General features: G+C 32.1%; 13 protein-coding genes, 2 long non-coding RNA genes and 2 pseudogenes across 20 annotated transcripts; 7 read left to right on the top strand and 10 right to left on the bottom strand.

The window, feature by feature from the left end:
- Positions 1 to 15,015: 15,015 nt before the first annotated feature.
- Positions 15,016 to 16,369, top strand: LOC121227840 (RING-H2 finger protein ATL16). The gene has a single exon (XM_041110691.1). It carries the CDS (start codon positions 15,237 to 15,239, stop codon positions 16,239 to 16,241), a length of 1,005 nt encoding a protein of 334 aa, XP_040966625.1. The 5' UTR covers positions 15,016 to 15,236; the 3' UTR covers positions 16,242 to 16,369.
- Positions 16,370 to 22,483: 6,114 nt separating this feature from the next.
- LOC107932781 (probable long-chain-alcohol O-fatty-acyltransferase 5) lies at positions 22,484 to 23,388 on the bottom strand (annotated as a pseudogene).
- A 3,987-nt stretch (positions 23,389 to 27,375) lies between these two features.
- LOC107932779 (probable long-chain-alcohol O-fatty-acyltransferase 5) lies at positions 27,376 to 28,636 on the bottom strand (annotated as a pseudogene).
- A 1,643-nt stretch (positions 28,637 to 30,279) lies between these two features.
- Positions 30,280 to 30,849, bottom strand: LOC107932780 (long-chain-alcohol O-fatty-acyltransferase). The gene has a single exon (XM_016864875.2). The coding sequence runs from the start codon at positions 30,847 to 30,849 to the stop codon at positions 30,280 to 30,282; it is 570 nt and encodes a 189-aa protein (XP_016720364.2).
- Positions 30,850 to 32,841: 1,992 nt separating this feature from the next.
- On the bottom strand, positions 32,842 to 33,663 carry LOC121227839 (uncharacterized). Its single transcript, XR_005925360.1, has 2 exons — positions 33,501 to 33,663; positions 32,842 to 33,172 (listed from the first exon to the last, which is right to left on the bottom strand). It is a non-coding gene; the product is annotated as an uncharacterized lncRNA (long non-coding RNA).
- Positions 33,664 to 46,989: 13,326 nt separating this feature from the next.
- Positions 46,990 to 47,920, bottom strand: LOC107932785 (uncharacterized). The gene is made up of 2 exons (XR_001693489.2): positions 47,739 to 47,920; positions 46,990 to 47,454 (listed from the first exon to the last, which is right to left on the bottom strand). It is a non-coding gene; the product is annotated as an uncharacterized lncRNA (long non-coding RNA).
- Positions 47,921 to 51,525: 3,605 nt separating this feature from the next.
- LOC107932723 (probable long-chain-alcohol O-fatty-acyltransferase 5) lies at positions 51,526 to 52,718 on the bottom strand. Its single transcript, XM_016864811.2, has one exon. The coding sequence runs from the start codon at positions 52,603 to 52,605 to the stop codon at positions 51,586 to 51,588; it is 1,020 nt and encodes a 339-aa protein (XP_016720300.1). The 5' UTR covers positions 52,606 to 52,718; the 3' UTR covers positions 51,526 to 51,585.
- Positions 52,719 to 60,868: 8,150 nt separating this feature from the next.
- LOC107932748 (putative lipid-transfer protein DIR1) lies at positions 60,869 to 62,271 on the top strand. Its single transcript, XM_016864836.2, has 2 exons — positions 60,869 to 61,229; positions 62,023 to 62,271. Exons 1-2 carry the CDS (start codon positions 60,914 to 60,916, stop codon positions 62,025 to 62,027), a joined length of 321 nt encoding a protein of 106 aa, XP_016720325.1. The 5' UTR covers positions 60,869 to 60,913; the 3' UTR covers positions 62,028 to 62,271.
- Positions 62,272 to 63,025: 754 nt separating this feature from the next.
- On the bottom strand, positions 63,026 to 65,211 carry LOC107932717 (probable aquaporin SIP2-1). Its single transcript, XM_016864804.2, has 3 exons — positions 64,809 to 65,211; positions 63,467 to 63,727; positions 63,026 to 63,374 (listed from the first exon to the last, which is right to left on the bottom strand). Exons 1-3 carry the CDS (start codon positions 65,091 to 65,093, stop codon positions 63,210 to 63,212), a joined length of 711 nt encoding a protein of 236 aa, XP_016720293.1. The 5' UTR covers positions 65,094 to 65,211; the 3' UTR covers positions 63,026 to 63,209.
- A 15,108-nt stretch (positions 65,212 to 80,319) lies between these two features.
- On the top strand, positions 80,320 to 86,068 carry LOC107932762 (glycerophosphodiester phosphodiesterase GDPDL3). The gene is made up of 9 exons (XM_041110690.1): positions 80,320 to 80,608; positions 81,709 to 82,002; positions 82,369 to 82,484; positions 82,616 to 83,123; positions 83,615 to 83,653; positions 83,790 to 84,074; positions 84,436 to 84,578; positions 84,855 to 85,335; positions 85,453 to 86,068. Exons 1-9 carry the CDS (start codon positions 80,491 to 80,493, stop codon positions 85,749 to 85,751), a joined length of 2,283 nt encoding a protein of 760 aa, XP_040966624.1. The 5' UTR covers positions 80,320 to 80,490; the 3' UTR covers positions 85,752 to 86,068.
- A 6,428-nt stretch (positions 86,069 to 92,496) lies between these two features.
- Positions 92,497 to 96,113, top strand: LOC107932721 (pirin-like protein). Of its 2 annotated transcripts, XM_016864808.2 has the most exons (6): positions 92,497 to 92,742; positions 92,858 to 92,907; positions 92,989 to 93,027; positions 93,310 to 93,338; positions 93,877 to 94,043; positions 94,502 to 96,113. In XM_016864808.2, exons 1-6 carry the CDS (start codon positions 92,624 to 92,626, stop codon positions 95,001 to 95,003), a joined length of 906 nt encoding a protein of 301 aa, XP_016720297.1. In that variant the 5' UTR covers positions 92,497 to 92,623; the 3' UTR covers positions 95,004 to 96,113. The 2 variants fall into 2 exon arrangements, with proteins under 2 accessions (XP_016720297.1, XP_040966623.1); XM_041110689.1 differs by lacking the exon at positions 92,858 to 92,907 and having other exon boundaries at positions 92,501 to 92,742; positions 94,502 to 96,111.
- A 279-nt stretch (positions 96,114 to 96,392) lies between these two features.
- Positions 96,393 to 99,176, top strand: LOC107932716 (beta-1,2-xylosyltransferase). Its single transcript, XM_016864803.2, has 3 exons — positions 96,393 to 97,120; positions 97,535 to 97,684; positions 98,336 to 99,176. Exons 1-3 carry the CDS (start codon positions 96,440 to 96,442, stop codon positions 99,056 to 99,058), a joined length of 1,554 nt encoding a protein of 517 aa, XP_016720292.2. The 5' UTR covers positions 96,393 to 96,439; the 3' UTR covers positions 99,059 to 99,176.
- Positions 99,177 to 100,947: 1,771 nt separating this feature from the next.
- Positions 100,948 to 101,996, top strand: LOC107932749 (uncharacterized). Of its 2 annotated transcripts, none has more exons than XR_001693479.2 (2): positions 100,948 to 101,275; positions 101,656 to 101,996. XR_001693479.2 is itself a non-coding variant. In XM_016864837.2 (2 exons), the coding sequence occupies exon 2, from the start codon at positions 101,661 to 101,663 to the stop codon at positions 101,847 to 101,849; it is 189 nt and encodes a 62-aa protein (XP_016720326.1). In that variant the 5' UTR covers positions 101,013 to 101,275; the 3' UTR covers positions 101,850 to 101,996. The 2 variants fall into 2 exon arrangements, 1 of the variants encoding a protein (XP_016720326.1); XM_016864837.2 differs by having other exon boundaries at positions 101,013 to 101,275; positions 101,661 to 101,996.
- Positions 101,997 to 104,280: 2,284 nt separating this feature from the next.
- On the bottom strand, positions 104,281 to 107,097 carry LOC107932775 (40S ribosomal protein S8). Its single transcript, XM_016864871.2, has 5 exons — positions 106,942 to 107,097; positions 106,767 to 106,839; positions 106,037 to 106,370; positions 105,107 to 105,276; positions 104,281 to 104,536 (listed from the first exon to the last, which is right to left on the bottom strand). The coding sequence occupies exons 1-5, from the start codon at positions 106,943 to 106,945 to the stop codon at positions 104,461 to 104,463; spliced, it is 657 nt and encodes a 218-aa protein (XP_016720360.1). The 5' UTR covers positions 106,946 to 107,097; the 3' UTR covers positions 104,281 to 104,460.
- Positions 107,098 to 114,155: 7,058 nt separating this feature from the next.
- Positions 114,156 to 116,441, top strand: LOC107932787 (uncharacterized). Of its 3 annotated transcripts, none has more exons than XM_016864882.2 (2): positions 114,156 to 114,425; positions 115,110 to 116,441. In XM_016864882.2, the coding sequence occupies exon 2, from the start codon at positions 115,123 to 115,125 to the stop codon at positions 116,221 to 116,223; it is 1,101 nt and encodes a 366-aa protein (XP_016720371.2). In that variant the 5' UTR covers positions 114,156 to 114,425; positions 115,110 to 115,122; the 3' UTR covers positions 116,224 to 116,441. The 3 variants fall into 3 exon arrangements, with proteins under 3 accessions (XP_016720371.2, XP_016720372.2, XP_016720373.2); XM_016864883.2 differs by having other exon boundaries at positions 114,284 to 114,644; XM_016864884.2 differs by lacking the exon at positions 114,156 to 114,425 and adding an exon at positions 114,699 to 114,973.
- A 3,003-nt stretch (positions 116,442 to 119,444) lies between these two features.
- LOC107932764 (heterogeneous nuclear ribonucleoprotein 1) lies at positions 119,445 to 122,514 on the bottom strand. Of its 2 annotated transcripts, none has more exons than XM_041110687.1 (5): positions 122,169 to 122,514; positions 121,955 to 122,070; positions 121,461 to 121,855; positions 120,199 to 121,378; positions 119,445 to 120,026 (listed from the first exon to the last, which is right to left on the bottom strand). In XM_041110687.1, exons 3-5 carry the CDS (start codon positions 121,680 to 121,682, stop codon positions 120,013 to 120,015), a joined length of 1,416 nt encoding a protein of 471 aa, XP_040966621.1. In that variant the 5' UTR covers positions 121,683 to 121,855; positions 121,955 to 122,070; positions 122,169 to 122,514; the 3' UTR covers positions 119,445 to 120,012. The 2 variants fall into 2 exon arrangements, with proteins under 2 accessions (XP_040966621.1, XP_016720349.2); XM_016864860.2 differs by having other exon boundaries at positions 121,461 to 121,688; positions 122,169 to 122,511.
- A 9,655-nt stretch (positions 122,515 to 132,169) lies between these two features.
- Positions 132,170 to 135,066, bottom strand: LOC107932782 (scarecrow-like protein 5). The gene is made up of 2 exons (XM_016864877.2): positions 134,853 to 135,066; positions 132,170 to 134,273 (listed from the first exon to the last, which is right to left on the bottom strand). Exon 2 carries the CDS (start codon positions 134,132 to 134,134, stop codon positions 132,608 to 132,610), a length of 1,527 nt encoding a protein of 508 aa, XP_016720366.2. The 5' UTR covers positions 134,135 to 134,273; positions 134,853 to 135,066; the 3' UTR covers positions 132,170 to 132,607.
- Between the last annotated feature and the right edge of the window lie 9,113 nt (positions 135,067 to 144,179).

Raw genomic sequence — 144,179 nt, 5'->3', positions numbered from 1 at the left:
AAAGGAAAAATGCAGAACCCCGATGTTATGGAACCTCGGTCAAGAATTCACCATTATCAGGATCCACTCTATCCCCCGGGATTCACTCCACCGCCCGCATATACAATACAAAGAGGGTATAGTCAAGAGGAACCCACTGGCTTGGAACATCGACCTATGCCACCTGCTCCACCCACTAATTTGGGGCAAGGAATGTTAGCGTCGAACCCAAGGGCTAGTCCTGCTAATTCACTAGTTCCAGATCTGGATGACCCAGCAGAGGTAGCCAAGTTGAAATTGGATAACCATGACGCAAAATATAGGAGTCTAGAGGAAAGACTCAAAGCAATAGAAGGCACTGAAGTCTTCTCCGCACTAGGTGCCAAGGAACTCAGTTTGGTACCTGATCTAATTTTGCCTCCGAAGTTCAAAGTGCCTGATTTTGAGAAATATGATGGGACAAGGTGCCCAAAAGCACATCTCATTATGTTCTGTCGAAAAATGACCGGTTATGTGAACGAGGATAAACTACTCATACATTGCTTTCAAGATAGTCTAACAGGGTCAGCTCTTCGGTGGTACAATTAACTTAGTAGAGAAAAGATTCGATCTTGGAATGACTTGGTGTCAGCATTTTGCGAGCAGTACAAGCATGTATCGGATATGGTGCCAGACCGTATGACCTTGCAAATGATGGAGAAAAAGCCATCAGAGACCTTTAGACAGTATGCGCAGAGATGGAGAGACGTCTCAGCTCAAGTGGAACCCCCACTAACAAAAACGGAGATAACCGTTCTCTTTATCAATACTTTAAAGGCACCGTTTTATGACAAATTAATGGGAAGTGCCACGAAAGATTTCGCGGATATTGTAATATCCGGTGAACTCATAGAGAATGCCGTCAAGAGCGGTAGAATGGAAGGATCAGAAGGCTCAAGAAAAGCAGCACCCTTAAGGAAGAAAGAGCCAGAAGCCCACATGGTGGGAACTGGGAGTCGTTACATTCCCAATTCGTATCCTAACCAACCCCGACCTCGAAATTATCCACCCCCGAATTTCTATTATCCCCCTCAAACACCTTACTACCAAGCACCACATCCGTCCTACCCCGTATACGCCACGAACAACCAAAGACCCGTCACCACTTTCCCACAAAACACGGTACCCGCCCAAAGCCAATCAAGGCATAATCCCGAGAGACCGCAATTTACCCCCATCCCTGTGTCGTATGGGGAATTGTACCCAAAACTTTTAGAAAAACAGCTAATATCTCCCCATTACATGACACCCCTTAAACCTCCATACCCAAAGTGGTACGATCCAAACGCTAGTTGTGCATACCACGCAGGGAACCAAGGGCACTCTACTGAGAACTGTCTCGCTTTCAAAAGGAGAGTTCAAGGACTCATTGACGCGGGTATCCTACGATTCGATAGTGCTAGTAACACCACGGGGAACCCGTTCCCTAACCATACCGAAGGAAATGTGAGCACAGTGGGGAAAGAGGATGAATGGAAGGTCAGAAGATGTGTATCAGAAATAAGGACGCCTCTGCAGAAAATCTGGGAGGTATTGGTTAAGAAAGGATTGCTCTGTCACTCTGATAGAATTTTTGGAGAAGAAGGTCAAAGTTTTTGCAATTTTTATGGGATTGTTGGACATGACATTCAGTCATGTGAGGACTTTAAAAGGTTACTTCAAGACCGGATGGATAATAAGGAGATCAAGGTCCTTAACAAAAGTGAAGATGCCAACGAAAGAGAAGTATGCGTCTCTGATAGCCAATCATCAGGGCCCCCTTATAGTGCTGATCGACCGTTGGTAATTTATTACGACGCGATGAGAGAGCCATTGAAACCACAGATGGTAATTGAAGTACCATCTCCTTTCCCGTATAAGGATAACAAAACAGTACCGTGGAGATATGATGTTAATATCGTTACACCGGAAGTTGAAAAGTCCAAACCCATAATTGAAGATGTTGGGGAGGTAGGTCATTTTACTCGAAGTGGACGATGCTATTCTAAAGAAGTTGAACCGATAAAGAAAAGTAGCGACTCGAAGCAAAAAGGGAAAGCAGTGATGCACGAGGTCGAAGTCGAGCAAGAAATTCCACCCGTGCAAGAAACTAAAAAGCCTGTGAATGAGGAAGAAGCTCAAGAATTCTTGAAATTTATTAAGCACAGCGAATATAGTGTGGTGGAACAATTGAGCAAGCAGCCAGCACGAATCTCAGTTCTATCTCTACTGTTAAATTCAGAGCCACACCGGAACGCTTTATTGAAGGTGTTAAATCAAGCTTACGTGGCCAACAACATATCTGTCGAAAAGCTTGATAGGTGGGTAAACAATCTGAATGCGGACAACTTCATCTCTTTTAGTGATGATGAGATACCGCCAAATGGTAGAGGCTCGGTGAAAGCGCTGCATATCACGACCCGCTGCAAGGGCTACATAATACCGAACGTACTCATCGATAATGGGTCAGCGTTAAATGTTATGCCATTGGCTACGCTTTCCAGAATACCGATGGATTTGTCCTACTTAAAGCCCTGTCATTCCATGGTAAGGGCATTCGACGGGACGAAGCGCGAAGTCATGGGAAAGATCGAAATCCCTTTGGAAGTGGGCCCCTACATCTATGAGGTCGAATTCCAAGTCATGGACATTTATAACTGCCTTTTGGGAAGACCTTGGATTCATTCTGCTGGAGCAGTCCCATCATCCCTCCATCAAAAGGTGAAATTCATCATGGATGGCTGTTTGGTCATAGTCGAGGGCGAAGAAGACATCGTCGCATCTATCTCTGCTGATGCGCCATACCTGGAAGTAAGCAATGACGCAGTGGAATGTTCCTTTTGATCCCTTGAATTCATCAATGCCACTTTCGTCGCTGAGGGAAATAGAATTTCGATGCCAAAACTGTCGAGAAATACCAGAATGGGTGTCAAGTTGACCGTAGGAAGGGGAGCTCGTGCGAGAAGAGGTTTAGGGAGACATTTACAAGGAATAGTGAGGGCTTTAAAGCCAGTGCACCACAAGGTCCGATACGATTTGGGGTTCCAGCCTGACATGCGCTAAAGAAGAAGACAGTGGAAGAAGGATCAAGAGAGAAGAATTGCAAGAACTTTGGGCCGAGAAACAGAATGGGAACTAATAGAGTACCCTCCTTTGTCAAAAACAGTTACATCTGCGGGAATGATGTACCCTGGACAAGATGATCCACGAAACATGCTGGGATTAATTAAAAGGGATTTTCAGAATGTCAGTATAAATGTCATTGACAAAGAAGCTGGTGCAAGTAAAGATGTCTCGAGGATACGCCCTTACCCTCATGCTTTCATGTTGAACAATTGGATTGCTGAGGAGCTTCTTGTAGTTTATAAGCCTTCAGAGTAATGCTAAACATCAACCTTCTATTGTGTCCTTAGATATAATGGAATTCCTTTGTAGGAGCTTGCATTCGCTCTTTATCATTTAAGTGAATATCAATGAAGATGCATTTTGTCACGATTTTTCGCATTATCACTAATTTCATAATCATTTTCTCATTTCATAGCCTATCCTTACATTTGCCTCATTGCCATGACATAACATTTTGTTTGTTGTTTCCAATACTTGGATGTCCCCCGATAGCTTCCTTTTCCATTCAACTTCCAGGTGCTCAGATATTGACGACATGAATAAGCCCGTTACGAATCTTGAAATTGATTTTGAGAAGGCTGTTTGCTTAGGAGAATTTGAAGCCGAAGAAAATGCTGAAGATTATGTCTCGTCTCCTGAATTGTTAAGAATGGTGGAACAAGAGGATAAACAGGTTCTGCCTCATGAAGAATCTGTGGAAACAATAAATTTGGGCACTGAAGAGAGGAAACAAGAAGTGAAGATTGGGACTTCTATTTCAGAAAGTACCAGGCATAGTTTGATCACTTTACTCCGCGAATACAAAGATGTTTTCGCGTGGTCATACCAGGATATGCCAGGGCTAGATGAAGATTTAGTGGTCTATAAGCTCCCATTAAGGCCAGAATGCAAGCCCATCTAGCAAAAATTAAGACAGATGAGGCCCGAAATGCTGTTGAAAATAAAAGAGGAAGTCAAGAAGTAATTTGACGCTAGCTTCCTACAAGCCTCTAAATATCCAGAATGGGTGGCTAACATAGTCCCGGTACCAAAGAAAGATGGAAAAGTACGAATGTGCGTGGATTACCGTGACCTGAATCGAACAAGCCCAAAAGATAATTTTCCCTTGCCACATATTGACATGTTGGTGGACAACACAGCAAAACATTCATTGTTTTCTTTCATGGATTGATTCTCGGGGTATAATCAGATCAAGATGGCCCCTGAGGATATGGAGAAAACTACCTTCATAACAATGTGGGGAACGTTCTGCTACAAGGTGATGCCATTCGGGTTAAAGAATGCTGGGGCAACATATCAGAGGGCTATGGTGACGTTATTCCATGACATGATGCATAAAGAAATAGAGGTCTACGTCGATGATATGATTGCTAAATCTCGAGGAGAAGAAGAGCATGTAATGAACCTCAAGAAGTTGTTCGAAAGGCTGAGAAAGTTTCAGCTAAAGCTTAATCCAGCCAAATGTACATTCGGGGCTACCTCGGGAAAGTTGCTAGGCTTCATTGTCAGTGAAAGAGGTATCGAAGTTGATCCAGATAAAATAAAAGCCATCCAAGAATTACCACCTCCGCGCACGCAAAAGGAAGTTAGAGGATTTTTAGGGAGATTAAATTACATCGCCCGATTTATCGCTCAACTTACCAACCAATGCTACCCAATCTTTCGGCTTCTTCGAAAACATAACCCGGGAGAATGGAACGAGGAATGCCAAGTGACCTTTGATAAGATAAAACAATATTTGTCCAGTCCTCCAGTGCTAGTACCGCCAACTCCGGGAAGACCATTAATTTTGTATCTGACAGTGTTCGAAAATTCAATGGGTTGCGTACTGGGACAACATGATGAGTCAGGGAGAAAAGAAAAGGCGATCTACTACCTCAGTAAAAAGTTCACTGAATATGAGGCAAAATATTCGTCCATTGAGAAATATTGTTGCGTTCTGGTTTGGGTAGCTCGGAGACTCAGACAATATATGTTGTATCACACGACATGGCTAATTTTAAAGCTGGACCCAATAAAATACATAATGGAATCACCGGCACTATCAAGAAGAATGGCACGATGGCAGATCCTCCTTTCGGAATATGACATTGCCTATGTAAGTCAGAAGTCGGTAAAAGGGAGTGCAATAGCTGACTTCTTAGCAACTCGAACGACAGAGGAATATGAGCCTTTAAGATTCGATTTCCCAGACGAAGACTTAATGTGCATCACAGAAATAGAATCCGAGTCATCAAAAGAGAAGTCATGGAAGATGTGCTTTGATGGTGCGTCAAATGCTTTAGAGCATGGAATTGGAGCAATCCTGGTATCACCAGACGGGAATCATTATCCGTTCACTGCAAGACTGAACTTCTTCTGTACCAATAATATCGCAGAATATGAGGCCTGTATCATGGGGCTTCGTGCAGATATCGAACGAAACATCGAGATCTTGGAGGTGTACGGGGACTCAGCCCTAGTGATTTACCAAATCTGTGGAGAATGGGAAGTGAGGGACTCAAAATTGATTAAGTACAGCGATTTAGTGTCTGGATTGATCAAGGAATTCAAAGAAATAACTTTTCATTACTTCCTACGAGAAGAGAACCAACTGGCTGATGCCCTAGCCACTTTGGCTTCAATGTTCAAAGCAAGTAGAGAAGCGGAAATAATGCCCTTCAAAATGAGCATATACGAGGTCCCTGCACACTGTTGTAGAATTGAGAAAGAAGTAGACGGACGGCCTTGGTTCCATGATATCTTAGAATATACCAAGAATCAAAGGTATCCCGAACAAGCGAATGAGAACGATAAAAGAACAATTAGAAGAATGGCAGCGGGATTTGTTCTTGATGGGGATATCCTGTATAAAAGAGGAAAGGATCAGATGCTTTTGAGATGTGTGGATGATGTTGAAGCCAGAAAAATACTTGAAGAGGTCCATGAGGGAATTTGCGGAACGCATGCCAATGGTTTCAATATGGCCAGAAAGATCATGAGACTCGGTTATTATTGGCTGACAATGGAAAGCGACTGCATCAATTTTGCCAGAAAATGCCACAAATGTCAAATCTATGGCGATAAAATTCATGTAGCCCCTTCACCCCTTCATGTCATGACTTCTCCGTGGCCTTTTTCTATGTGGGGCATGGATGTCATAGGGCCAATTTCTCCAAAAGCTTCAAATGGACATCGATTCATTTTTGTGGTTATCGATTACTTCACAAAATGGATTGAAGCCGCTTCGTTTGCCAATGTGACGAAGACTGCAGTGTGCAAGTTTTTGAAAAAAGAAATCATTTGCCGATATGGTTTGGCTGAAAGAATCATCTCAGATAATGCCACGAATCTGAACAATAAGATGATGAAAGAAGTGTGCGAGCAGTTCCAAATAAAGCATCATAAGTCCTCGCCCTATCGCCCAAAGATGAACGGGGCTGTTGAAGCAGCTAACAAGAACATTAAGAGGACCATTGGGAAAATGACTGAGACATATAAAGATTGGCACGAGAAACTTCCATTTGCTTTGTTTGCATATCGCACATCTGTGCGAACATCTACGGGAGCAACTCCTTTCTCTCTAGTCTATGGAATGGAAGCTGTGCTATCTATCGAGGTTGAGATCCCCTCTCTGCGAGTATTGATGGAATCAAAGTTAGAAGAAGCAGAATGGGTTCGAGCTCGATATGATTAGTTGAACCTCATTGAAGAAAAACGTCTAAGGGCAATTTGTCATGGGCAAATGTACCAAAAGAGAATGATCGCAGCCCATGACAAGAAGGTACGACCAAGAGAATTCCATGAAGGAGAACTCGTTCTGAGAAAGATTCTTCCAATACAAAAAGACCTGCGAGGAAAATGGGCACCAAATTGGGAAGGACCATACGTTGTAAAAAAGGCATTCTCAGGAGGAGCTTTAATCCTTACCGAGATGGATGGGAAGGAGTTACTGAATCCGGTGAATTCAGATGCGGTGAAGAAATATTATGCTTAAGATGAAAACCCGAAAAGGGCATCTTAAAAAAAAAGGGATCAGGGCGAAAACCCGAAAAGGGCGTCTTGATTAGTACAAAAAGATTAGGATGAAAACCCAAGAGGGCGTCCTAATGAAACAAACCTGGCGGTCGAACGATAGGTCAAGTAGTGAGACTACAGTATTTGAAGCACTTCTGAAAGCTCGAAATTTTCTACGCAAGAAGCCATGCTCGAAAAGATTATTGATTGAGGAACGTGGAAGAGTTCATGTGTTGAATATCTAGAGCATTTGTATCCGTTGAATACGACCTTTTCTTTCTTTTTGACATTTTTACTCTCATTGGTTAACTTTCTTTGTTTGCCACATTTGAAATAAAAGAATATGAGATATCCTTTTTGTCCCTACCTGACCATTTTCATGCATCTCATTATGTGTTTATTTAATGATAAATAGTGAAATGACATACTCTAAACAAAAGAAATGTCAAGCATTACCTGGATAAGAATTTGATAAGTGCAAGATCTTCAAAGCAAGAACAAAGTTTAACCAAGAGCAAAAGGGTGATATCTGAGAAACGTCGATTACTCGTAAAGCTCGAAGACAGGTATGAGGCCTGAAGAGAAGGTCGAGAATCAAAGCAATGAACGCAGATCCTCAACAATCATGGCGAAAATGACATATGACCAATATGCTTAAGGAGCACTGCATAATCATGTAGGCATAAAGGCATTTAAGACAAACATGTGCATATCATGATGACATCATGCATGGCATATACGGGTAATCCAGTAAAGCAAGAAATCATGAATGAGAGTCGCACTGAATCAAAGGAAAAGATACCCGAGTTCTACCAAAGGACTGGTTTTGGTATTTTGATGTTTAATATTCATGCTTTCCAAGGAAAATCAACTCATATTGCGAGAGATGAGTTGAGCCTCAAGACACGTTGAGGTATTTTTAATTTTTTTTCAAAATCAACTCATATTGCGAGAAGTGAGTTGAGCCTCGGGGCACGCCGAGGTATTTTTAGTTTATGTTTTAAATTGACTCATATTGCGAGAGGTGAGTTAAGCCTTTTAATTTTTGTTTTTCAAAATCAACTCATATTGCTAGAGGTGAGTTGAGCCTCAGGACACGCTGAGGTAATTTCAATTTCTGTTGTTAAAAAAAATCAACTCATATTGCGAGAAATGAGTTGAGCCTCAGGACACGCTGAGGTAATTTCAATTTCTGTTTTCAAAATTCAACTTATATTGCGAGAAATGAGTTGAGCCTCAAGACACGTTGAGGTATTTTCAATTTCTGTTTTCAAAAAAAATCAACTTATATTGCGAGAGGTGAGTTGAGCCTCGGTTCACATGCTGAAGTATTTTCAATTTCTGTTTTTAAAAAAAATCAACTCATATTGCGAGAGGTGAGTTGAGCTTCAGATTACACACTGTGGTATTTTTTTCAATTCATATTGCGAGAGGTGAGTTGAGCCTCAGGACACGATGAGGTAATTTCAATTTCTGTTTGTCAAGAATCAACTCATATTGAGAGGTGGGTTGAACCTTTTAATTTCTACTTTTTCAAAATCAGCTCATATTGCAAGAGGTGAGTTGAGCCTCGGGGCACGCTGAGGTATTTTCAATTTTTATGTTTTAATTTCAACTCATATTGCGTGAAGTGAGTTGAGCCTCAGGACACACGCTGAGGTATTTTCAATTAAGCCTTTTGATTTCTGTTTTTCAAAAAAATCAACTCATATTGCGAGAGGTGAGTTGAGCCTCAGGACACGCTGAGGTCTTTTCAATTTCTGTTTGTCAAAAATCAACTCATATCTCGAGAGGTGAGTTGAGCCTCGGCTCACATGCTTAGGTCTTTTCAATTTCTGTTCATCAAATCAACTCATATTGCAAGAGGTGAGTTGAGCCTCGAGGCACGCTGAGGTATTCTCAATTAATTTTTTTTCAATTTATACTTTTCAAGAATCAACTCATATTACGAGAGGTGAGTTGAACCTCAGGTCACATGCCGAGGTATTTTCAAATTTGTTTGGCAAATTCTGTTTTCAAAAATTAACTCATATTGTGAGAAGTGAGTTGAGCCTTTGCTTACGTGCTGAGCTACTTTTCAATTTCTATTTTTAATGTCTAGTTTTTAAAAGTCAATTCATATTGCGAGAAATGAGTTGAGCTCAGGACCACATGTCGAGTAAAGAATGAAGATTGGAGCTGATTGAAGACACCGGATTTTGTCTCCCTGAAGTTATAGTAGAGCTGATCGAGGATATCAGATATTGCCTTTCTAAAGTTGCAGAAGAGAAGACCACAAACCTTATCTGACTGAAGTAATAGAAGAGCAGATTAAAGCCATAGATCTCATCTTTCTGAAGCTACAATGAGGCAAATCGAAGCTAGGAACCTCATACCCCTGAAGATGCGGGCAGATTGAAGCTACAAGTCATGTCAAAAGATGCAGTGGACTGGAAGGAGACTACTTGAACAAAAAGAACATCAAAGAAGTCAAGACTCAGCAAGACCAGGCAAAATTGGCCTCTCTTTATGTCTTTGCTCTATTCCCGTTATACGATAATGAGCAAAATTGACCTCTCTTTATGTCTTTGCTCTATTCTCGTTATACGATAATGAGCAAAGAGGGGCAGCTGTTATAGGCCAATTTTGGCCCAGTCTATTTACAAATAAACCACAATAAATAGTTTTTTTTACAATGGCCCGGCAAGCCCAAAACCAAATTACCCGTACCCAATTCCCAAACCCTAAACTAGCCCATCTACAACCAAAACCCTGGCCCCATTTTCGGCTTCCACTTGTTCTGACACCAGCCATCAGCCCCATACCCTGGCGGCCCAGCTCTCTATGCCACCATGTCGGCCACCACGTACGCCACCGTGCCTCTGAGGGTCATCTGACACCTGCAAAGTGAAGCAAGCACCAAGACAGAGCAGGCGACAAGGAGCAATGGCAAGTAACTTAAAAAATGTTGTGTAGAAATGGCTATAAAGGCCAGATCCGAATGTAATATAGGGGGCTTCTTCTTCTTTTTTATTCGGCAGTAAGAAAAAACACAAAAACAAGAAATAAAACACTCCATTTTCAGAGTCAATATAGTGATTTCAATCAGTGTTTAAAGATAGAAGTAGCATTCAGACAAACAAAAAAACACCAAGATCAACAAATCAGAAGCTAAAATCAGAACCGACCTAAGGTGATTGTTTTTTTTCTTTTATTTTAATTTCGTTTTTTGGTCGATTTCATACACATATATATATCAAAAAATATAATAAAATAATAGAATAAATAACAAAAAAAATAAAAAAATTTTACCTTTTTCGGCCACCGCGTGCGGTGGCCGGCGTCGGCGCCGGCGAGCCTCCGGTGGCCGTCCGGTGACCGGCCCCTGGCCGGATTCCCCTCTCTTCTCTCTCCCTTCTCTCTTCCCTTTCTCTTCTTTTTTTCCTTTCCCTCTCCCCAAATGATTTTTTTTGGTTATTTTAGGCCTTATATAGCCCTCCAAAACGACGTTGTTTTAGGGGCTACACTTAAGCCCCAAAACGACGTCGTTTTGACCATGCCCGACCTATCCGACCCGACCCGTCCGGCCAGGGTCCGCGTGTTTTTTAAAGCGGAAGGGCTAATTGCGCGATCGGCCCTTCCGCATTTTTGCTATTTTACAATCAGGTTTTTAATATTTTAATTTGGCCCCAGAGTTTTGCCCGTTCATCAATTTAGTCCCTCCGTGCTGCGCTGCGTTTTGGTAATAGAGAATATTGCACTTTTGGTCCTCGTTGTTTTCACGCGTGTCCATTTTAGTCATTTATTTCTTTATTTCTTTTTAAATTCGCCCTGAAATTCTGTTCTTATTCCGATTTAATCCTTTTTCGTTTATTTTCCTTTTTTTACATTATATTTATTATTATATTATTTATTTTCACTATTATTATTATTTTCATCATTATTATACATATATGTATATATTTATGTAATATTATTAATAGGCGTCCCAACATTATTATTATGTATGTATATACATTTTAATACCGTGCATGTATATGATTCTATTTAATTGTTAGTTTTGTATACTAAATTCATACGTATATTTCTCATGTCATTTCATATATCCATTTTTATTATATATGTATATAGGTAATAATTTTTCAAAACTTCGTTTTAATCTTATGCATTATTTGTTTCGTTCCCTTTCATAATATTATTATATATATTGGTATATATATGTTCTTTAGGTGCATGTGTTCCTCAATATTTATTTTATGTACATATGTAAATATTATGAATATATATTTAACATTACTAGTTATATATTTTTATTATCTTATATATCTTTCTAATACCATTAATATTTATATATACATATTTTACATATATACTCTTAATTATTTTCATGTGTATATTCATCGTATTCTCTTTACGTTCTCGTATTCAATGCTAACATTGCATTTGATCTTGCATGCGCGGTTATTATTTTCCAATATCATTGTAATATTTGTTATTTGTTTCAAATATGTTTATAGTTCTTCCATTTATTTATGTTTATTTCATATCAGCTTGCTTCACATTATTTCGAAAAATTATCCATGTTTTCTTATTCACTTCAATAATCAAGGAAATGTACCGATTTAACATTAAGTCATCGAGTTCATCGCTATGTTGGGTGAACGTCAATTGACTCGTGTTAAAACGGCATATCCTTCTCAAAAACCGGAATAAACTAAAATCCCTCGTCCTCTTTTAATTGGATCACGACTAAATTTTAATATTGAACTCGTATTTTTAAAAGTCAAGACAACACGTGTTTAGGAGATACCAATTTTTGGGCGTCGCGAGGGTGCTAATACCTTCCTCGCGCGTAACCGACTCCCGAACCCTAATTTTTCTCTGACTTTTAACGTAGACCTTAACTCGGCCTTTTCCTCGTTTTTAAAGAAAAATCTAATAGGTGTCCGATCACACCTAGAAAAAGGATCGGTGGCGACTTCCGGTTTATTTTAAAACCAAATTTCAATTTCCAATTTCCTAATAAATCGCCACAATTTAGCGACCCCAAACCAAAATTTTTACGTCGCTACACGTCCCTTTTATAGGGTCTTGTTGACCATTGTTTTTTCAATTTTATTTTCCAATTAAAAAAGATAAGATGTTAAAATGGATTAATTTTTCAAACTTGTAAAGACTTGAATCTCATTGTTAGTCCTCTTTAATAATAATTTTATTTGTTTATCAAAATTTTGAAGGTTATCAAAAAAGAAATTACTACATATCTATAACAATATTTGAGATTTAGATGATCTTTTAATAAATTTTACAAATATAATTTTATTTTATTAAAAATTATTTACATTTATTAAATATTTTAATGAAATAATATATTAATTAAATTTTATTATATTTGAAATAAAATTAATTTACTAAAATTTGAGATAAGAAATTGTTATAGAAAACAAATTTAATAAAGAGTATATTTAATACTTTATTAATTGTTATGTTATATATAGAAAGTTGTTACAAAAAGAAGAAAAATAAAATATAAAAATAGGCTGTACAACAAAATTGATTGTTATAATGAAATGCTATTATAAAAGTACCATTGTAGAGAGGGCTATTGTCAATGTTTTAAAAGCCAATCTGATGATCAAATCATTGATGCCCGATTCAACTTATCTAACAATCGGTCCTATAATTATAAATAAAAATAATTTTTTATTTGTTTTGAGTGATTTACTTCAAGATTAGTTTGAATTTTTAATCTAACCGATTTAATTCCAACAATAATAGTATTATTATTGTGTACTAAAATGTCTAAATTTATTTTAGGACATTTGGAATTTGAACGTTAACTTTTCCCAAACCGTGTCGCTTAAGTTTTTAATTTTTATGGTGTAAACACAAGGTTGATTATAGAAGGTGACCAATTTATTCTATTTTATTTCATTAATCAACAATTAATTTTTTATAAAATATTTAAATATATCAAAATGTTTTATATAAAGATGTCTTTAAAATATTAAGCAAATCATATCTCGATTGTGTAAAAAATAATGGTTAGAAGTAGAAAATCCTTTGACTTAAATGCAAGAGTTCAAATCTTATGATTTTGAAACTTGCTTGTCTTTGCATATATGAACATACAATACTAATTTTTAATTTAATTTAATTGATTTATTCAATTGTAGATTGAGTTTTAATTTAATTAGTATTAGTATAATTGTTAGTGTAGGAGGATATAGGTTCGAATACGCTGAAGCGCATGCATTAAAAAAAATTTATTCAATTTTTAATGTTTTTTTATCTATTAAAATTTTAAAATAATTCAATTTTAATTTGATGTGACAATTTTGTTTATAAAGAAATATTTGATGGCTTGCATGTGACTTTTGAAACTCTTTTTCCTTTATTTATGATTGATGATGATTGACAAAACTAATATGAGTGTGTATGAAAAGTCAAGGACTTCTTAGAAAAAGCATTAATCCTTATACTTATACATCCCAAATTAATTTGATAAATGCCAACCTTTTCTATTGATTCCAATTAATTGTTTTGCTTCAATTATTACTACTATTATTGGGTAGCCTTAATCATCACAATTTTATTTGCTTGTTTGTTTATTTAGAAAGAGCAATGTTAAATAAATAAAAATTATTAGTTTAAGCATTTGAAATGTGAACAAAAATATCGAAGGTTTTTTTTTCTTCTACTATTCGTTAATTACTTATCTCAAACTTTATTTTAATTTTACAAGTTTATATCTAATTAGGATGATGTGGGTTCGAGTGTGCTAAAACGCATTATCTTCCTATTTATAGGTTGATGAGAGGCTATAGATAATCCTAAACATTATGTCAAGAAAAATAGATTTAATCAAAACCTAATTTAATCCATGGACTAGCAAAAAGAAATAAATAAAACTATGTTTCTCATTTGTCAGTTCAATTCCAAAGGAAATATTTCAAATAAAAAATCTTTAAAAACATTAGCTGAATAATATATTTTAACCATAAATATCCTAATAATTAATTAATTAATATAGGGATTAGTTCAAACTAGTCGCTACAATAAAGAGACTTAGTAGGTACTTTACCCATATTCTTGGTCCCCAAGCTTAATACATGTCAAACTCTATAATTCAAAGTAGTGGGCCAATCCTTTCGATTTTAGTCCCCCAATTTTTCTATTCCCCCGTACCTGCTGTCACTTAATTAATTAATTAAACAAAAAATAATTTATTTTTTAATTCACAATAATCGATACACCGAAAGTCTGAAAACAAGTTTTTTTTTTCCAAGCCAGAAAACTTGTCGTGGAAACTTGATAGAAAAATTTCACACCAACTACGTACTCACATTTCAGACCCTATTTTTTAATTACTTTCCCTTAAAATAAAGTTTCCTTTTTCAAAAATTGGTCAAAGTTTATAAAAAATCCCTATATTTTTATGTAAAGTTCATTGTTGTCCCTCTACTAAAAATTGCTCTAAATTAATTCTCCTGTATTAATTTTTTTCCAAATCATGACATCTTTATAATTTATTATTAAATTGTAGATAATATAGATGAAATATATAATACTCAACTAATTTACCCATGACTTGATCCGGCTTATAAAATAACCTAACTATCCCAAAAAAATTATGTATTTTTTAAGCAAGAGATGATTAAAAAGTGCACTATTTTTTTTAAGATGGTTGAGCTTTTTTATATGGGTAAATCAGTTGGGTAAAATACATTTTATTCAAATTCACGACAAATTGTAATAATGTTGTGATTTTAATAAAATTTTAATATACAATGACTAATTTGAAACAATTTTTAATAAAATGACTAAAATGAACTTTATACAATAATATAGGGACTTTTAGTTACCTTAAAAAAATCCATTTAATTCAACATATAATGTACCCATTTTCTTGTCCCTAACACCTCCCTCATTTATAGCCCGCCTGGTTTTTTCTCTTTTCTTTTCCCCCTCTCTTCTCCATCTTCTTCCCTTTTCACATGTCTCTTTGATTGACCCCCTTTTTGCTCCTCTTTCAATGTGTAAACCTTTGTATGTTTGATTTGTTTTGAAGATCCAAATAAACCCTTTTCTCTGCATTGCTTGAACTTTGAACAACTTGTTCTTTTCCGTGTGTTTAAATGGATCTTGTGACCAAAATCCAATCCTCACAACCACTTTCACCAATCACAAGTCCAGGTAAGTCAATCTTAAGCTCACATTCCCATTCATCTGATACAAGTTTCCCTATCATAGCCATCGCTGTCTTAGGAATTTTAGCAACAGCTTTCTTATTACTCAGCTATTACATCTTCGTCATCAAATGTTGTCTCAATTGGCAAAGGATTGATCTTTTAAGACGGTTTTCTTTATCACGAAGACGACCCGAAGACACTTTAATGGTTTATTCGCCGGCAACGGAACAACGTAAAGGACTCGATGAATCGGTGATAAGGAAAATCCCGATATTTCAATTCAAGAATGAAGGAGAGAGTTGTGAATGTGCGGTTTGCTTGAACGAATTCAACCAAGACGAGAAGCTAAGAATAATTCCGAATTGCAGCCATGTTTTCCATATAGATTGTATCGATGCTTGGCTTCAAAACAATGCTAATTGTCCACTTTGTCGAACGAGTATATGTATATCTAATGATCGGTTCCAACTTGACCCCATCATTGCTCTGAGCTCAACATCACGAGATCCCAATCCGTATAACGAAGCTGTCATTAGTGGCGATGAAGATTTCGTTGTGATTGAAATAACTAACAACAACCAAACAGGGGATGGGTCAATACCCGTACCGGTGTCGGCTTCGCCATGGAAGATTGAGCTGCCGAAAAAAGAAACAAGGAAGTACCGTAAAGGGAGTAGTATGGGAGATGAATGTATTGATATTAGAGATAAAGATGAACAGTTTGTGATTCAACCAATAAGAAGGTCAATTTCAATGGATTCATCGGCGGATCGACAGCTATATTTAGCGGTACAAGAAGCTATAAGGTTGAACGGTGGCCGGCAAGTGAGTGAGGTTAGCCCCATTGAAGCTGGTTGTAGTAGTAATAGAGTGAGAAGATCTTTTTTTTCTATTGGTCATTGTAGAAGGTCTAAAAGTAGTGCACTTTTACCTGTTTATTTGGAGCCTTAAAAAAGAAGAAGAGTTTTTAGGGGTTTTTCTTTTTTGCGTTTTTTGAACATAAAGATTTAGGAGAGTTAATTAAATTTGTGAGATAGAAATGTTTGATTTCAAACTTATTTAAAAAATTGATTATTTTATTTGAATTTCTCTATGGGGTTTATAAATTATAATTGTTCATGGAACATTGGGTTCTCAGTTATATACATATATGATTATAAACATCATTATCGATTGCTTAAACAAACAATTCTATTTTATAAAGTACTTATTAAATTTTGTTTTACTTGGCCGATTGAGTCTTAACTCGATTGGTATGAGCATTATTATTAGTGTAAAAAGACATAAGTTCAAGTACATTTATCCTCTTATACTATTTAAGGGTTACAAAGGATATATGAGTAATTATAAGCATTATATCAAAAATATTTCTATGAAATTGTATAATTCAATTTCAATCCATTTAAATTTTTTTTTTCTTAATTCACCTGTAAGTATCGGAAGTAATTACTTCACGATTGCTTGAGCTTTATGAAAATGGCAGAAAAGGGTCGGCTTCAATTCAATTCAGAGAATCCGACAGCTACCAACTTATGTTACTAATAATGTTATGGTTGTTGAAGAAGGAATATATGGTTTGCTCTAAGTTAGTATGTCCTAATTTTTTCTCTTCAAAGTACCCATTAAATTTCCAGCCTGTTAGAATTCACTCAATACTTATAGGGATTAATATAATAAACGGTAAAATTTCTGCAATAAAATTACAGTTTAATTTTAAAAAATAATTTCTGGATTCGTGGACTTTTCTGCAAAATTGAGGGTGCTTTGAATGTCATTGGCGTGGTCAAGTCAAGGGGTGTACTATTTATCTTCCACCTCGTAAAAATCTATATTCCAGCTCAATGTTTCGCCATTTTCAGTGACAAAACTGTTCAAAAAATAAATGCTAAGAGATTCAGATGGGGGAAAGAGTTGAAGACAATGAAATAATTTGCAATTTCTTCAAAATAAATAAATAAATAAATAAAAACCCTTAAATGTTGCATTGCATTGAAGATAAATGGTTAAAACATTATCATGTTCAAAGCACCACTCTTTTGGAGAGATAAAAATTACATATCTATATATTTTAATTACTAATTGTTACGATAAAACAATACTGTTGCGGAAAGGATCGATTCGAGAACTCCGATATGACTACAAGTAAATTGACCGGAACGAAAAAATAAAGTGAACACAAGGATTTACGTGGTTCGGCTTTAATGCCTACGTCCACGGGCAGAGGCGAAAAGAAATTTCACTATAACAAGATGAAGATTACAAGTGTTTTACACTCAAGACACAACCCGAGAACCTCACAACTCTCAACCCCTATAGAAAACCCGAAAGCTAAAATCCTAGCTTTCAAAGAACAAGCTTTGCTCTCTCTTGGTTTGGGATGATGAATATGGCTAATGAACCTCTCTATTTATAAGAGAGTTCAAGGACATAATTGTCCAAAACTTTGGCAAAGATTTGTGGTTGAAAATGGACACCAACAACCATCCACTAATCCACTACCACCAACAACCCACTACCAACAACAACAATCCACTACCAATTTTAAGCCATTTCTTAACAAATCTCCACCTTGGCTTGAAATTTACCAAGCTGAACATCATAGTGAATTCCTCGAACTGGATCACCTCTTCCAAACGCCTCTCTGGTGCTAATCAATCCCGAATACCTATCAAGTCCAAGCAATGCTTGAACTTATATGCAGGGATCACCTTAGTTAACATATCTGCAGGATTCTTCTCGGTAGCAACCTTGCTGATAACAATGTCACCTTGCGTAACATGTTCCCGAACAAAATGATATCTGACATCAATGTGTTTGGTCCGTTCATGAAACATCTGATTTTTAGTCAGATGTATGGCACTCTGGCTATCGCAAAATACAACAGTGAAATCCTGTTGTAAACCCAAACTGCTTACTAGACCTTTCATCCACAATGCTTCTTTCACTGCTTCTGCTAACGCCATATATTCCGCCTCAGTCATAGATAAGGCTACGGTAGACTGTAACACAGCTTTCCAACTAATGGCTCCTCCAGAATAAGTGAAAACATAACCCGTCAGAGATCTTCTTTTGTCCAGATCTCCAGCATAATCAGAGTCCACATAGCCCGTGACACTGCTAGTGCAGTCACTCTGATCATATACCAAGCATAAATCTGCAGAACCTCTCAAGTACCTGAGAATCCATTTCACGGCCTGCCAGTGTTCCTTGCCAGGACAACTCATGTATCTGCTGACCACACTAACTGCATGTGAAATGTCTGGACGAGTGCAAACCATTGCATACATCACGCTTCCAACTGCACTCGAGTATGGAATGTGAGACATTTGCTGCTTTTCTTCATCAGATTGTGGTGACAACTCTGCAGAGAGTTTGAAATGTGGTGCCAACGGAGTACTCACAGTTTTCGCTTTATCCATGCCGAAGCGTTGAAGAACCTTTTCAATGTAGTTCTTCTGCGACACACGAAGCTTGCCCGCCTTGCGATCTCTGTGAATATCCATGCCCAAAATTTTCTTGGCAGCACCCAGATCCTTCATCTCGAACTCACCACTCAACTGCGACTTTAACTTGTTGATTTCCGACATGTTTTTGGAAGCAATTAACATGTCATCAACATACAGCAACAAATAAATGTGCGAACCATCTGAGAGCTTCCGATGATAGACACAAGCATCATAGTCACATCTTGTGTAACCATGCTGAATCATGAAGCTATCAAACCGCTTGTACCACTGCCTTGGGGATTGTTTCAATCCATATAAAGACTTCTTTAATAGACAGACATGGTCTTCTTTACCAGGAACTGTAAAACCCTCTGGTTGACGCATGTAGATTGTTTCCTCGAGCTCACCATGCAAGAACGCCGTTTTTACGTCAAGCTGCTCAAGTTCTAGATCAGACTTGGCCACCATGGCAAGTAATACACGAATGGAAGAATGCTTTACGACTGGGGAGAAAACTTCATTGTAGTCAATCCCCTCTTTCTGAGTGAAGCCTTTAGCAACCAATCGTGCCTTGAATCTAGTTGTTTCAACCCCTAGGATGCCTTCCTTTTTCTTGAAGACCCATTTGCAACCAACTATCTTCTGGTTACTTGGCGGCTTAACCAACTCCCAAGTATGGTTCTTGTGAAGAGATTCTATCTCCTCACTCATAGCAATTGCCCACTGTGCCGACTCATCACACGTGACAGCCTCATTATAACTGGAAGGTTCTATACCAATGGACTCCGCCACACTGAGCGCGAAAGACACCAGATTAGCGTAACGCGGATTTGGTTTGATTTGTCTCTTCGTTCTTCCAGTGGCAATGCTATATGGTTTTTCTTGAGGTGACTCATCTTCATCGGAATCTTGCACCTCAACTTGATCATCCTGGACTGAAGTACCTTCCGTAGGAATTGGAGCGTCCACCTGACACTCCACCTGCTTCTCAACACCGTGATCTCCCATTCTATCTGACTCCTCCTTTTCCCGGGAATTTGTGGTGGATCGAAGCATGGATGACTCATCAAAAGTCACATCTCTGCTGATGATGAACTTGGACGAAACCGGATCAGGACACCACAACCTGTATCCTTTCACCCCTTGGCCGTATCCAAGAAATATGCATTTCTTCGCCCTCGGTTTGAGTTTTCCCTCATTTACATGAGCATACGCAGGGCAGCCAAACACTCTTAAACCAGAGTAATCAGCAGGAGAACCAGACCATACTTCCTCAGGAGTCTTCAGCTCAATAGCTGTTGACGGAGATCTGTTAACCAAATAACAAGCAGTATTAACAGCTTCAGCCCAAAATTCTTCACCGAGCCCAGCATTTGATCGCATGCAACGAGCTCGCTCCAAGAGAGTTCTATTCATGCGTTCTGCAACTCCATTTTGTTGTGGTGTTCGACGAACAGTGCGGTGTCTCACTATTCCTTCATTTTTGCAGAACTCATTGAATTCACCTGAGCAAAACTCCAAGCCATTATCCGTCCGGAATCGCTTGATCTCCTTTCCTGTTTGATTTTCGATCAAAGCTTTAAATTGCTTGAAGTTGATGAGAACCTCATACTTGCTCTTCAGAAAATACACCCAAACCTTTCTCGAGTAATCATCGATAAAGGTAAGCAGATATCTGTAACCACCTTTAGAAATTGTCGGAGAAGGCCCCCAAAGGTCAGAATGGAAGTAATCCACTGTGCCTTTTGTCTTGTGAATCCCAGTGCTGAACTTTACCCGAGTCTGCTTACCGAAGACGCAGTGCTCACAGAAATTCAACTTTCCTGTACACTGCCCAGACAATAATCCTCGTTTGCTTAGCACCGATAAGCCTCTCTCGCTCATATGCCCGAGCCGCATATGCCATAACTTCGTGGTGTCAGAATCTAGATCATCTGATGATGACACTCCCGCAACACCTGTAACCGAGGAACCATCGAGGAAGTAAAGGCCCCGCTCCAAATTACCACGTATCACAGTCAAAGCACCCGAGAATACCTTGAGAACTCCACCTTCAGCAGAGTACCGAAAGCCTTTCTTGTCCAACGTACTCAAAGAGATCAAATTTTTCTTCATTTCTGGAATGTGCCGAACATCAGTTAGAGTTCTAACAATACCGTCAAACATCTTTATACGAACTGTGCCAATCCCCATGACTTGACATGCGTGGTCATTTCCCATTAGTACTGAACCAGAATGCTTCTCGTATGTTGAGAATGCATCTTTCGAAGTACTTATATGAAATGTAGCTCCCGTATCAAGAATCCATCTCCCACCAGCGTAAGAGTCGGATACTGCAAGAACGATCTCGGCATCACTTGAAGAATCTGCATCAGCTACATTCGCACGATCATTTTGTTGCTCCTGTGATTCTGATTTCTCCTTCCTTTTCGGACAATCTACCTTCATGTGCCCGTACTTCTTACAGTAGTAGCACTGTATTCTCTTCTTGGACTGCGATCTAGGATGGCTTTTACTTGAACTTCCACCCTTTGCCTTGGATCTTCCTCGAGCAACCAAGCCTTCGCCTTCATTGTTTTCGACCACCTTACCAGTGATTTTCTTCCTCAACTCACTGGAACTTAAGGCATTTTTCACCTCCTCTAGAGTCAGGTCATCACGACCGTACATCATTGTATCAACAAAATTCTCATACGAGGGAGGCAAAGAACACAAAACAATTATTGCTTGGTCCTCATCATCGATTTTGTTATCGATATTATTCAAATCCATGATAATGGAATTGAATTTATCCAGGTGCTGGGAAACAGGTGTACCTTCCTCCATCTTCAGGGCATAGAGTCTTTGCTTGAGGTAGAGCCGGTTCGTCAATGACTTCGTCATGTACTTGCTCTCTAACCGGAGCCACAAACCGGACGCGGTTTTCTCATCCGCTACTTCTCGTAGCACTTCATCTCCTAGACATAGCAGAATAGCACTATGTGCTCTTTCTAGCATGTCATCCTTTTGCTCTTCCGAAAGCGTGCTTGGTAATTTATCTTTACCAGACAATGCTTTTAGCAATCCTTGTTGAACCAGCACTGCCCGCATCTTGATGCGCCATAAACTGAAACTATTTTTCCCGGTAAATTTCTCGACATCATACTTAGTCGATGAAACACTTGTAGCCATAATTTGGAACCTTTGAATGAATGATAATATTTTCTTCCTGATGTGAAAGATCAGACAAAGCTGCAGTCACAGGGCAATTCAGAAAATATTATCACTCCTTCAACTACGCTCTGGTACCAATTTGTTGCGGAAAGGATCGATTCGAGAACTCCGATATGACTACAAGTAAATTGACCGGAACGAAAAAATAAAGTGAACACAAGGATTTACGTGGTTCGGCTTTAATGCCTACGTCCACGGGCAGAGGCGAAAAGAAATTTCACTATAACAAGATGAAGATTACAAGTGTTTTACACTCAAGACACAACCCGAGAACCTCACAACTCTCAACCCCTATAGAAAACCCGAAAGCTAAAATCCTAGCTTTCAAAGAACAAGCTTTGCTCTCTCTTGGTTTGGGATGATGAATATGGCTAATGAACCTCTCTATTTATAAGAGAGTTCAAGGACATAATTGTCCAAAACTTTGGCAAAGATTTGTGGTTGAAAATGGACACCAACAACCATCCACTAATCCACTACCACCAACAACCCACTACCAACAACAACAATCCACTACCAATTTTAAGCCATTTCTTAACAAAATCCTATAGCCCACGCCCCGGAAACCACTGGGTGCAACCTCATTTTCACAGGCACCACCTTCTTTACCAGCACTTCCACCGCCACCGCAACCCCATGTAAGATGAAAAACCATGTCATCTCCCAAGTAGGAGCCACACGAGTCACGTAATAATACATCAATTCATGCATCAAGCCGGAGACGACGAACACGGTGATGATCGCGGGCAAAGAAGTCCACCTTGATCCGACCAAACGAGTAGAAATACGGCGCATGGGGTAATATACGGTTGGTCGTAGAATACTAGTAACCATAAGGTTCCATCTACGACCCCAAAAATCTTGTAGAGAGGTAGTTAAGTAGGGTTCATTGAACTGTGGCTCGATCTCGAGCCCAAACATGGCTCGAGCCGGGATTGAGGCCAAGGCTAGGTGAGCTCAAGCTCAATGTAGACATGGGCACCGTACATTGCTAGAACTACATTTTTATGGAGATTTTGTTTGTAGCTATAACAATGGTAAAGCAAAGCTAATATTATAACTTTTATAGCAAACAAGATTGATATTTGGGGTGGTTTAGATTTGTTTTGAGATGGGGTTTTTTGTTTAAGTTTAATGGGAAGAGAAGCTAAGGAAATGAAGTGAAAAAGGTTGGACGGTGGTGGTGAGAGCGGTGGTTGGTCGAAACAAAAGAGGAGCTTGAAATTAGCTAACCAAGAGAGGAAGAAGGCGGTGATGCCAACGAGATGAACGGAGGAGATGGTGAGAGGGAGGTAAAGGAAGAAGATGAAGATTGGGGTTAAAGAAAAAAGCTTGAAAATGCCTTTGGGGAGCTTTGATGATATGTAGTAACAATAACAAAGGGAAATTATAGCTAAAATCCATACCTTGATGAAATTGTAAAGTTCGTTCTCCATTCGTTGATCTTTGGATCTTTGATAAAGATGAAGTTTAACGTTTAATATTTATAAGAAATGTAGTTAGACTTTACTTAGATCGAGAACCATCACGTTAAAATATGTTCAAACTTTGCAATTTAGTCCATAAATTTTATTTAGAGGGATTCAATCATTATATTTTTTAAGTTTCTAAATTCAAGTTCAATTGTTAATACTATTGAATTTGAAATAAATAAAAAAACTCACTTGATAGCAATTTAACTAAAAAAATAACGTTATAATGAACCTAAATTTAATAAAATAACCTTATAGAAATATTAAATTTTTAAAAATAAAAATACAATGACTAAATTTTAATTTTACGAAAAATATAGGACTTATTATATATTTTAACCTATTTATTTTGTTTGGATGGGTCTCTTCTGAGTTTTCATAATTTGATATGATTTGAGTTCTCATAATTTAATTTGATTTGGTAGGGTCATAATTTGGTTTGGTGGTGCGACAAGAATTTAAATACTAAATTTATTATTAACTATAATTTAATATAATCAATTTTAATTTTTTTAATTTTTGAATTACTTAGTTTTAAGTCTTGTATTTTATAAATTTTAAATTGCAATCTTGACTTAAATAATAACAATTAAATATATTTGGTTAAATTTTACTATTACTTCTGAACTAACGTAAAGTTGTAGATTTAGTCCAAGTTCTCTAATTCGAGCACCTTTAGTCTTTATAGTTTTCGAATTTTAAAGTTTTAGTCTTGACACAAGTGATAGTCGTTAAATTTATTAGTTGATTTTTTGTAAATAATATGTAAAAATAACAAATTAACATGACATTACAAATATGATAATTTGTTTGATTACAGTAGTAATTTCAAATTTTTTTTAAAATATAAATTAATTTTATAATTTATACATAATATAATTGATAGGTACAAAATTTAATGTGTATTTAATTTTTCTAACAAATAATGTGCACTTAATTGAATGTTGTAGGCCAGGGTATGTACTCTAATCATAATGAATTTAGAACTAGATTTTTATTAAATTTATATTATTTGTCAAATCACTCTAACATAAATGGAAAAGTTAATGTTCGTTCACTCTAACATAAATGGAAAAATTAATGTTCGTTAACTTTTGTTAACTTGACATATATAAATTGCCACGTGATGTCATATTGGTAATTAATTAATTTTTTAATTTTTAAAAATTCAAAAAAATATTTTAAAATTACAAAAAAATTATATTAGAAATATTTTTAATTTTTTAAAAAAGTAATTAAATGTTAACGTGGCAATCCACGTGTATGTCACTTTTGGTAAAGTTAACAAACATGAACTTTCCCCATCTATTTTGAAGTGGTTTGTCAAGTGGTAGGTCGACTGCTTTTTTTTTTTTCATTTAAAAAAATTAAATAACAAGTTTTGTTTACTTTTTAAATTTAATCTATGTATTTTAATTTTTAATATAATATAATATTTTTAATTAGTCTAAATAGTTGATATAGTTAACTCTTATAAAATATTATGTGGTTCTATATAATTTGAATACAATATGAGTCCTAGAGACTGGCACCCAGATTTCTAATTCTTTTAGATTTGCGTGTCTTTTTTCTTTTTCTTTTTACATTATACCACAATGGTTAAATTTCAATTTTAGCTTCTAGACTATGCTAAAACTTGAGAATATACTTTAGCTTTTGACATGATTTGGTTCATCTACTTTTATAATGTCATTAGTTAGTCTATTTCAATCAAAATGCTGATGCCAATTTTTCTCAAGAATACTATTCGAACAAAAAAATTTATTTTATCGTGGAAATTTTGAATAAGTGTTTTTTAGGAAAAAAATCATAATAAATGTTTTCAACAATACTTTTGTTCTTATATGACTATCAAGTGAATAGTTTAACAAAGTTTAAAATTTCACACCAAAGAATTTAATAGAAGAATTTCAACGGTGGTAACAATCTCTCGTGGAGCTCTCATTGTAATGAGAGGACAAAAAAATGGTAGCCTGTACATTTTTCAAGGGTCAACGGTTACTAGTGCAACTGCAATTACTAAAAAGGAGCCAAAATCGTCATGACGAGAACCGACATGACGTCGTGACAACCCGACGTGATTCTTTCTCTACTGATTCCGATTCAATCAAACTTTAGTGTCACAAGCTGAGTAAAAAGCCCGTGACCATCACACACAATGCATCTCATGGAGGTCTATCATTGACAAGGGGATCATTTGGCCCACAAGAACTGACCCAATTCAAAGAGTTGTTAAAGTAGCTTGTCAGATTGAAGCCTGCGTGACCTAATGATGAAGATATGACAACATAGACTACCTTGGTAAATAGGGAAACTTATATTAGAAGATTGAGGAGAATCATATCTTATAAGATTAGATTGGATTTGATTATGTAAATTGATTGTGTAATATTGTAAATTCCTAGATTTTAGGGATAAACTAATCTTATCCGTCAATATAACTAGATCTTGACCTTCAATTTTGGGGGAGCTCAACTATAAATAGAGAGCCTCCCTCTCACTTGTAATTCTTTCCATTCTTTATTGTTTCTTGTATTCTTTGAGAGAAAGTAATACAATTGAGAGCATTTACTCAAACACCTCTCGTGCATAGCTTTCTGTAACTTTCTCTTCTTTTGGCTATGTTGCTTTCGCTATATAAATTGGTGCCTTGAAGAAATTCTTTATGAATCCTTAATTGTTTGGTGGTTAAGCTAACTTAGGCATGTTTGGAACGAAAGGATTGCTTAATGCTGCATGGAACGCGAGACAAAAGTTCTAGCCCCATGGAAAGTGGTATCAAAGCTTTGGTTGTAAAGGCACCATCGAGATGTCGAAAGAAGTTGCCGATTAGAAGTGGGCCAAAAAACCAATCCATTTGAGGGGTATGTTGTTATCAGTAGAGGAACGAGTGACCTAAAAATAGGTCTAGTAGTTTTAGGTAAGTTTACCGGGTTTCGAGTGAAAATTAAGAGTTAATCGAGTTTATTAGTAAATTTTTAGTTAGCTTAATTTTATTTAAAAATCGGGAAATAATATTCCGGAAAATAAAAATATTTTTAGAAAAATTAATTTTATAGTTTTAAATAATTTTTGGGTAAAATAAATATTTAGGGTCAAATTAGAATTGAAAAATAAATTAAAATTGAGGTTTAATTGAGAGAATTTAAAATATTAATTACATAGGACTATTTTGCAAAACAAGGGAAATACTTGAGTGGTTTTATGATAAATTACCCATATTTTCAGAATTGGGGGGGGGGGGAAAGATTATTTAGTAAAACAAGGGGATTGTGGGATTGTGGGAATGGCCTAATGGCAATTTCCCCAATTTTTTGAAATCAAGTGGGGGTTCTTCAATTCAAGAATGCTGCAGCCTCCTCACTTCACACATGGTTCTCACTCGATTTCTAAATGTTTTCTCTCATTTTTCATTTTCATTTTTGAAGTCCACATATCAAAGATTAGATCTCATTTTTTATTCTCTCAAAATTCTTTCATAATTCTCCAGAAAATATTTCCAAATTTGAGAAAAAAACTCATATGAGTTCTTCAAAGATTTTGATCCAATGTTCAATATTGGTGATTTCAAATCGATTGAAGGTATTTTCTCAACTCTAAATTTATTCTAAGGTTGATAGCAAGGCGAGTTTGTGAACCTTGCTCGAAAAGCGAGCACGCGGACTCAGCTCGCATACACCTAAGGAGTTCACAAAAAGGGTCGGGTGCTCCACAGGCCACCTAAATACGTGTCCAGCAGGTACGGAGCCCGTCCAAAATGTCAGTCCCAAGAATAAAAAGGACCGCATGCTCCGTAAACACATGCCTAACAAACCTGGAGTTCGCAGAGAATGTCAGTACTAAGGACAGAGAACGTCAGTATCAAAGGTAACAGAGTCAAGATAAAATAGTGAGACCCTATCATTAGTTGTAATAATATCTGTAACAATATATATAAATACCCGAACACTCCTATTATTAATACAAGATAAAATATTACTGATCAAATCAAAATTTTATTTCAATTGAAAATGTTTTATTATTACACTACGAAATAAATTCTCAATTAAATCCAAATGAAGGGATAAAATTGAGCCTCAGATATTTAAAAAAGAAAAACAATGACTTTTTTAAAATTAAAATATATTCAAAATGGAAGCAAACCCTTTAAAAGATCCATCAACTTGCAGTACTCTCCTATGGTCTTCTCATCTAAGCCATTCCTCAACAACTGCGGGAAAAACAACCAAACGGCAGTCACCGCTACAAATCCCAAAGCCAACGCCCCGGAAACCACAGGGTTCAACCTCACTTTCTCAGGCACCACCTTCTTCACCACCACTTCCGCCGCCACCGCAACCCCATGTAAGATGAAAAACCATGTCACCTCCCAAGTAGGAGCCACACGAGTCAAGTAATAATAAATCAATTCATGCATCAAGCCGGAGACGACGAACACGGAGATGATCGCCGGCAAAGAAGCCCACCTTGATCCGAGCAAACGAGTAGAAATAAGGCGTATGGGGTAATATACGGTTGGCTACGACCCCAAAAATCTTGTAAAGAGGTAGTTAAGTAGGGTTCATTGAACTGTGGCTCGATCTCGAACCCAAACATGGCTCGAGCCGGGATTGCGGCCAAGGCTAGGGTGAGCTCAAGCTCAATGTAGGTATGGACACAGTACATTGCTAGAACTACATTTTTATGGAGATTTTGTTTGTAGCTATAACAATGGTAAAGCAAAGCTAATAGTAGAACTTTTATAGCAAACAAGATTGATCTTTGGGGTGGTTTAGATTTGTTTTGAGATGGGGTTTTTTGTTTAGGTTTAATGGGAAGAGACGCTAAGGAAATGAAGTGAAAAAGGTTGGACGGTGGTGGTGAAAGCGGTGGTTGGTCGAAACAAAAGAGGAGGAGCTTGAAATTAGCTAACCAAGAGAGGAAGAAGGCGCTGATGCCAACAAGATGAAAGGTGGAGACGGTGAGAGGGAGGTAAAGGAAGAAGATGAAGATTGGGGTTAAAGAAAAAGCTTGAAAATGCCTTTGGGGAGCTTTGATGATATGTAGTAACAATAACAAAGGGAAATTATAGCTAAAATCCATACCTTGATGAAGCTGTAATGTTCAATCTCCATAGGTTGATCTTTGGATCTTTGACGAAAATGAAGTTTAATGTTTAATATTGATAAGGAATGTGGTTGCGTTTTCTTAGATACGTGCATAGACACGTTCAAAATTTAATGTGTATTTAATTGAAGGTTGTAAATAGGTGTATTGCCTCCAATCATATCATAATTAATTTAAGATACATCATTATTAAGTGGATATTTTTTTATTTTAAAATATCACATCAGTGAATTTAATAGTATTAATAACTAGATTTGAATTTTTAAATTCGAAAATTAAGGGATTAAATTTCTAAAAGTAAAAATATAAAAATTAAATTTTAAATGTACGAATATTACAAAGATAGAGTATATTTAAATATTCAAATATTTACTCCACTTTGACCTTTTCATAATAGTTACCTTGTTGTTGGTTACTTTGAACAACTAAACTAGATTGGTACTAAAACTCTTAATAGTTGTAATTTTGAAGTTGATTACGTGCATATCATTATGGTAGATGATGATTCATATACATTATTATGGAGAGTCATTGGGTGATGATTCTGAGAATTCCGGAGATCGATAAAAAGTCTTCTTGACGGGTTTTAACAAAGTGTTTATAGGTAATAAGGGGATATTAACTATATTTGGGTAAGGGAAACGATTGTATAATTCATAATCTTTGAAGTAGGTTCCCTGGAGGGAATTTGGATGCTTGGTCATGATGCGTTTTGTTTGCACGTTGATAATGTGTTTAATCGACATGTTTTTAGTGATTTATTGTAATTAATTTTGGACATGGATGCTACTATTTCGATACTTTTTTTTACCATTTTCTATACTAGTACAATGGAAGTTTGAAATGTTAGGGTACGAGTTGCTTTCAAGGTTATGTACTTGGTAAGGGTTAGTCGTCGTGCTAGTCTCTTAATTAATTTATTATTACGGAAGAATTTGGAGATTTGAGATTGTTTCTCGATCTCTATAACTAATTTATCGATTGGAGGAGAGAATCCATTAGCTGGGATCAGTTCAAAGTCGAAGTCATATTTGTGCCTAAGGCTAGATTTTTCATTTTATCGGTTTATTCATTTTTTATTTTGTTTTATTTATTTCTATTCCATTCTATTTTTTATTTAATTTTTTTGATTTGTTTTATATTTTGATTTATAAAAAGTTACAAAATAATTACTAAACTATTTAATTTTGTCATTTTGGGTTCCCAGCTAGCTATCATAAAAATAGAAATGCCCAAAATCCAAGATAATTAAGTGACTAAAAAAGAAATTTACTAATAATTAGATGACCATTTTATAATTTTTCATAGTTGGGTGGCCAAAAAGAATTTACTGATTATTGAGTACCGCAAAACCCTTGCTATAAATTAAGTGCAGGTGTGTTAATTAGCATTGTGTTTGATATAGGTTTTTATTGAGGCAAGAAAAATGGGTAAAGTTAGTGAGAAACTTATGGTGTATTGCTTGGTAGCAATCTTTGTGGTCATTGCAATGGTGGAAGGAGCTAAAGGGGCAACCATATGTAACATTCCATTGAGTAGGTTGAACCTTTGCGGGCAGGTGGTCACTGGGAGATACCCTCCACCACCGACCAAACAATGCTGTGTTTTGATAAAACATGCCGACTTGAATTGTCTTTGTAACTTCAAGGATGCTCTTCCTGCCTTCAATATAATCGTCACCATGATTCCAAATGAAGGAATTTAAATGGCTTGATTTTTATTTATGATTTTTTTCTAAAATTACAATGATATTCAAAATGGAAGCAAACCCTTTATAAGATCCATCAACTTGGAGTACTCTCCAATGCTCTTCTCATCTACACCATTCCTCACTAACTGCGGGAGAAACAACCAAACGGCAGTCACCGCCACAAATCCCAAAGCCAACGCCCCGGAAACCACCGAGTGCAACCTCATTTTATCGGGCACCACCTTTTTCACCACCACTTCCGCCACCACCGCAACCCCATGTAAGATGAAAAACCATGTCACCTCCCAAGTTGGAGCCACACGAGTCAAATAATAAAAAATCAATTCATGCATCAAGCCGGAGACGACGAACACGCCGAAGATCGCCGGCAACGAAGCCCACCTTGATCCAAGCAAACGAGTAGAAATACGGCGTATGGGGTAATATACGGTTGGTCGTAGAATACTAGTAACAATAAGGTTCCATCTACGACCCCAAAAATCTTGTAAAGAGGTAGCCAAGTAGGGTTCATTGAACTGTGGCTCGATCTCGAACCCAAACATGGCTCGAGCAAGGGTTCCGGCCACGGCTAGGATGAGCTCAAGCTCAATGTAGATGCGGACACAGAACATTACTAGAACTACATTTTTATGGATATTTTGTTTGTAGCTATAACAATGATAAAGCAAAGCTAATATTAAAACTTTAATAGCAAACAAGATTGATCTTTGGGGTGGTTTAGATTTGTTTTGAGATGGGGTTTTTTGTTTTGGTTTAATAGGAAGAGAAGCTAAGGAAATGAAATGAAAAAGGTTGGACGGCGGTGGTGAGAGCGGTGGTTGGTCGAAACAAAAGAGGAGGAGCTTGAAATTAGCTAACCAAGAGAGGAAGAAGGCGGTGATGCCGACGAGAGGGGCGGTGGAGATGGTGAGAGGGAGGTAAAGGAAGAAGATGAAGATTGGTGTTAAAGAAATAAGCTTAAAAATACCTTTGGGGAGCTTTGATGATATGTAGAAACAATAACAAAGGGAAATTATAGCTAAAATCCATACCTTGATGAAATTGTGAAGTTCGTTCTCCATTTCTTGATCTTTGGATCTTTGATTGGAAATGAAGTTTAATGCTTAATATTGATAAGGAATGCAGTTTACTTTACTTGGATAAGTGCATAGACACGTGTAAAATTTAATGTGTATTTAATTGAATGTTGTAGATAGGTGTATTGCCTCCAATCATATATATCATAATGAATTTAAGCCTACAATTTGTTAGTTGTGAATTTTGGTTGGACATGATAAATATAGTTTTGGTTGTGTTTGATTAAAATAGTGATATAATTTTACGAGTGGTTTTTTTATTTTATCTTAATAATTTAGCTTAAAAAATAATTAATCTAATGCAAAACGTGACAACATCTATACTTGTTATATTTCAAAGCAGACAAATGAGAGAAGCCCAGTTTGTCCTTTTCATAATAGTTCCCTTGTTATTGGTTACTTTGACCAACTGAATTAGCTTGGTACTGAAACTCTTAATAGTTGTAATTTTCTAAGTTTATTACGTCTACATCGCACCAATTATTGATACAAAACGTTGGCTTAATGGTACATGGTGATTCATATACATCATTATGGAGAGTTGTTGGTGGTGGTTCTAAAAATTTCAAAGATCGATAAAAAGGCTTCTTGAAAGGTTTTAACAAAGTTTATAGGTAAAAGAGCATATTCTAATTGTATTTGGGTAAGGGAGACGATTATATAATTCATAATCTTTGAAGTAGATTCCTTTGAGATTGTTCCTCGATCCCTATAATCGATTTATCGATTGAAGGAGAGAATCCATTATCCAGGATCAGTTCAAAGCCAAAGTCAAAATTGTGCCTAAGGCTAAATTTTTCATTTTATCTATTTATTCATTTTTTATTTTGTTTTACTTATTTCTATTCCATTTTATTTTTTATTTAATTTTTTGTGATTTATTTTATATTCTAATTTAATCCCCATCTATTTTGTATAGGTTGGCATGAGTCATGGGCATGAAAACTGCCTGCGACGCATTTTGGTTATAAAGAGATACAAATTCAGATAGATTAGTCCTTGTGGGATTGACTCTACTCTTTATACTATAAATTTAATTTTGATTTTAGGCATAATAATTTATTTTTGGTGGATTTGACACCCATCGTAGGTGTATTTGGATGTAATGAAACAAGTTGGTAGAGTCTAAGTCAATGTGGCTTGCCTCTTTTACACTTGTCAAACATGCATGAGACAGATGTTTAGTAAAGGATTAATGTTTTACCATGTTGGTGAGCTTCCACATACAATGTTGGTAAAATGTTATAGAGGAAATTCTCCTATTTTCCATTGGTCAAAGAGGTTGACTTGACTAGATCCATTAGGCAAGATGACACATATAACAATTACGAATATGCAAAAACGAAAAATGAAAAGAGGAATGGTCAGGTTTGCGTTGTTTCAATAGGAAAATGGCAGTGAAATTGAGAAAGTTAAAGGGGATCCTGAAGAAATGGAATGTGGAGGATGGTAATATATTGGAAAAAAAAATTACTGAAAGCGAGAACAGAATAAAGGAGTGTAATAGTCCAAATCTGCCCGGGCTTTAAAACAAAAAAAAATGTTTATTTATTTAAACAGTCCATATACAGAGCCCAAATACCTAAACCCACTACCCGTTTACATTTGACCTAATTGCCTACACCCGGTTTTAGCTTAAGCCTAGCAGACCCATTACATTCGGGGCCCAAGAGGCCCAAATGTGTTAACAGATGAGGGGAGACCTAGTTTTTTTTTGGAACCCTAGGCGCCGTAAACAGAAAATTCCAGAAGCCAAACCAAACGTCACACTCCTTCGGTTTTATGTCTTTCCAGTACCCTCCATCAAAGCCACGATTCCAAGCTCCAGGTCACGCCGTGATCAACGCCACCGGCAGATCTGCGTCCAGCACGATCATCGTCGGATTTTCCTCGCGAATATTTGCAAAAGAGAAAGAAACAGCAGCAAACAAACAAAAATGGGAAGAAATAAAAGATTTCTTCCCAAAATATATTGTAAACAATGGCTATAAAAGCCTGAATCAAATACGATGTAAAAAACCAGATTTTTTTTAGAAAATAAAAACAGTAGACATACGAATACATTCAGGATTGCAAACAGTTTCTTAAGGTGATTTATATTTCATATTTTGTTAATTATTTTCTGACTGGTATACGAAGCATTTTTTTTAAATAAACTACGGAAATACTAAGAGGAAGAGAGTTACCTGTAATTCGCTTGAAAGGACGAGGGTTTTTAACCCTTTGATCACCGTGCGTGGTGGTCCTCGCGGTGGCGTGTGGGCGTAGGCGCCTGAGGATAGGGGCCCGACGAGGTTCTGAAGCCGACCCTGAATCCTCCTGCAGAGGATTTCTTTAAGTTTTTTTTTCTAACCGGTGTAAAAATGATTTTCAAGCTTAAAATTTGGCTTATATAGCCTAAAAGAAACGGTGCTGTTTTGGTTTAAGTCAATAAGCAAAAAAACGACCTCGTTTTAAAACTTGAAGACCCGCGTGTTGACCCGATTACCTGGGGAGGATCCGCGTGTTTTTTATAAAATGAGTTAATTGCCAATTGGTCCTCTTGCATTTTTTATATTTTTAATTTCATTTTATTTATTTTTTAATTTAGCTTTAATGTTTTAATTCTGTTTCAATTTGGCCCTCACAGTGATTTAAAACCGTATTAGGGGAAACGGTCTCGTTTTGAGATTAGGGCAAATAGCCCAGTGAGTCCCTCTTTTTTAATGCGCATTTCAATTAGGCCTAGAATTTTTATTATTTCGCGAATTAACCCCCAAATTTCTTAATTGAATCCAATTTTAGTCCTTTTTTTTAAAAAAAAAGTTAGTTATATTTAATAAAATATTGTTTTATTTGTATTATTTTTAACATTGTATATACATTCATAAATTTCATTATATGTTGTATTTTTTTATTTTTTTATTTATTTGTTACATTATTACTATTATTATATATATACCATATTATATTTCATTATAATTATTTATATTTTATTACATACTATATCTTATTATATAACATTCCTTATAATATTTATTTTTCTTATATATTCTTTTATATATATTTTATTATGTATATATCCTTTTTTACTAATTATGCTACCATACTTTTATATGCAAAATACTTATTATATTATTATTATTATTTTATACTTCCTTATTTTATTCATATTATATTATTATACATAACTTATTTTAAGCATTTTTTTAATTTATATTTTAGGTATATTTTATCAATAATTACTTACCTTATATTACATTTTAATATACATTAATTTTTTCACATATATTGAACATATCATTTATATATTAAATACTGTTTTGTGATTATTATTAAAGGTCATATTTTAGAATTGACATGTATGTTGATATTATTTTAGGAATGTTTATGTTAAGTTGTATGCCATGCATCATCTTTTGTCTATTAATTTATTAAAATGTATATAGAGTTATACCGTATATGTTTATATGTTCACTTATGCATTTTTAATGTATGTCATATTTTTTTTTGTATGTATGTTTTACATGTTTTAAATTTGTCATGTTTGTTGTTTAAAATTTGTTTAAATTCATACTTTTACTTACCTATTATGATAATATGCTATCTTGTATGTTATTCTATGATGTTAACATGATTCTTCATGCATTAATCAAAAAGGAGATTCCAAAGTTTTCAAATAAAAGGCAATGCTTGGTATTTGGAAGCTTCGAGAAAAGTAGTGCCCTAACTTACTGGGTTGCAACTTTTCTCGTTGAGTTCGAATAGTCAAGCACCCTTCTAAGTTTTTTTTAAGGTTTTCAAAATACGAGCAACTGTCTTGGAATTTCAAAGCGTTGTGTCCTAACTTACTGGATATGGCGTTTTGTTGTTTCGAGATAGAGATTTTCAAAAAGGTTAGCTTAGCTTCGAATGTCTTAAAAATATTGCGTCCTAACTTACTGAATATAATATTTTGATTCATTTGATACAAGTGAACCCTAATCAAAATATTCTAAAGGGGATTGCACCTTAAAATTTTTAAAATTTCCGACATTAAAGACACTTGATAATCAATTAGGTACCAATTTTTGGGCGTTACGAGGGTGCTAACCCTTCCTCGTACGTAACCGACTCCCGAATCCGTCTTCTTGACTTTCGTAAACCAAAATTAATGTTTTAAAACAAAACATTTTATAAGGTGATCCAATCACACTTAAAAAGATTGGTGGCTACTCCCGTTTTTGTTTTTCTTAAAGTCGATTCCCATTTTCCAAAACTTGATTTAAAGATGGTTTCGACAATGAGATGTATGAAATTTGTGAAAAAAGAGAGTTGACTGTGAAGGAATTGGAGGAATTGAAACATCTGAACACTGAGTTGTGGGATGCAATAAGATTCAAAGAATCTATTTAGAGGCAGAAATCAAGGATGACTTGGTTAAAAGAAGGGGATGCTAATTAATAGCGTTTTTTTCCATAGAGCAGTGAAAATCAAAGCGAAAAGGAGAATGGTTTTTAGTCTAAGAATTGGGGACCGTTGCTTGAAAGAGCCAAAGGAAATTAAAGAGCGGCTGTATAATTATTTTAAAAGTTACTTCAATTGCTCGGTGAGAAGGTGGAAAATGGGGCTGGATTTGAAATTTAAAACTTTTAGCGAGGTCAAGATGAGGAAATTGGAGGAATCGTTTTCTATGAGAGAAATTAAAGAAGCAATTTGGAGTTGTGATGAATCAAAATCACCCGGGCCGGATGATTTTAATTTGTGCTTTTTCAGAAAATGTTGGGAGACTGTTAAGGATGATTTATGCGATTTATTGTCGGAGTTTTTCTCAACTGGGAAGTTGGAAAAGAGTTTAAATTCTTCTTTTATTACTCTAATTCCGAAGGTGGAGAATCCTGTGGAAATTACAGATTTTAGGCCAATATGCCTGGTGAGCTCATTGTACAAGATCGTGTCAAAGGTGCTGTCCAGAAGATTAAGAGAGATGGTTGGGGAGGTGGTTAGTGATACTCAATGCGCTTTCATTAGAGGAAGACAGGTCTTTGACGGGGTTTTAATAGCGAATGAATTAATCCATTCGGTTAAGATGAAAGGCGGTGATGGGGGGTTTTTGATTTTTAAGTTAGATTTTTCTAAAGAGTATGATTGTGTTAGGTGGGATTTAATGGAGCTGGTAATGTTCAAAATGGGTTTCGGGGATAAATAGAGAGGTTGGATGATGGAATGTATTTCCACGGCTCGAGCTGCGGTGATTATTAATGGTTTCTCAACTAAGGAGTTTGGTTTTCGTAGAGGGCTTCGTCAGGGTGACCCATTGTCTCCTTTCCTGTTCATTTTAGTTGCGGAAGTGCTTCATTTGGCGCTTGACAGTGCAGTGGAGTTGGGGCTTATCGAAGGATTCAAAAATATTATCTCCGGATTGGATTTTTCTCACCTCCAATTTGCAGATGACACGATCCTCTTTTTGAAAGCTGATGACATTGAGGTGAGCAATGTGAAGTATATCCTTAGGTGCTTTAAGTTATTCACGGGTTTGAGCATTAATTTTAAAAAATCATGCTTGGTGGGTTTTAATGTGAACGAAGAACTCCTATCTAGATTAGCAGCAATTTGTAAATGCAAAATAGGCTCGCTGTCATTTGACTATCTTGGAATTCCTCTTGGTGCTAATCCGAAGAGAATAGCTAATTGGAATCTGATCATTGATAGGATAAGGAGAAAATTAGCTGGCTGGAAATGTCATTCTTTATCGTGGGCTGGAAGGGTGGTTCTAATTAATGCTGTGTTATCGGCATTGCCAATCTATTTTATGTCTCTATTTTGCGCCCCGGTAACTGTAATTAAAAAGATCGATAAGATTAGAAGGAATTTCCTATGGGGGAGTATTGATGGGAAGGAAAAAATGGCGAAAATTAGATGGAATATTATTTGTAATCCTAAGGTCAATGGGGGTGCAAAAGTGGTCAACTTAGGTGTTAAAAACAAAGCTTTATTGGCTAAATGTGGCGAAAGGTCATTTTAGCAAAATATGGTTCTAATGTCCAATGTTGGCGATTCAAGACAATCTGTCCAAAAAACATGTCTTCTATATGGAAAGGAATTGTTGAAAATTCTATGGATGTCGCTGTTTGTAGATGTGCTGGGGAAGATTCTTTCTATTGGAAGATTGGGAATGGTAAGACAGCTTTATTCTGGTGGGATAAATAGTGCGGGGTGTAATGACCCAAAATTCACGGGCACCGGAAAAGTAAGTTATAAGGCCTCCGTCTTAATGAAATAAGTTCGAACATAATTATTAAAAATATTTATGAGCCTAGTGGTGTGTCTAATTAGGATTTAATTAGGTGAAATTATCTTAATTTAGAATAATTAGCAAAAAGAACTAAATTGAAAAAGGGGTCAAATTTTAATTCTAAAGTAATAGAAAATAAAAAGGATCAAAATGACAATTAAGCCATTTACATAAATTGAGATGGAAGAAAAATCAAGATTTTTCTTGAATATGTATTATATATATTAAAATTATTATTATGGTTTTATAATTATTATGATTATTTAATGAATATTATATTTTAAATAAACTAAATAGTTGATAAATATATGGTAATAAAATATACATGTGTAAAAATTATATTGGTACATTTATAATTTAAATACTAAATTACTTATAATTTAAGTAAAAAGATATTTTTTAATTAAATAATTAATTTATTAATTTATGAGTTTTTTGTTTGACAAACAAATTGAATAATGACAATTGTAATAAAAATATTGGTACATTTGTAATAAATAGATACATGTACACTTGTAATAAAATAATTAAGTTACTTAATATTAAAGTAAAAGATATTTGTTAATTAAATAATTAAATAATTGTGTAAAAAAATAAAATAAAATAAATGGTGACAAATGTATGGTATTGATGGTGTACACTTGTGTATATAATTAAATGCTTAATAGATATTTAAAATAAATATATTATAATATATGTTAATTAAAAAAAATAAAGTAAATAAAAGAATAAAAGAATGAAATAAAAAGAAACAAAAAGAATAAGAAACAGAGAGCATTTGAAAAACAGGGGAAGAAAAGGGAAAGAAAAGAAAATGGGAAAATTGGGATTTTGAAGCTTCAAACTTGTTTGCTAACAAGGAAAACGAGGCATCGGCATCCAAAGGAAAAGAAAAGATCGTTGAGGAGTAAACTCGTGTTTCGAGTTTGTATTACTATAACTCAAACTATTTATTAAATGTATATTGAATTTATAGTTATGGAATAATTAAGATAAAGTAAGTATTATATTTAAATTTAATTATAAGTATGTGTGAAAATTAATTTGTATATGAATTAAGATAATAGATATTTGAATTGATTGAGTATTGAAAATTTTTGTGTAAATGAAATTGAAATTAGAAAAAGTAAAATAATACCCTATTAACTTGTTGGACTAGATTTGATACAAATGGCATGCCATTGGATTTGTGATGTGATGAGGAGATTGTAGTTCGGTCGAGAAGATGTTTCTGTTATTATATACTTCGGTTTCTCCGAAGAGGCACTTAATGCCTTACTGGTGTGTTATAGAGGATTAATAATATTCTGGGTGTGTTTGGGTTGGACATTCTGGTGTGTTTGGGTGGAATCCGCGTATCTGTTAGAGTCCGAGCCTTGTTAATAGGGTAAATAATTGAAATGAAATTTTGAAAATAAGATTATTTGTTTTGGCACTATTGAAAAGTATGAGAAAGAATGTATGAACTAAAATATGAATTGAGTTGGTATGAGAAAAATGAATTATGAATTTAAGATTTATGAAGTAAAATAATTATATATAAATTAGTTTAAATAATTATAAAATTTATGGTTGATGTTTGTAATTTATTAATGTTAAATAGTCTTGATTTATAGTAATACCACTGAGTATGAAATACTCAGCGTACGGTTGTTTCCGTGCGCAGGTTATTAGAGTTTCGGATCCGATCTAGCATCCAAAACCAACCCGACTCCAACAAAAAGATTTTGGTGATGTATTTCTTCCTTTGGTTAAGTGGCATGTACTAGGTAGTTGCATATAAAATTATATGTATACATTAAGTTAAAAATTATGTTAATGATATAAATATTAGTTATATGAATGTGAAACACTGGTGTTGGTTGTTTTGGTTTGAATTTGCAGGGGGTTTTAGGTAAAAATAAGCAGAAATGCTGCCGAAATTTTTATATAAAAAAAATTTCCGGAACACTCGAAAAGTCACTTTTTACTTTTAATACGTGTTTGAACTTCGAGAGTCCAATATAGGGACTTAATTATTATATTATACTATGAAAGTTATATTAATTGTAAATTATTCGTAAGTTGTCTGATATGTCCGGTAATGCCTCATAACCTCGTTCCGGCGACAGTTTGGGGTTAGGGGTGTTACACGGGGATCGGCCTCTAAAATTGATCTATCCAAGACTCTTCCGTATTGCTAAGAGTAAGGATTGTACTGTAGCTGAAGTGGTAAGTCTGTTAAGGAGTGAAAGTACTAATTGGAATGAATATTTTACAATACCGTTGCTGGAGAGGGAGGTGGGTTTGGGCAAAGAGTTGGCTGAAAGAGTGATTGGCACGAATTTGAATTTGAACATTGAGGATAGGTTGTGTTGGGTAAAAGATAAAGAAGGGGTCTTTTCGGTTAAAAAATGCACAGAATTATTGATGCTGGAGGATGAGGAGATCATTAATTTTGATTTTGGTAGATTATGGAATATCAAGGTCCCTCCTAGAGTGCGCAGTTTTCTATGGATGCTAGCAATTGATAGACTTCCAACAAAGGAGATTCTGGTTAAAAGAGGGGTGTGCTTTCAAAATTTTTCATTAAATTGTCCATGGTGTGAAGGTGTTCCGGAGTGCGCTTCCCATTTATTTTTTCAGTGTAAATTTATTGATGGATTTTGGGGGAGAATCTTCATGTGGTGGGAGGAGGTATGGAAGCCGGTGAAAGGCTTTTTGGATTTCTTTGTCTTATGTAACAATGTGCGTATGAATGCTTTTAGGAAATGTTTTTGGTTGATTGCTATAGCAGCAGCTTGTTGGACAATTTGGCTAGCAAGAAATGGTATGATTTTCAATAAAAAGAGAGTTTACATGGAAAACTTGGTGTTTCTATCAAAAATGAAAGCGTTGTTGTGGATTAGATCTATCCATGATGAAATTTTATTACAGGAGGATCTTTGGTGGATTTCTCCACTCAAGTGTCGGGTAGAATCTGTTAGATCCAATCCTGCCGTGTTCTGTTGGAGGTCACCTCCTGCTAGTTGGTTAAAATTTAACATATGTAAGATTGAGCTTGAAAATAAAGCAGGGTGTGGAGGAGTCTTGAGAGATATGGAGGGGGTGGTTAGAGCTATTTTCTCTGGTGCTATTTTTGCAAATAATGCTGAGGAGGCAGAGATTGGTGTTGTGAAGATTGCTTTAGAGGTTTTTATAGCAATGAATTGGAAACCAAAAGAGTATCTTTTTATTGAAGTTGGTTCTTTGGTGGCTTTTTCGTGGTGTGTTAACAAGGTGTCGAGGCCTTGGTCGCTTCATTCAGTTTTTGCAGATATTGAGAGATCCATGATGAAGGTGGGGAATACTGTCTTCTCATTGGCAGATAGAAATGGTAATGGTATGGCGTTTTCATTGGCGATGGCTGGGGTTAATCGGATGGAAATGTTTAAAGCTTGGTGGCGATGTTTTAGTTTTTAAGAATTAGCAGGTTTTTGGTTGTTTTTGGCCTGTGTTTTTATTCTGCATCTGCTGTAAGTTTCTGGTTTTGGCTGCTACTCTGTTTCTCTTTTGACAGTGTAGTTGGAATGTAGCAAAAAAAAAAAAAAGAAAGAGGAAGAACAAAAATTCATCGAGACATATCTTATTTACACTTCACAACTTTACAATTTTTCATATGATGTTTTAACTCAAAAGCATTATTATTGTTGAGGAGGGGCCGACTCCTTCGAGAGAAGTCTTCGAAGTGTCGTATGTTGTGCAGCCGACCTAATCCCCCAACAACCAAAGGTATTGTCCCCTTGTCGAGGTTTTATCCTTAGCTTTCATGAAGAGCCATGTACGGTTCATGGAAGGGCCGCCTCGAGAGATAGGTACTTGCAAGACTTGGGAAAAATGTCAGTATGGGGCATGTGAATAATAGTGGAGGTACTTGGGTGTGTTGCGATTCAAACCACCAACCAAGGCTTAAAGACTACATGCTTGCAAACACGGTACTCTTCATTTTTTTTTTGAAACCCCGACACAGGGATTATATTGATTGTTGGGGGTTTGGGTTGACTGTTGGAGGACGACACTTTGAAAACCTTTTACAAAGGAACATATTCTCCCCTCAACAATTATGATGACTATAACAGCCTTATTTTTAATGGTATTGGAAAAGCGATTTGAAACCTCATTTTCGTAAAACAGTGTCTGTAAATATTAATATTTAATATTTTCTAGGCTATTATAGTAATATATTAAAGTTTGGTTTAGTAATTTTTTTGAATTGATGTGTAACGCTCCCTTACTCAAGACCGTTGCTGCAGTCGAGCATGAGACATTACTAAACTTATTTTAGCATTTAAACAATTCAAACAATTCTCGTAGTAAACTATCCATCTATGTCACAGTCGCTAAAAAAATCATATCTCGAGTTACAAAACTTGAAATCCAATTCCGTAAATTTTTCCTGAAACTAGACTCATATATCTACTTATTAATTTTTTTCTAGAATTTTTGCTCTGGCCAATTAGTACAGTTTATTAATAAAAGTCTCCCCTATTTCAGGGTTCGGCTACTCTGACCCCTGTTCACTTCGAATCAAATTTCTTCCTGTAAAGAAATCCAATGACTATTCTGTTTGTTTCAATTAAAAATAGACTCAATAAGGAATCCATACATATAAATTGTGAGTCCTAATTATTTATACACAATTTATGGTGAATTTCTAAAGTCAGAACAGGGAATCCAGAAATTGCTCTAACCCTGTTTCACCAAAACGTAAATATCTCATAAAATACAACTCTTTTACCTATTATGTTTCTTCCACATAAAAATAGATTCATTAATATTCAATTAAATATTTTATTCATCATCTAATTCACTTTCTACTATTTTTGGTGTATTTTCAAAGTTGGACTACTGCTACTGTCCAAATCTGTTTTAGTATAAAATGTTGATAACTAAGTTTATAACATCTTCATTTCTTCTCTCTACAATATTTACCATCACTTCCTCTTATTTCTCTTCACTAACATATCAAAAACATACCATACTTAAGGTTTTGGTAACATTTACAAAACATATCAAAATATCACTTAACAACTTAGGTACTTTCAAAATGACCAAAAGACATCTTAGGTACAATGCCATTTTCCAAAAAGATAGAAACTTCACCAATTTGAGTTCGGGGACTGGCTCGTATGCTGAGTCCTTAAACTTTCGTACCTAGCCTGCGCACGGAAATAAACCGTACGCTGAGAATACTCTCGGTGGTATTTCTATAAACAATAGCTTAATCAACTTTAAAACATGGTAATTCAAACACATTATTGCTATTATTCAATATCAATCATCATTTCAATAACAGTCAATCAATCAGTACTTTAATAATCTTTACTTTATTTACCGTTATTAACATAACTCGGACACTGACGGATACACGGATCCAACCTACACTCCGGGATAAGCACATAGTGCTTCATCGGAACAAATCCAGAACTTTAACATTATAGTACACAAAGTACTTCATCGGAACAAATCCGGAACTTTAACAGTAGTCGACACATAGTGTCTCATCGACTCAAGGTCGGAATATCCCAATACTTCCAATTCCTATGACATGTCAACTATATCTGACTAGCCCGACACTGTTAACAGGGTATTCAAAATCACATTCATTTCGATATGGTAAGAATACTTACCTCATTCACATTTTCATACAATATAAATATCAAATATAGCAATAACGATTAAGCTCGGTTTATAGAAATACAAACCACTATTTTTTGAATTTAATCGATATCTTCGTTCACTTTCTCTTTTCCCTTCTTGGATGACGTATCCGGTGCTACGTTAGCTACGGACAATCATACAATTGAAATTCATCAAAATACTAATCAAAAATCACATTTTCACTTTCTATCAAACTTTTACAAAAATTCCAATTTCGTGCTTTTTCCATTACAATCTTTTTTTCTTTAACACAATCTTCATATTTTCTTTTAATCAACTCATTAACAATTTCAAGCTCATAAAAAAAATCATCATAAAACATAAATTTTGAGCTCTATACAACTTAGTCCCTAGTTAAACCTAACTTAAAAATTCCTTTAACAAATCACTTTTAACTTCAATTTCTATCAATTTAACCCATAAAACCTCAATTTATTCAACTAAATCAATATCTAAAAATTCTCTATTTTTTTCTTCATTTTAACCTCATACATGTAGAACTTTGAATTAGGCATCCATAAACATAAAAATCACAAGAAAATGAGCTAAAACAACTTACCAATCAAGCTTTAGGGCTTAATCCTCAAATTTTCTCTTTTCTTTTTCTTTCTTTCTTTCTCAGTTTACTCTCTGTAACTCTTTCTATCTTTTTTTTTCTATTTCATTTCCTTTATTCATAAATCTATATTCAATATAATAATATTAATAATATAATATTATTCTAATAAAATAACTTAATCTATAAGAAAAACTACTTTAACACATTTAATATTTTTACCAACTATTACACATGTTATACAATATTAACACACACATGTCACTTAGGGTCTAATTGCTAGATTAGTCCATTTACTAATTTTTAATCTATAATTAAACTTTTATACCTTAAGCAATTTAGTCCTTATTCTAAATTCAAGCTACTTAACTTAATCAAACATTAATCAACCACTCAACTATAATTCATAAATATTTCTAATAAATATTCATGAATTAATTTCATGGAAATAGTACTCTAGACTCGATTTCTGATACCATAACTTTCGGTTCATTACATGATGGCTAATTAAGGTTCAATGACTAAATTGTAAAAGTTTATCGCTATAGGTTTTAAGTTGGCCAAAAATTTAGGGACTTAAATTATAATTAATAAAAGGTCTAAAAAGGCAATTTAACCAATTTAAAATATGAAATAGTGGTATATGATGACATTCCCACTATCTTTGACTAATAGTTAATTAATTAAACTTAATTAACTCATCCTTAATCTAAACAAATTAAAAGGAAAAATCATCATCTTTTATTCATCTTCCTCTCTTGGTCGAGTCTTGGAGGAGAGAAAACCTAAGGAAACATTTCACATTCGGCTACAAAATTGTTATGTGCAATTAAGTCATTTTCTTGTAATTTTTATATTTTTTAAGCCATGAGAACTTGATTTAGCAGCTCATGTACCAATTTGTAAAACTATTAAAATTTTTAAAAGTTTTCATTGATAATTTTTTAAAGAAATTGGTGTTAAATTGATAGATTTCAAGCTTAGATGTGGAAAAGGATAAGATTGTAAAGTTTAAATTGTTAGTTTTGTCAAAAAGGATTAAAGTGTAAAATGATGTGAAATTGTTTTAACAATAGATAGTAGAGGGTTCTAAAAGGATGTGAGTGAGATCGGTTTTGAAATCTAAGCTCAAAATTGAAAGTTATGGCAATTACGATTTTAGGGTCTAAATTGAATAAAATGCAAAAATTTAGGGACATTCAGAAAATAAAATTGAACTGTACTTGCATATAATAAAATGTTATAAAATTTTTAGTATTGATAAATTGAATTGAATAATTGTATAAATCGAGAATTGAACCAAACCGAAGATAATTGGGGAAAATAAAAAATTGTCGATTAGTCCTTAAAGTCTCATTTATTGCTCTTTTTCCAGGTAAGTTCATATGGAACTTACTAAATTATCTTTTGAATTGTATTTCTTTTAATTGTATGTTTATATTTAAGTGAAATTGTGGAAATTGGCTTATTTGGCTATTTATGGACTGAATTGTAAAACATGAAAATGTTGGCTATACGAAAGGGTACAAATTACCGATATGAATGTTACATGTTTACAGGATTTGTATGAAATATGTATTCTGATATAAGACTTGAAATGATACGATTAAGATAATGATGCTCATGTGAACTTAGTAAAAGATTATAATACGTATGGCATGCCATTAGGGTCAAATATGGAATCAGTCAGGGATTTACATGGTTATATAAAATTCAAATTTTATTTTTGAATTCTCAATTTATATGTGTCGTTGGTTTAGCCTGGACTAGTAACCACAATATGATATCAACTTGTTAGAGCAATTTCATAAATATCAGTTTGTTTTTAGAAACCCTAATCACTGTCACCTTGTGTGAGCAATATAGTTACGTGTATCTGAAATGGTAACCTAACTGAAATGAAATCATTGTAATGATACAAATGTGGATTGAATTGTACATGTTTTCAAATTGAATATGAATTTTTTTTGTACATGTTCAAATTGAGTTGTGGTAAATTACTTTTGTTTAAAATTCTTGTTATGGAAATGGACTAACCTATTGTTGTATATGATATTATATGTTAGCTATTTCAAGATATGTCAAATGATGCCATATTGAATGACAAAGTATTTAAATGTTCAGTTTATTGTAATATCAAGGTAAGTTAAATTTCATATGAATTTACTAAGCAGTATGTTACTTTTTGTTTTCCTTGTAGATCATTACCTTGCAGAACATATCATGCGGATCGCTTTGAATCTCACACTATCTTGTTTTTGAATCGGTAGCTTTTTGATCATTTTAAGCTTGAAATTGTGACATGTATATAGGTGTTTTGTATATGTTAACTTTGAATGTTGGACATAGCTCGAAACCTTCCTAATGAATGATTTTGACTAGTTGAAATGGCATGTTTTGGTAAATGTGTTTGAATTAGGTTTGAAAATTAAAATCGCATGTTTGAACATGGATTAGCATAGATAATAAATTGGTATTTGAATGGCTAGTTGGTTGGATAGATGATTTATAATTGAATGAGTTGAACTGGTATATTTTGTGTTAATTTGAACTTATATTAAATTGATTGACTAGAAATGTTTAAATGGCTTGTTCTGGAATGTTTTTGGTATGGTTTGATTCAAGTAAAGATTGTGATTTGTTGAGTAAATTGAATAGGTTGTTTGGAAGCATTGAAATAAGTACTAAAGGATCTATTTTTCTTGAAAACAGGTTCCACGTCACGACTATGGATCTCGACATCGCAACATTGGCAACTCAAAGAGTCTCGTCGCAATGAGCAAGGGTTTGTCGTTGCGATATGACATACTAAGTTGCCCACGTCGCGACGAGGAAACATTGAAGTCACGACAATGGTTTGAAATTTTTAAAATTTTACAATTTGGTCTTATTTCATGCTCGAGTCAATAAAAGAGCCTTCATAAGCTTGATTAAGGCTCGGATTTGACTAATTAACATAATGTAAATGTGCTTAGCACTTAATTACATGTTTGATTAATGTTTACTGTATAATTGGCTGTAGCTACTTTGACAATAAATATGACATCTTATAACTCGAACTTGACAATCGAATCAGACTAAAGATGTTACAATTACTATTGGATTCCATTGGTACTCTCGCTTTTTTTTAAAAGACATCTATAATTATTATTCATGTTACACGTATATTTAAACATAAATATTGTAGTAACCAAAATTTTCCTGGGGTTTAAAATTAAGAAAATAAATAATTGTTTTTAAACAGTCCATTTACATTGACCCACTGTTGCTACCCAAAACCCAAAACAGTCCTTTTACAGCCCAAATTATGCCCCATAAACCCATTACACCCGAGGCCCAATTATAACATTACCCGGCAGACTCAACCCACTACATTACAATCCCATTTCTAAGCCTACCTTTGACCTAATACAACGGCCCAAAATGAACTAGGCCCAGAACCAAAAATTTCCAGCTAAGGTTTCTAACCCTAGCTCTTTTCCCTCGCGCCGCAACTGCTTCTGGAAAGTTCGGGGAGCGTCTGTCCAGCTCCCCAATCGAGGCCATCACTCAAGGCTCTGCCTCTGTAATCAGCGCCTCACTGACACCACCGCCAGATTTCAGGCCTCTATCAACGCCGTCGATCTTTCCATCACCAGATTTTCTGCAAGCACTTGCAAAAGAGGGAAAGAACCACAGCAACAAGCAAAGCAAATATGGAAAGATATAAAAAGATTTATTTCCTAAATTTTTGTAATAAACAGTGGCTATAAAAGCCCGAATCAAACCATTGTAAACAAACAGATTCTTGAAGAGCATAGAAATACATACTTACAGATACTTATTCAGAGAGATACAAACAGTTTCAGAAATTTTTTTTTATTTTTGTAACATATACATGTATATAAACTGTTTTAGCAAAAATATAGATTACAAAAATAAAAGAAAGGAAGTTACCTGACGAACGACGAGCGAAAGGAAGGGTTTTTCAAACCCTAGCCACCGTGTATAGTGGTCCTTAGGGTGGTGCGTGGGCGCGTGACCGGAGTGTGGCCGACGGAGGCCAGGGCCGGAGTTCCCTTCCTCTCTCTCTCTTTCAGAGAGAAAACTTAAGTTTTTTTTTTAAAAATCGGGTTTCAAATGATTTTAAAGTTGAGAAGTTGGCTTATATAGCCTTGATAATACGACAGCGTTTTAGACCCCAGGATCCGCGCGTTGACCCGGTTACCCGGGGAGGATCTGCGCATTTTTTAGAATTGGGTTAATTGCCCAATCAGTCCTTCTATTCCTTCTTGTATTTACAATTAAACTTTATTTTATTTATAATTTGGCCCATTATTTTATTTTAGTTTTAATTTAGTCTCGATAGCTGTTAAATTATATTCTGGAAAACGTCGTCGTTTTGGGAATAGGGCAATTTGCCCAGTGAGTCCCTCTAATTTTGCCTGCATTTTAAATAGGACCTTATTTCAGTTTTATTCCTTTCAAAATTCGCCCAGTAATTTTGCTAAACTCTAAATTTAGTCCTATATTTATTTTATTATTCTATATATATATATTATTTGTTTTATTTTAATTTTACTTCCATAAAATTATTTTATAAGTGTTATTTTTATATGTATTATAATTGTTTATTATATATTAATTCTCTCATAATTATTATTTATATATATATTATTATATTTTTACATATATTATATATTTATTTATACATATTATTTTTACATATAAATTTTCATTATTTTATGCTATATTTATTATATTATTTCCCATATATTTTATTATATAATATTTATTATGTTTTACTTTTATACTACTTATTATTATTATTATATATATGTTATGTATATTACATATTACCAATTATATTATTTATGTTTATATTATATATATATTATTTAAAATTTGTAAATTATTATTATTAAATCATATTTTTAACTCATATTATACACACATTTCATTATTAATTATTTATTTATTATATATATCATTTCATTTTAAATTTATATTATGAGTTCTCTTACATACTTTCAAACCAATATATTACCATATAATTATTATTCTTTTGTAAATATTCTTGTTATTATATATTGTATATTATATATTAAATGCTATTTTAAAATTGTTATGAAATATCTTATTTTTAATTATATATATTTTGTTAGCAATCAATCATTTTATTTTTTACTAGTTCTTTTGTAGATTTTTATATTGCATCTAATATGTATGTGTTAAATGTTATTTTTTTTTATTATTATATGTTATATGTTGTAGACATGTATACTGACATTATATTTCTTCTATTTGTATATCATATGTTATTTGATTATTGCTTTTTATATCATGCATCATTTAATTATTATTTTGTATGTTTGTATATTTTGCTTATTCATTCTCGATACATGCTATATATATCTTTGTATGCATATCGTTAATATTTGCTTTATATGTATATGTACGAATCTAATGCATGATTTTTATATCATTGCCATCATTTTGTTTAAATGCACGTATTATTTATGATTTATAATGCAATATAATCCCTCATGCATCATCTTTAAAAAAGACAAGGCTCCAAAATTTTCAAAAAAATATAAAGGCAACGCTTGGTGTTTGGAAATTTCGAAAAAGTAGTGCCCTAACTTATTGGGTTGCAACTTTTCTCGTTAAGTTCGAATAGTCAAGTACCCTTCTAAATTTTTAAAGGTTTTCAAAATGTAAGCGACTGTCTTGGAACTGCAAATTAGTGATATGTTCTAACTTATTGGATATAGCATTTTGTCGTTTCGAGATAGGGATTTCTAAAAAGGCTAATTTAGTGTCAACACTTTGATACAAGTGAACCCAAATTTTCAAATATCAAAATATTTTAAAGAAGATTATATCTTAAATTTTTTAAAATTTCCGACATTTAAAGACACTTGATAATCAATTAGGTACCAATTTTTGGGCGTTATGACCGACTCCCGAACCCGTTCTTTTTATTACGTAGACCAAAACTAATGATTTTAAAACAAAAATGTTTTAAAGGTGATCCAATCACACCTAAAAAGATTGGTGACGACTCCCGTTTTCGTTTTTTTAAAATTAATTCTCATTTTTTAAAACTTGATTTGAAAATAGTTTCGACAAATATAAGATATGCTTTCTCAAAAATTTGTTTTTATTCAATCTGGTCAAATCCAACAAAAGTGTTTGATAGAAACGAGAAGGACAAACAGACAAACTTTGACAACTTACATGTTATATATTGTCGTGTTGTGTTTTAATTATCATTTTTATAGCCTATAGTCTAGATTATCGGGAAGTCACTAAATATTGCATGGCTTGTTTTCTTATTCGAAACCATAGTTTCTACATCCTGGAAATGGAACATCAAACCGACATTTTTAAGGTTAATTTTTGCTGTTAGTCCTTATTTTTTTTGTAAAATTTATAGATTTAATCTCTATACTTTAATTTAGTATTTTTAGTGATTGTACTTTTCAAATTTTAAAGTTTCAATACTAACCAAACGATAACTATTAGATTCAGTAAGTTTTGCTATTTCAAAATTTTGATGTGATAAACATATTATCATATATGTAATACCATGTCAGTTGATTATTTTCACATATTATTAACTAAAAATCCATGCAATGGATTAACGATTGTCATTTGCTTCAAGATTGAAATTTTAAAATTCGAAAAATATAGGGACTTAAAATGATCCACTTGAAAAATATGGATTAAATCTGTAACTTTAAACATAGTAATAGGACTATTAATTGAATTTAACTGAACGAATTTAATTGCTATTATGTGAGTTATGATTAAATGTCAAAATTCGAAAAATATAAGACTCAAATTGATCAAAATAAAGTATAAAACCTAAATCCATAATTTTGACAAAATACTGAGATTAATAGTAGAATTTACCTTTTTTTAATGAAAAAAATAACCATGGAATTATTCTTCATAGAACTTTGTTGTTCAATTCACACTCAGAGGGTTATGTAGTTTCTACTCAAGTTCTCTCGTGATTATCCTACAAACTGTATTCACGTCTTGTTATATATATATATATATGTGTAAATTATGCTAGTAGTCACTCAATTATTAATAATTTTATTTTTAATCACATAGTTATGAAAAGTTATAAAATGATCATCTAGCTATTAGTAAATTTCTTTTTTAATCACGCAACTGTGGAAAGTTACAAAATAATTACTAAACTATTCAATTTTGTCATTTTGGATCCCCAGTTGGCTACCAAAAAATAGAAATACCCAAAAATCTAAGATAATTAGGTGACCAAAAAAGAAATTTACTAATAATTGGATGACCATTTTATAACTTTTCATTGTTGAGTGACAAAAATTTTTTACTAATAATTGGGTGAATACTAAATAGTTTACCTCAAAACCCTTGCTATAAATTAAGTGCAGGTGTGTTACTTAGCATTGTGTTTGATATAGGTTTTTATTGAGGCAAGAAAAATGGGTAAAGTTAGTGAGAAACTTATGGTGTATTGCTTGGTAGCAATCTTTGTGGTCATTGCAATGGTGGAAGGAGCTAAAGGGGCAACCATATGTAACATTCCATTGAGTAGGTTGAACCTTTGCGGGCAGGTGGTTACTGGGAGATACCCTCCACCACCGACCAAACAATGCTGTGTTTTGATAGAACATGCCGACTTGAATTGTCTTTGTAACTTCAAGGATGCTCGTCCTGCCTTCAATATAATCGTCACCATGATTCCAAATGAAGGAATTTAAATGGCTTGATTTTTATTTATGATTTTTTTCTAAAATTACAATGATATTCAAAATGGAAGCAAACCCTTTATAAGATCCATCAACTTGGAGTACTCTCCAATGCTCTTCTCATCTACACCATTCCTCACTAACTGCGGGAGAAACAACCAAACGGCAGTCACCGCCACAAATCCCAAAGCTAACGCCCCGGAAACCACCGAGTGCAACCTCATGTTATCAGGCACCACCTTTTTCGCCACCACTTCCGCCACCACCGCAACCCCATGTAAGATGAAAAACCATGCCACCTCCCAAGTAGGAGCCACACGAGTCATGTAATAAAAAATCAATTCATGCATCAAGCCGGAGACGACGAACACGGTGACTATCGCCGGCAACGAAGCCCACCTTGATCCGAGCAAACGAGTAGAAATATGGCGTATGGGGTAATATACGGTTGGTCGTAGAATACTAGTAACCATAAGGTTCCATCTACGACCCCAAAAATCTTGTAAAGAGGTAGCCAAGTAGGGTTCATTGAACTGTGGTTCGATCTCGAACCCAAACATGGCTCGAGCAAGGGTTGTGGCCAAGGCTAGGATGAGCTCAAGCTCAATGTAGATGTGGACACAGTACATTGCTAGAACTACATTTTTATGGATATTTTGTTTGTAGCTATAACAATGATAAAGCAAAGCTAATATTAAAACTTTTATAGCAAACACGATTGATCTTTGGGGTTGTTTAGATTTGTTTTGAGATGGGGTTTTTTGTTTTGGTTTAATGGGAAGAGAAGCTAAGGAAATGAAATGAAAAAGGTTGGACGGCGGTGGTGAGAGCGGTGGTTGGTCGAAACAAAAGAGGAGGAGCTTAAAATTAGCTAACCAAGAGAGGAAGAAGGCGGTGATGCCGACGAGAGAGGCGGAGGAGATGGTGAGAGGGAGGTAAAGGAAGAAGATGAAGATTGGGGTTAAAGAAAAAAGCTTGAAAATGCCTTTGGGGAGCTTTGATGATATGTAGAAACAATAACAAAGGGAAATTATAGCTAAAATCCATACCTTGATCAAATTGTGAAGCTCGTTCTCCATTTCTTGATCTTTGGATCTTTGATGGAAATGAAGTTTACTGTTTAATAGATAAGGACTGTAGTTGACTTTACTTACATGCGTGCATAGACACGTGTAAAATTTAATGTGTATTTCATTGAATGTTGATAGATCGGTGTATTGCCTCCAATCATATCATAATGAATTTAAGCCTAGAATTTGTTAGTTGTGAAAAACTATAAAGATATAGAGTGTATTTTAATATTCAATTATTTATTCTATAATTTAGCTTAAAAAATAATTAACCTAATGCAAAGGTTGGCAACAACTATACTAGTTATATTTCAAAGCAGACAAATGAGAGAAGCCCAGTTTGTTCTTTTTATAATAGTTCCCATGTTATCGGTTACTTTGACCAATTGAATTAGCTTGGTACTGAAACTCTTAATAGTTGTAATTTTCAAGATGATTACATGCACATCACACCAATTGTTGATACAAATTATTAGCTTAGTGATACATGGTGATTCATATACATTACTATGAAGAATCGTTGGTGGTGATTCTGAGAATTTCAGAGATCGATAAAAAGAGTTCTTAAAAGGTTTTAATTATATTTGGGTAAGGGAAAGGAGTATATAGTTCATAATCTTTGAAGTAGATTCCTTGATGAAGCTGTAATGTTCAATCTCCATAGGTTGATCTTTGGATCTTTGATGAAAATGAAGTTTAATGTTTAATATTGAGGAATGTGGTTGACTTTTCTTAGATACGTGCATAGACATGTGCAAAATTTAATGTGTATTTAATTGAAGGTTGTAGATAGGTGTATTGTAGTTCCAATAGGGTCGGAAGCGTGTAAATTATTGTACTAAAAAATCACACAAAGTTCAATTTTCAGGGAAGAGAGGTGGATCACATGGATCTCTTAAATACCAAGTCTTTCTTTAGTCAGAATATTCCTTCTATAGTAATTTAATAGCACAATTAAATACTGCTATTATACCCTCAAATATTGAAAGAAAAATAGGACAAGAAAAAACACAAGAGTTTTAACGAGGTTCGGTAAATTATACCTACGTCCTCGGGCACTAACACCAGATGATAACTTTATTATCTCCAAAATAATACAAACAAATAGAATTCTTTAAGAATTCTCAAATGGGAGAAGAGAGAAAACTAAGAGAGAAAGATTGGTTGGGATAGTTGAAATGAAAAATGAGAAGGTCTATTTATAGTTGAAATTCAGGGACTAACTTGCAAATGGCCTAAAAAATTAGGGACCAAAATTGCAATTATCCCATTCAACTTTTCAACATTCGATGCAACTTGCTTCACCTTTTTAACAAGTTGCTTCCTACCTTTGTTGACTTTTCAACAATCTCCACCTTGAAGATTTGATTAGGATAATCACATCTTCACATACTTCCTTCAACTCCCCAAATTCGATAAAGTTATCTTTTGTAGTACCTACAAATGCGCTCTCGAGCGCCATACACCTGAAGGTGCTCAAATTCTCAGGATGTTAATCAAGTTCAAACAATTATTAAACTTGATTGTTGTTACCACCTTGGTCATCATATCTGCGGGATTATCTACTGCCGGAATCTTCTGAAGTAGAATTTTTCCTTTTTCAAAGACTTCCCGCACAAAGTGATATCTTACGTCGATATGCTTGGTTCTTGAATGATAGACTTGATTTTTCGCTAAATGAATAGCGCTCTGACTATCTCAATATAGATTAATGTGACTTTGAACAACTCCCAAGTCTTTCAACAATCCATTAAGCCAAATAGCCTCATTAACAGCTTCTGTAACTGCCATATATTCCGCTTCTGTAGTAGACACAGCTACTGTAGACTGTAAGGTAGACTTCCAACTCACTGGGGCTTTCACAAGAGTAAACAGATACCCCGTAGTTGAACGACGTTTATCTAAATCACCAGCAAAGTCGGAATCAACATATCCAACTACAAACTGACCAAGTGCTTCATCCTGCTCAAAAATTAAACCAACGTCTACGGTTTTTCGAAGATACCGTAGAATCCATTTCACAGCTTGCCAATGTCCTTTTCCAGGATCATGCATATACCTGCTCACAACTCCAACAGCTTGTGAAATGTTAGGCAGCATACACACCATTGCATACATCAAACTCCCAACTGCATTAGCATATGGAACTTTCGCCATATATTCTCTTTCATCTTCAGTCTTCGGAGATAATTGAGCACTGAGTTTCAAATGAGAAGCAAGTGGGGTACTTACATGTTTTGTGTTTTCATTTACACCAAAACATTGTAATACCTTTTTCAGATATTGCTTCTGATTTAAACAAAGCTTGCCTCTCTGTCTATCTCTACTTATCTTCATGCCGAGAATCTTCTTGGCCTCACCTAGATCTTTCATCTCGAACTCTTGATTCAACTGAGCCTTCAGCATATCTATCTCTTTTGGCTCTTCGAAGCGATTAACATATCATCAACATACAAGAGTAGATAAATGAAAGATCCATCATGCAGTTTTTGCAAATACACACAATTGTCATATTTACTTCTTGTGTACTTCTGCCTTCTCATAAAGCTATCAAATCGCTTGTACCACTGCCTTGGGGATTGCTTCAATCCATATAGCGATTTGTTCAGCTTACAAACCCAATTTCTACCACCAGCATTTGTGTATCCTTCGGGTTGAGTCATATAAATCTCCTCTTCTAACTCACCATGCAAGAAAGCCGTCTTAACATCAAGTTGAGCTAGCTCCAAATTCAACTGTGCTACCAATCGGTTGGCATGTGGCACAATTAGATCATGCCTTTCTCGAGAGCAGAGGTATGCTTTTTCAAAGGAAACTTCAGCAAATAAGTTGTGGGTGGCACTTGAAGAAAAATTTTTGAAGAAAAACAGTCAAAATAAGCTCCACTTGAAAAAAAGACTGTTTCGCTTCACTTATGTCCCAAGTACCACAATGAATGATCACATCACCAAATTTAATCAGTTAGTCACTGATTTGCTAAATATGGATGAGACATTCAAAGATGAAGATTTGGCTTTGATGCTGTTGGGGTCACTTCCTGAGGAGCTTGAGTTCCTAGAAACTACTCTACTTCATGGCAGGAGTGATATATCTCTGAGCGAAGTCTGTGCGGCCTTATACAGTTATGAACAGAGAAAGAAGGACAAACAGAAAAACTTAATCAGAGATACAGAAGCTTTAGTAGTCTGAGGTCGTTCATACACTCGGAAGAAAACTCAGAAAGGGAGATCAAAGTCAAAGTCCAGACTCGGGAAAGATGAATGTGCCTTTTGTCATGAGAAAGGCCATTGGAAGAAAAATTGTCCAAAGCTGAAGAATAAGGGAAAAGCTGTTGTAGATGCTTGTGTTGCAAAGCATGATACCAGTGACTTGAACTATCACTGGTTGCATCATCATCGTTGTTCCATTCAGATGAGTGGATATGGGATTTGGGTTGTACCTATCATATGTCCCCTAACCGGGAGTGGTTCTCTGATTTAGTAGAACTAAATGGAGGAGTTGTTTATATGGGCAATGACAATGCCTGTAAAACTGTTGGGATAGGTTCAATCCAATTAAAGAATCAAGATGGATCAACCAGAGTTCTGACTGATGTTCGGTACGTGCCCAGTTTGAAGAAAAATCTCATCTCATTGGGAGCCTTGGAATCTAATGGTTCAGTTGTTATTATGAGAAATGGGATTTTGAAAGTGACATCTGGCGCACTTGTGATATTGAAGGGCATCAGGAAAAATAACTTGTATTACTACCAAGGTAGTACAGTTATTGGAGCAGTCGCTGCAGCTTCCGATAACAAAAAATTGGACTCAATGCAGTTGTGGCATATGAAGTTGGGACATGCCAGCGAAAAATCCTTGCAAATTCTGGCAAAGCAATGATTGTTGAAAGGTGCAAAGGCTTACAAATTAAAATTTTGCAAGTATTGTGTTTTGGGAAAGCAAAAGAGGGTGAAATTCGGCACTGCTATCCATAATACAAAAGGTATTTTGGAATATGTTCACTCAGATGTGTGGGGGCCTTCCAAGACACCTTCATTGGGAGGAAAACACTACTTTGTTACTTTTGTTGATGACTTTTCCAGAAGAGTTTGGGTGTATACCATGAGAACTAAGGATGAAGTGCGTAGTTCCAATAGGGTCAGAAGCGTGTAAATTATTGTACTAAAAAATCACACAAAGTTCAATTCTCAGGGAAGAGAGGTGGATCACATGGATCTCTTAAATACCAAGTCTTTCCTTAGTCAGAATATTCCTTCTATAGTAATTTAATAGCACAATTAAATACTGCTATTATACCCTCAAATATTTAAAGAAAAATAGGACAAGAAAAAACACAAAAGTTTTAACGAGGTTCGGTAAATTATACCTACGTCCTCGGGCACTAACAGCAGATGATAACTTTATTATCTCCAAAATAATACAAACAAATAGAATTCCTTAAGAATTCTCAAATGGGAGAAGAGAGAAAACTAAGAGAGAAAGATTGGTTGGGATAGTTGAAATGAAAAATGAGAAGGTCTATTTATAGTTGAAATTCAGGGACTAACTTGCAAATGGCCTAAAAAATTAGGGACCAAAATTGCAATTATCCCATTCAACTTTTCAACATTCGGTGCAACTTGCTTCACCTTTTTAACAAGTTGCTTCCTAATTATCGAATTTGGGAAGTTGAAGGAAGTGTGTGAAGATGTGATTATCCTAATCAAATCTTCAAGGTGGAGATTGTTGAAAAGTCAACAAAGGTAGGAAGCAACTTGTTAAAAAGGTGAAGTAAGTTGCACCGAATGTTGAAAAGTTGAATGGGATAATTGTAATTTTGGTCCCTAATTTTTTAGGCTATTTGCAAGTTAGTCCCTGAATTTCAACTATAAATAGACCTTCTCATTTTTCATTTCAACTATCCCAACCAATCTTTCTCCTATAAATAGACCTTCTCATTTTTCATTTCAACTATCCCAACCAATCTTTCTCCTGTACATCATCTGGTTTCTCTTCATCAATGGCAATGTCTAGACCCTGCTGAAAAAGGGCATCTAGAACCTCACTTTGCCACATACCAAAATGGCCCGTGCCATCAAAGATCTCCACGGCCAATCTTGCATTTGCAATTATCGGTCTTGTCCACATGGACGATGTTGAAGCTCCTACACCGACCGTTTTCTCCATAATCTTTCAATATACCTAAGGAAATCTTTTCTGATATGGAAGATCAGTTTAAACTGCAACCACAGAGCATACTACGATTAACCTTCGGCTCTTGATACCACTTGTAGTTCCAATAGGGTCGGAAGCGTGTAAATTATTGTACTAAAAAATCACATAAAGTTCAATTCCCAGGGAAGAGAGGTGGATCACATGGATCTCTTAAATACCAAGTCTTTCCTTAGTCAGAATATTCCTTCTATAATAATTTAATAGCACAATTAAATACTGCTATTATACCCTCAAATATTTAAAGAAAAATAGGACAAGAAAAAACACAAGAGTTTTAACAAGGTTTGGTAAATTATACCTACGTCCTCGGGCACTAACACCAGATGATAACTTTATTATCTCCAAAATAATACAAACAAATAGAATTCCTTAAGAATTCTCAAATGGGAGAAGAGAGAAAACTAAGAGAGAAAGATTGGTTGGGATAGTTGAAATGAAAAATGAGAAGGTCTATTTATAGTTGAAATTCAGGGACTAACTTGTAAATGGCCTAAAAAATTAGGGACTAAAATTGTAATTATCCCATTCAACTTTTCAACAGAGCAACTTGCTTCACCTTTTTAACAAGTTGCTTCCTACCTTTGTTGACTTTTCAACATGTATTGCCTCCAATCATATCATAATGAATTTAAGATTAGGTTTTGTTAGTTGTCAATTTTGGTTGGACATGAAAATATAATTCAATGTAATTTTGGTTCTATTTATTAAAATATTAATATAATTTTAAGGACTAATTTATTTAAAAAGGCTCATTTTTAAGTATATTTACGGAAATGGCTAGTTGGTTGGATGGATGGTTTATAATTGAATGAGTTGAATCGGTATGTTTTGTGTTAATTTGAACTTATATTGAATTGATTGAATGAAAATGGTTAAATGGCTTGTTTGGGTATGTTTTTAGTATGGTTTGATTCATGTAAAGATGGTGATTTGTTGAGTAAATCGAATAGCTTGTTCGGGAGCACTAAAATAAGTATCGAATGGTACATTTTTTATCGAAAACAAGTTCCACGTCATGACTACGAATCTCAACATCGCGACATTGGAAACTTAGAAAGTCTTGTCGCAACAAGGAAACACTAAAGTCATGATGACGGCTTGGAATTTTTAAAACTTTATGATTTGGTCTTATTTCTTGCTCGAGTCAATAAAAGAGTTTTTGTAAGCTCAATTAAGGCTCAGATTTGATTGATTAACAGAATGTAAATGTGTTTAGCACTTAATTACATGTTTGATTGATGTTTATTGTATAATTAACTGATAAAACTGAACGTCAATAATGAAAATGAATAGCAAAGAAAGAGAGAAAAATAGAACACAAAGAATTTTACATGGAAACTTTTTCGGGGAAAAACCACGAGCAGAGGAGAAGAAATTCACTATGTCGAATTCGAATCATACAAGAGAAGTATAGACTACGTTTATTTAATTATAGGTTTGTAAAATCATATTCTAAGCAAAGTCAAATAGAAATAATACAATAAGATTAAAACACTTTATTGTAATCAACATCAAGCTTCTATACGAATTTCACTTGTGCAGCATGTATCGTACTGCGGAGATCTACAATAGACTACAACCTTCACCCTCGTAGATCCCCTATCTTACCACTTGTATTTTATTTTTAACAAGATTTTTAGGTCACACAATTTCTAACATTAACCGTGATTATTTCAAAAACGAATGTAACATTAACTCAAACCCGATATTCAAACCAGGCTAAGAGTGATACAATGAACATTGAATCCCATCAAGACATCTATAATTAAAGTTCATGTTCCTCGTATATTTAAACATAGATATAAGATATGATTTCTCAAAAGTTTGTTTTGATCCAATCTGGTCAAAGCCGACAAAAGTGTTTGATAGAAACGAGAAGGACAAACAGACAAGACATTGACAATTCACATGTTATATATTGTCGTGTTGTGTTTTAAATATCTTTTTAATAGCCAATAGTCTAGATTATGGGTAAGTCACCAAATATTGCATGGCCTGTTTTCTTATACGAAACCATAGTTTCGACATCCTGGAAATGAAACATCAAACCGACATTTTTAAGGTTAATTTCTGCTCTTAGTCCTTAATTTTTGCAAAAATTTATAGATTTAATCTTTGTACTTTAATTTAATTATTTTTAGTATGTAATTGTACTTTTCAAATTTTAAAATTTCAATACTAACCAAACAATAACTGTTAAATTCAATAAGTTTTGCTATTTCTAAAATCTGATGTAATAAACATATTATCATATGTGTAATAACATGTCAATTGATTATTTCCACATATTACTCACTAAAAATCCATGCAATGGATTAACGATTGTCATTTGCGTTAAGACTGAAATTTCAAATTTCAATAAAAATGTAGGGACTTAAAATGATCTAATTGAAGAATATAGACTAAATCTGCAACTATACGCATTGTACAGGACTATTAATTGAATTTATCTAAACGAATTTGATTGTTACTATTTGAGTTATGACTAAATTTCAAAATTCGAAAAGTACAAGAGTGAAATTAATTAAATTAAAGTATAAAGACTAAATCTATAATTTTGACAAAGTACTAGAATTAATAGCATAATTTAACTTTTTTAATGAATTAAAAACTATAACCATGGAAACATTCTTCATAGAATTTGTTGTTCAATTCATACTCACAGATTAAGTATTTTCTACTCTTTAAGTTCTCTCGTGACTATCCTACAGACTGTATTCACATGTCTTGTTATATATATATACATATATATATGGGTAAAGTATGCTAGTAGTCACCCAACTATTAGTAAATTTTTTTTAGCCACACAACTATGAAAAATTACAAAATAATCACCAAACTATTCAAGTTGTCATTTTTGTCTCCAGCTGGCTAACATAAAAATAGAAACACCCAAAAATTCAATATAGTTGGGTGACCAAAAAAGAAATTTACTAATTGTTAGATGACGTTTTTGTAATTTTTCATAGTTTGGTGACTAAAAAAAATTTACTAATAATTGAGTGACTACTAAGATAGTTTACCCTCAAAACCCTTGCTATAAATTAAGTTCAGGTGTGGTACTTAGCATTGGGTTTGATACAGGTTTTTTTGAGGCAAGTAAAATGGGTAAGGTTAGTGAGAAACGTATGGTGTATTGCTTGGTAGCAATCTTTGTGGTCATTGCAATGGTGGAAGGAGCTAAAGGGGCAACCATATGTAACATTCCATTGAGTAGGTTGAACCTTTGCCGGCCGGCGGTCACCGGGAGATACCCTCCACCACCTACCAAGAAATGTTGTCTTTTGATAAAACATGCCGATTTGAATTGTCTTTGCAAGTTCAAGGATGCTCTTCCTGCCTTCAATATCAACCCTTCTCGTGCATTTGCATTGCCTAAGAAGTGCAAATATAATCTTCACATACCACCAAAATGCAGGGGTAAGATTTTGGGAAATAGTTTTGTTGAGGGTTAAAAGTTTTTAAAGTGTCATCTATTGAGTAGTCGACCGTAGTGTTAGTAGTATTATGTTCCTTAAGTGGTAACCTGTATGTCATGGGTAACTCCACCAAAGGCGAGACGCTCATGACCCTTGGTGGGTGGCTTTGTGCCCAAATACGGTCAAGGCACTTCTTTTATGAACCGTTCATAGTTTTTGGCTAGGGATAGACAAAAAAATCTGAATCCAACGAGTTCCGACCCCACTCGATCCATTAGGGTTGGAATTTTTTTGAAAAATTGGGTTCAAGACGAGCTAGGTGAAATTATAAAAATAGTCAGATTGAAGTCAAGTTTGAGGTAAAACTACTCCATTTCGAGATATTTACAAAATTGCCCTATATATAATATTAAATTTTAAACTTAAACTAAAAATAATAATTTTATTTGCTTCAAAAAAAAAGATAAATCAATTAAAAATGTAATATTATTTCCTTCAAAATAAAAAATAAAACGATTAAATTAAATTCATATCAAATTAGATTAGAGTTGAATCTCCTATTAAATTTCAACTTCAAAGCAAATTTTTTCTTAAAAATCGAGATCGGGACAGATTAGTCAAGCTTCGAGTTGACACAGACAAAAATCCATCCTATTGCCATCCCTACTTTTGATAAGAGTCAGGAACAAAACCCGTATTAAGAGACAAGTTTGTAAATCATTGTTTTCTCGTTTGATAACATTAATATTGTGGACAGTTTTGGTCTCTAACTGATATGTCTTGTTCTTTTGCAGGCTGAAGCACACTTGAATGTCTTGTTCATCTGCAGGCTGAATTACACTTGAATGTTCCTTAATTATCTGCTGAAGATTTTTTTGGATCATGTTTAGATATTATATGTATTGAAATTGTGTTATTTGAGTGTTGTTATCTTTCTTGTTGCAATAATCATTTCAGTATTCTTCTTATTATTTTTGGTCATGTCCTTAATGATTGTATTATTAATGAATGTTACTCGAATTTGAATATCGATATTTTATAAAGATATCGATATATCATTTTTTGAAGTTCACAAAAATTACTATTTTTGTTATTAGTCTTTATACAGTGTAAAAATTGTGAATTTATTCGTTATATTTTAATTTGATTAATTTTAGTCTTTATATTTTTTTAATTTTGAAAATTTAATCTTAATCTAAACACGAGCAATTAAATCCGTTTGATTAAATTTAATTACTAATCTTATACTATGTGTATAATTATAAATTTAGCACATATATTATAATATTTAACGCAAATAATTATCGTTAATCTATTAATTTAACTTTTAATTAAAAAATGTGAAAATAATATTTTTTACGCAATATTACATATATGATAATACGTTCGAGTATATATTTCAGAAATAATATAACTTAATAAATTTAACGATTAAAATTTGATGAAGAATAAAATTTTAAATTTTAAAAATACAAAGCAGACAATGTCACATGCAGCAATAGGTTACACTACATATAAAACAAAGAAATCAATGCAAATATGGATTGGAATTTGGTTAAAACATACCCATAGTCCCTATACTTTTCAAAATTAAGAATTTAGTCCCTATATTTATATTTTTAGAAATTTAATCCATCTACTTTTTATATTTCATAATTCAAGTCCAGCTGTTAATACTATTAATTTTTTTGTTAAATTTTAGGTTATTGACAACATCTTTTTTAATTACATAGCTATCAAATGAGTAGTTTTTTTTTTCAGAATCCGATAGCAACAAATTTAACAACAACAAAAAAATTAACAACATTAACAATTGAACTTGAATTTTGAAATCTGAAAAATAAGGATGGAATTCCTAAAAATACAATTACAGAGACTAAATTCCTAATTTTCGAAAAGTATTATCTAACCCTGGAATTTACATACACTTTGAGTTATCATATCCTCGAGGTTACTGATGAGTTTCAACAAACAGAGGGACTCACTCTGGTTTAGCTTTTACATTTTGTTTCGCCTCTATAGCTGGTTTAACTGCTAACCGAAAGACCCAAACCGCTAACAAAGTCGCCTCTATCGGAGCGAGCCAGTATACGAGTATATGTTCCTTCGAGATATGATTTCCACGAGCATAAGCCCATCCCATTACCTACATGTTTTAAATAAATAAAAAAAGTGTTTAAACCGTTAGGTTCTGTTATCGACCACATTGATCGGGACTAAGAAACGGTGGGTGCTTACAGAGGCAGGGTTCATGCATCCACCAGTGAGATCAGAGCCAAGAATATGAAGTGCTAACTTGGAGATGCTTGCGATCCACGTCTTTATAAAGAAACTGCTAGGGATCTTGGTAGTAAGCCCGAGCGAGATGATGACGATAGCAAATGTCAAGAATCCTTCAGTTAATGCACCTTGATGGATATCGACATTCAAACGTGGCCCGGATCCAATCCCCGGAAAGGTCTGGATAATGAGCTTAACCCCAGTAATAGATCCAATTACCTGAAAAGGCAAAAAAAACATACATAACAACATATCAAAGTGCAATGAAGTAAAAGCTGTTTTTGATCTATCATACAATCAACATTTGAGATCATAAATAGCTCTGTCAACATACATTGATCAACCAAAACATAGTTTGCAAATGTTCGGATTATGGTCATGTGAGAAATCATGCTACAAGTCATGTCAAAAACTTAATTTTCGAGCAGAACTCGAGCTTAATTACAAAAATTGGTAAACAAGCTTTAATTGAGCTCAAACTCAAGTAACTCAATTATATCTCAAACTTAAAAACAGATGTTCGATCAAGCTCGAGCCAAGTATCGAGCTTAAAACTTCAAGTTGAGCTCAGCTCAATTACACCCTTATTCAATATTAAGCATGTTTAGATTCTTGTCTAAAGAGAAACAACATTCTTTGAACAACCAAGTACAAACAACAGATACCATACATATAAAATACCAGACACTTGGTTTCTAAATCCAAATCCTTCGTAAGTTTGGTAAGAAAAAACAACATTATAGTTCCCTAAGTACTTGATGCATACATGAAATGAGATAAACAATGGCAGTAGATTCAGTATAAGTATCATGGAAGCCCTCAGCTAGGAGTCAAATTGTATTTGCTCTCTTTATTCAAAAAATAAGCATAAATGATACTTGGCGTGTCACATGTCACTCTATAGTTATTTCGTAAACACCCCAGTTTTTATCAGTATAAATGAATGAAATCTTTAACAAAAAAATCAATTTGCTCTTTAATGCAATGAACAGAGACTAGTAAATGGGGCAAAATGTAATCCAACTGCTAATACAAGAGCCTCCGTAGTACTTTTACCAATTTTTGGGACTAGTTTGCTTGAGTAGAGCAAAATGGAATTCCCCCGCCCCCCTATGGTTACCTAGTGGATTCTAACAAAGTATCATGACCCAAGGCACAAAATCCAAACTTCAATAAACAGGAAACATCAAAACAAATCTAAAATTATGTAATGCACAAATTCATAATTAGCCTAAACATCAACAATGTATATAATTTAACCATTAAATATACACATAATTTGTTGTAAAAAGACATTAACCTGAGCGGGAATTCTGGCCCCAACAGTGAAAATGAAGTGGGCGAAACCACCAGACACGGCGGAGGCTAAAACAGTCAAAGGATTATAAGCGCCGCCATTAGTGACCTTACCCAAGAAGGCGAAGAAGAACATGTTGATAACGGATAGAGAATTCTTCACAAATTCAGCCTTGGGTTGGTAATCAATCCCTAAAATTTGATTCACCAACAGCTTTATCAGAAAATTAGACCATACCCACATCAAGGAGATGATAAAATCGTATATAATCACCCCACTCTTGCCCATCTTTTTTTTTCCTTTTTGAAATTTCAGTTTCTATTTGATCATACAGATTTTCATTTAGCGCTTTTTTTTTCAACTCTTTGTTTAAAGCTGACAAATTTCTCCAAACAAGGAACTTTCATGGAAAATTCTGCGAAATTTTTTTAATATATGTGTTAATTGCAAATATAATCCTCCTTTTTTTGTAAAAGTTCTAAATTCGTCTCTAAACTTTTTACCGTTCTAATTAAATCCTCTATATTTTTCAATTAGATTGTTTCATTAGCCATTTTGTTAAATTTTTGGTAAAAATTTGCTATTAGTTGTTCTACATTGACAAAATGTGAGATTTGGTCCCTTTATAAAATTTTAACAAAAGACAATAACATTTTACTTTGGTTAAAGATAGTCGTAATATTTTGAGTTGAAATCAGTCGTAATATTTTGAGTTGAAATCTCTTTATACATGTATTTCCTAAATTAAATTATTATATGATGTGATTAATTGCAAAAAAATATGATATAATAATTAAATTAAATTAATTATTATTTAATACAGATGCTATGGTAACACTTTCCTAGCTTATACCAAAAAATTCCTTTTACAAAAGCATCCATTTCGCAACGTAATAATATTCTTTGAACCAAATTGGCATCATGTAGAAAGATTTAGGTAAAATTAGAAATCAAAATCATAAAACTGATGTACGAAGCTCTTCAACTCAAATTGAGATCTTTTGTGCTTAGAAATATATGTAAAATCATTTGAAAACTTTTATAGGGTGATAGAAGGTGTTCGAGGTCTAGTATAAACTTTGGGAAATTCAAAACGACCAAAACAAACTATGCCTAGACTTTGGGGTCATTGATCTCTCAAATAATAAGTTTAAAAAGGCTAAACCTTTCTCATAATAACCTTAGTGGTTACATTCCCACATCAATAGGGTATTTGACCAACCTTGAATGGCTAGACCTCTATTCAAACAAGCTAGTTGGAAGGGTTCCTAGAGAAATGCTAGATTTGACGATGAATGAACTTGTTTTTCCTCCGTCAAAAGATTGCAACAACAATGAGTCGCCGCCTCCATCACCCATTCAAACTTATCGATAGAAGATGGCTCAAAACCAAGCCTTGCTTTTGAGTGAAAAGTGGTGTTGCTAGGTTATGGATGCGAAGTAGTGTTTGGATTACCATGGTATATGTTGTTTTCAAAATTGGTAAGCTAAAGTAGATTATGAATTTGGTTAAAGACCATCTTCAAACAAGATGTAGAAGAAAATCAAAGACTAGGAATTGCAACAATAGAAAGATTTAAAAAAAAAATTATTTTGTATATTTTTTAATAATTTTAAATTTTTTAAATAAATTTATATATTTTTAAAATTTTCTAAATTTAAAAAATTAATTGTTATTGTGGCAATCCATATGTATATCGCATCAACAAAATTAACAGAAGTTAACTTTTTCTTTTATTTATGAAATGATTTGATAACTACACAAATTTAAAGACTAAAAAGACAAAAAAAATTAATTGAGAATTAAATTAACTTTTTTTATAAGGTCATTATGCTTAAATTTTAAAGCAAAATCATTTCATTTTAAATTAATTTACAATTATTTCAGATTGGGCCAGCCCAAGAACAATTTTGGATAAGAAAAACAAAAGTCTATTCTTGTAATATTGTCTAAATAGCAAATTGAGTTTTAGCTCAATTAGTATCGGTATTGTTGTCAATGTAAAAGGACATGGGTTTGAGTATACTAAAACGCATTATTCTCCTATTTATGAGTTGGGAGAACTATAAATAATTTAAAACATTGTGTCAAAAAAAATAGCCCAGATAAATTATTTTAATATATATGCACACGTGTATGTATATATATGTGCCAAAAACCTGACAGCATATCTCAGTATACAGAAATAACTAACACATGCTAAACCATGTGCTTTTTATTTATTATGAAATATGTGAAAGACTATGATTTCCTAGGGTTTTAAACCTATGGTTTTAACATTAATTTTTAATACAAAAATATTTTCGGTAATAATGTAACATAAGTTGTCGATTAAATCTTATCTCGATTGACATAGGTTGTCAATATAAGAGGATGTGAGTTCGAATGCACTGAAGCGGATTATCTTCCTATTTAAGGGTTGAGCACATTCTCTTACATAGACAACAATGTCGATACGAACCAACCTAACACCTAGTCAATACGATGTATCCATCTTTTAGACATTATACATACATATTTAATATTGAACCAGTTATTATAATTTTGTATGAATTTTCATCACTTAATAATTTATTAATTTATATTTTATTTATACTAATATTATAATATCAAAATCAATGAAGTGGTTCTCACGATTTGGGTTGTTTCTATATTACACAAAATATATGTTTCAATCAAATTTTACTTGAATAATTCAAAGCAATTTATATATATATATAAATAAAATATGGGGAAAAAAAGGTAAAGTAGTTGTCTTGGAACATATCCCTTAAAATTAGTGTCCCCATCATTGCCCTTTGAACAAGTCTTTTTGTATTTAAGGTATCTTCCCACTTACGCCTGTCTTGATAAGATTGATTTAGGGTAAAATATGTCACAAGTCCTAGTCCTTTTTAAAATTCAAGAATTTAGTCCTTGTAGTTTTATTTTTATAATTTCGAAATTCAGGTCCAACTGTTAACACTGGAAATTTTTTTGTTAAATTCAAGTTATTTACAAAGTCATTTTTAAAAATCTAAAAAATAGGAGGACTAAATTGAAATACTTTAACCATTTATTTATTCTTATTATAAATATTAATTTTAAATATAGATATCATGTTATCATGATTTTGGATTTTTTTATTTGTATGTACATGGCAAGTTGGGATAATATAAAAGAGAAACTTCCTCCCACAATAAAATATATCAAATTATTTATTTTGCAATTTAGGGCTTGAGCAATGCCTTTGACTATGGTTTTAAATTGATTATGTTGTTAATTTTAAATTATAATTAGGTAGGAGAATAAAGGAATAAAACATTAAAACTATATAATAAAATCAAAATTGTCAACAATTGGTTTCGAAATAAATGAAAAAAATTAACGTCTATTAATTTTACTAATGTGTCACGTCAATAATTAATTATTTTTTAAAATTATAAAAATAATTATGACATAATAAATATATAGATAATGAATTATCATGTCACATTAAAGATGAAAAGTATGCTTTCATAAAGGTGCATGAAAAAGCATAAAAAAGAGTGGACTTTAGATTATCAAGTATTGAAAAAATTAGTTGTTGGGTAAGCATCTAATTGAACTTTTTTGGAATTTTTTACTTAGCAAGAGAAATTTAATGTCAACTCTTTTGGTCAATAAAATCCATTTTTCCACAATTTTTGATATAAATTTACTTAAAAGTATTATGGATATTCTCGTACTAGAAGTGGGATTAGATTATGATTTTTATACTCAAAAGATACGTAAAAGTCTATGTGCGTTCAATCAAAAAGTAAGCTGATCTTTTTTATTAAAAGTTTTATCTATTTTTAAAACTAATCTCTACACGTTAGTAGAAGGTACACGTGACATGTCATGAGTCATTGTTTGATTTTTTTTATTAGCCATAAAGGGATAAATTGGTTTTTTTTATCTAACCTACAATGGCTAATTTGTCCATTTTTTTAGTTGAAGGGACAAAACACAATCCGACTCTTAATACAAGAGCTTCCATGGTACTTTTACCTACTTATATTGTATTTCCATTGAGAATGTCAATCGCAAATAATATTATGTATCTATATTATTATTTAAGTGTTCGACTAAATTGGTGTCACAAGTTAACTCGACACCATTTCAGTCAAGGAAATTATTAAAATAATCTTACATATTTTAAATAAATTATATTATTACGAGGGTGCTTTTCTATTTTTTATTTCTTAAAAAAGATTCTGAAAATATTGATATTTAAACCCATACCACCAGTATCTATAAAATCTCTTCTTTACCACTTCAACCAAAGCTTTATTTTGATATGTTTACCCACATCATGAGTCAACTCGATACTGACTCTACAAAAATGATAATAACATAATAAGTAATCGAAATGCATTTAATATTCTTAATCTGATGTAGTTAAATACGTAATTTTCTAGTATATATAAAGTGAGCATATGTAAACACACCATTTTAGTTAAAGACTATATATACTTAAATTATATGTAAAAGTTGGGTCATTTTAAAATTCTCTTGGCTTTTACATAAAGCAACTTGCAATTAATAAAGAACTATTGGATTTCTTTTTTTTTTCTTTTTATTATTATTATATATTTTTGCTTTAATTTCTTTAATAGTTTTATAAGAACAAACAAAGGTAGAATGGTACAATTATTGCCTTTTCTTTAATATAAACATAACCAATGTTACCTTTTCTCCCTTTTTTTGTAATTAATATTTTGATCATGCATGAAATCATAATTATCTTTATAAAGAGTCTAAAGATGAGTTGGTAAAGATAGAAATTCCTTTATATAATTCCATTATCAAATTTTGAATTGAGATCATCTCTTTATATATATATATTAGTATAGTTTATTTATATTAGTGGCAGAGTCAGAAAAATTTTTGGGGAGTCAAAGTGCAGTTTTACCATTACTCTTAATTTGAGATTTAATCCCTCTATTTCACGTTGGGTTAATTACTTATTTTTTTACTAAATTATAGAGTAAAAATGTAAATGTTATAATATGCTCAAAGTACCTGTACTCTTCATATATTTGGAATTTAATCTCCATACTTTTTATTTTCAAGAGTTTAATCTATCTACATTTTAATTTTTTAAATTTAGGTCTATTTGTTAACACCGTTAAAATCCTTAGGTTATATTTGTTGGTGTGACATTTTGAATTAAAAAAAAAATACCCTCTTGGTACCCATATAGTAGAAAATGACATTATAATGGACTTGAATTTAATAGAGGATTTTAACTGCCTTAACTATTCTTAAAAATTCACCTTAGCATTTTAATCAGAATAAAATATTTAGACCAACTAATGGCACTATAAAAGTTGAAGAACCAAATTATGTCAAAATTAAAGTATAATCTCACTTTCGAGCGAAATATAGGGATTAAAATTGAAATTTAATCATTTTTTTATAATCTTAAGAAAGTAGATGGATTAGCATTGAAATTGGCCATTATTTTCTCATGTCAAAAGAAAAGAAAAGAAAAAAGAACGAATAGGCGTCTAAATTATATCAAAATTAAATCTCAATTTTGAGTAAAATATAGGATCAAAATCGAAGTTTAATTTTTATATAATGATTAAAATTGAAATTAACCATTATTTTTCTCGTGTCAAAAGAAAAGAAAAGAATGGAGAGGTATCAAAATTAAAATATAAAAATTAAATATAAAATTTGAACAAAATATAAGAATGAAAACTGAAATTTAACCATTTTTATATAATCATAAAAAAGTAGAAAAATTAGAATTGCAATTTAACCATTATTTTGTTATGTATAAAATTAAAATTATATCCTCATTTATATTTTATTTTATTTTAAAAAAAAGAATTTAATGCCCAAATTTATCTGTCCTTTAATCATATACAGCTAACAGTCCAAGCATACAATTTTTGAATTTGAATTACTTGAATTAAAATAATAAAAAGAGTTTAATATATTATTTGGTATTCGAGTTTTACATTTTTTTAATGTCGTACTTATGTTATTTTTTAATCTGATTTAGTACTTATATTTGATAAAAATTACATATTTTAGTACCCAAAAGTAAAAATGTTAACTTCTTAGTGTTTAGTTCGATTTTTTTAATAAATTAAATTTAGTATTAATTATGATTTTTTTCAATCTCGTATTTAATTTTTCGAATGTAATCTGATGGATGTAAGTTTTATTAATAATATTAAGGTCAACATCAAAAACCAAAAAAAAAAAAAGAAAATCAATTAATGTTTTTATACATTGACTAAACCCAACCAAAATCCCAAACCAAAGCACAATTTGCCAAATCTTTCAATTTCACCCTCAACATTTTATATTGACCCCAATTTGCTATTTTATTATTTGTTGTGGTGGGATTTCCACCTTGTAACGTGACCATTTGACGCGTTAACATGATCTCATGGTGGTGGGCAGCCAATGGGATAATCCCACGTGGTTATTTGCCAGGGTGGCGATAGGGTTTGGACACCACCAGTTAGCTGTCCTCCAATCAGAAACTTGGTGGCTTAGTGCGCCACATCCAGTTGCTGGCTCGAGCCGTGGAAAAAGAAATTGGGCTCAGTTTTCTTTTTGGATGGAATTGAGAGACTATAGGGACATGATAAAATTTTTTTTTTTAGGTTTAAAAAAAAGTTTAAATAAGATCGAACAGCGGGTGTTTGCCTAATTGTTAGGGTGTTCACCGTTTCAAGTGTAGCTTGGGTTTGAGTTGTGTTAGTCATGAATTTGCCCTCCTCTTGTAATTTACCAAAAAATTAAATAAGGTGAAATAAAATTAATATTTATTGTTTAATATTTTTATGGTTTTGTAAATCAAATTTTTTGTTTGAAATTAAACTGCAGTTGAAAAATATGATTTTTAAGACAATTTTTTATATAGTAAATGTTAATTTTGATACAATGTGGACTTATTTGATTCTTTTTAATAGTATATGGACTAAATTGATTCATTTAATAATAGAAGAACCAATTTGATCCAATCCTTATAATACATGGAATTCCTAGGTACTTTTAACAATTTTTTTTATATTATAGGGATTGAATTTGGACTTATTTGATTTCTTTCAATAATATTAACATACTTCATGCTTGGCCGAACCTGTTTCGACCCAAATTTTAGACTCGTCCGTATTATTTTCTTAATTTTTTAAATAAATATTTATATTTTTAAACATTTTATATATTTTTAATTTATTAAAAACTTATATGTAACGTCCTCAACCCAGCCTAAACATTAAGCTTGAATTCGAAAGATTACATCGGCCACCGAAATAGCCTAGTACGTTTAAAGTTTTGCAAAATAGTCATATTTAAACAATCATTTTATCTTAGAAGAAAACTTAGCCCATTTTCAGAAAAAACTCACGAATTAATAAAAACTGATTAAGGTTAATATTTTCGTTGTAACGGTGACTACTTTTGAAAACTTAGTTAATTTTTAATTTATTTATTCCTCAAAGTTTATTTATAATCTAGTAGCGAAAAAAGCGATATCATAAAAACCGAAGTTCATGTATAATTAGTTAATATTCATATTTCAACCTCTTAAAATTAAATTATGTGTAATGCATAATATTTTTAAAAAACATAAGTCTCATGCCACAAATCAAAATTAAAGCAATACAATTTCTGAATAACAAAAATATCGAATCATAAATCTAAAATATTTTAATAAAAGTAAAACTGAGCCGAGACCCTCTGGATGTCGAGTTTGCGACCTAACCTGGTGGGTTATCTATAAAGATAGAAATAATGGGGGAGCGAGCTTATAAAGCTCAATGTGAGTTGAATCACGAGAAAATCGGTGCAAACAGTATATAAAACATACATAGCCCATCATTCACTCAAGATTAATGTATACCACACTATGAACGTTACAAGTGAATAAATCTATAAACGGATTAGGAACTATTCTACTTGGGTCCTATCCGATGTACTGCCAGTCCAGTCAGCCACATCTATGTTTTTATCTTTTGGGAGTTATCTGCTTTAATGCTCAAGACAAAGCATCTCCCCAGTTGAACTTGATAGACGACATATCAGTCTTTTAATCGATTTGCTCATTTTTTATTAGACTAATGACATGTTTAGGTTCATTTACTAATATAAGTTGTATTTACGTATTACGATCCGACCAAGTAATACCGCTTAGCATTAGTTAAACATTAGATAACTAGTGAGCTAATCTTTGCTTCCATTTTGTTTTGCATGCGAAAAGCATTGAGGAAAATATACAAAGGGTATTTGTAACACCCCCTACTCGTATCCATTGCCGGAATAGGGTACGAGGCATTACCGGAGTTTACTGAACATTTTCAGATAATTCTGAGTCATTTATTATTCATGTTTTAGAAATAATCATAACGTCTCTCTATTGGGCCCTCAAAGCCCCAAACATACATTAGAAACCAACCGAAATTAAATCGGGATTATAAAAAAAAATTCGCAAAATCTTAAATTTTATTTTCATCTAAGTACTTACTATTTTAATGCTCCTTATAATTAAACATGTTACCGTTCAATCAATAGTTTGGCACTTGTCTAAACGTCAAACAACATCATTGTTAGTATACTTGCACACATTTCATCTAAATTCAACATTGATATACTTATTTTCTCTACATATTGCACTTGAGTTTAATAATAGTCTCAACTTACATAATTTCCTTGTATCAACATATCAAAGATAATCATATATGTACATGTCATGAAACATATCATGCTCTTACCGTTTCTTCATAAGCATATATCATTCATTTCATTATATCAATATTTCATGCTCCATCATTTCCATATATTTTATGTATATTTATTCCGGTAATAGTTTATATCAAACTTGACATAAATTATATTCCATGTACTTATACTTATTTCGTTTATTTATCTTCATAATTATTTCATACAACTATTTTGTACATATATTTCCATATGACCAGTTCTTGTAAACATTTCACACAACCATTTCATATAAACATTCATCATCTGATAAGTATTACCTGAATATTAATTGTTCAATAGATGTCATAGCGTCTCCCATCCACGGTCTATTTATCTTTGACATGATGCCATAGTGTCTTTCAACTATGATCTTACTCATTCATTTTCTGTCATGTTGCCATGGTATCTTTCAACCATGGTCTTATTCTTTTCATGTCACGTTGCCATGGTATCTTTCAACCATGGTCTTATTCATTTCATATCAGGTTGCCATGGTATCTTTCAACCATGGTCTTACACATTTCATATCAGGTTGCAATGGTATCTTTCAACCATGGTCTTATTCTTTTCATGTCACGTTGCCATGGTATCTTTCAACCATGGTCTTATTCATTTCATATCACGTTGCCATGGTATCTTTCAACCATGGTCTTACACATTTCATATTAGGTTTCCATGGTATCTTTCAACCATGGTCTTACACATTTCATATCAGAGAGCACACTCCCGCGAACCTCATCCTTACAGTGGGATTACCAGTCCAGGCTAAATCTCCTGCAATGACAATTATTCTAATGAGCTGGGATTTGAATTACCAGTCCAGACTAAATTTAGACCCTAATTCGGATTACCCGTCCGGGCTAAATCCATTTTACACGTATTCTTCGGGAGGGCTGTATCAGAATAGGATCACCCGTCCGAGCTAGATCCTTTTTACCTTCAATTCCTTTTCAGAGATCCATCGAATTTTCCTTTCATTCAACCGGGCTTTATTTTCAATTTATATCGAGTATTAGTAATCTTTCATCAATTATCATGAATTGAACATTCAAATCATATTTTCATCACATAACCACATATTTCAAGTATTTAAAATACAATTCAAGTTACACAAACTTACCTCATTGCTTATTTGTGTTTATAATTTCGTTAATCCGATATCTTTTATTTTCCACGATCAAGTCTCATTTTTGAGTCGTCCGGATCTTTATAAATAAATTTGATCATCATTTTCATTCATTTCATATTCTAATGCATTTAATTAATGCTCTAGGAAAAAGTACCATTTTGCCCCTAAACTTTTAATTAATGACGATTTCATCCTTAGGGTCAGGAAAATAAAATTCTTGCAATTTAATCCTTATTTCTAGATATTGTTCTCATACATATTGATAACAATCCATGAATTCTATAAAATATCAGAATTTTCCATAATTTTGACACTTTTCAATTTAATCCCTAAAACATGTTTTCCCCCGATCTTGAACTAAATTAATAATTTCATTCAATTTTGTAATTTAAATAATAAAATAATCCATTTCATGCAATTTGGTCATTTCTGACATTTTTACAAAATTACCCATGAAGTTTTACTTTTATTCAATTTAGTCCCTGAGCCTAAAACATGCAAATTAGCCATGCTAGATGAATATTCATACATATTTTTCCTCCTCCTCCTCTCCATTCCACATCCTTAGTGTATATAACACACTTGTAAGTAACATTATCTATAATTTTTATTATTTACTTTTATGAATATTCAAGCTGTCCATCTGTGTCATACTCACTAAATTATTTATAACTCGAGCTACGGAACTCCAAATTAAGATCCATTAATTTTCCCTAAAACTAGACTCATATATATTATTACCATAAAATTTTCAGAATTTTTAGTTTAGCCATTAGGTACAGTTTATTCTTTAAATTCACCCCTATTCTGCTGTCTAACAGTTCTGACCCTTCTTCACTAAAAATTAATTATCTCACAGTACAGAACTCGGATAATATTCCCGTTGATTTCTCCTGAAAATAGACTCATTATGAATTCTAAAAATATAACTTTAAGCCTCTAATTATTTTTCTTCAATTTTTGGTGATTTTTCAAAGTCAGAACAGGGGAACCCGAATACATTCTGACCTTGTCTCACAAAATTCATTATATCTCATAATTTACAATTCAATTTCTTACATCGTTTCTTCTATAAGAAACTAGACTCAATAAGATTTAATTCCATATTTTATTAATCCTCTAATTAAATTTTTACAATTTTTGGTGATTTTTTAAACTTAGACTACTGCTACTATCCAAAATGGTCTTAGTGCAAAATGTTGATTTTCTACTTTTAATTTCAATTTAATCATAACTAAATTCACTTACTTTTCTATCTTAATTCATACTTTATTTCTACTCAAATTTTAACTAAAATCATACTTAACTATTAAATTTCCATCATATTTTCCTAATTTTGAAATTTCATCAATTTAGTCCCTACAACATAAAACTTATGAATTAATTTACAATTCAATCCTTATTTCATTTCTAACTTGAATTCCTATCAATCTAACCCCTAATTCATCTTTTTATTCAACATGAACAATATTTAAAAATCTAATAACTTTCAAAATATTCACTTAATTTCATCAAAACCTTGTCCCAAAGCTTTCAAAACATCAAAATTAAGTAAAAAGGGCTAAATTGACTTACCTATTTAACTTTCAAGCCTTGAAATCCCAATTTTTCCCTTTTTCCTTCTTTCCTTTTTTTCCTTCCTTCTTTCTTTCCCCTGCTCTCTGTTTCGTTTCATCCTTTCTTTCTTTTTCTATTCTTTTTCTTTTTATTTCTTTTACTTTATATATATATATATTATAATAACTTAATAATAGCTATAATAAAATATCTATTTAATATCCAATATCTATTTTACATTTGTATACATATACATTATTACATTTGTCTTTCTTTAATCTATTTATTATATAAATATCTTTTACTTAATAATAATATATAATTTAATAATATACTTATATAATAAGTAAATATACATGTATTTTACAAATGTATGTATATTAGTATCACACATGTCACTATACATACCATACATTTGTCAACTTATTTATTTATTTATCATATAATAGTAATTTAATAATAATAAATACATTAATATTTACTTAAATAATAAGCAAATAAATATATGTATTACAAATGTGTGTATTATATTTATTATACTTGTATTTTATTTTTGCCATACACTTGGCACTCTTTTTGGTTTATTTACTTATTTAGTCCTTTTAATTTTCTTTATTCTATAATTAAACTTTCAAACTTCATTCAATTTAATCTTTTTATCTAATTATCCTTTATTTAAGCTAATTTGCTTCATTAAACTTTAATTAATCACTCTCTTAACTTCGTAAATATTTTTAATAAATATTTACAAATATATTTTTTTAGAAACGGAGACCCAAAAATGCACTTTTTTTATAACTGTAAAAATTTGGGTCATTACAGTATTAATGTAATTCATGAATAATTTTATTAAACCAATCTGTTTGAAAAAAATATAAGTGTACATAGACAAAAATACTACTCTTTGGGTACCAGATCCAACAGTTATTTCATCATTCATGCTTTTAATTTTTTGAACAAATTGGTTAATAAAATTCCATGGTTTAATTAGTATCTTTGTATCGTGTCCTCATTGGTTTTTGTACGAAAAGAAAAATGAACAAAAAAAATATTGACTTACTGATAACTGAAGGTTTAACTAATACTAAGTTGCATCATAGGGTCGGATTATGATGCGAAAATACTACTTATATTAGTAGGTAATCTAAATAGTCTATAGTCTAAGGAATCAAAATTGAGCAATTTATGTAAGAGACTTATTTTTTCTATGAAGTCCAATTGGAGAAATACATTATCTTGGGTTTTGGGGTAGATAACTCTTAGAAAGATAGAAACATAGATGTAACACCTCAAAAATTTTCAATTTACCATATATTGATTTACTGAAATATTCAGTAGAATTTTGATATGTGAAATTTTGAATTTTTGATAGATTAAATTAGTTGTAATTTGTTGATAAGCCTTCATAAGGAATTTTTAGTTAATTTGACTATTTCGAGCCCAATCGGGTAAAAATACGAGAATAGATCTCTTTCAAGTGTGTCTAAAGTAGGCTCTAATACAATTTGTAAAAATTATATGTTATTTTGAAATTGTTTTTGTATTTCATGGATTCCATGATTGGAAACCAACCATATGATCTCCTTCAATTGTGTCTAAAGTAGGATCGGATACAAAGTGAAATTACCTCAATTGACATTTGTTCCAAGTTATGTTCCATCGGTTGTTCGAACAAGAGTTGGGCTAGGAAGATGGGGCAATGCAATTTTTCAATGAGAGTAAGGGAAGGAGAAAGATCAACACACAATATTTGTTAATGTAGTTTGGATTCGCCAATCCTACCTCTACGAAGCCTTATTCAGAGAATCATTTTATTCAAAAGTTCTTCTAGAATAACTACTGACTTAAGTCCAATTTACCCTTTCAATAATAGATACTTGCAACTACAAATTCGAACCCAAATTGTTATAATCACCCTCTCGAAAACCTTATAATACAATCAAAATAACTCTTCAAAGAATACCTCACAAAAGAGTGCCAAAATACTGAGTAAAAGATAGTAAAATACTCGACAAAAGAACACTCTAAACATTCATCCCTGCTGCGATATGACAACCTATAATAGGCTTATTACAATTTTATTCCAAATCGAAATAAAATAGGTCAACAACCTTCAATAGATTCAATCCTTCATGAAGTAAATCTTGATCAGCTTCGTAGTAAATAAGTTTCTACTCAAAGCAAATCTGATCAACAACTTATCCATTAAGATAACAAGAAATTGTAGTCAAAGTTGAACTTCTAATTCAAGTCAAAATTATCACTCCTACTTGGATACGACTTTAAACTCTTTTAACCCTAGTTTCTTTGGTCATAAAAAAAATGTTCAACACATTCTTTATTTGCTACTTAATATAAATCTCTAATATTACCTTTATACAAGTCAAAATTGCCAACAAAACAAAATTTCCAAAAGAATATGAAACAATAGAAACAACAATCAAAATTTCGAACAATTAATTTCGTATTCAATGTGATTAAACATGTCACACATTAAGGTTTTTAAAAACCCTTTAATAGGTATAAAGGTATTTTATAGAATCCCATTTCATACCTCAAGGGCTCAAAACTCATTTTTCGTTAAATTTTAAATTGACTCGACACTTGAAATTAAGCGGTGGGAAAATATATTTTAATAAATAATTTTGGATGTTTGATAATTTGGAAAAAGAATAATTGAATAAAAATTTCCTAAGGTTCTACCCGATGTTTTTGAAACTAGACTGGTGGTTGAACTCTTCAAACCACCAGTTCTCAATTTGACTGGTTTGTTCAGTTCAAAGTGAATAAATTATTTAAAAAAATTAAAAAAATAAAATCTAATTCAATTAGTTCAACCAGTTTTTTAGTCCATTTCAATCGATCTATATCACTTTTCAAGTCAAACGATTTTTTTCACTTTCCGAACTGGTACCCCAAATGGTTGATGGCCCAATCAACCATTCTAAATTGATTAAAAAATATTGGTTCTACCATCTAACCTTTCAAATACCAATAAAATGGAGAAAAGAAAAATAATTTTTTTGGGCTCATGATAATCTTGTGGGATCGGTGACAATCAATACTTATCTCATTGTTTTACGACAAAAACCTCCTAAAAAAAGGCTTAATATATAGATTAGCTCCTAAACTTGGCAACTTTTCTCAAACTGACTCTTAATTTTTCCTTGGATCACATTGGTCCCTAGGGTTGGCATTTGTTACACAAATAACTCCCTATGGCTAACACCATTAGTTTTTTTTAAAGTTTAATATATAGATTAGCCCCTAAACTTAGTAATTTTTCTCACATTGGCCCCTAAACTTTTTTTTTGGATCATATTGGTCCCTAAGATTGGCATCCGTTACACAAATCGACACTTACATTAACACAATTTGTTTATGAAAAATTTGCTAATGTGGATAAGTATGGGGGAGACACGTGAAGAAATAAAGGGACATGTATTCTTCTTTAATGTTTAAAGTATTTTTTAATTTTATATTTTATACTTTTACACTTTCTTGCAATTTTCAAAAAAAAAATTAACCAAATTTATTTATTTTTTGATTTTCTAAACATATTTATTTTTTAAAAATTTTAACTAAATTTGTTATTTTTATTTCAATTTATATATATATTGAAGTTTTATAATTTATATGTTTCTTATATTTTTTAACAAAATTTTAAAAATAATTCAAAATTTTAAGATTTTTAAATTTTTTTTAAAGAATTGTTAAAAATAAATTCACGTGTCATTCTTTTATTTCTCTTTGTGTTAATCCCGTGGTTGTCCACATCAAAAAATTCTTAAAAACAAACAAACAGTGTTAGCGAAGGGATCAATTTGTGTAGCAGATGCAAACCTTAGGGACTAATATGATTCAAAAACAATTTTAGAGGCCAATGTGAGAAAATTTGTCAAGTTCAGGGGCCAATCTATATATTAAGCCAATAGTAATAGCCAAGAACCTTCCTGAAACCGGCTCGAGCCGAGCTTAGGACAACGCGTAATTTGGTATAGGATTAGAAAAAAGAAGAAGAAGAAACCTGATTTAAATAACTAAAAAGTCAAAATTAAATATTAAAATTAATAAAAATGGAATAATTATATAAATATATTGAAACCAACCAAAAAAACAAAAGAAATAAAGACAGCCTGAAAAGTTCAGTATTTTTCTGTTATTCTTCTCCATAATCTTGCGCGGTTGACGAAGGAAAGGAAGAAGAAACCGTCGACGGAGATCAGTGGCGGAACTGAGCTGAGTTGTCGTCGGAAAAGATATTTCCGGCAATGGGAAGCTTACGTGGCATTTCGATTGCCATTTTTGTAGTTCAAGCTTTGTTAGCTTCAGTAACTTTGGTATCTGCTCAGGGATCTACCAACGGTTCTCGTTGGCAGACTCTAAGTGGTGCGTTTCTCGTTATTAGAGTCTTCTCTTTATTTTCTCTCTTTAAGTGATTGCATGATGAGAAGAATCTCTTTTTTTTTTCGTTGGTTTAGTTTCTTGTTTCAATTTTTCTTTTAGCTAGTTTTTGTGTTTGATTGATGAGAAAGAGGGAAAAATGTTGAGAAAGTAGCTTTTTTGAGATGGAAGCATGTTCAATTTTCCATATTTTGGCTTAATTGTTAGGTTTCGTCTCCTCAAAAGTGAAGGAAATGATAAGAAAATTGTTCAAACTAAGCTTATTTTGACTTTGAGCTGCTTGAGCTTTTAGCAGATTCGTTAAAGTTGATTTTCTTGTGTTATGCTTGAATTCTAGCTTCTTTTTTTTTCAGTGTTTTCTGTTTGTTTTCAAAGAAAACGGAGGAAAAAACGATGATAAATGCATGTTTACTAATTTCCAACTCCATGCTTGTCAAAGTGGAAATATTTCCTTTATTTTAAATAAAATTTGACCTTTTTTCTAAATAGATTTTTTATCCTTAAAATTTAGTTATTTTCCATTTGGTTTCTGAGGTAGTTAATGAGCCAGGGTTTTTTCTCTATCTAAGTCAACTGCAATTAGTGTTTTCTTTCTTTTCCTTAATAATATGTGTGTGGGTCATTTTAACTTTTATAGGTTGACTTGAAATATTAGGCTTTTTCTTAGTCTTATATATTTGTTTCATTCGTTCACTAGTAAATCTTTTCGGTTTTGTTGATGAGAAAATGGAAAAAATTGATAGAAAATGCACCTTCATCCCTTCCTGATTTACTTATTGTTTCTATTTTGAGTTCCTTCTTAAATTAGAATGAGATTTACTCACAATTCACTAAAGAAAGGCTCTCTTTTTTTTTCCTCTACCAAAGAGCTTAAGTTTTCTCCTACTGATTCTACCTAAGGCTGGTTGAAATTCCGATGACCTCACCTGACAGCATCCTGAGCTATACAGCATTGGAATATTTGAGTCTATAGATGCAGAAAAAACTTTTAGCATTAGCATCCATAGCAGCAAAAAGTTCTGTAAAGTTTGTCTCCCTTTTTATATGATGTTCCATAAGATTAAACGGTTTGATTGCTTTTGCAGGGAAGGCACCCTCCGTCATAGCTCACGGTGGATTTTCAGGAATATTTGCTGACTCCAGTTTTGGAGCTTATAGTTTGGCTTTATTAACTAGTCCACCTGATGTCATCTTGTGGTGTGATGTTCAATTAACAAGAGATGGAGCTGGGATTTGCTTTCCTGATCTTAAGCTAGATAATAATTCTGACGTGGCAATTGTATACAAGAATAGGCAGAAGACTTACCTTGTCAATGGGGTCTCTACAAAGGGATGGTTTTCTATTGATTTCACTCTTAGAGAACTTGGAAATGTCATATGTAAGTTTAGCCCACTATTTCTCTTCTTTTTTTGTCACCATCAATGTTCTCTTAGTATTATTCATTACTTTTGCCCTTGCTACATTCTGATTATTATCATCATCTCCTCCAAATTAGTTATCAGTTTTGAAACTTAAAACATAAACTCATTCCCTAATCACTACCTAGTTCAAGCAATTACGAGCAATCGGGTTTTTGATATGCTTGTGCTTGTTGTTATGTCAATATTAGGACCTATAGAGGTTCAGCATCTTTTCTAAATTTCTTTTGGTTTGACTTGCTTCAAAATGTACTCGTAATAAAATCTTCTCTTCTTTCATTTGTTTGATGTTTCACATTCTAATGTTTTGTGTGTTATTTGGACAGTAAGCCAAGGTGTCTATTCTCGAACTAATAAGTTTGATGGCAATAATTACCCAATTATGACTGTTCAGGATACCTATGCACAGTTGAATCCACCTCGGTTTTGGTTGAATATTCAGGTAAAGAATTTGCAAATGCTTAACAATGCCATCTTACTTTTTCCCTCCTGTCCCTTCTTATCCCCTTGTTAAATAAGTATAACTCCACCTTCCTGTTTTGGGATTTAATTGACTGTCTTTCAATTTTGCAGCATGATGCATTCTATACACAACACAACTTGAGTATGAGAAGCTTTGTACTTTCTATAACTAGAAATAGGAATGTAACTATTGACTATATCTCATCACCAGAAGTGGCTTTCTTGCAAAACATTGCCCCAAGTTTCCGAAGAAGTGCAACAAAACTTGTCTTCCGGTTTCTAGGACAGAACGATGTGGAGCCTTCAACCAATCAGACTTACGGTTCTCTCTTAAAAAATATCACATTTATCAAGACATTTGCCTTCGGAATTATTGTGCCCAAGTCTTATATATGGCCTGTAGATAAGGATCTTTACTTGCTACCTTCTACTTCTCTTGTCTTGGATGCTCACAAAGAAGGGCTAGAAGTTTTTGCATCAGATTTCTATAATGATGTTCCATTTAGCTTCAACTACTCCTATGATCCAGTGGCCGAGTATCTTCAGTTTATTGACAATGGTGAATTCTCTGTTGATGGGATGATATCCGACTTCCCAATAACTCCATCAGCTGCTATAGGTGAGTTATACGCCTCTGGATGCAATATAAATCTTCATAGAATTCTTCAATTTGTTTTTGCATCTCACACACTGATATTTGCTTTTCAATTTAAATAATGGTTGAACTTAAAATATTCTTAAGGATCATTACTTGTCTCAGTGACTTGTGCTTGCAAATGTCTTACAAATTTCTTTAGTTTTCTCAACTGAGGTAGTATATCCTGTTTTATGAATAAGAGAGCGCGCCCAAGGATCTTGCACTTTGTTGGTTTTATTCTCATTAATTGCCTCATGCCATGGTTGCATCATATAAATAAGAGGATGAAGTGAGAATTTGTCTGCCGCTTCTGTCTCTCTTTACTCTCTTATCTTGACATGCTCTACTGCCTACAAAATAACTTTGATTATTGAAAGAAAAATTGCCTTATTTTTACTAAATACCATTACATTTCGCTGCTAATGGATAAGAGCTTTTTTTGTTGAGATGCTAACTTTTGTTGAACATTGCAGATTGCTTTGCTCACCTTGGCAGAAATGCCTCCAAACAAGGTATGCCATTATATGATGCTTCCTAGTGAAAGACCTTAGGTTTTCTTGCTAGGAGTCAGTGGTAAATGACCATGAGATCGTGTGTTTTAAGGTACCGACATAGCTAAACTATTTTTCTTTTGTTGCAATGTTACAGTGGACCTTCTGGTCATCTCAAGTAATGGAGCAAGTGGAGACTATCCTGGTTGTACAGATGTGGCATATTCAACAGCAATTCAAGATGGTGTAGATGTTATTGACTGTCCTGTTCAAATGACAATGGATGGAACACCTATTTGCTTGAGCTCTATAAATCTCATAGATAGCACAACAGTTGCTCAATCAGAATTCAGCAATCTTACAACAACAATTCCACAGATTATGCCGGGCAGTGGAATATTTACCTTTAATCTGTCATGGAGTGGAATTAAAAACTTGACACGTAAGTTAAATTTAGTTTTCTTTCTATAAAATAGAAACATAACATGTTGTGAAAAAAAAAAGTTTTCCAGCTCAATCTAGATTGTAGTTTGTACATTACATTGACTGGGTTAATAAAAACTTGATGCTTTGGGGATGCTCTTCATGTTCATGTTGATGGAGCATGAATGAGAAAACCTTGCTTTGGGAGATAATGGTTCCTGACATACGGTACTTATTTCAATTTTGTATCCTTTGCCTATCATCTAAATCTGCGATTTAGTTGCTGACATTTAGCTGGCTTCTTGTTTCATAAATAGATATGATTTGCATTAGCTTCTCATCAACTTCCTTGTTTTAATCTTTCATTACTTTCACTGTAGCTATAATAGCAAGCCCACAGTCACAGTACAAATTGTTTCGAAACCCGAGGTTCAAAAATGCTGGGAAGTTCTTAGCATTATCCAAGTTTTTAACCATGGCAAGCAATGCTAGCTCTCTTCAAGGTGTCTTAATCAGCATTGAGGTCAGTTTCCCTTCTATATTTTTCCTCTTCAAGTTCCTTCCATTGGAGTTTACTTTCATGGTTTTCATTTTCTATTTCCACACGTTATTGAGCCTCATGATGGATGTTAAGAGGTGAGGCACAGTAACTGAATGGTCGCTATTGTTTTCCGTTGTGCCATGGTGGTATGATTAGCATGGGAGCTTAATTATCCGGGGATGCATATATTTGTATTTCATAACAAACATTTTCTTGTGAAGAGTTGTTGACATTTTTGACTTGTTTATTCCTTTTCAGAATGCTCCTTTCCTTTTAGAGCAAGGATTTGCCATAACCGATGCAGTGCTCGATGCTTTGACCAAAGCTGGCTACGGTAACAAGACAGATCAGAAAGTCATGATTCAGTCCAGTAGTAGCTCGGTTCTAATGAAGTTCAAGAGTCAAACCAACTATGATCTCGTTTACAAGGTTGATGAAGATATTGGTGGCGCTCAAAGTTCAACAATTGATGACATTAAGAGATTTGCTAGCGCTGTGGTCATTAGCAAGGATTCCGTATTTCCTGAAACTTCAGCATTCATCACTAGTGCTACGAATGTTGTACCAAGGCTAAAAGCTGCTAATCTCTCTGTATATGTTCAAACCTTCAGTAATGAGTTCACATCTCAAGCATGGGACTTCTTCTCCGACCCAACTGTTGAGATAAACTCATTCTATTTAGGAGGTGGTATTAATGGTGTTATTACAGATTTCCCGAAGACATCTAATAGATATCGGAGTAAGTACTTTGCTGATTGAATTTTGACACTGCTATGTGCTGAAACTATAACATTTTCATCTCATTGTACTACTAGCTTTTATGAACACCAGTATTGACATTATAACCGTTTTGTAGGGAACCGATGCTTGAACAGAGGCAATCAAATTCCTGGCTACATGAGTCCCGTGCAACCCGGAAGCCTTTATCAACTAATCACAGCTCCTTACTTGCCACCAGCTGAAGCCCCAAATCCGTTCCTGACCGAAGCAGATGTCAACGAGCCCCCTTTGCCTCCTGTCGCTGCAAAAGCCCCAAGTACTTCTCCAAATGGTACTGCACTTGCCCCAACATCACCAAATGGACAACCTAAAGTTGCTGCATCCGCCATCATGCAGCTATTGACTGTTTTTCTTGCCATTTCTCTACTGTTTTGAAACCGTCGAAAACCTGGCCTTGCCCTAACACGTTTTACCCCCTTGTCGTCGTATCTTATTGCTTCCGTACTGAGTAGCTCGAAGGTCTTATTGCAGGAGTGGTGTGGCAAATACCACTTGTTCTTTTTGGTTCTCTCCCCTTCCAAAGTCCAAAACAGAGGTTAATTCTTTAACCTTTTAGTTTTGAAGGTTTGTTCATTCTTCTCTCTTGTAATTTTCAAAAACACAAAATTCTTCAAAGAGGTACATGTCCTTAATGGATCCTTTCCTTATTTGATTTGTGTATAAAGATATGGTGTGATTATTCTTTTGTGTTAGCACTTACTCTCTCCTTTGTTTTATTTCCTTTGATATTAGGCTCCAAATCTTTAATTCTTTATTTCCTAAAAATGACTAATTATGGGTTTAGTCCTTTCACTATACTGAAAATTGAGATTTCATCTTTCTATTTTAGTTTTGTATTATCTGGTACCTTTTTATAATGTTATTAGTGGACAACGAGGGGAAATTTTTTTTTTTTTTAACTAGCTTTAAGTATTCGGGTAATATGTAAGTTATTATTGGTTGAACATTGGTTAACTAGAGACATGATTTTGATTGTGTAACTAAATAATAGTATTACATAATCACTCTAATAAGCAGTGTACCTCTCTAGAAGAGCTCTCCCTTAGGGTTTCTTCCTAGGCCTTCGTCCTCGTTTGCCCTTCCTAGTGACTCCTCCTCTGTCAGCTCGACAGACCTTGATTCCCTATTCCTTTTTCTTGTTTCTGTTCGTTGCATTCTCTTCTTTCCTGCATTAACTCCTATTTTTGTAATCATCTTCGTCGCCACCTTTTTTCTCCCCCTACGTTTAATCTACGTCACCCAATCCTTGCTAATCTTAACTAGTTTCCTCTCTCATGCGTTCCCCTCATTATTGCTCTTGCCCTTCATCCTTTGGCTATCCCATAACCCCATTAATCTCATCATAACGCTACATCCTTCCCTGTCGTTTCATTTCCTCCTCTCTATTATCCTCAGGCCTTTTCTCTCATCGTTTCGACTTCCCAAGACACCATGACTTTCAGACACTTAAAACGACAGAAAATAGGATCCCTTGGTCTTGTTTCTCTTCAGAGTTTACTGGTTTTGCCCTCCATCACTTTCTTCTTGTTCATCTCCAATCCTTTCCTTCTCTGATCCTCCTCCTCTAAATCCCAAGATCACCTTCCAGAGATTGTGCTTGGTCTGACAACAAATCTTCTAGGACCTCCTCTAAGGATGACTCTAGCATGCAACATACTATTCAAGCTGAGGTCCATCCCCATGCAAATGCAACACTCAGAAGGGGCCTGTCATCCCTTTCAACCAGCAGGAGTTTGAAGTTGGTAGAGCACAATGGAATCATTACCTAATCAGATATATGCATGACTTTAGATGTTTCGATCCTCTTATCTCAAACGCACTATCAAATAGACTTTGGAACACTCGAGGTAGGGTACAATGTAGATTCCAGCAGTGGTGACATTTTCATTCTCAGATTTGATTCCATGAAAAAACTTAATCAGATCTTTTGAGAGGGGCCATACGCCATTCATGGTGCCCTACTTATGTTAGCTAGATGGTCCCCCAACATCACTTCCTCCAGAGAACTATTTGCCACCTTACCTGTTTGGATACAAATTTGGGGACTACCATTGGTGGCAATCAGATTAAGCAGAATCGTTGAAAGGGTAGTGCAAGTGGACAACCATGACGAGACCTTCAAATATTCGTTTTCTCGGAGTCAAAGTGGAAATAAACCCTTGGAGACCTCTAATCTCTGGATGTAACATCCAAAGAGATGACAAAGTTATGCAATGAGGCCATTTTCAGAAGGATGATCGATCACATGTGAAACACTGTTCCAGTGACCTTCAAAATGTTGAGTATATGGTAAACGAGCAAAAGAATGAGATTTGTGAGAATCTGGGATATGAAATCGAAAACAATGCCAATCAGACCCTTTTCAGAGTTTGCATTAGAGCAGCCATAGCCAGAGGCACCAACCTTTCTACTTACGTGAACCTTGACACTCCTCAAGTCTAATTTTGCACTAGTTCATCTTATCTTTTCTCCAGAAAAACAAGATTCCATTTTGGTTTTAGTTTAAGAACCACACCTCCAAGAAGTTATAATGCAGATCAAAATGATGAGGCAACCAACCCCACCCCATGGCAATGGTATTTCGAGTATGACTAACCCTATTCCTATTGATGATGACGATGAGGAATCTAACCCCTCAATGGATGAAGATGAAAAAAATAGTGAAGGCTTAACTACCTCAAAAAGAGACTTGGTGATGAATGCTATTACTGGTGATCTTCCATCTATTCCCCCTTCTTCCCTTACATGTGATAATCATGCTTTAGCAATCATTCCACATTCTAGCAACCCTATTAAGAATCCCTTCTTAGCCCCCATCCTTGATTTTGGCCCCTGTGCTCTTTATGTCGAAGTGGATGATTCTATTAGAGCCCAATGTCTTGCCTCTTTCATCAGGGCTAATGAACAACTTCAAAATTGGTGGGTCAACAGACAATTCAAACAGATTGAATGGATTATTGTTGAACTATCCTCTCACTTCCTCTCAAGGAGTACATATCTTAACTCTAAAGCTTATGCTATGACTTTTGTTTAACCTGTGAACAATAGATCTACCAAATTTTGAGGTGACTTTTGCCAACTACCGCCTTCTCTTGGATGATTCCACCAACCAAGCTGAATCAAGTCAGGCTGAGGTTTTGCGCGGCCTTTCTTGTCCTAAAACTACATGACCCTCAGGTTGTTCCAAGTAATTCTCTTCATCAATAACTCCATTTAAGAAAACTATTTTAACATCCATTTGATGTGTTTCTAGATTTCGCAAGGCTGCAATTGCAAGTATCATCTTTACACGTTATCCTGGATATTGGAGAAAAAGTATTAAAGTTGTCAAGGCCCTCCTTTTGTCTATAACCTCTTATAACCAATTTGTCCTTGTACTTATCTACTTAAAATATAATGGTTTGACTCCCGGAAGAAGATCCACTAATTTTCACGAATGATTTTGCATAATGGAGTCAATTTCAATTTTAATAGCATCTTTTCATGAGTTGCTTTTGGATGATTGTATAGCATCATTATACATTTAATGTTCAGCCTCAAACATAAAAATTAGAAAATCCGATCCAAAAGATTTTTTCACCCTTGATTACTCCTTCTTGGCTCTATCTCAAGCAACTTTTAGCCTGCACTCATGTATTAACCTATCCACTTTTAATTTTCTTTTGTTAAATTTCTCAAAAAAAAAAAACACCCACTAGGTAGTGTCATGCATTTGTGCTAATGATGTCATTAGATTTTAAACCGAAGATTCTAAAAAGAAAATTGTTTATTTGTATTTAGAAATTCAATACATTAACAATTAAATGGCAAAATGATAAATCTAGACATTAATTTTGATTTTTTTTAATTTGACATTTATTTATTTTAGTTAAATTTTGCCATTAATCTTCCAAAAAGAAGTTAAATTATTTTTTTAAAATTGAAATGTTGACTAAAACATTAATTTTTTAACGATGTTGGTGTGGTAACTCGCATGATAGCCCACTTATACTTCATACTAACATGACACTATTTATCTTGTAATGCCTCAAATTTTGTGTTTCAAATTTTTTTATATGTCACTTCAATAAATAATTTAAATTTTATAAAAATATTAAAAAATATAAAATATATGTATAAAAAGCTCATAAAAATACACATGGGTTACTATGAAAACTGTAATGGTTAAAAAATTAATATTTTAGCATGTATTTTCATTAAAAAATAACAATTTTACACTTTTTAAAATTTTGATGACCAAATTTAGCCCAAAAAAATATTAATTTGACAAAAATGTAAATGTTAAAGGCTAAATTTATCATTATGCCTAATTCAATCTATTTTTATTTTAAATCATCTTCTCGTTTGTCAATTAAATCTTAATTCAGTTAGTTTTATTGTTATTATAATGATAAGAAAAACGTGAGTTCAAGCACGTTTAAATACTTCTATTCTTCAATTTTAGGGGTAAAAAGAATTATAAGTAGAAATAAACTTTATATTAAAGATATTATTTTAAATTTATCAAGTGTATAAAATAAGTTTTATATATATTTTTTTAATTAAGCAGGTTTTTTTTCAACTAAGCCCCTAGCAATATTTTGAGCTTTGTTAACAAAATCAATTAAGGTATACCTTTTATAAATTTTACATAATTTTAATTGGTATAATATAAATTTAGTCCTCAATATTTATATATTTTATCAATTTAGTCTTAATTTTAAAAAATTCAACAAATTTAGTCTCAACATTCTCACATATGTTGCGGGCTAAATTTGTTAGATCATGACCAAATTAAAAGGATGTGTAAACTTCAAGGGGTAAATTTGTTATCATACCAATTAAAATTATGTACGATTGATAGAAGACATTAATTCTGTAATTAATTATCTTTAATTGCCCACTTTTAAAATTAACAGAGATCAAATTACTCTAATTTTTTTTAGAACAAAAAACTTACTCAATCTATATTGAAAGAGATGAAAAATGTTTTTTTACGACTTTCATCGTTAAAAATTTTAGTATAACGTTAAAAATTTTGATATCGAGAAAATTGAATTACTTGCTAATGAGGTATGGACCCTCCCACCACCGAATCCATGGGTCACCACTAGGAGAGTGGTCCAATCATGAAATATCAACAACTTAATTTTCATAATTAATCATGATAATGCAATTAATTTATCTTTTAATAGTCATTACTTAGCTGATTTTAATGCACTTTCTTTTTCCCTTTGTGTGTAGTATAAGCAAAATATTATCAACACACCATAAATGACAACTTTTTTTTTGTTTGTCAATGAGTGATAAAAAAAATTGAAAAAATCACGATAGTTAGGTGAGATGGTAATGGTCTTTCTTATCTTAACTAATGATCGAGGGTTTGATTCTTACTTTGGGTATGGAACAGTTTTAAAACTCGTGGCCAACATCTATCCCTTAATAGGCCTACAGAATGCAGAGGATTAACTATTGAGCTCGTTTCGATATATACATTGAGAAATCAAAAAAAATATTGAAAATTTCCTAATTCCGACTATTCTTAATCCAAATTTACCATTTTGGCTAATTTTAGTTATTGGCCTTGACAACATTATTTGAGTTTCTATTATCAATTTTAATAGATAATTTTAAAAAAATTAAAATTAATATAAAATAATGTGAGGAAAGACTCCTCATATTATATCATGAAAATTTAATGTATATTTTTTTATCACTTTGATTTTTAATCTTCAAAATTTCGATTCAACTCACGTGGCAATTCACTTATATTTTATTCACATGCATATATTTTTTAAAAAAATTTTATTAATTTTTCAATAATTTTAAATAATTTTTTGAATTTTTTATAAAGCGCACATGAAAATTAGGGAAGTTGCTACACTAATATATTTAAAGTTTAATGATTCAATCAATTTTTTCATTTAAAAGGTAATAATTTGAATAAATTTTAAAAGTCGAGGCTAAAAAAGTAAAAATGATAAAAAGAACTCTGTGATTTTGCCTTTGGAAATTGAGATTGGGGCAACTCGTATTCTTTGTGCTGAGGGAATAAGAGTTTCTTTAGATGGGCAGTGCATTTATCTGCAATTAGTGTAAAAACAGCGATAGCAGTAAAATTAGATATTGTAACAATATTGTAATGTGAGACAAAAAGAAAGCTAAATACACTGCACTAAAAGTAAATGTTCATCCAAAAGAACCCTTATAACTATTCATTTACAAATTAATACGGGGTAAAATATCCTCCCTTCATATTTGTGGACCATTGCATTTTTCAAATCATAAATAGGAGAATAATGTGTTTCAGCGTATTTGAACCGACGTTCTCTTGTATTAACAACAATGCCCATGCAAGATAAATATTGAATGGCTGATGTTTGCTTAGTTAGATATGTTTAAGATCTATCGCTTTATTAAAAATTAAGTTGGATATTTTTAAACTTAATTATTTGTGTTCGTGGTCAAATTCAAGCTTGAATTAAAAAAATTCCAATGCTAATTTTTTTTTAAAAAGGTATATATTAAAAACAAAAGCTAAACATCTCTCCGGTTCTCTCAATTTCGAAATTGAATAAATTGGTTTCTCTATGTCAATTTCAAAAATGAACAACTAAGGACAATTAATCACGTCATTAATATTTTTAGTCAATTGTACATAATGTGTAAATTTAGCCCTTGATGTTCATATATGCTATGTAAATATTGACACAATGTGTAAATATCACATGCAAATGTTACGAGCTAAATTTGTTAAATCAAGACAAAACTGACAAAATATGTAAGCTTTGAAATCTGAGTTTGTTATTATAACAATAAAAATATGTAAAATTTTCGAGAAAAAACATTAACACTTTGATTCTTTTTTCAAGAGAGACCAATCTACTCTATATCAAAATTAAGAAGGACCAAAATGATATTTTACCGAAAACAAAATGCTCCTAAACTAATTTAGAAAATGTTAACCATTAATGGAATAATGATCATTACCACATCATGGCAACGCTATGATGACGTTTAACTTGAGTTGAAGGTATGGTGAGTCTTCGAATTGGCCAACTCTTTTGACCTTCCATAATACACATTAACAAATCTTTTCTTTCTCTTTCACTTTTCTCCCTATATATATTCATTCACATTCTTTACCTTTTCTTCACGACAATCCCAAAACCCAAAAGAAAAAGCCGAATTCGTTTTTCTGATATCCACTTTCAATAGCAGTGATTAATCGTCTCGTTGTATAAGTGTTTTTTGAAAAGGTAGTAGAAATGCCTGAGAAAAACAATAGTTGTGTTGGTTTAAATGAACCAAGATTGGTAGTGAGGAAGTTTTTGGCTAAGCCACAACATGAAGGTGTTGGAGCCATAGTGAGAAGAAGCATTGGCAGGTAACTTGGGTATATATATATATATGATCAATTTGGTGCTTATTTTTTTCATTAAAATGAAGGAATTTGAGCAATTTAGATCAAAGGGTATATTTTTTTTCATCTTTTATTGCACGTTTGAGTTGAGATACTTTGATCCTTTCCTTGTTTTGGATGAATTTTCAGGTTAGTGTCACTCTGTTTTTTGCTCTGTTTTCTGTCTTCTTTAATATCTATATTGTAATGTTTTGATTCTGGAAATTGCAGTCACAGCGCCTGCTGGATTTCCTGATCATCCACACAGAGGTTTGATTTTCGATTCTGTATATAGGTTAAAATATGCTATTAGTCCATGCACTTTTGTATAATTTGAGATTTAGTCCATTTACCTTTAAAAGTTAAATTTTGTCAAATTATAGCTTAATCAACATGTCAAATTAATAAATTTTTATGAAAAATACTTACGGTTTAATGATTGAATTGGAATTTTTAAATTAAAAAAAAGTCGGGAACTTAATTTCTATTTTTAAAATATATATACTCTGTTTTTTGTTATTCTTATACATACTCTGTTTTTCTTGTTAACAGGATTTGAGACAGTCACCTACATGATACAGGTATACAATTTATCAATCAAAGAATATATTTCCATTCTAACAATTTAATTCTACTATAATCAACACATTAAACAAAGTAAAATCATATTTAGCAAAAAAGAAAAGAAGCTAAACCTACATACTCTGTTTTTTTTTTTCATTTTTTCATTGGAAAATTATGTGTTGATGTATATTGTTAAGAACGATAATCACGAACTCCAAATATAGACCGTAAAACCAACGTGAAGTATATTAAAATAATAATACTAATAATAACTCATAAAAGAAAAAAAAAGTCAAATTAGATGTGATAGTTTAACTTCAAAGAAAGCAACTCATAAAGGATAAATTGATAATCTATCTTACCTGGATTATTAGATAGATATGTATTGGGTATTGAGATATTTAAATGATTAAAATAGACCTAAAAAAATACATATACTAAAATAGACCTGTTTATTAAGTGAAGGTGCAAAAAATAAATTTAACCCTTTTTTAATTAAGGTTTTTAAACAAAAGTGTATGAAATGAAAGTTACCTTTGGTTGATATTGCAATAGGGGTCAGTTACACATGAAGACTTTGAAGGGCATAAAGGGACCATTGGAGCTGGTGATCTTCAATGGATGACTGCTGGGAGAGGCATTGTCCACTCTGAGATGCCTTCACCACATGGTACCCAAAAGGGTCTTCAACTATGGGTCAATCTCTCCTCCAAATATAAAATGTAAGTTTAATTTTTTATATAAAAATAAGGTTCGAGAAAAGAAATTCGGACTCATATTTATTGAAAGTAATCTTTTTAAATGTGACTATATAAATCAGTTGACTAAATCCCGGTTCAATTAATAGATATTTACAAGTTTAATGAAATTAAAATGGGGGTTAAAACAGATCACAAATTTACTAAAGTCCACCTCTTGCTCTAGTTCTAAGTGTTAGATTCAAATCTTAAACTTATTAAATGGTCAATGATAAATTGTATCATTGTATTAACGTATATCTTTATAGTTTTTAAGAGGATTAAATCAAAATTTTATCATTTTGGGAGCAAACTATAATTTTACTATTTATTTACTTACTAAAAGTACAATTTTTCATTTTTTGAGCGGCTAGGACCCTTGCTTACCCCCTTCCAAATTCGACACGGGTGTCGGATTGATAGTTTTTGTTTAACATTTACAGGATGGAACCAAAGTATCAAGAAATATCAAGCAAGAACATTGCAGAAACCACAAAGGATGGAATCAAAGTTAGGGTTATAGCCGGTGAAGCCTTGGGAACAAAGTCACCAATCTACACAAGAACCCCAACAATGTATTTGGATTTCACTCTGGATCCCGGAACTCACCTCCAACAACCGATACCTAAACCGTGGAACGCCTTTATTTACATATTAGAAGGAGAGGGTATCTTTGGGCAGTCGAAATCATCGGCGACTGCTCACCATTTGCTTCTTCTAGGACATGGGGATGGGTTAGAGGCATGGAACAAGTCCACTAAATTGTTAAGGTTCATATTAGTAGGAGGTGAGCCATTGGATGAACCATTGGTGCAATTTGGACCATTTGTGATGAACACTCAAGAAGAGATTGATCAAACAATAGAGGATTTTGAGAACTACACCAATGGATTTGAGAAAGCAAGGCATTGGAGATCTGAATCTGGTCTTAGCCTGGATTTTTGATTCTTTGTTTTTGGTTTAAGAATTATTCATTGGTTATGTAATAAAAAAATATAATTCTTTCTTTTTTATACAATTATCTAATAAATTTATTTAAAAATTGATATAAATATCAAATATGTTTTTGGTTGAGATAGTAAAATTGAGAACGTAGAGGTCATTATGCTTTGGGTTTGCCAATTAACTTGTACCATTTGCAGTTTGGGAAGTACAGTTGAACCTTCAGGATCAGAAGGTGTTTCACCTTTAGCAAAATCGTTCTAGCTAGCAGGAGTTGGCTATGAAGTTTCGAGTGACCAGTGCAATGTGTGGACATGTATATAGGGAGAGAGGCGTATCCGGCAATTTGCTACCGCAAGGGTGGAAGGTTTAGACTGAGCATTGGCTCCAATAAATGTCGCATGCTATCTCCAACCTCGGTGCGACTAGTAAGTGTGAGCAAATTGAGTAAAAGATGGTAGAGTTGATGGGAAAGTTGCACACCCCTTAGCACTTACGTAGGATTTGGTGTTTGGTTGGAGAAACAGACCTGGTTCCTGTGTTTCCAAATTGGCCAAAGGATTAGGATCCATTCGTTGTACATGGATTGGTGTCTGAGTTATGTCTTGGACTATTGTTGAATCCACTGACTAATCCATTCCCTGATGTATGGTACACCAAGTTGCTTCGGACAGATAGAATACTAAGATCCAAACGGAAGGGGCATGTTCGAAAGAGATGGTCGATGGTTTCGTCCGCTTGATCACATAGTGGGCATTGGGAAGATGTTGTGATATGTCGGGCACCCAGTTCTGCTCGGAGAGGAAGGTAATTATTGCGAAGTTTTCAAAGAAATATTAGAATATCTTATATTTTTATAATTTTTAAAGAATTAAGGGGCTAAAGTATAATTTTATCATTATTAATATAACATTTTATAAATTATAAAGAAATCTAAATAAAAAAATTTTCATTTTAGAAAAGGTCGGAACCCGTACCAACCCCCGAATTCAATACAACACTTTCATATATATAATTCTCTACTTATAGTGCTAGATTTTTCGATCTTTAATTTATATAACAAAACTATCAAACCACAAAATATAAAATTAAACTTTTTACCTAATCCTTTTTTATCTAATCTAAAAAGGGTAATTATCCTAAAAATTTTATATAATCATACTGTTCAAAATGGATCTTTACAGACATGATTTTGAAAGTGGTTTATTTTTATAATTAATAAATATTTTGGGTAAATTTTAAAAAACCCCTTCTTTTAACAAAGAAAAATTTTAATTTCATATAATTTTTTAGTATTCAAACTGATTTTGTTTTTCAATAAAATCATCAAAACCCAAAATCTCAAAAAAAATTAGAAACCTTAAAATCATCAAAATTTTAAAATAAAAAAACCTAAACTTTTTAAAAAATAATAAGAATAAGAATAAAAAATTCCACCCATGAACAAGGCAGAATTAATTTTTATCAAGATCTTCTTAGCTCTATTAGCTCTGAACTCCATCTCTCTTTATGGTTACTTCTCCTCCAGCCACCCCAATCACCACCACTATCATGTGGCGGTTGACCACCGTAACACGACGGCGGCGGAGGGTTTTCCCAAAAAAATCCTACACCGTAAACCCCATTTGTCAAGCCCCCCGCGACCAATCATCCGATCAAAGCCCTGGCCAACCATCCCATCATATCTACCTTGGTCTTTCTCCCCAGCCGTAGCTTTAAATTCATGTGAAGCTTATTTCGGGAATGGGTTCACAAAGATATACAACATTTTGCCCGTAAAGGCCGCCTTGAGATCCGGGTCTAGTTGGTTTAGGTGTCGTTACTCAGAGACTTTGAGGACTTCAATTTGTGAAGGTGGGAAGATAAGGATGGATCCTGGAAAGATTAAGATGTCAGGTGGTGGTGAAAAGCTTGAAGATGTTATTGGGAGAAGTGAAGGAAAAGAATTGCCTGAGTTTGAAGATGGAGCTTTTGTGGTTGAATCAAGGTTAAAGAGAAGGAAGCTTGTTGGGTATAAGTTCTTGCATAAAATTTTACCTGAGAATGTTACAAGACACCCTATAAGGGAATCAGTTAGGTCTATTGTTATTGTGGGTCAAAATGATTTTGATTGTCAAGAGGTTAGTTTACATTTTTCTTTGATATTTTAATGTTTTCTGGGATTTCTAATTCTGGGTTTTGTTTGATTTAGAAAATTAATGCTTAAAAATGCAGATACGGAATTAGAATTTAATGCAATTCAATATGTTAAAATTAACTTTTCTTAGTTGGTTTTAGTTAATTTATTAGTTTAATAGCTGTTTGTGAACTCTTTGATTATAATGCCAATTTTGAACATGGATATAATTCGTAAGCAGAGTGGTTCATTTGTTAATTTTCTTCTAGCTTTTTGCCCTTTTTTTATGGAATATTAGCTTAGTTCTTACTATATTGGCTGTTTAGTTTCTTCATTTATCTTACTAATTTGATTCGATTTGTCGAATGTTGTTAGTTCTGCTTTTATGGATTCTGATGTGGAAAAGCTCTGATTACAGTGGGTAGAGGAACCTACATTGCTGGTAACAAGATTTGAGTATGCTAACCTTTACCACACGGTGACGGATTGGTACAGTGCTTACATGTCTTCCAGGGTTACCGGCTTGCCTAATCGGCCACATTTGGTCTTTGTTGATGGCCATTGTAAGGTATACATGCTTGGTATTCCGAATTCTGTTCCTATTGTCATCTTTCTTCTCTTTAGGACATTATCATTCTTTTATCACCATGTTATTTGTCATTCATATACTCTGAATTTATGAGAAAATCACTGGCCTTCAAGCTCAGGGAGTTGTCCTTTCTTGCCCGAAACAGATTAGGGTGGAATGCTCAGTTAGTAAAAAGTGAAACACGGGGAGAATACATGCAAAATGAATTGCATTCCATAATAAATAAATCCTGAGATACTATTCGAAGAATTTATGAGAAGAACACTGTTGTTTCGAGCTCAGGGGGATGTCCTTTCTTATCCGAACGGAATAGTGAGAAATGTTCGGTTAGTGCATTGTGAACCTCAGATACCTATGTCAATCTAGCCTGCATCCCAATTACAGACAAAATGAATTGTATTCCATAGGCAGTCCCGAGATACAATTCAAATACTTAGATTGTAATATTTGCTTGATTTTAATTTCTAGGCTTCCCCAACCTAAAGTTCTATTAGTTCACCGTGTCATCAGTGGTCCTCCTTTTTTCTAGTATCGATATTTCGAACATATCTGTTGAGTTTAAACTGTTTATCTAGTAATGCTTTATTATCCTACAATGCTGATCTTTTGTTCTTGGCTGAACATTTCCAGACACAATTAGAAGAAACATGGAAAGCTTTGTTTTCGAGCCTTAGATTTGCGAAAAACTTTACAGGTCCGGTCTGTTTCCGCCATGCTATTTTCTCGCCTTTGGGATATGAGACTCCATTTTTCAGAGGGCTTAGTGAAGAAATAAATTGTCGTGGAGTTTCTGCTCACGATCTACAGCAAAATCCTGATATCCACAAAACTGCTCGGGTATCTGAGTTCGGAGAAATGATCAGAGCTGCTTTTGGATTTCCGGTAAACAGACATCATGCTGATAAGGCAGCCTCGGGTCATAATGTTCTCTTTGTCCGTAGAGAAGATTATTTAGCGCATCCACGCCATGAAGGTAAAGTTGAATCCAGACTTACCAATGAACAACATGTGTTCGATTCATTACAGAGCTGGGCATCTGATCATCTCAAATGCAAAGTGAACCTGATCAATGGGTTGTTAGCACATATGCCGATGAAAGAACAGATCCGAGCAATTCAAGATGCTTCAGTTGTCATTGGTGCTCATGGTGCTGGTCTAACGCACATGGTATCTGCAACACCTAACACAGTGATCCTCGAGATTATTGGCCGCGAATTCGAACGGCCACATTTTCAGTTGATAGCGCAGTGGAAAGGATTGGAATATCATGCCATTTACCTTGATGGATCGTATGCCAATCCTCAAGCTGTCATTCTTAGGCTTAACAAGATAATGAAGAGTCTTGGTTGCTAAACAACTGATAATCCTTCCATCATATGCGTGTTAGCCTTGCACGATTTTGCTCATTGTTCGCCTATTTTTTTTCGGAACTAACCGAAGAATAGAATGAGATTTCTCTTTTTCTTTTTTACACTTCTTAGGTGTTCATTCCATTTAATGGATCGAAATTATAGCCATGGTACAAAGATAAAGGAGGGGGTGAAATCATTCTAGTTGATGATGGATATAGGCAATATCCATATTCATAGATGGATAAAAAAAAAGGGTTTCATATGGTCATCTTTAAATGTAAATTTACATGTTTGATTTCACTTTCTTTTTCCTTTGAATCAATTCCTTTGTAGAATTGAAATCTCTCAAAGATGCATATACAGTTAAAATCTCTCAAAGGTGTATATACAATAATTCAGATATTACAAAATACAATTAAATACTTGTGTAAAGAAATACAAATAGACCCAACAAGTGTTTTGGATAATTTGGATTTTTGCATAACACACTTTGTAAGTTTATTTCTTGTCTTCATTCTTATTTCATTCGATCATATTTATACTCTCTCGTTGATTTGGAATCATTTGGAGTCATTACTGGAAGCTTTTAGTTGTTGGGAACATTAATTTCGTGCATTAACTGCAGTCTATAGGGTCAAGTATCGGTCTTGACACTTAGTTGAGAATAGTCGTTAAAAAATCATGAGTCAGGTCTTGAGACCTTGAGAATAAGACTTGATACATACCATGCTCCTTGAAAAAGGATTTTTGGCTACTGACTTGCAAGCTTTAATGTCGATACATGGTTGCCTAGGCATCGAGACTTGCCTGATAAATCCCGATACCATACCCCTCTAGAAAGTCATTTTAGCTATTATTTGGGAGGTATCGACAGTAGTTTTGACAATTATGTAAAGCTCATTTGCGCCCCTTACATTTTGAACTCAGCCTTAAAATTTATGTGTTAAGATCAATTTTTAAAAACCAAAACGGTAGTCAAATCAATCGGGTCATCGGATTGTCGATCCAATAGGTTGGATTGATTAGATTAAAAAATTATTAAATTTAAAAAAAATTAAAATTAAAAAATTAGTTTGATCGATTCAATCGTCAGGTCAACCGGTCCATGTTGTTTTCCAATCTGATCGGTTCAAAGTCATTCTCCCTACTAGTATCTCGACCAATTCGTAATCCAACTAGTCTAATCGATCAGGTTAGTTTGGTTCAACCATCCTTGGTTAAGATAACCCAATCTATAGTATGGATCACGTAATGTTAGTCTATAAAGAAATAGGCTTGGAATAGTCCTGATTAAGGGTCGGGCCACTCGTTCAGGCCCAAAGGCTTACTTGAAAAATGAGCTTGGACAAAAAATAAAACTTGTTTTCTAAATTAGTTGTGCTTCGGGTAGAATTCTTTTGCCCAAGCCCGACCTGGCCCGAATCACATGCCTATACTTTATTTTTTTGTATTTTCACTCTGTCGGGAAACATTTATTTTAATATTTGTAGTGTTATTGATGTATTATATTTTTTAAAAAAATTGTTTTTATATAAAACAACCTAAAACAAATTATTATAGCCAAGCTTTGTTGGGCTCGAATTTAGCATTTTAATAAGGATCGAGTTTAGAAAAAAATTTAGCCTCAATTTTCAGGTTGGGTCGAGTTCGAGCCTAAAAAAGGGCCTAAAATTAACCCGACTGGCCCATGATGAGTTCTAGGTAAAACTTAGAATCATCTTTTTTCTCCATTGTGAAAAAGGGTTAATATAACATTTGGTACTTTAATTTGACTTCAATATTTAATTTGGTATTTAATTTTTTTATTTTCAATTAATATCTGAGTTTAACTTTAATATTCAATTTGGTACCCAGACCAAATAATATCAGGTGACCCTATGAACATTTGATACGTTTACTCTTGTAAAAAACTATATGTACTTAATTGAAACAAAAAAGCTCAAATACCAAATTAAATATTAAAACCAAACTTTTGTAAGGGAAAAAAATTAAGAAAACTTAGGTACCAAATTGAATATTAAATCCAAACTCATGCCCCAAATAGTATATTAAGCTGTAAAAAAAATCAACCATTGAATGAGTATGTGTCATCCCTTTCTTACTCTTTAATGGATTACAATTTTTCTTATTTTATGTCGAATCTGAAGTTCAAAACATTCCAATATTAGACAAAGTCTATTCCTTGGGAACTTGCCTGTTTAAAGCATTGCAATTTGAGGTATGAGTTCTTTCTCTGTTATGTTTCAATTTGTAATATCATACAAATATGAAGTAATTATTTCATATAAAAAAAAGGCATGAATTATGGTGCTTAAACATGTTTATAGTTTTATATCGTTCATTGCGTCATTGTAATTGGGTTAAATTGATCATGAACTAGGTTAAATCAATATAGTTCGCCAAGTGTTTGACAAATTGCCTCTGAGAAAAAGCATGTATTTACTATGCGGTTTATAACATGTTACCCACCTAAACCCGTGAAGGGGAGGTGTTAAATTGTGTACATTATTGGAGTTTTCTTGGTTCTGGGATCTGTTGTCTGTGTTAACTCGAGCATTTTCATGGTTGGTTTATGTTACATGATTCTTTGGTGATCAGCAAAGATGGTTTTTTGCTTCCCATCTACACCTAAGAAGCTGGCAATGACTGTGGGGTGCTTCATTGCTGGTGCAGGCCTTTTTGTTGTTGGTACGTATCTCTCCTATGTAAACGTTGCTCCTCAGCAAGCTCGAACTAAAGCACGAAATGACTTTGTTAAGGAACGGTTAAGAAAGAAATATGGCAAACCATAGAATTGCATTGCACAGTTGCTTCATCCTTGGTTTTTACTCACATTCTCTGCTCTCATTTAATGTTTTTATGGTAATAAGATTTCGTATTAGAATGTTACTTTGATTTTGGTTTTATGGTAATAACAATTCTCTTTGTTGATTTGGTTATGCACTTGAGATTCACATAAGCTTTAGCAGATATCCTAGATTCGGTAAAAGTACCATAGATATTCTTGAATTAGGAATCGGATTGTATTTTACCCCTTCAACATAAAGAATAGGAAATTTAATCCATGTATATTAGATCAAAGAGTAAGCTAGTTCTTGTTTAAAATTCCATTCATTTCTACTGTTAAGTATTGGTGTGGTTGATGGAGCAACTGTACAATGATACCTGACGTGTATCTCATGCTAACATGGAGATATTAATTTAAGCAAAATTGATGGAATTTTTAACAAACAATAAATTTGATGGAATTTTTTTTCGTGGGTGGTCTAATTCAAATAACCAGATAGTGATATGATATCACTTAATAGTAGAAATGGATGAAAGTTTAAACAAAAGGGCTAATTTGCTCTTTGATTTAATATATATAGACTAATTTGCTCATTTTTAAGTATAGGGGTAAAATGTGATTCGACATCTAGTGCCGTTACTTTTACGTTTAGATTCTTATTATATATGGTTCATAACATTACTTGCTAGATGTGGCTAATTGCTATTATTTACACTAAGTCCAAGTATTATTATCTAAATCCACGTTAAATACTAAAATCTTGTAAATACTCAAAATATATATTAAAATAAGAACTTTAAAACGAAATGCATATAATGGATTCAGATATCTAATTTCATTATTCGTAAAGGCAAAATGAATTTAAATAATGGGTATTTGATTCCAAATTTGTTATTTACAAAAATAAAACAAATTCGACCCATATTAATACTCACTGGCGTCATGCACGACATTGCATATATGATCGGAAAAATTAAATTAAATTAATTGGTAAAAAGTTTTTCTGATACCCCAATTTTGATATTAAGTAAATTGTTTTTTTCTTAATTAAAGTAATTTAATTCTTGTTAATTTTAAACGTGAGCAACTAAGAATATTTAATCACAACAATAATGTTTTTCGTTAATTGTAAATTATTTTTATTGGCCTGATAACAAATTTAGCCCTCAAAGTTTACATATTTTGTCAATTTGATCTTGATTTAACAAATTTAGTTCGTAACATTTTCATATGCTATCAATTTGGTTCCGATTTAATGAATCTAGCCCGTAATATTTATGCATTTTGCCAACATGTACATAATATATATAAACATTAATGGTTAAATTTGTTATACCAATTAAAATTATGTATAATTGTCAAAAAGCATTAATATCGTGATTATTTATCTTTAGTTGCTCATTTTCAAAATTGACAATGATTAAATTGCTTCAATTGAGAGAGACCAAAGAGGCGTATTTACCAAACTAATTAGAAGTGGCAATTCGACGGGCTCAAATCAGATTATTTTAAATTCAGATTATTTCGAGTTCAAGTTTTTTCAAATTTAAACTTTTTTAAATTGAGAAATTTTCTAAGCTCAAACCTTTTCAAGTTTAGATTATCTTAAATTGGAGTTTGGTTGAATGCAATTTTATGTTGTTTCATAATGTAATTTACATCTGAATATAAATTTAAATGTTTATTGTCATTTGTTGCTAGACATTATTGGTACTAGCATTGAGCTTTTGTGTTTCGATGCACAATGATAATTTTATTTTCTTAAAATTTATATTTTTTAATACTTTTCATGTTAATTTTATAATTTATGTTCAAAGTTTATGATCATTCCTTTTAATAATATGATATTTAAAGTTTAAATTTACATTTTTCTCCCTACACAACGACCAACACTAATTTAAAAAATTATTATTTTATTTATTAAAAAAATTTGAGAGCTTTTATAAAAAAAATATTGAAAAAAATCTCAAATATAATTTAATGTGCAAATTATATACATGAACTTCAAGTTTGGAAAATTTTATACATAAAATTTTAATTTGGCCCAATTCTTATAAATTATGAAAACAATTATTAATATAATATCATTTTATGTTTACATATTGAATAAATAAATAAATTATATTTATCCAACATAAAAATAAATTAATATGTTTATTTCTTTAAATGTGTATAATTGAATCAAAATTAAAATTTTAAATATACATTTGAATCACAAATATAATTTCACATGTATAATTGTAACAATTTTTGAGTTATTTTTGGATTTTCTTGAATTTGAGTTTTTTTTTTCAAATACAAATTTTATGAGCTCCCACCTTTTCTTGTTCAAGTCAAAATTTCAAGATTGGGCCTATTTTGACACCTTTAAAATTTAAGTAGAGAGCCACATCCCAACCAAAATTGGCTCCATCTATAAAGTTCAAGATACTACCTTCAAACTACAACATGCAAGTATATAAAAGTACTGTTAAATGGTACACACTAATTAACATTCAAACAAAAAAAAATCTCAAAACTAACACAATTTCAAATGTTCTCAAATGGTGAAAGTAAGGCAAAAAAAAAAAGGACATTTTGATCTCAATAATGAAATACTTAAAAGCAACAAAATTTTAGGCAGCTCCCTTCCCCTTCTTTCTCTGTATCTTCTTCATGTAAAACTCCAGCTCTTTGCCCTCCAAGATATATCTATAAATCCCATTACACATCATATTAGAATAACATTAATTCTAGTTATTGTTTCCTAAAGGGTTAATGTAATTTTTGACCCCTGAACTTGATAATTAGGTCCACACACTAGTCTCAAAACTTGCAGCTTTTACCAATTTAATCCCTGAACTTGAATTCCGTTACAGTGTGATGTGACACTAAGATTCTGTCACATCAGCTTTTCCCAAGTTTATATATTTTTAAAAGTTTTAAGTGATGATGTGAAACAATCTCAGTGTCACATCATTACACCATAACAGAATCAAAGTTCAAGGACCAAACTGAGAAAAGTTATCAAATTCTAGGACTAATGTGGGGAAAAAGTTTCAAGTACCAAAGTGAGCCTAATTGCCAGGTTCAAAGTGAATCCAAACATATCTCATCCAAGAGACTAGCAAATCAAAACAATATTCCCAAGGATAATTAGTCTATTAGCTGTCTAATTAATATTCCTCTTCTAACAAAGCAATGATGCTAATAACAAAGATGAGAAGTTGAGGGTATATGATGGAAGGCTTTTGTAAAAAGACTTTTTAAGACATAACATACCCATCAGCACGGCCACATTGACCAGGCCGTGAAGAGATGCAAGCCAGTAAACGACCACTACCAAATTGCTCCTCAATATGGGAGTCAAGTGTGCGACTCTGCTGCCGTTTCTCCAGCTTCCTCAAGACATGGTTGCTCTTCTTCACTTCCTCAGTAGCAGTTTCACCTTCCTATAGACAAATGGAAGATTAAAAGAAGAACCATACACATCATTACCTCCCTCTATTTTAGGGACTAGATCAAATTAGTCCTATTGTTAAATGGACCAATTTAATCTCTGTAACATTAAAAAAGTCAAATAGGGCTAAATTGTAACAGAGCTAACATTTACTGTTTAAAAAGTAACCATTTGCAGCTCAGTTTCAAACAAAAGATTTCGTTTGCAAAATTGTAACAGCTTTCAAAACAACTAACTCTGTTAAACAGCAAATGACATTTTTCAAATAATAAATGTTAACTCTGTTGACATTTGGCCTTATTTGATTCCTTTTAATAGTACAAGGAATAAATTGGCCCATTTAACAGTAGGACTAATTTGATCCAAGCTTTATAATAGAGGGACCTACCAGGTACTTCCACCCATCATTATGCTTAAGTCTTGCCTACAGTACAACTTGGATGGCTATATAACTTCTATTTTGTAGTAAACCAAGTTCGAGAAGGTGCAGAAACAAACTTATTACAGCATGATAAGAATTAAACTCTCGTATCGCAGATCACTCTAACAGTGAGGACAAATCAGTTGCGAAAAGAACAGTGTAAAGACACCACTAAAGTGGAGGATAACAAGGTTCAATTTCTTTCCGGAAGACATGAAAATACAAAAGGAATAAACACAAAGCATAACGACTACCACTTTATTAGAACATATTAATTCATCTGTCATTGAAGCAATATCTGTGAGATGAAAACATGAAAAGATAGTCCTACCTCTCCTTCTTTCTTGGCTGCTGCTGCTGCTTTCTTCTTGCGGCCAATGTCAACACCATAGTGCTGGAGATACCATTGCTTGAATGGAGCAGCATCGACTTGAACAATAGCACTCTTCACCAGAGTTTGTGTACGAACCAACTCATTGTTAGACGCATTGTACACCACATCCAAAATTCTGGTCTTACGAGTCACAGCCTCACTTCCCCAGGAGTAGTTTCCTGTGTCAAGCCTCAAGGCACGCCACTTCACATTTCCACCTCGGACCCTAATCCTCCTGACTGTCTTGTTGCTTGATAGCTTTGTGTTTGCAGGTTGCCTTCCAAGCTCATACCTTTCAAGATAAATCACCAAAATTTAGAAAACGAGATAAAATCACATCCAGACATCAAGTGAAATAACCTATTAATAATGAGAGAAAAAAATGGACAAGGTCTCTGGATCTAAACAAGCTAGAAAGGTTATAATGGTAACGATAAGCAATTTGAATCTATTAACAAAACCAATAAAAACAAACAAAATTTACTCCAAAATTTTCAATCACAATCAAATGAAGCTAAATCTAAAACTAATAAAAGTAGAATATTAGTTCAAGTAAATCACAAGAATAAAAGTTCCAATTTCTTAATAATTTTAAATTAACTTTCTAAGCAACCAATCACAGCCAAAATAGAAAAAGAAAAGAATGAAAGCACAAAGAAAAATGTAGGAAAAAGGGTTTGTAGATTACTTTCTCTTCTTCCTCCAAGCCTTCTTTTTGCCACCAGTGGCACGCCTCTTGTGCATGGAATCACGAGAAATACCTATCAGTACAAAACAATTAACCCAATTAAACAAGAGAATTAATAATAAAATTCAATGATTTAGAAGAGACTAATAACAAATTAAACGAATGTGAGGAATACCCATTTTGGCTTGTAAGGGGCCTTAGAGTGCTGAAGCAAAATCTCAAAGAAGAAGGAAGCTAGGGTTTGAAAGGAAGTGATACGCTGAGATTAGAAGATCAGTTATACACACTCCAAAAAAAAAAGTGAAAAACCCTAGTTTTTATGAAATTACTTTTGTGTCCTTTTTGGATTTGGGTTTTATGTGAGTTAATGGATAAATTATGGGTTTTGACCCAATAAATGTTTGGATTAATGATTTGGTCCTTTAAGGCCCAATACTAATTGAAGCTTTGGAACCCAATTATTCCAATTTTTTTTCTCTCCAAAGCAACTTCACAAGTTGCAAATCTTAAGGTATCAATTTGATGCCTTCTTTATTTGGGTACAAAGAAAGAGCCTACAAGTTCTGAGTTTTACTATGTGAAAATTTGTACGTAGACTCATTAGTTAGTTATATGGGTGGGTTGAGTCGGACCAGAATTTTAATATTTTTATTCTAGTTAGATTTTGGTAAATTTTAAGCTTATTTTTCGAGTTAGATTTGGGCTTAGTAAACGAGCCTAAATTTTTGTTTTAATCTGGTCTGACCCGACCTATGATCAACTCTAATTATCAAGTTTAATACTTGTAATAATTGATTATAATTATAATTATCAATATAATTAGTTGTAGCTTTAAAAAATACAAGTAAAAAAAGTTCTCCAATCTCTTTCAATTTCGGAATTAAACAAATTGGTCCTTTTAAAAAATTTAGAGCAATTTAATCCCTATCAAATTTGAAAGTGACTAATTAAGGACAACTAATCACGACGTTCTTGTCCTCCGTCAATTGTACATAATTTTGACGATTAAAATGTGCCACAAGTCCCTGTACTTTTAAAAAAATAGGAATTTAATCCTTCTACTTTTTAAATTTCAAAATTCAAGTCCAACCGTTAACACTATTAGGTTGCTTTTGGTTCATCAAATCTTAGGTTGCGTTTCATAATAAGATTACGATAATATAAGATTCATGTGTTTGGTTGATGAAATTTAAGATTACCTAAAAACAAATTTTATTAAATTGTCTTTGTTATAGAATTTTTGTTTTTATAAATTTAATTTTTTTAATCTTAAATTTTTTATAAAATTATATTTAACTTAAATTTTTCATTTTTATTACAACTTGATTTTATCATATAAATTCAATTTAACAACCATTAAACCTAATTATGATTGTTTATTTATATAGTTTATAATTATTTATTTAAGAGAATTTGGTTTTCTTTTAATATGAAAAGAGAACTACAACTTAATACAGTTTGGTATATAATTTCAAAAAGAAATTACAAACATCATCATCACCACATATTTTTATTATAAATAGATTATTCAGTTGTCACATCGTGACTAAATTATTAATAAATTTACATTTTGATCACTTGAAATTATTCAAAAAATTTTATTTAAGCTATTGGACAATTAAAATCATTGATGTATAGCCTTCTTTATTTGCATCACTAGCACCAACTGAAGGCTCTTATTCCATTTTTCTTCAATAGATCAATTTTTTTTCATAAATCTTCTCTGATCTCTGACATTAACCGTCAATTGATATGGATCTAAGGTATATTCTTCTAAACTTCAATGGGTACTAATCCACCATACCAATTGTCAAATCATGGCTTGGAGCTTGCTAGCCGGACTTTAAAAAAAAAACTTTAACGACCCAGTGACTTACATAAAAACTTTCAAATAACTTAATGACTATTTTATAACTTTTTGAAATTGAATAACCAAAACACAAATAAATATAATTTACTTTTTGTTTTTGTTTTTTTTGTTTTTGCATCAAGTGTCATATTAAGCAAACACTTTCAAACATGAATAATCTTTAACTTTTATGGGCATCCCAAGTTGAGCCTCAAAGATTGACAAAATTCTATCTAGAAAAATTGTATCTTTCACCTTTGAGAGCAAAACAAAGTTTATGCCTTTTGGCTAATATATATAGCTAATTGTGTTGTTAATCATTTTAATTACAAAAGTTGTCACCTACCAACAAAAGTTGTTCAAACATTACTAGGTTTTTTTTACTTTGACAATTGGATTCTATAAATATAGATAACCCTTTTTTTATGCTTGATGTTGTGGTAGTGAAATTTACAAGTTCTTAACACCTTTTTAGATTCCATAATTTATTATAATATCCCTAGGGGCTAAGAAGCTTGTAGGTATACTTTTATCTATTCTATATGCTAATAGAAGTGTGTATATCTTTGCAAATGTAGAATTAAAGAGCAAAAAAAAGGCCATAATTTTAGTTCATGAAATCATACTAAAATTGGTCTAATCCATCTCCATCATCATTTAGATAAAAAGAGAAAAGAAGGAAAGAAAAAGGAGAAAGCTCCATTTCTATCAAGAAATCAAGTGAGACCCTTTTGTTAGCCAAGGGGTCATCTTTGATTAAAATGAAAAAGATTGTTTGATTAGAGGGTGTTGTAGGCCATGTTTTCTCAAAAGTCTACCTCCATGGGTATTTTTATTAAAATTTCTTTTCTTTTTTTTCAATTTTTTTCCTTTTTTAAATTTCAAAGGTATAGTTAAACATCATTGATTAAGTCTATCCCTTTTAAGTCATTTCAATTAAAAGGAAAATAAATAAGACCCCACCTTATTAAATTTGTCTTTGATTTTTCTAGCATTTTGGGTTTGCAAAAAAAGGGAATTTAATTTGAAAAATACAACATAAGGTTTCATGAAGAGGAAGGATATTATATCATCACATTTTTTACTATTGAAATTATTAATTTAATTATTAAATTATACATAAAATTTTACGCGGCATAGTTTAAAATGAAATTTTAAAATAGTAATAAAAATGTTGTGGTGTAGAGGTGTTCTTGGCTAGTCAAGCCAAGTTTAAGTATGATGTTAATATACATTTTTCTTGCCCAAGCTCGGTTTGGTCCAAAACATTTTGCCCAAATTTAAACATACTTGTAATGGCTAGCCCAAGCCAATTTTAGACTTGCCTATATTTTTTATTTTTATATTATTTTAAATTTAATATTTAATAGTTTTATGTATTTTAAGTTTATTAAAATGTTATATATAGAGACCTTAACATTATTATATCTTACTATAGATTTAATTTTTGTATGAGTTATAAATTATATAATATATAAAAATAACACGATATAATATATTGGAAACTTAAAAATAGGTAGGGCCAGCTTAGGCCTTAAATTTGAGTTTAAGCATGGCTCATTTTCAAACGGGCTTAATTTTTTTTCCCAAATCTAATTTTTTGTCATAATGTTTTTTTTCTCAAAATTCCAAATCTTATACCATACCTTTAAGTTTGGGCTGATAGCTCAGCCCATAAACAAATTTATTGCGACATAACTTTAATTAAAAACTAAAATAAAGTAAACTGCAAAACCAAAAACATTTATTTTTACAATATACTAAAATAAATTTTTTTGAAACTTTTACAATATTCATTTTTTTAAAAAATTTATATATCAAATTATGTCACATAATATTTGATTTCTCATTTAATGGTGAAATTAACGATTTTAGTAACAAAAGGATCTTAATAGTTTGAGGATGTAATTAAAATATTTTCAAGTTTGAGGACCAATTTAGAATTAGGCTCCTGGTTTGGGGATGTTTGGTGCAATTAACTCTTTAGTTAAATATGCTTTTAAGTTTTTGTACTTTTCGTATATTTGAAATTTAGTACAATTGTTAACATCATAAATTTTTATATTAAATCAATTATCATTACAATGTTATTCTTTTAGTTACATAAGTACTAAGTGAGTTTTTTTTTTATTTATTTCAAAATATCACATTAATAATTATAATAAAAGAATTTCAACAGCATTAACAATTAAATCTAAATCTTAAAATCTTAAAAGTATATAATTTATAAAATAAAAGTATTTCATCATTAAAATTAATAAGAGATATAAAATGTTTTTTTAATAATAATATAAAATTTTAAATTAGTCCAAATTTGACCACAAAAATGGACAAAAATAGAAATAAAAAATTTCCAACTTACAACCTAACCCAACACCTGTGAGGCCCCAATTAAAAGAAAAAAGGGTAGTGCTCTCTCTCTCCTTCATCCTTTAGTGGGGGATTTTTGTCCCTAAAGTGAGAATTATCCTAAATCCTTACATTTTATTTTACTTTTCTGCTTAGTCTTGATTGTTCCAGAATCTCAAATTTTCCTTACTTTTTACACAAATAAATTCAAACAAATTGTTTCTTCTTATAATAAAAAAAAAATACTCGATCAAGGTCTGACTCGAGAGTTCGATCCTTAAACCTTAAAGTGGGAGACTCCTTGAGCCTCCATTCTAAAATGGAGGGATCCATTTTCTCCATTTTGGGACCTCTTTTGATTCTTTGTATCAATTACAAATATATTTTTTTTTCATTTAAGAAACAAAAGATTTCCATGTTTTAATTTTGTAGGTATTTGACACATTATTTGTAAGTACAAATAGTTGGTTAAATTAGTGACATTAATTCCATGTTATGTAATAATTATAGAGTTATCCCACACAAAAGAAGATTGATTAATTTGCTATTATTGCCATTATTTCCCATCAATTAGAGGCTTAAGGTTAGTTGGATACATGGGAATGGATTTGGCTTTTTATCATAAAGAAAAAAAAACAAAGTAGAAGAAAGCTTAGAATAGTCTAAATCCACCTAATAATTGACCTTTCTAGATATGTATCTCAATTATATAATAAAACATATTTTAGGAATATTTATAATAGTTTGTAATTCATAAAATGGATAAGTATGAAATTGAAATAATAAGTTATTTGGTTTTTTTTAATTTTAAAAAAATAATTATTTTAGATTTCGATTTAATTTTTCGTCTCTTTTAATTCTTGAATTTATATTCTCAAAATGTATAAAAAAAAGTTAAACGTCTGTTAACTTTGTTGACGTGGCAGCCCACATGTATGTTACGTCAACAAAGTGAATAGACGTTATATTTTCATCCATTTTGGGGGTAATTTGATAAATAACACAAGTTTAAGGGCTAAATGAGGTGAAAAATTAAATGAATGGCTAAAATGATTTTTTTTGTAAAGTTGGGGACCAAATAAGCTATTATACCTATATACAAAAAACTTGAATTATGTACATATAAAACTTGAATTTTGTTTTAATTATAGATATTTAAGGAAGTGAATATATACGTTTATTTTCATATTAAATTAATATAATTTTTTGCGGATGAAATAGATTGGCGTAAAATGGTGCTAATTCGACAATGATATTAGTGATTTGTGACAATTGAATAAATCAAGTTAATGTATAATTTTGATATTTATCTCTTCATAAAAATAATAACAAATAATTTTTTTTTTGAAGTTTTTCATATTATAAAAATGGTAAAATTTTAATATAATCCCTGTATTTTGCTTAAATTTTGGATTTAATCTATATATTTTAATTTTGACATAATTTGATACGTCAACTTTTATACTACCATTAGTTAGTCTAAATGCTTTATTTTAATTCAAATGATGATACGAATTTTAAAGAATTGTTGCACCGTTAAAATTTTATTAAATTCAAGTATGTTACAATGTCTTTTATGTTACATGGATACCAAGTTTTTTTCTTTTTTTCAAAATGTCATACCGACACAAAAGAATTCTAACAGTGTAAATCAATGGATCTAAATTTTTAAATTTGAAAGTAAGGAGATAAAATTGCAAATTTACGAAAAGTACAAAAAAAAAATTAACAAATTGTAACTTTTAAAATTTTAAACTATAATTTAATTAAGAAATAAATAATTAACACGTATTGAAAATGTAATTGAGTTATATATTTTTTATAATTAAATAAAATAAAAATATAAAAAATAATGATGTTTATAATTTCAAAATGAAACAACATCTGCATGTGATTATAAGTCAAAGTCTAAAAAAAAAAAAATTAATATCCTAACATGTCATTCATGCATTTATTGACTTTATTGGTGAGACTGAACGCTGAAATTTATTATCTAGAAAGCAGGAGTTTGACTACAAACACCTAAGCATTAAATGTTTCAAATTGCCATTGAAGACAGGCATTAATATTTGCAGGCTTGCAAACTTATGGCTATGGTATTTTGTGCAAAATGAGATAGGTTGATAGTTTGAGAGGATTTTCAGAAGGGATAATTTAATTTTTGGCCCCTAAACTTGGCAACAAGGTTTGCTTTGGTACCAATGTCTTTTTTTGTTTCACTTTGATCATTAAACTTGATAAGTAGATCCATTTTGGTCGTTGAACTTGAATTCTATTAATATTTGATGATGTGACTAGTGTTATTGAAACATAACCGGGTCGAACAAACTAAGAACTATTCAATATAATGGTTTGAACAAATGGCTTAAATCGATTGACTCTGAAACTGCTTAAACTTGGTAAAAATTGAAAATCGTGACAAAATTAATAGTTGAATAGGTTAAACTGATTTAATAATTTTTTATTTTTAGATTTTTATGAATTTTTATTTATTATTATTGGTCTGGAGGTTAAAATCAGTTGAGTCAGAAATTGGTGGTCTAACCTATTTAACCATCGATCCGATTATTAAAATACTGAATGTAACCCTCTAAGATCACTAGTTAGACTCAACACTTATAAGAGTCAAGATCTTATGAATATGTGGATTGTCCTTTACAATTCTTATTGTGCAACAAATAAAATACAAAATTTTATAGAGAATTTTTTTTAATCAATCTCATCCGTATTCCTTCGCCGACCCATAAATAGGAGATAATGCGTTTCAACGGATTCGAACTCACATCCTTCTACATTAACAATACTCATGTTAATCAAGTTAAAACTCAATCGACAAATTTTATAGTGATTTGATATTTAATAAGCTCAACTAAGTATCCATAAATATCGATTTCACTTTAAAGAATTTATTAAAAAATTAATATTTTATAATATTTAAGTAAAAAAATCAAAATATGTCTAAAAAATTGTTGAATTTATAATTTAATATGCCCGAGTAATTGATATTAGAAAATTTTATTTTATAAGTACAGTAAACAATTTTATCATCACTGTTATTTTTAATCTTATCAAATATAAACACACCGTACATTCGAAAATAATCTTAGTTAAAGATAAAAGAAAAAAAAACTTTAAAAAGACAGTATTTTGATTCTATAATTATTGCATAGTTAATAATGTACAGGAACCACACATCCAAATGAACATGTCTCTGACAATGAACAGTTTGGTAAAATAGCAATATAAAGGGAAAAAAAATGCTATATAATAAAATAAAAATCTATATAAATATAAAATTTCCCATGTCATTGTAATCATTAAGCTTTAGATAAGGAAAAAAAAATTAAAATATCCATAAAACATTACCACTGACCCAACAGCTCCAACAGCACACACACTCTCTTTCCGACAAGCTTCCATACACGCCTCTCAGAACTGAGAATCTACTGGTTTTTTTATTTGTAAGAGATTTTATTCTTTTGTATTCCTTTTTTTTTTTTGGTATTATATAGAATACAGTGCTTCTTGTTAGAAACTACCAAAAAGGAAGAAAAAAAAGCTCAGTTCTTTACAAAGAAAACCCCAAAAAAAGGACCTCGATTTTGGAACTGGGTTTGTGTTTTTTTTTTAAAGTTTGTTTGACTTTAAAGTCACATAGACATTAGAGCCGGAGCCCCAAGGTGAATATACAGTACATGTTGTTATTATTATTATTTAATATTGCTTTGGAATTGCTTTAAGTTAAGAGGAAATTTGGGAATTTTCATTGGGATTTTCTTTTTCTTGTTTTTACTCTTCCTTGGATAAAAAAGTTGGTTGCTTTATTGGAATCTGAGCTTTAACTGTTGATGGGTCTTTGCCAAGTCCCTCGAACTTCAAAAATTTCAACTATATAATATAATATAAATGTTGGGTCTTCTTTAGATAGTTTTAAATTCTGGGTTTTTCTTTTTTGGTTTTAAAAGGCAAATCTTTTGAGTTTTTGGTTGGTGTTCTTGGTTAGATAAAGGTTAATAATTAGGCTTCAATTTGAAAGTTTCATATCCTAGTGTTTTGATTGAAGAATTTAGGGTTTTTGATTTGGGAATTGTTTCTCCTCTTAGAACTGATCTGGGGAACTTTTTTTTTCTTTTGTTTTTTGACAGGTTTCATTTGACTATGGATTCCCCACAATCAGTTGTGTCGCCATTGAAGAACACGGTTATAGCTGAATCTGGTGAGAAACAAAAATCCAACACAAAAGAAGCTGTTTTGTCCAAGAAAGACGACAACATCCTAGGTGTTCTTGAAGTTTATGTTCATCAAGCAAGGGACATTAATAATATCTGCATTTATCACAAACAAGATGTGTATGCTAAGCTTTGTCTCACCACTGATCCTCAAACCACTGTTTCCACCAAGATCATCAATGGTGGTGGAAGGAATCCGGTGTTCAACGACAACCTCCGTCTCGATGTTGGGAACATCGATTCGTGTCTTAAAATCGAGATATTCATGATGAGTAGAGTGAAGAATTATCTTGAAGATCAGTTATTGGGGTTTGCATTGGTACCATTGTCTGAAGTAATAGTCAAGAATGGGAAATTGGAGAAAGAGTTCTCTCTTTCTTCGACCGATTTGTTTCATTCGCCGGCTGGTTTCGTTCAATTGTCGCTCGAGTATATCGGATCATCTCCCGATGTAATGACTATCCCTAATGTTGTTGTTGATGAAACCGTTAAGGATTCAGAAACGAACGAGCTCGAAAAGATCGAGTTCCCGGATCCGAAAATCGTTAACGAGAACCAAATGATGGTGTCGGAGTACTTTGGGATCTCGTGTTCGAATTTGGATTCCGAGAATTCGGAAATGGGTGTCAATGTATTGGATTCAATCCAAGTCCCTAAGCTTGATTCTCCCCCAAGTAGTGTTTCCACCAATGGGGTTTCCCTTTCGAGCTCCGAGTCTTCCGATGGCGCTTCGAAAGAGAAAACCGTCGATGTGGGTGACGGTGACAGCAATTTATCCGGGGCGAAACCGGTTGTTTCCGTCAATATCGAGCCTGAAATGAAGGTTGTACAACAAGACATAGTGGATATGTACATGAAAAGCATGCAACAATTTACCGAGTCTTTAGCTAAGATGAAATTGCCTTTGGACATCGATAGCGGACCGACCAAATCGGAGAATTCGAATTCGAGTACTACAACCGATCAGAAAACACCGGCATCGAAAAATTCCGGTAATCGAGTGTTTTATGGAAGTAGGGCTTTCTTTTAAACCTTATATCTTCATCTTTTGAGAAAAGGAAGACACATAGGTGACTTTAGATTTTTAGGATGGTGACTTGTAATGTGTTGTTTTCCTTTATGGCAAAAAATCATGACATTATGACTCACTGTTACTACCTTTATTTCACTGCAACTGCTCTTAGTTTATATATAAATATATATATATGAACCTTTCCTTCTTATAATGGCAAATCCTATATTTTCTAATTATGACTAATCATATTCTTGTTATGTTTGGTCCCACTTGGTGATTCTTCCAAAGTATTTGTATTCGACACATATTCGGACATTTCACTTCAATTTCCACAACAAGGATAGACAGGCGAAGAATATTGAAGCAGATCTTAGAAAACAAGTGCGATGACAAGCGTGGGTGATAGAGACAATAAAGGGTTGAGAGATGCGAGAGTTACGGTTGTTGTAATTATAGAAAGAAAGTTGCAGAAAGAATTTTAAAGAACTTGAGTTTGTCAAAAGATCAAACAGTCTCAAATGAAACGTTTAATGAAAGTTATTAAAAGACGGTTGTAATGAGAAAATGAGAATGAACATGTTAAACTAACGAGTAGTGAGATTGAGAGAAGTTGGCAAACGTGCTCCTATACTTTTTGTTTATTAAGGAGGAGAAGCACTAGTATTTTAAACCATACTCTTAAGACATCCGAAACAACCTAAGAATTCTACCAACCTTTCAAGTTAGGGTGTATTCTCTATTACCGTTGAAATACATTATCAAGCTAATAAAGAACATTTGACTTTTGGAGTCAAATGTGCGATTAAAAAGTGATTTTCCAGCTAATATTACCTTATTTAAATATTTCATGTATCATTATATTAGATTATTTAATTATCGTATAACTTAAATTTTTTACTTTCTATTATCATGTTTAAAACGGATATTTTAACCTTAATAGTAATTTTTAACAATAGTGAATAATACTAAGAATTAATAAGTTGTACTTTTCTGAAACATTTTTTTAAAAAAATACTTTTCAATCATAATAATAATGAAGAACTAACCCTTAATTTCAATGAAATTCATTTTTAACATAATATTGTTCACGAAGATACCTAATATCAAGAGACGGTATTTTATTTTAACGTTTTTAGTGTATAATAAAAATTAATCTAAAATAACTAAATAAACCAAATCTACATTTCTTAAATTGAAACTTAAACTTAAAAATTAATTTAGATACCTTGTATAAACTCGACTCAAACCCGGGATAAGCTCTAGATATTACTTATAAGCAACTTGTATAAATTGGAGCATGTAGTAGTGGTGGTACATTTCTCGAGTGATGTGCAAACCGGACAATAAGTGAAATTTGCGGTGCAATCAGAGCCGTACAGTTATTTTCAAACCTAGTTTTGGATTCCCCCCGGTAAATGTCATTTTCTTTGGAAAAACAGAACCCAATTCCCAGGTTTTTTTTTAGTAAAAATTAATCGATTAAAAAAAATTAAAATATGTATTCTTTGTAAATTCATTTAGAATTTAAGAATTTAGTATTTTTATTTTTTAAAATTTTAAAATTGAAATTTAATTTTAAATAATATTAAAATTATTTTATTAAATTCTAGTGTATTATAATATTTTTTATAAAATAACTATCAAGCGAGTTTTTTTTATTTTAAAATATTATATTAACAAATTTAACATTTGAACTAAAAGGTAAAAAGATTAAAATTTTATAAATAAACGTAGATGGATTAAATTTTAAATTTACAAATAATATAAAAAAATTATAATATACTTTAATAAAAGTTTAAATTACCAAAAGATAAGAAAAATCTGCAATTTATCGAAATCGAAGTAAGGTAAAAATATCATAGAAATTCTTTTACTAAAAGTACCATAGAAATTGGCAAATTAGTCACTGTACGTTAAATCAAGAGAGCATACTAGTCATTCTGTTAAAAATTACATCCATCTCTACTATTATAAAATTAGTCCTTATATATCAAAATAAGATACGCGTGACACACCACGTGAAACTGTCTTTACGATATATATATATATATATATTTTAAGGAGGTAACTTTCTAACAGTGAAACAAATTATTAAAGTTGAAGTCAATCATCCATGTATGGTCATTCATGAATGAACCACCTGCACTTTTTTCTTTTTTAGACAAACATTTGTGAACAAAAGTAGAGGGACCAACAAAAAACAAAATTCAATTTTGGGGGGCACAAAATAAATAAATAAAAAAGAGATTCTGCCTAAACCAAAATGACATTATAACCTTTGTCCCCACAAAATTTTATCATCTTAAACCTGTGTTCACTTAGGAAAATTTTTTTTAATGGACTCAAAATCCAATTACTTCGACCTCAAGTCATTATTTTTAGGTTAAATTATGCTATTAGTACCTATACTATTCGTAATCCTATAATTTGGTAATTTTTAATTCTTAATTCTTTTAAAATTTTAGTCCATTGTTTTCAAAATATTATCATATGCACCAAAAAAATCCCAACTAATAGATTCAACAACTATAGTTCACGTTTTTTGAAATTCGTAAAAATTAAAAACTAAAATTTCAAAAGCCGAATATATCCCCCAAAGTATAGGGTCTAACAATGCAATTTGACCTTATTCTTATTCCCTTCTAACATCATTATTATTATTGTAGCAACTTGTAAAATGAAAACCCACATAACATATAATTTAACCTAATTAATTAAAAAATAATATTTAACCTAGGGACGGATTTGAAATTCGAATCTCAACATCTACAATCTTTTTATCATAATCATCCCAAATTTTTTTTATACCAAAAGTAGCCCAAAAGAGAAAATAGAAAACTTACATAAAGTGAATTGGATAGTGGAAACCTACTAAATCCACATATCAAAAAGCTCATCTCATTATCATAAAATAAAAATTCACATAAAGTTAAGAGAGGACCACAATCATGGTAGTATCCATTTTTGGATGCCACTATTAAATAAATAAATGAAAGTGATTTGAAAACCCCAGCAAGAAAAATTCCAGTTTTCTATGGAAAAAAGTAAGGATAAGAGTTTAATATGGCCACAAAAATGGAAACCTATGAATAACACACCAATGGCAATTAATGATGCAGTACAGTCCGGATTCCGATTGTATCGATATATCATAACCATAGAAAAACAGCATGTCGATGAGAGATGAGAGATGAGCAGCAATAGCAAAAGCAAAAGCAAATGCAAAGGCAAAAAGATGGAGAAATTCTTGTAACTTATTTGATTGGGATTCTTTTTATATGGATGTTTTCTCTAATGTTTCACACTAGCAAATCGAATCAAATCGAAACTCCTTAAAATCGGAGAGAAAAAACAATCCCGGATAATACGAAGAATATAAGGACAAGAACCAGCAGCTTAGCCAGGCATTACAGCAGTTGAAAATTTTGAAAAGAAAAAAAAAGGGAAAAATAATTAATACCCTATTGTTCAATGTACCATGATTGGCACGCGTTCGAACCGATCTTCCGGAGTATATATATCCCGCATTCTGATTGTAAACCTCACTCAAATGCCAAGAAAGGAACCTAAATTCTGTTTTTTCACTATTTTAAATAAAGTAAAAAGAAAAAAAATTCAAATCTCAAACCTTGTTGAAAATCGCTTGAAACCGCTCACTCTGAATGTGTATATTTCAAACCATTAACCGTGGTTAGTGCCATAAGATCAATTTCCGTGTAAGCCAACATAGTAACGAGTCATATCGAATTTGTGCAAATCCATTCACCCTACATTATAGTATCTGATATCCGAATACCGGATCTCCTAGGCAGCAATTCCTGAAAGATGAAACAAATAAATAGATGAATTAATGAATGCTGCAAAAGCCGGGATTCACCTCTCAAGCCTCAACATTCGGTCTTATGACATTATTAATAATACTGAATTTTCGGTGTTCATATAGGGGTTATCCGATAACAATTGTTAAATAGGCAAAACAAGCATGTTTACCTCTATTGGACTGTCTACTTGAGACATTGTAACTTCCAACATAATCCTCAGAGGGTCTTGTAGTAACATCTGCGGATGTATTCCCAAGTCCATAACCGAACGAGCTAGAACCATCCAAGTCAGGTGATGCAAACTTCCAAGTTGAGTCACCATAAACTGAAGCATTACGGTAAAGATCCCCATAGGAACCTTCAATATTACCAGTTGACCCAGCAAATGATGATGGTGGTGCTGCAACAATGCCAATGTTTCTTCCATATCCTCCCCCTCCAAAACTGTAGTTGTCATCGGCACTCCCACCGGTATAACCAGAAGCGTTCCCTCCGCTTCGAGCGGGAAGAGAAGGTCTCCAATTTGCCCCACTATTTCCTAAAGAACCGAAACTACCATTTCCAGACCCTAAGAAACTAGCAGGACTGGAAGCATTTGTAGCATTGCTAAGGCCTACATTTCCCCAAACATTCCGAGTAGCAGGGCTCAAAACAGAATCGTTTCTTCCACTTCCGACACCATAACCAATTGGAGTATTATACCTGTTTGAATTCCCACCGTAATACGGACTAATTATCTGTCCATATCCAAGACTGTTACCAAAGTTAGAATTCCCACCATAGTTCGGGCTCATTCCTGGTTCCATATTCATGCCCATTCCGTACCCAGTGGTACTAAATGGAGAAAACCCATTTTGCCTACTAGCGAGAGGATTAAACCTACCATCCATCCTAACTCCAATGCCTCCGATGGGATTTAGATTAAATCCCTGCGCATAACTATTGAGGAAGTTGGAAGCCCTATTTAAACCATAATTATATCCAATAACATTGCGGTTGGTAGCACCTGGAGATAGTTCTTTAGGAACTGCTCTCTTGACCTCAACCAATTTCCCATTGAGTTCGTGAAATGTTTTATGTAGGACTTTGTCTACTGCTTCTTCCGAATCATAGGTGATGAAGCCAAACCCTCTCGGCCTTTGTGTATTATGATCATACATCACCACAACATCAGTAATTTTACCAAATTGATCAAAGTAGTTCTTAAAGTCAACCTCGGTGACGGTAGATGCCAAACCTCCAACAAAAATCTTTTTCGTTCGTCCAATACCGGTAGATCCAGTGACACCAACCACGTTCCGGTTTAGAACAATTTGATCATCCCTAGGAACAGCCTTCTTTGCCTCAACCTGAAAAATGGGGCAGTCAAAAACTTGAATCAAATAATTGCATCTCGATTTTAAAAAGGATAATTATAATCGAGGCTCTCACCTTGCGACCATCGATCATATGCTTATCCATAATTACCCTCTCAGCAACAGCAGAATCGGCAAAGACAACGAAACCAAAGCCACGGGCACGGCCAGTGACACGATCTCTCATGATCATTGCCTCCACCACTTCCCCGTACTTTCCGAAATACTCCTTAAGACGTTCCTCATCGGTGTCCCACGATATCCCACCAATGAAGAGTTTACCAAGATCAGATTCCATCTTTATCTAAAATCACCATCATTAAACCACCAATTTCAATCCCCAAAAACACAAATTCTAAACTTTGTTTTTCTCAAAATAATGTTTCCCACAATTGGATTCAAAGATTAAATTTCTCAAATTCAATCAGAATTCCGATACCAATTCAATAAAAGTAACTCTTTCACATCATCCTGAATTATCCAAATTATCATCAGCAGCTAAAATAGGATCCACGTTTATGCATAACGATAACAACAATTAAACACTAAAATTAAAAGGTAAACACATACCTTTTTATTATGAACAGATAGAATCCTACCAAAGGAAAAATGGGGATCTGTCAAATCCAATATAGGATCATCTGAAAAAAAACTTTATACCCTAATCAGAAGACAACCCAGAATTCCTGCCAATCAAAAAGGAAAAAAAAAACTTAAAAATTGAGACCAAATTATGTGGATCAAAACAAAAAGACCAAAGAGCATGAAGAAGATCAAAATTTACCATATAGGAAATGACCCAGATGAGAAAATGGGAAGGAAATTAAGATCTGAGATGAGAAATGATGATAATGGAAACAGAAGAGGAGGTCTTATAGTTCATTTTCTTTAAAAAAAAAAATCCTTTTTCTCTCTTTTCTCCTCCTCTTCTTTGGTTATTCCACTCCTCTTAATTAAATCAAAAGAAATGGAATTTGATAAAAAAAAAAAAGAGAAGAGAGAGAATATATGGTGTGTGTGAGAGAGAGAGAGAGAGAGAGAGAGAGAGAGAGAGAGAGAGAGAGGGAGGGGGGGGGGGGGCAGAGAGATTGAGATTGGCAATCCTCTGGGCTAAGAATATTTGGAGTATTGATGGCAGGAGAGGGTGATTTTTATGGTTTTATTTATGTTTTAGCCCCTAAATTTTACATTTAATTATTTTTCTCCCGTATTAATACCTCAACTTTATTTCGGTTAATATTTCCACTCCAAATGCCAAATGGCATTAAAAACCTTGGAAATCGAATCAGAGTTAGACACATGTTTGGGTTTATGATAAATAAATTTTTAAATGACAAATAAAAAACAAATTATTTAATTTATATATATTTGGCATATTGACATATTGTCTGTTAAATTTAGACATGTTGATGGCCGCGTTATACACCCAAATTTAAAGGTTCACGTTAAATTTGGGAGTGTTTAAAAAAAATATTAAGCTTGAAAAATGAACTCTGGTAAATATTAGGCTAATTTAGAATATAAGTCGGACTCAAGTTTGAACATTCAAGGCTTGAATCCAGCATAAACTACTTTTTTTAAAAGTATGTAATATTTTATATTATGTAATTTATAGCACATAAAAGTTAAATCTATTGTAGTATTATATATAATACTACATAATGTAAACATTAAAAAATATTAAGATGATTATATATATAATTTTAATAAATAAAAATATATAAAATTATTAAATATTAAATTAAAAATAATACAAATATAAATTTTAAAAAAAATAATATGGCCGACCTAAAATGGGTTTGAACTAGTTATTTACAAATATAGATGAGTTTGGGCAAAATTTTATACTCATATTTCAGTCATTTCTCTAAAACTAGAACCTAGATTGTCAAGTCCAATGTAACAACACCCCACACCCGACTTGATCGCTGGATCCGAAAATCTAATGGCAGATTATGTTGCTGAAGTAATTCAAATTAGCTTACTAATTTACATCATTCAAAGAACATTTATCATATCAATCCATTTGTTCATCCAACATATCATACACATCCATCTTAATGGTTAAGAATCTAATTTATTAAGTTACGGGTCTATGTTAAGTTAATTTGAGAGTTAGGACTTGAATCCAAACTCTATCACATTTCAGTGTTATGTCTCAAGATAAAAAACTTTATATCTTGAGACGTACCTTCTTTTACTTTTGAGATTTTTTGTTTTGATATCAACATGTCTCGAGATGCTAGATGTGGCGTCTTGAGGTAAGGTACCTTATGTCTCAAGACTCGGTCTCGAGACCAACCTCGCTGTTTTCTTATTTTGGCTCTGATGTTTTGAGGCAAGTGTTCTTTTTGTCTCAAGACCTCGAACAGGGCCAAACCTAATTAGCTTCGATGTTCTCTTGTCTTAAGACAAAAGCCACATTGTCTTGAGACCTAAAGGGAATTGTTTCGAGACTATTTTGACAATGTCTCGAGACATTAAACATATACATAAACAATAAGGTAAATTTTGTTCTTATGATCTTGAGACACGTTCCTGCTGTTTCGAGACTCAATGGCAAATTGACCCTAAATGTACATTTTCAAGTGTTCAAACCATACCAAAATATACGGTAAACATACTTAAACCTTATCTCAATGTAAAATCATCAATTTATCTCATACAAACACAATCAAACATCATCGAATCATAATAATCGATGCATCATTATCTACCCAACTAATTCACATATTCAAACACATATAACCTAGTATAATTATCTACTAATCAAGGAACAAAATTCATCTCAATAAAGTTTATATGCTAAGTATTAAAAATATCAAAATGTTAACTTAAAAATATCAGAACAACTTAGGTACATGTGTAACGCCTCAAATTTCTTAATTTTGAATTGTTAAATTATGTCAAGTAATTTGTTATGGTTAAGTGTTCTGGTTTTGTGTGTAAGGTTCTGAGTTAGAGTCATTTCCTTTGAATTTTTGCTATTTTTCTCCCAACCCCTGACTTGAACATTTGGCTTATCTTTAATTTCTGAGTAATTGTTAGCAAGAATAAACCTATTGGTTTGAGTCCACTTCCCATCTTTTCCCATTTTTGTTTTCATGTCAATTTCTTGTTGCTGCTAATTTTTCTTTTCTTTTTTTTTTCAAATTTTCTCAATTCAGTTTCTGAAAACTATCTTTCTCCACCATGGTGTTCCCTCATCTGGTTTTTTCCATTACCGTCCTTCTTGTTGTTAGTGTAACGTTTAGACTCGTTTTTCTTTGTGCCATCATTTGCTAATTGCTTGTCTCTGGCTGTGTGAGACTTGGGTATTTTATTGTTGTGTCTTCATCTCTTTTTAAGTGCCTTGTTTACTCTTCATAGGGGTGATCTTTATTTTTGTTCTTAATTAGTTTCAAAAAGGAGGTAGGTGAATGTGTAGGTTGATCTTTTGGTTGTGTAATGATCGATTATTTCATTATTTCTAATTAGGTGAAGATCTAGTGGCGATTAACCCTCTGACGAATTGAGGGATCGTAGAAATTTTTTTCTTTCTTTAGGTAAGTGGTCGACTACCTTGGTTATTACTGATTTTATTTGTCTTGGTTGAATGCTTTAATGGTTTTTTGGCAGAATACTCTAACTGAGTAAGGGGCCGAATGAATGTTTCAGTTTTGGTGTATTATTGCTAATTAGTTTAGTTGGATGTTGAATGTAGGAGCTAGAAGGGTTATTATAGTGTCGACATTGTGTTTCAATTAGGTGTGTAACTCTAATCCTGAAAAATCACTGAATAGCGTGAAGCCGAAAATCTTACTGTCGACACCACACAGCTGTGTGCTTGGCCATTTGCTAGGCCGTGTAGGCCGTACGGGCGTGTGGGCCCAATTTGAATAAATTTAATTAGGGTCATGTTTTGAAGTGCGTTTCGAGGTTAGTGATCTTATAGGTTCTATTAAGTGATATGCATGTTGTCTGATAAATGAAAATTGTTGTTCTGTTGTGATTGCATAAATCCTGGAGGTTTGTTTGCTTTATAAAATTTGTTTCTGATATGTAAATCTGTGAGCACCGTTAGCATTTTTTTTATTAATTAAGTATATACGAGCATTATTATTTTGAATACATATGAATATATGCTATGTTGTTTCATGTGCATTAGGGGTGGGATATGATAATGTGATGGAGGAAGTTCTGGAAGACTCAGATCTATATTTTTGGCAATTAAACACTAAATATATCTGATTCTAGAGGTTTTCAGCACTATATCTGGCAGTTTGATTGCATATTTCTGTATAGTGACATACAATCACTCATTTGGTGTGTGGGGTTGGATGGATATTAATTACCGTATTTGGTGTGTTAGGTAGGACAGAGACAGTGTTTTGTGGATGAGGGTAGGATCTGTATATGATTTGTCAGGTATTGTTGTATCACTTAATATGCCATGCCATTTGTACCTAAACTGTCTGTTGTGTTGCGATGCTTAATATGCCATGTCACCTATATTAATCTGCGTATGATTTTTTGTTGTTTGTTTGATTTATAAGCTAAGTTGCACGCTGAGCTTTATAGCTCATCCAATAATTTGTCTTCTCAAGTAATCAACAAACTTAGGAGTAGGTGGCGTGCGGGAGCTCGGGTTGGATTTTAGCTAAATAAAAAGATGATATATAAATTTAAACTTAATTTTGGATTTTTAGGACTGTATAAATGTTTTGGACTTTATTCTTCAATTTTTGGATTTTTTACTAGATTTTTGTTTTTGATAGTCTGCGAATTATATGTTTTCACATATTGAAATCATAGTTTTCAAATTAAAAAATCCTAAATTTCCGCTGCAAAACTAAGTAACAAATTAAGTGTTTTTCTATAAAATAAATAAGTCATACACGTATTTATTAAAAACTTGTAAGAGTTTTATTAAATTGTTATTTTCAAAATATACACGTAGCTAGTTTAAAATTTAGAGTTCTAAAATGAGCTGATGTAATTCCTCAAGATTCGATCATAACGTCTAGGCCAGGTGTGGGGTGTTACAACATACCATTTCAACACAAACATGTATATACATACAAAAGAGGTAGCAAAATGATTCTCGAGTTGGGTTGTTAAGATTGGGTGTTTAAACACTTTCAATCTACAGAAATCGTTGTCTGAGACCTGTGTACAGAAATAAACATTACTGTACAATGAGTATTGAATACTCAGTGGTGCTAATATAATTCAAAGACAATGCATTAAAGATAAACTAAAGCAATTACATATGAAAATATCAATTACATTAATGTATACTACTTTAACTCATCACATCATTTTTTAACTTTCTTGATCATTTCATGTTTCAGTGTCAATTTCAATGCTTACTCATTTTGACCCGTATTATCTGATAATAGACATTAGAACTGATACTCAGATTTATATAATGAGTAAGCCCATGACTCTCTGGAAATTTGAGATTGATTTATTCTACCATCCATGGTTGTCTGGCAACAATGACTTTTAGTATTTGTTCGGACTATTTTATTCTGTCATCCCAAGTTGCCCAACAACAATGACTTTTAGTATTTACTCATGACTCTCAAGGAATTGAGCTAGTAAATCACTGTACCGGGGACCCTATGACATGCCAATTATACCTAGACTACGTCTAACCTCTTTTAACGAGGCATTAGCATCATAATCACCATTGTAACACATGTCATCATAATATCAATGTATCAATTTTTGTATACATATCAAATACAACTTCAAATATTTATCACATATTCTATCATCACATTGGATCCATCTTTCTAAGTTTATAGGGGAAAGATACAATTACCTTAGATGTTTATTCATATTAGATTATTACGACCAATTAATCTACGAAAGCAAATTCAAATTGAATTATGAAAGCACAAATCGCAATAGCTATTCAACGTTCGCCTTTTCTTTTTCCTTCAACTTGGACGTTCCAACGTCGTCTTTCGATACATTCGATAATGTGGTTTCAAAACAATATCATTTTCTTAATCAAATTCACATGGTAACAATAATTAAACATAAATACATTTTATTCATTTTAGTCCCTATTAACCGAAATGCATGTAACCTTTGATTTTCCCAATTGAATTTAAAATCAACTTCATAAATATAGTACAAGGACCTCCTACTATCATTATTTGTTATTAAACCTCAAAGTTTTTATCCTTTATATTTGAGTCCTTAACAATACATAATTAATCAAATCATTTAAATTTAATTCAAACTTATATTTCATACTTTTTATTATATTTGTAGCACATTGAAGCCATGTATTCTATTCTCTTAACATTCAAGTTACCAAGAATCGAAACAATGGAAATTGAACCATAATTCCACTAATTCAATGATCAAGAAAATGGGCTTTAAGGTTTTGGCATTAACAACTAAAAATTTATCATTAATTCATGAAGAAAACTTGCCAATTTTCTTGATCATGGATCGGCAATGGTGGAAAGCTTAAAGAAATTTTCTTTCTTCTTGGTTTAGCCGAATAAGGAAGAAGAGAAAATAGTTTTTTTTTTGGTGAATTATAAGAGGAGGAAAAAGCCTTAACAGCAACGCGATTGGCGCAACTCAAACACAAACCACACCTGGGGCGATAAACACCTTGACTATGAAGCCAATACATGAAGTTTAGTTTATATATACATGATTAACATGGTGTTTTGTTTAATTAAATTTAAGTAATTAGCTAATTAAATGTTTACTTAGACATTAATATTGGTTAGTGGTAAATGATAATATAACTCTCACTTAAATATTACTATGAATTACTGATTGAGTTTTAGCTCGATTACTATGAGTATTATTGTCAATGCAAGAGGACGCAAGTTTGAGTGAGCAAAAGCGCATTATCCTCTTATTTATAGGTTGGGGAAAGACTATGGGTAGTTCTAAGAATTGCGTCAAAAAGAGCAGATATGAGTAGAACCTATAATAAGATTTGTTAAAAAAAATATTACCATTAATTTACAATGGTTTAATTACTCCTAAAGTCCTTTGTTGAACTGTCATTTAAGATCATAAATCATTTACACTCATTTTGTCACATAACAATTTAGCCCCTATACTATTTTTAATAACTGATTTAATTTAATCATGTTTACTAATTTAACCCCTCAATATCGTATTCTACACATAATGATTCTATTATAAATTATTTAATAATTTGATTCATTAAATTTGGTTCAACATTGAATTTTTTTGACTGTGTTGAAAACAGTGGCAAATCAAAGGGCTAGCAGGGGCCTTGGTCCCCTTAAAATGAAAAAAAATTCATTTAGGTCCCTTTATAGTCTATACAATTTTCAATTAGTAATGATAAAAATACACTTTGACCCCGAAAATGATAAAAGTTTAATTTAATAATTTAAAAATTATAAAGATATAAATTGTTAAAATGATAAAATTATATTTTTACTATCATAAAAATATATAATTTAATTCCGACACGACGAAAAATTTCCTCCTTCAATGTTGGTTTTGCTTGGGTTTGCAAGTTGAAGGGGTAATAATGCTGTTTGGTGTTAGTGATAACGACAGTAATGAGTTTATGATGGTAATGGTTACCATAATTTTTTATTTAAAACTATTAATTATTTAATAAATTAATGGGTTTCCATTTTTTGGTATTGGAATCATAAAGAAGTCGAAGATATTGATGATGAACAATTATCCAGATGAATCTTGATTTTTTTTTTACTTAAAAAATATTTAATTTTGTTTTTTTAATAATTTTTTGGATTTTTGAGGTTTTTATATATTTATTTTTTATTTATATATATTTAATATATTTTTACATAGAAAGACAGGTGTCTAAATCTGATTGGCTTTCTTCTTTTTTTCTTTTAATGTCGTTTGGCATTTGGACCGAAAGTATTAACACAATGGGATATAAAAGTTTGGGTATAAATGTAAAAACGGGTATAGTTTGGGGGCTAAAACAAGAATAAGGCCTTTTTTTTTAATTTTGGAATATAAATTTTTAGGGTAAACTACATTTGTAGTCACTCAACTATTGTTAAAATTCTTTTTTGATCATCCAACTATTCCATTTTTTTTCTTTTTGGTCACCGACTGTTAAATGGTTAACGAAAAGATAATATGACAGCTTTTAATATTGGCATAATAGCAACATTAACCTTCAACATTTACACATTATGTCAATTTAATTTTGATTCTAAAAATCTAATCCTTACGTTTACACATTGTGTAATTTAAGTTTTTTTCTTTTCAATTTTAAAATTAACTCTTAATGTTACAAATAAAAGTAAAATTGCAAAAAAAAGAAAAGAAAAGAGAAAGAGACTAAATTGCATAATTTATAAATATTGAGGGTTAAATTTTTTTAAAAATCAAGATTAAATTGTTACAATGCATAAATATAGAAAGTTAAAATTATTATTATACCAATTTTAAAAATTACTAAATTATCTATCCGTTAATAATTTAATGATTGATGATCAGAAAGAAAAAATTAAATAATTAGATGACAAAAAAAAGAAATTTGTATTCCTTACTTGGATTGCATGTTAGAACCAAATCATATACCAACTTTTTTGCATATTTAATAATGAAAAACAGAGTTTTGGACCACTTTATTTTAAACCTTGCATTATTTTATTTTTAATATTGAATTAATTTTTAAATATTTTTTAGATTTGTAAACAGGTTGGTTGAAGTTTTTAGGCATGCTGTTGTTGTCTACTTTGGTGTTACAAATGAAGCTTATGGTACAGATTAAGCCTAGCTGGCTAGTGTCCAACTCATAAAATTAATAATTTAAAAAATTATAGGTTAATTCAAGGTTTGATTCTACTATTAGTTATTGTAATTTATAAAAGTTGTGAATTTAGGCTGGGTTTGGATAGGCGGTGCGTTTAGTTGCGGTTAGTGTAAAAATAGTGGTGGTGGTGAGATTAGATACTGTAGTAATACTGTAGCGTGAGACAAAAAATAGTCTTTGTATGTGCTTTTGAAAATTTAAAATTTTAGTCCACATCAAAGGGAATATATTTTCATATGTGTTAATGTCATGTCAGCTTGTTATTTCTACATATTACTCACTAAAAATCCAATTAATGGATTAATAATTATCGTTTTGCGTCGAAACTGAAATATTAAAATTCGAAAAGTGTAGGGACTTAGAATGATCTAATTGGAGACTATAGACTAAATCTACAATTGTATGAATAGTACAAAACTGGTAATAGAATTTAACAAACATATATAGCTACTATGGTTTGAGTTATAACTAAAATGTCAAAATTTGAAAAGTATATGGATTAAAACTGATCAAGTTAAAGTACAGGGACTAAATCTACAACTTTTAGAAGGTACAAGGACTAATAGTAGAATTTTAACCATAATTCAATTTATTGGTGAAAGTACCATAGAGGCACCTATACTAGGAATCATATTGTATTTTGTCCTATTTACTCAAAAATGGACAAATTAATCTCTATACGTTAGATCAAAGAGCAAATTGGTCATTCTATTAACAATTCTATCAATTCCTATTGTTAAAAACTAGTCCATGTACGTTAGTATGAGGTACACATGACACACCACGTATCATTTTTTAGCTATTCCATTAACCACAAACTATATAAATGGATGAAGCGTTTAACACAAAAGACCAGTGTGTTATTCAATCTAACTTACATAGACTAATTCGTTCATTTTCTTAATAGAGGGAGCAAAATGTAATTTAATCACTAATACAGTAACCTCTATAATACTTTTACCCATCATATCATTTACAGGATTTATTGAAGTTTCGAAATACTTAACTCCTAAACCTATTCGAATACATTGAAATTTGAGTTAATAATAATAATAATAATAATAATAATAATAATAAAACAAGTACAACCCAATTAAACAACTTTATTGTAGTTAAGATTGGTATAAATTTTGGTGTAAAGTGAAAGCAAGGTCCAATGCTTACATATAGTTCATTCAAAGGAGATTGGCTTATACTCACCTTCTTATTTTAAAGATCTTTAATGATTTTGCCTGCAAATTTTATGGTATTATAAATGTAAAAATGTTGGGAAATTAAGTATTTTAGTTGATTTTGTGCACCATAAATATAATAGTTTTCATAAAATAAAAAAAATTAAAATATATACTTATAAATTAAATAATACATACCTCGACACATCTCGAGTGTTGAAACTTGAATTACGATTTATTACAAATTCAATTCCAAACATAATAATACTTAGAATAGAAACTTGATTTATGTTATGTTGGACATTTAATTTTCTCTCCGTATTTACTTTGATGTTTGATTTTAAGAAATGGAAAAACTCTCTAGCTTGACTTAGTAGAGAAAGGTACCTATGACCCTTTATATGACACTTTCGTAAGAGGACTCATTATGGTATCAATGTACATGCTCTATCCTTCTTCCTTTGATACATGAACATTCAGGCCGATGAATCATTTTAATGTGATACAATAAACTTTAAGAGGTTAATCTTAATCATACATTCATCATTAAAAATACGCAAGTTGATCAATGCTCCTACAAAATTTCAATATGTATATTTCAAAAATGATAACAGTTGTATCTGAATTTTAAAATCTAAAAAAAAAAACTAAATTCTTAAAAATAAAGATACACTAAATCTAAATATTAAAAGAATACATAGACTCATATATTGAATTATAGGCATGATGATGGTACACAATACAAGCAAAAAGAATGAAATTACTCACCAAATGATGGGCTGTGATAAAATGTCCAAGTAGACGAGCTAAAATTAATTCCAACAAAAAGGACAATTCAAAATTGAATATAATGTAGGCCACAATAGTCATTCAGTCCCAAACCAATAAATTTAAGGGTAAACTAAACATATAGGACACATGTACCACTATCCAACACCCACCCAGACCAAATTTTGAGCAACATAGCCTGATATAATTGGGCCAGTAGCCATGAATGGGGCCATCAAAGCTTTGGTTACACATATTGATGGATGACTCTCATGTAACAATATCTACAAATCTGATTGCTAATGGCTTTGTTTGAAAACTAAATGCTAAGAAGAGACTGCAAGTAAGCTAATTCAAGTGTTTGGATGGCCAGAAAATACAATAGGAAAAAAGGGTATGATCCCAGAAATGAGAGAAAGATTTTGTTCATCCACAGAGAAATCCCTTTTTCTCAAACTATCCTAATAAACAGCTACTTTATATTGGTTAGCATCTCCATGCACAAGAAGCAACTATAGCTCGATTCATCCAGCCAAGAAAAAGAACCCCATCTTTATCTTCAAGCGTGTACTTATCACAGTAGCTTTGAAGCAGAGTTTTAATGGTGGAATTGACAAACGAGCTTAATGGAAAGGGTTTAAAGCCAGCCATTATAAACCTTGATCTCCATTTCCCTAAAAGTTCATGTCGTTCGACTCTCTCAGGTCCTTCGCATGCTATAATGTTGACAATCTCCCGTGCCAGACAGTGCTGTTCAACATTGATCCGCTCCTTGTGATCCCTCGGTAGACTAACATCGATCGATTCAAAGATGGGTAAGAAATGGTTCATTGTCTCTAGGAAACGGGGAACGAATGGGGCGGTATTCGTGTTTGCTTCTTGCTCGACGAGTGTCACCACCTTTGGAGACAAACTCTTTGCCAACCTCAACAGTCTGTCCCGATGGTTCTGAGTGCCCACGCTTTCATCTGGCATGTGATGCAGCATCATGGCGAAGTTTACAGCGATGGCTTCACCAGGTTGAATTCTGAGGTTTTCGAGTTGAACATCAGTAGCAGAAATAGCAGCAGCATGGAACTCAAACGGTACCTTACACAATTCCGCGACCTTGCTCAGCCTTTGCCTCACTATTTCTAGTCCTCCTCCTCTGGCATATGCTGATGTAGAATCATCAATACCTGTGATACGTATACTTGGAGGTCCGCCTGGCTGAGCAGCAAGAGCATGGATTAAGGTCAGCCATTGGCTTCCTTGTGCTATTTGGAAATCAATAATATGGACTCTACTTTCATCTTTCATGGCTTCCACAATCGCCCCGTTTGCAGACATATACCCGAACTTGAAATACGGGCAGATTTCATAGAGTATGTGCATGTATGAAAGCAGTTCAGAACTAGCAGGCTCTTTGCATCTTAGGGATTTGTAGATAGAACTTCCTGAAGAGGCCAACCTTGCAACAAGCCCTTCCAACATGTAGGCTCCTAATCGTTGCTTCGGTTCACCCGAAACCGACACCATTTGACGCAATTGTGTCATCAAGCAGTCAGTCAGATGCATATCTTTATTTTCTATAGCTTTAGCACAAGCACAAAGAAGTTCTTTCAGGTCCCCTCGGGCGATCATCTCCATCATGTACTTCCACCTCTCTGATTTGATGGAGACTTCAGTCGATCTGCCAGAAGCCGTGATAGCATGAACGTCGATATTGTCAGAATCAGTTCCTAGCATTGCAGTTTCCAACTGTCTTATCATGTGGCTCAAGTCGTGTTCATTGTCTGTTACACAAGAATCACTTACAGGTGAACATGTATTGTCTGGGGAACGACGCAGGTCCATCGGGCAAGAGTTGTTTGGCTGTGAAACTGGACTGCCGTTTGGTGAGAAACTGGCTGTAGAAGAAGAATTCTGCAGACCAGATGATGAATCAAGGGTGCAGTATTGTTCCAAATTGGGAGGCCAACAATTGGGCTCCATTTCTTGCACCGTAACTTTACCTTTCTGAAATGTTTGCATCAGTGAAACTCCTTCACTTCACCGCAACCAATCGATAGACAACAACAAAAGAGAAACACCGGAAAACTTATAGGATAAAACCCCCTTTGGATTGATTGCTTTAATGGCAGCAAAAGCACCTTACTTTGAAAGCCAACACCTAGCAAAATCAGATAGCAAAAATTCGCCTTCAATTCAAACCACCAAAAATCTTCACCAAAAACATGCTTATTTATTGCTATTTTTCCTATGAACAAAACATTTTATTCATTTTTAAAAGACAATCATAACTGGGTACATGCAAAAAGCCTTTGAGAATGAAACAAAAATAGAAAAAAAAAAAGAAAAGGGAAAAGCTAAAAAGTTCTATGTGACATTATAACAAACACCTTCCCTACAATAAAGGACAAAGAATCAAATATTCATCATTTAGGGTGAAGCTAGAAGAGTTACGATTAAATCTCATAAAAATAAAACAAATAAAGCAGTGGTTGAAGAAGAAACACAGTTAACTTTCAAATAGCCATGAACTTAAAGATTATAGCTTTACAATCACTATACATATTAGCTAAAAAAACTCTACAATTACCATAAAACGAACCCATTTCAAACACAAAATCACCATACACAAAAGGAGCTTTTAAGTATTCTAACAAATCAAAAGAAAAATAGAACAAAAGCTTGTAAATTTCAATACAAAATTTACAATTAAGGGTTTTTCTCTTTCTTTCTTGCATACCAATTTGGGTTGAGTATAGCTTTCAAAGAAGAAAGATCTGAGGAGAATCCAAAACTGAAACTGCCATGTCCATAATCTCTAACATGTGCAATCTGCACCTACCTTAACATTATAACAATCTTTCATTAACAGAATGACATTCTTCATTGTCATTATTACATAACTGCCACTGATAACATAATATGATCTTTATTGGTAAAATTTCCATAAAGGCACTTGTATTAGAGGTGAGATTGTATTTTAACTCTCTACTAAAATATGAGTAGATTAATCCATATAGGTTAGATCAAAGAGTAAAATAGTGATCCTTCTATTAAAGTTTTCATCAATTTTTATGGTTAAAAATTAATCTCTATACATCAACATGAGCTACATATGATATGCCATGTATAATTATCTAATTATTCCGTGATCTATACTAGTTTTTAATAATAGAATTGGAAGAAATTTTTATCAAAAAGGATTAGTTTGCTATATGATCTAATGTACAAGGACTAATCTATCAATTTTTTAATAAATGAGATAAAATACAATTTAACTATTAGTATAAAAACCTCTACGGTAATTTTAATGATTTTTGTCATCAACCCTACTTAAATTGTGTCATCATCTGCTATGTCAATATATATATATATATTAATAAAAAATTAAGTAAATTATAAAATTAGTCACTTTTGTTTGTTTCAGATTACATTTTAGTCATTTATGTTTGAAATGTTACGTTTTAGTCACTTATGTTATCGTTTTGATACGAAGTGGTCACTTTACCGTTAAGCTCTGTTACCTTCCTGATGGCAGTCCTATGTAGCAGTTCAAATGAGTTTTAAATGCCAACTTAGATGTCCTACATGGCAGTTCAAATTAAATTTATTTAATTAAAAACCTATTTTCATTCCAACAACTGGACATCTAAGTTGTCATTTAAAATCCATTTGGACTGCCACATAAGACTGTTGTTAGAGAGGTGATGAAGTTTAACGGTAAAGTGAACATTTCATAACAAAACGATAACGTAAGTGAATAAAACATAATATTTTAAACATAAGTGACTAAAATATAATCTGAGGCAAACAAAAGTGACTATTTTTGTAGTTTACCTTAAAAAATTATATGAATTAGAAAGGGTAAGCTACCAAAATAGTTACTTTTGTTTCCCTTAGGTTATATTTTAGTGACTTATGTTAATATGTTGTAACATTTTAGTCACTGAGCCGTTAATTGTAGTTAACGGTATAACGATAAGCTGACGTGACACATTAAATCATCATTTCAAACAAAAATTTTAGGTTAAATTATACAATTGGTCCTCATATTTTTTTTTCATTTTGAGCAATTTATTTATTTATTTTTTTAACTTTCTTTTTTTTCTTTGTTTTCCATTCTCTTATGCTTTTCCTTCTATTTTCCTCCCTTCTCCATCTCTTTTAACGTAAAAGAATTTTTTTCTCAAAACGAAAAAAATATAAGGACCAATTGTATAATTTAACCTAAAATTTTCGTTTGAAATGATGATTTAACGTGCCACATCAGCTTATTGTTACACCGTTAATGACAATTAACGCCCCGTGACTAAAATGTTACAACATGATAACGTAAGTGACTAAAACGTAACATTTCAAACATAAGTGACTAAAATGTAATTTGAGGGAAACAAAAATGACTATTTTGATAGTTTACCTAAATTAGAAATAAGTATTTAGTTAAAATGGCAAATCTAATATATTAAAAATTACTAGAAATTCTATTGTACATGTATGCGTTTGAAAACCACACAAATTTAGAAAACAAATGTCTGTTTAAAAATCACATAAAATAAGTAATGAAACGTATGTTTTGAAACTAATTAATAATAACACATGAAATATGTAAATTATTAAAATAAAAAAAATTAGATTAAATTGTTTATCATGTTGTTGTCATCAATCTTAATTCGGTGTCGAGTTAACTTGTAACACCAACTCAATCAAATACATTTTTAATAAGGTAATAAAGTGTTCATAACAAAATTAAAATGTATAAAAATATAAAAAAAATAGTTGAATGGTAAATTAAAGGTTTAATTCATGTAATTTACCTAACCATAGGTAAATTACAGAAATACACTTCCACAGTTAAAAAAGTTATATTATGTGAGGGTATCTGATTGAGTTGATGTCACCCTCAATTGGGTCACCAACTCGGTTAGAAAAATTACAGAAATACACTTCCATAGTTAAAAAAGTTATATTATATGAGGATATTTTAATCTTTTTATTTAAAAAATCAATAAAAATACGCTTATAGTGGAATTTGAACCCAAACCAATTGCACTAGTAAAAACTTGAATGTACCACTCAATTAAAACTTTATTTTAATATTTTTTTACATTTTAATTTTATTATGCATACTTTATTATTTCCATTAATTATATATTTATACTTACTATTATTTAAGCTATTGATTGAGTTGGTATCACCCTTAATTGGGTCACCAAATTGGTTAGAAAAATTACGGAAATGTCATTTCGTAATTAAATAAGTTATATTATTCAAGTTACTTTAATATTTTTATTTAAAAATAAAAATATGCATATGGTAAAAATTGAACTCAAACCAATGCATTAGTAAAATCTTTTTTTATTTTTACCACTCAGCTAAAGTTTTTTTTAATTTATATATTTTTTACATTTTAATTTTATTATACACATTTTATTAATAATGTGTTTGATTGATTTGCTGTCACAAATTAACCAGACACCAACTCGAGATTAATGACAACACAATTATAACAGTTTAATCTATTTTTAAAATTTAATATTATACATATTTCACGTGTTATTATTAATTAGTTTCAGACTATATGTTTCATTATTTATCATATATTTCTTTTAAACACACCTTTATATTCTAAAATTTTGATTATACATACGCGGGTGATAAGATTTCTATATTTTGCAAAAAGGTCCTGCATATTTATTAAAATTTTTAATGAGGGACAAATATTGTAAAATTAAAAGTAAATGAATTATATTCAACCTTGGGTCGCTTTCTTGTGGCATTTAAAAGGATAAAAAGCAAATATTTTGTCAACCAACAAAGTCAGCACCAAACTTATTTTATTATTAATCTTTTAGTCCTTATCACTTTGAATTTTTTTTTATTTTGCTCTAATTTTGAAATTATTTGTGAAATGATGTTGATCTCATGCCATAATTAAAATTTGTTTTTAATGTTGAATTATTTTGTACCACGGATTGTACGGTTAGATAAAGTCTAAAATTACGACCTAATGATTTACATTACAATATTCAATACTTTAATCTATGTGGGGGAATTTTTAAATCAATAAATTATTTAAATTATATGAAGAAATCAATTAAAAATAATTAACCATTTGATGATTATAATAATAAATCACATCTATTATTAAATACCTTGTGAAACATGATTTAAAGTATTAAAAGATTACTTCTAGAACTTCTTCCATTTCATAAGCAAGATAAGAAATAGTGTATTTTTGAATTAAAATTCGAGTTGTATTTTTATTTTTTTACTTAAAAAATTATAAATTAATTACTGTATCTTAGTTCAAAGAGTAAACTGGTTATTTTATTAAAAATTTATTAATTTCTACAGTTAAAAACTAATTCTTATTTGTTGACATGAGATACACGTGGCACGTCACATGTCACTATTTGATTGTTCCGTTAACTGCATCAATTTTTATCAGTATAAATAGAAGAAATTTTTAATAAGAAACGAACAAATGTCATAATTATTTTCAAACTGATATATTTTTAATAAATTTTAATAATTTATTTTATTTAAATTTAGATTGGTGTGTTGGATCAATACAGTCTGACTTAATTTATTTTAATTATTGAATTTTAGATTTAAATCATCTCAAATTAAATATAAAGGGAAAAGATTTATTTAATCAAAAATTAAGGGCGTATTTAAATACCATAAAATAATTAGATAAAAGTGTAATTATTATTTCATTTTTAGTTGACAGAGTACAACTATATCACAATATCCTATGTCATGTGGGGGATGTTGAGGAGTATAAATTGTTACATAACTAGGTAATTTTAATTTTTTAAAATTTTAATTATTATAAAAATCATCAATAATACTTGAGAAGAAAAAACTTTAAATAAGTAATAAAATGTAAAATCAAAACATCGTATGTAATATGTTAGTTCAAAAGAGTATTCAACAATATGATTACTAATAAAATTAATAAGAAAAATAAATATTTATTGGAGCAAGCCTAGTAACTAATCCTTCGCATTCTATAGGCCTATTAAGGGGGTACATGCTAGTAACGAGTTTTAAAGCTGCTTCATACCCAATTACACAATATATCATGCTTTTAACTCTCCCGTACAAAAATTTTGAATGTAATATTTAAGTATTCAAATGTAGTTTAACATTGTAAAGCCTCCACCATGACCTTTAATCATGATTAGCTAAATCGATTTGGATTGGTCAATTAGATTAGATAGAAAATCAATTGGGATATCGATTCGGAAAAAAGATTTTAGATCGGTTGAGCTAGAAACTAATACGAACATGTTTAATTGGACTAAAAATTAAATGAATTGGCTATTAAATTGATTTTTAATATTTTATTTTCATTAATTTATTTAATTGAGCCGTTTAGACTGATCAAATCGATCGGACTAACAAACTAATAACCTGATCGATTTAAAAACCAATTCTTTTTAATGCTTCATTTCTTCGGATAAAAGCATCTATGGACTCTGAAAATACCTTGTATAATTTAATTATCACTTTGGACTCCATTATCTAATTTATCCAATTAAATAATACTCCAAATGAATTAATTAATTTTCAAGTCATCTCTCGATTTGTTGAGAAAAATGTATTTATTGTAAATAGTAATATATGCAATCTATTTCTCATTTCTCATTTTCAACCATACATTCAAATAGTTTTTATTATGCGATTCATATAGAGTTATGATAAAAAAACGGGGGACCAATCTGACATATATAATTGAGGATTAAATAAATTATAATTAAGTTCTGTCTCTTTATGTATTAATTACAAAGTTATTTAGTTACGGAGTCAATCCACTAAAAGTACCATGACTGATCTCTTTATTATAAACCATTATGAAAGCTACTTGTATCGAGCTTTTATCCAATGACTTTGTTATGTGTGTTACCCTCATAGGATAATATTGTTCCCTTTAGGTTAACTCTGTTACACTAATTCAATCCATTTTATCTCATGATCATCATTGTATCTTTCGTGATGAAAATGATCATCACTTACAAATAGTAATGGTTAGTCATTCATCCTAGACGAATGATTAATGTCTACATTCCATTTTCATAATCCATATAACGTCAATGTCAATGATAAGATATTATTTACTCTTTTATTTGAGTTATAAATTTCATTATTGTAAGTGAAGTTATGTCATGCACAAATTACGTATCCACTGTATCGACATTTCGGCCACTACCATGAGAGCTTAGGTTTTCAATACATTAAAGTACATGAGTTATAAATACATTGCTATCACTTACTTAAGATTTTAGTAAGTGACACTTTCACAACTGAATAAATCCTAAATGAATCTAAAATGAATTCAGCTTGGGTCCAGTCTGATGCATTATTAATCTAGACAATCACACCTATGCGTCTGTTTTTGGGAGTCATTTGCTCCAACAATCAACACAATTTATCTCCCCAATTGGACATATAGACCACATAATAGTCCCCTATTTATTTGAATTAATTGCTCAATTTAATTCTACAAACTACTATCAATTTAGATTACCTACTAATATGTTCATATAATATAATTTAATATTAGTTAAATATTAGTTTCTTTCTCGTAACACGCACAAGTTAATTGTATTAAATATCAAATATATTTTTAATTAGTTATTTTAAATTTAAAATAATAATTGACAATATTAAGTTTTTGAAAAAAATATTTAGTTTTGTATAATAATTTTAAAAAATATTTTTAATTATTTAAATAATATTTAATGTATTATTAATTTAAAATACTATTTTAGAAATATTTGTTTTGAAATAAAATTTATGGGTGAAGGGAGGAGAGCAGGCAGGGCCTGACCGCTAAAATAGAAAATTGTTGCTTTAGTGTTTTAAAAATTTATAAAATTTCGAGTTAACATATGATAAAATTATAATTTAACCCCTAAAAATATTATAATTTTGATTTAATTTTTTTGAAAACTATCGATATATAAATTAATACAAAGATGAAATTATATTTTTATTTAAAAATATTAAAATTTTGATTTAGTCGTTTCGAAACCTATGCATCCTCAATTTTCTTCCTCTATCAACAAGTTTTACTATTTTATTTAAAGAAAAAAACATCTTGATTATTCCCTTTGGGATTTTCTTTAAAGGAAAACACAAAAGCAAATGCAAACGGTTGACTTTGGATGTGAGCCATGTTCTTTGCCGACCACCGAAGTCTCCTACAAGCAATAATTTCAAACCTTTTAAAGGAAAATTTTGTCCTTTTGTCCTAATTTGTAGTCTTCTCTTTTCTTTTAGTCCCTTTTTTTTATTTATTTATAAATTTGGATAAGATTAATATGTTTTTTGGTACCTATATTTAGTTTTAATATTTAATTCAATATCTAATTTTTTTTATTATCTCAATTTAGTACTTGAATTTAATTTAATTTTAATGTTAATTAATTTAATTAAATAATTTACACAACCTGATTCTAATTTCATAAAAAAAATGGTGAATTTATGTGTGAATTAATTTAATTGTCCGAATAAAATATAACTACATTTAAACAATTCTTATTATAAAATCCGTACAAAGCTATGATGAACTAATAGAGGTATCGATTTGAACAATCTCATTATAGGTTTTGATCATATTTACTATTTTTGACACAATGTTTAGAACTACCCATAATTCCTCCCCAACACATAAATAGGAGTATTATGCGCTTCAATGCACTCGAATCCACGTCCTCTTATATTGGCAACAATGTCCATACTAATAAAACTAACACTCAATAGGTTATTTTTTTTTATCGAAACATAAAAGCAAATTAAAACGGTTGACTTTGGATGTGAGCCATATTCTTTGCCGGCCACCGAAGTGCCCTACAGACAATAATTCAAACTTATTAAAGGAAAATTTTGTCCCTTTGTCCTAATTTGTAGTCTTTTCCCTTTTCTTAGTCCTTTTTATAAATTCGGATAGGATTGATATATTATTTTGTATTTATATTTGGGTTAAATGTTTAATTTGGTATCTGAGTTTCTTTTTGTCTCAGTTTGGCTTTAATATTCTATTTGGTACTTAAGTTTTTTCAGTAGTTTTTTTTAATCTCATACAAGTACCCAATTTTGTTTCAATGTTCAAATTGGCACCTAAAATTTTCTTTTGTCCCAATTAAGTACCTAATTTTTTTTTTACTAAAGCACACATATCAAATATTTATTGAGCCACATGATGTTGTTTAGTTTATATACCGAATTAAATATTGAAACAAACTCAAGTACCAAATTAAACATTAAAACTAAATATAAGTACCAAATGGAATAATAACCCATTGAGATATATTAAATATTCTGTCAATATCCAATAAACAAAAAAAAAACTTTTTGAAAAAATTGCATCAATGATGAAAATCTTCAAATTAGCCCAATGTTTCCTCCCAAATAGTCCAAATCAATTGCGTAATGTTATGAAGTTTTCAATGTCTCATAATTTTCATATATCATCACCATGTCACGTATAAGTTCTCTAGTTTAAAAAAAAATTATTTTAATATTTCATTTAATTTCTCATTCTTTTTAGTTCTTAAACTTATGTTGTTTATCAAATCAACTTAGAATTAGATGGAAAAGTAACGTTTACTAACTTTGTTAATATGTCATACACGTGGATGTCACGTCAATAATTATGCTATGTCAGTAAAGTTAACAAACGTTAACTTTTTCATCTATTTTATAGTGATTTGACAAACAACGTAAGTTCAAGTGCTAATAAAAACAAAACATTAAATGAAAATCTAAAATGATTTTCTTAAAAAAAATTGTAGAGCTAAATATATCATTACGCCTTTAGTTTATAAAAATCTAAAATTAGAGTAATATAATTAAATATTATATTTATTATGAAAAGCAAATCTCAAGTCTAAATCAATATATATGGCCAATCAAATATAAAGGAAGTCAAACCTTTCAGCATTTTCTACACCTAAACAAAGAGGAAAAAAAAAAGAAAAAAAAAAGGAAACACACACAGAATAAAAAAAGTTAAAATTTTAGACTTTGATTCTTGCTAAGGTGATTCATTTTCAAAGGAAATCATTTGCAAGACTTTTTAGTATCAATAAAAACAAGCACAAAAAGAGGAAAAAAGGAAGAAAGAAAGTTGGGTCCTAGTCTTTGATTTATTTTGTTAAAAGTCAAACATTTAACTATTTTAGGAAGTTGACTTATCAATGCAACCAAGACATGGATCGTAAAATGAATCATAGGGAGAGAATATAAGAACTTTGCTAATTAGTTAATTTTACAGTTCACCTTGAGTGTTTGTGGTTGTCTTTTCCACAATGTCTCATATCTAAGGTTTGAACTTGTGTTCTTTTCCTTAAGAGTACAATGTACTTTACCATTATACCTAATAATTATCGCTAATGGTAAGGGAAATGTAAACATTGCTATTTATTGGTATGCATAAATGCAACGGCGAAATGTGTGATTGAGTTTTGGGGTTATATAAAATTTATAATTTTTAAGTTTAATTAAAAAATTATGATTTTAATAAGATTTTTTTTTAAATTAACTAAAATTTTTAGTTTCGTCATTAACGAATGATGAATCATTCTTTTTTTTTTATACATAGTCATTTATGTGGATTATCAATCAATAATGTAAGATTATAAAAAAGTAAAAAAATTAAAATTTATAGAAATTATTGTGTATATATGTTTTATCTACAGAGACTGTGGTTTCGATACTTAACCCTTGTGGTATTGCAATAAGTGAGATAGATTTGCAAAAATCTATAGTAGTAGGAGGCTTGTATCGGTATAACTGGGGTGTTGTAGCGATATCACAGTGCCTTGGTAAATTCACTTCGTTTTGAGTTTCGATCATTTCTATTCAACTCTGAATCATTTTTAAAACCTTTAAATTGCTTAAACTTGATTTAGTAATTTTATAAAAATATTTTAAAGTTCCGACTCTTTAAATAAGTTTAAAATTTTTTTCTCGTACATGTTTCGGTGACATCTCCCATCTGTACTGATCGTCAAGATGGATGAGGGGAATGACAGGGAGAGGGCTAGTGTGCTAGAGA

This window comes from Gossypium hirsutum, chromosome A04, assembly GCF_007990345.1.
Source record: "Gossypium hirsutum isolate 1008001.06 chromosome A04, Gossypium_hirsutum_v2.1, whole genome shotgun sequence".
NCBI lineage: Eukaryota > Viridiplantae > Streptophyta > Magnoliopsida > Malvales > Malvaceae > Gossypium > Gossypium hirsutum.
Note: the sequence above shows the minus strand (reverse complement) of the source record. Positions and strands in the feature narration are given on the sequence as shown.

Bases quoted from the DNA above. Each gene is read 5' to 3' on its own strand.
- LOC107932749 (XM_016864837.2), top strand. From the start codon at position 101,661: ATGGTTTTTTGCTTCCCATCTACACCTAAGAAGCTGGCAATGACTGTG.
- LOC107932748 (XM_016864836.2), top strand. From the start codon at position 60,914: ATGGGTAAGGTTAGTGAGAAACGTATGGTGTATTGCTTGGTAGCAATC.
- LOC107932782 (XM_016864877.2), bottom strand. From the start codon at position 134,134: ATGCAAACATTTCAGAAAGGTAAAGTTACGGTGCAAGAAATGGAGCCC.
- LOC107932787 (XM_016864882.2), top strand. From the start codon at position 115,123: ATGGATTCCCCACAATCAGTTGTGTCGCCATTGAAGAACACGGTTATA.
- LOC121227840 (XM_041110691.1), top strand. From the start codon at position 15,237: ATGGATCTTGTGACCAAAATCCAATCCTCACAACCACTTTCACCAATC.
- LOC107932717 (XM_016864804.2), bottom strand. From the start codon at position 65,093: ATGGGCAAGAGTGGGGTGATTATATACGATTTTATCATCTCCTTGATG. The intron at 63,728-64,808 runs GTTAATGTCTTT...TTGCCTTTTCAG, and splicing joins GGGCCAGAATTCCCGCTCAG to GTAATTGGATCTATTACTGG. The intron at 63,375-63,466 runs GTAAGCACCCAC...TAAAACATGTAG, and splicing joins GATGCATGAACCCTGCCTCT to GTAATGGGATGGGCTTATGC.
- LOC107932762 (XM_041110690.1), top strand. From the start codon at position 80,491: ATGGGAAGCTTACGTGGCATTTCGATTGCCATTTTTGTAGTTCAAGCT. The intron at 84,075-84,435 runs GTAAGTTAAATT...CTTTCACTGTAG, and splicing joins TGGAATTAAAAACTTGACAC to CTATAATAGCAAGCCCACAG. The intron at 85,336-85,452 runs GTAAGTACTTTG...ACCGTTTTGTAG, and splicing joins GACATCTAATAGATATCGGA to GGAACCGATGCTTGAACAGA.
- LOC107932716 (XM_016864803.2), top strand. From the start codon at position 96,440: ATGAACAAGGCAGAATTAATTTTTATCAAGATCTTCTTAGCTCTATTA. The intron at 97,121-97,534 runs GTTAGTTTACAT...CTCTGATTACAG, and splicing joins ATGATTTTGATTGTCAAGAG to TGGGTAGAGGAACCTACATT. The intron at 97,685-98,335 runs GTATACATGCTT...GAACATTTCCAG, and splicing joins TTGTTGATGGCCATTGTAAG to ACACAATTAGAAGAAACATG.
- LOC107932721 (XM_016864808.2), top strand. From the start codon at position 92,624: ATGCCTGAGAAAAACAATAGTTGTGTTGGTTTAAATGAACCAAGATTG. The intron at 92,743-92,857 runs GTAACTTGGGTA...CTTTTATTGCAC, and splicing joins GTGAGAAGAAGCATTGGCAG to GTTTGAGTTGAGATACTTTG. The intron at 93,028-93,309 runs GTTTGATTTTCG...TCTTGTTAACAG, and splicing joins TCCTGATCATCCACACAGAG to GATTTGAGACAGTCACCTAC.
- LOC107932764 (XM_041110687.1), bottom strand. From the start codon at position 121,682: ATGGAATCTGATCTTGGTAAACTCTTCATTGGTGGGATATCGTGGGAC. The intron at 121,379-121,460 runs GTGAGAGCCTCG...CCCATTTTTCAG, and splicing joins ATATGATCGATGGTCGCAAG to GTTGAGGCAAAGAAGGCTGT.
- LOC107932723 (XM_016864811.2), bottom strand. From the start codon at position 52,605: ATGGAGAACGAGCTTCACAATTTGATCAAGGTATGGATTTTAGCTATA.
- LOC107932780 (XM_016864875.2), bottom strand. From the start codon at position 30,849: ATGTTCTGTGTCCGCATCTACATTGAGCTTGAGCTCATCCTAGCCGTG.
- LOC107932775 (XM_016864871.2), bottom strand. The intron at 106,371-106,766 runs GTAATCTACAAA...TTATCTTGAAAG, and splicing joins GCTTGGAGGAAGAAGAGAAA to GTATGAGCTTGGAAGGCAAC. The intron at 105,277-106,036 runs GTAGGACTATCT...ATTTGTCTATAG, and splicing joins CAGCCAAGAAAGAAGGAGAG to GAAGGTGAAACTGCTACTGA.